This window comes from Pseudorca crassidens, chromosome 20 (assembly GCF_039906515.1).
Source record: "Pseudorca crassidens isolate mPseCra1 chromosome 20, mPseCra1.hap1, whole genome shotgun sequence".
Classification (NCBI taxonomy): Eukaryota; Metazoa; Chordata; class Mammalia; order Artiodactyla; family Delphinidae; genus Pseudorca; species Pseudorca crassidens.
Window position 1 is genome coordinate 26970261 of NC_090315.1, and position 144179 is coordinate 27114439.

The window sequence follows — 144179 nt, forward strand, 5'->3', positions numbered from 1 at the left end:
TAGGCAATCATTAAGCACATAACTGGACTTTACTGGAGAGTATTGTTCCTAAATCCATAAAAGTAATTTTTAGTTGTGGAAGTAAAGTATGACCCTATTTCTTAAAAAGAAAAACAAAAGGACGGAAAGGAGGGAGAGGAAAAGAGGAGAGGACATTGCAGATGTCCCTTTGCTCCCCTTGCCCAGCCTTGGTCCCTTCCCTTCTCCCTAAAGGCCACCATTGTTATGAGATGAGAGTTGCAGACCTTTTTAGATGCATTTATATAACTACACATTATGATACAATTTATACCGTATCATACTGTATATTTAATATATATTATACTTTATTATATCTAATATATATTTATATTAAAATACACCCAAAATAATGTCACATATTTCTCCATGGATAAATAAAATTACATGCATTCCCTGATTTCTTTATCGCAAGCAATTTCAAAGAGTTCCCATAATTTCGGTAGAAATGGACGTACATCATTTATTCCTTGTTTTTTAGCATACATTTGGAAGATCCTGGTTAAACACCAGTGCTTTGGGTGGCAGCAATGTCTGGGCGTGGGTCAGAAGGCTGGCATAAATTTGCCCATATCGATTAAAATTCAAAACCACCCACTTTTACAGAGGGCACTCACGACACTACCAACTTTGCCCAAGGCGTTTCCTCAGGAGAGGCTGGGGATTAGGAAGCGCAGCCCATCAGCACCCTCTGCTCAGGCTATAGCCCCTCCCATTAACCCACTTGCTCTCAGCTCACTCTCCCTGAATTGAGAGCAGAAAAGTTGCCACCCCCAAAAAAATAACTTGAAGAAGAGAGAGTCTAAAAGTGTGGGGCTGTCATGATATCAAGCCCAAACTGGAGGTGGTGGAGGCATAAAAACAGGGCCTTAAGGCCCAAGGCTAAGCTTGCTATCACTGACAGGAATCTTTCAGCTCTTCCTTCACATCATTACTTATTATATATTCACTTTTTGCTTCGATCTGGTAGGACTGATCATAATAAATTCATTTGCCTTTAACACAAGAGCTCATTCCTCACCCTCTGCCCCAACCTTATCACCAGCTCTGCACTCCCACATGGATGAAGAAAGCAGGGCGTCATACTTCAACAACGGCATAGCCATACATTAACATACAGAGTAATTCCTAAATTGGAAGGCTTTAAATTTAAAAAATATGTATCTGAGTTATAAATCACCAGGATTTATAGACATCTTCAAATAGTCCAGGTAAACATGAATAATCACCTATGTTATCCTCAGAATCCACATTAAATTATTCATCTCTACAGTGGATTTTCCAACTAACCCAGGGTCCTTTTTCTCAAGATGCTTTTTTTTGAGAGTAATGATTGCATTGGGCTGTTTTGTTTTCAACAGTTTGTGTTTATTATAAAGAATTTAAGCAATGACAAATCTATAGAGAAGAAAGTAAAAGAATTATCCCAAATCTAACCCCCAGAAATATTAAAACAATGTGAATATTTTTTAAATTACAAAAATATTATTCCAAATATGTCTTTCTCTTTTGCATATATACAGATGGGAGGCCAGATAAATCAAGTAAACTATATTTCTATGAATTGGATGATACTATACATGCTATTTTTATTTTTAAATAAATTTATTTACTTCATTTATTTTTATTTTTGGTTGAATTGGGTGTTTGTTGCTGTGCGCGGGCTTTCTCTGGTTGTGGCGAGTGGGGGCTACGCTTCATTGAAGTGTGCAGGCTCCTCACTGCAGTGTCTTCTCTTGTTGCGGAGTTCGGGGCCTAGGCATGTGGGCTTCAGTAGTTGTGGCATGCGGGCTCAGTAGTTGTGGTGCACGGGCTTAGTTGCTCCACAGCATGTGGGATCTTCCCCGGCCAGGGCTCGAACCCATGTCCCCTGCATTGGCAGGTGGATTCTTAACCACTGCGCCACCAGGGAATCCCTATACATGCTATTTTTAAAAAATTAATTTAATTTTACTTAAATTTAGTAGGAAAAAATGACATTAAACTAAAATAATTTATGAATTTGAAGTAAAAAATTACTGTACCACTAGAGGTATTTTTTTTCTGCTTAAATTTTTATTATTTTTAATTTTACTTTTTATTGGAGTATAATTGCTTTACAATGTTGTATTAGTTTCTGCTGTACAATGAAGTGAATCAGCTATATGCATACCTATATCCCCTCCCTCTCGGATCTCTCCCCCGCCATTCCATCCACCTAGGTCATGACACAGCACTGAGCTGAGCTTTCTGTGTTTTATAGTATGTTCCCACTAGCTATCTGTTTTACACATGGTAGTGTATATATGTCCATCCTGATCTCCCAATTCATTCCACCCTCCCCTTCCTACCCTGTGTCCACATGTCCATTCTCTGTGTCTATGTCTCTATCCTGCCCTGAGAATATGTTCACCACAAGAGGTATTAGTTCCTAAAAAAGCCTTCTTAGATTAAGATAATAATAATAATTAAAACTTGAAAATGTCATTTTTACCTTTCTATATCCATTTTAAATAATATTTATCTACTCCATTCTATGCAAAATATGGAAATCAGCACTACCCTCCCCCTACTTTTGTTGGCTTTTTTTTTTTTTTAGCGGTATGCGGGCCTCTCACTGTTGTGGCTTCTCCCGTTGCGGAGCACAGGCTCCGGACGCGCAGGCTCAGCGGCCATGGCTCACGGGCCCAGCCGCTCCGCGGCACGTGGGATCCTCCCGCACCGGTGCACGAACCCGTGTCCCCTGCATCGGCAGGCGGACTCTCAACCACTGCGCCACCAGGGAAGCCCCATTTTGCTGGCTTTTTTAAAAGATTTTTCAAGGTTTATGACATTTGCAGGTTAGTCTACAAGTAAGATTCCGAATTTATTTAGTCCTGGTTTATATTGAAGTGACTCTATTGTCCAGAACCTGCTCTTTTTCCATGGCTTCTTTGTTGTGTTGTTGATTGTTCTTTTCAAGAGGACTCAGGGTGCTGTTTTTACATGGTTCTTTCCAATGAGAATCTTGGTCTGCCTCTGTTACAGCCAAATGACATCTTGTTGGAATAGAATAGATTAGGAAGGTGTGTTCCATCCAGAGCCTTGGACAGAGATGCAGGCAACATCGCACTCAGCCTGCTGGGTTCCAGTGGACCCAACGTAGTCATACTTAGAAGAAGAAGAAGGAAAAGGGGGGTGAGGAAGAGGAAAATGCGCTAGAGGGGCAGGGGTTGGAATGATAAGATTCTGCTTGAGCCTGCATGAGGGGAAGGTCCCCTGGTCCCCTGTGGGTGTCGAGGAAAGGCTGCCCATCGGAGGGTGACCCCCACCCTTGTTCCAGCTCTCCCTTCAGCTGCACATGGAATCCAAAGGAGGAGGACAGAAGCCCCCATGAAATCTCAGAGGACTGGATGTGAGCCTGCCAGGGAACGAAGGAGGAATTCTGCCACCTGAGAGCCGAACCCTCTAAGGAAAAAGCAGAATGAAACTAACAAACTCAATCAGAGCAAAAGCAAATGAAAGGGAAGTGAGGATAGGAGGGAATGAAAAGCTGGTGATCAGGCACAGCTGGCTCATTCAGACAAGCTGAATCTCTCTCAATTACAGGATGAGCTCTGCTCTTCGACAATATTCATGCTCATTTTCTCATTCAGTACTCCTGCAAGGTTGACAGTTCTAGCCCCATTTTACAGCAAGGACACCGAACTGGGAGATGGCGGGGCTGAGACTAGGTCCTTACGTGCTAATCCAGGTGGAGGTTCCTATGTGCTGCCTCTGGTATATTCAAAAGACAGTGAAAGAAAAAGACAAAGAGGATTAAACCGGGAGCTTTAGACGCTTTCCACTGTAATTTTTTCATTGTCTTTTGCAAGCTGGAGGCTGGGCCAACTATGTAATAGACTTCCATCAGCTTTGGCTACCCGCCAACATCCCTTCCCTGATGGCCCACCACTTTCCTGCTGGGGAATCATCTTCTGCCCCTTCCCATTGGAGATGGTCTTGGTGAAAAATAATACCAGGTGACCACCTTTCACTACAAAAACTAAGGGAGCCAATCCCACCCCAGGATAGTGAGGGCATGTGTTCGCTCCCCAGACCCTGAATCTTGAAAAATGCTGACAAGTGTAAACGGTTGGAGGTCATTCATCGTGGCCATGGCGGAGGCCATGGCATCCACGCTTCGGATGGAACGGCTCCTGTCTGTTATAGCTATCCCATAAATCTCCATTTGTACAAAGAGGCCAAAGTTGCTTGCTGTAGCTGGCAGCCCTGACCCCTAACTGACACAAAGTGTTGGCAGGGCTTAAAATCTTTCCAAAGTTCCAGCCCCCTCCTCGGTCACGGAGGCCCTCGGCGGACAGCCAGGAACTGGGAAGGGAGCAGAGAGGGCTGGGTTCTCCTTAGGCCACACGGCTACAGGTGAGCAGATCCCGAGTTTGGGGGATCGTCAGCTGCATCCCTGAGTCACTGTGAGAAACTCCTGGAGTCTGCTGGATGGTGGGTTCCTGGCCAAACACAGGAGTTCGTGTCCCACGGGGGACCCTGGGACTAAATGCTGAACTGAGCTGGGGCTGCCTGTGCACAGGCTTTGTACAGGAACATCCCAGGGGTGCCTCTCCATCACAAAGCCTGCTCGAAGTTTCATTTCCTCCTGCAGCTGGTTCCCTGCACCAGCAGAACGGCAGGCATTCTGTCTGCCGAGGATAGAAAGGCTATCCTCTCTTCTGGCTGCTGCTTGTAGCAGAGACGCTTGAAAGAGCCTGCCCAGGAAATGTCAGTGAGTCAAGTCTGGAGTGCTCACCCCTGACCTTGCACCGGGGAGGCGTCCACTCCCTCGGCTGCCCTGAAACATACATTTTCCATTTTACAACAGAGCTTTGTTTCCAGAGCGCTCAGGGAGTGGACAGGCGCGAGAGCCTCTGTAAATCACATCTCGGAGCCCACTCCTTCGGGCTCTTTCCTGCTGCCCTCGGGGTGGAAAATGCTGCTTCCCTGGTGCTGTGGGTCCTCTGCTTCTCTCCTGTTTCCTCCTCTTGCTGCCCAGGAAAAGTGACATGCTTGCTCCTTGTGGGAGTAGCTGTTAAATGAAAGAGTTGTTAAACTCCCCCCAAAGTGTTTATTTTACCTTATTCGTTCCGTCATTCTTAAGAAGTCTGCTTACAAAACAGAGGTGAGGAATAACTGATATGCCTACGGTGGCAGAAGCAGCAAATCCTTCTCTCCTGGCTTCCCCATCTGAGCTGCAGGGCTGGAGAGCAGCTGGACAGCGCCTCTTCATGAACTCCTCCGTTTCAGTCTTTCCTTCCTAGAATGGAAGCTCCATGAAGGCAGAGGCTGTGTGCTCTCTCTCTGCTGCATCTCCAGGGCCAAGGAGCATGCCTGCGACTGGGGAGTGGGGAGCACCAGTGGTGCCATGTGGCAGGGTGTCTTTTCCCTTCCTTTCATAGCCTGGAATAATAATGTACAACATACAGGGACCTTAGTGATGGACTCCAGTGGCCTCATTTTATTTTTATTTTTTTTATTTTTATTATTTTTTTTTGCGGTACACAGGCCTCTCACTGTTGTGGCCTCTCCCGTTGCAGAGCACAGGCTCCAGACGCGCAGACTCAGCAGCCATGGCTCACGGGCCTAGCCGCTCCGCGGCATGTGGGATCTCCCTGGACCAGGGCACGAACCCATGTCCTCTGCATCGGCAGGCAGACTCTCAACCACTGCGCCACCAGGGAAGCCCCAATGGCCTCATTTTAGATGAAGATGCCCAAAGAAATAAAAGGATTTTCCCCCTCCCCACCCACCAAATCACACAGCCGGTTAGTGGTAGTGATGGGACTCAAATGAGACAATTCTATCCAGACCACAGAGGTAGAAGTCCCCCTAAATTACTATTTTTTCAGGCTACATTAGAAATACAGGATTTTTAAAATCTAATTGTATTTAACATTTAACATGAGATCTACCCTCAAAGATTTTTTAAGTGTACAATGCAATATTGTTAACGATAGTTACAAAGTTGTACAGCAGATTTCTAGGACTTATTCATCTTGCTTAACTGAAACTTTATGCCTGTTGATAAGTAACTGCTCAGTTCTCTCTCTCCACAGCCCCTGGAAACTAACATTCCACTCCCTGATTCTATGAGTTTGACTATTTTAGATAACTTCATGTAAGTGGGATCATGCAGTATTGGCCGGAGACATGGTATAGAACTTTGCATGTTGTAGAACTTCCCTCCTTTTTAAGGTTGAATAATATTCTATTGTTTGTATAGACTACATCTTTTTTATCCATTCACCCACTAATGGATACTTAGGTTGTTTCCACATCTTGGCTGTTGTGAATAGTACTGTAATGAACATTAGACTGATAGTATCTCTTCAAGATCCTGATTTCTGTTCTTTTGGGTAAATAAATTTGGGGGGGTATTTTTTCATTTTATTTAATCTGCTTCCAATTGTGGGAACATACTTCTCTAAGCCTAAATATAGAATATTCGATTGAATTAATAAGATAGAGATTACCATGTCTCATCTTCATTTCATCTTAACAAGTGGTTAGTACATGAATACCCAAAATTGAGATTGCTGGATCAAATGGTTTAAAAGGAAGAGAAGAAAAAAATATATATATGGTCTTGGTTAAGTGCCAGATTTTAAGGGGGAAAATTCTTTTGAAAGAATTACTTTGACACCTTGGATGAGCTGAAGAAGAATGGCGAAGGGGTCTGAGAGCCATATTGTTTGAGAACAAGCCGAATACACTGGGAGTTTGGAGAAGGAAAAGCAATGGGATGGAGAGCTGCTATCTTCACGTATACATCTTTCTTCCCCTGCAAACCCTTAGCACAGAGTGGGCTCACCATAAATATTTGTTGGGTGAGTGATTTAATTGCTTTACCTGGAAAAGAAGGGGATGACTTGCTGCATGCTGCTTCAGAAAGCTTGATGATAGCTAATGAGTGAAAAAGTTTCAAAGAGCTTTTGGGGGAAGTGGGTGGCATCTGTCAGAGCTGAAGAACAGTGATTCTCAAATTTCAGTGTGCTCCTAAATCACATGGAGCTCTTATTAAAGTGCAGATCCTGATTCATTAGGTCTGGGTGGAGCTGAGATTCTGCATTGCCAACAAGCTTCCAGGTGATGCTGCTGGTCAGGGACCACCTTTGGGGTAGGGAAGATATAGATGAAACTCTTCAGCGAGGTTAGTGTTAATCATCATTTTAGGTCACTTCCTTCTCTTAAGAGTCCCTGAGTGCTGAGCCTTTCACAAAAAAGACGAAGTTGAGAAATCTGGTATGGTGTGATTTCCAGACATACAAATTCATCTTTATATTTATGTAAATCCAGAGATCTCTATGCTGGGAACTGTGATCAAAGGATGTCTTTGTATTTTCACACCAGAAGAAAAAGCATTCCTGGTGGCTATGATTCTACTAAAATACTCAGCATATGTACTGCACTTCACAACAAATCTGCTCAGTTTGATGCATTTAAAACCTGTCAAATGCTTTACAAACAGAAAATACATAACTCATGCAGAACCCATGAGGCGGTTAAAGCTCTCAGCAAAAATGAGGTCCCTCGTACACCCACAGTGACTCCATTGAGTCTGTTTCTCTGCGTTATCAGCTTTTTATACAGATTTTCACCCTAATGCTGCTCCTCCACTTGGCTCTGGAGAGCCTGGGAAATTGCCCTCCAGGCCCTTGAGCTTACCACACCAGCCATTCTTGAACCACTGGCCATTCCTTCCTCAGCAGAGATCACGGAATTGACAGCTTCTGTTGGGAGCGGGGGTGGCAAGTTGATAGGGAAGGGAGAAGCGGAGGAGGAATCACACTGCTGTGCACCGACTACATGCCAGACAATGGACCAGGCTCATTCCACACATTTTCCTTCACGCTCATTGCACTATCGTTAGAGGGCAATGGAAGGTACGGACAGAAAAAGAAGTTTCCTGATTATGTATGGGCATCAGAGGTGAGTCAACAGTTCCCGGACTGCTCTCCTGTCCCTCTACACACAGGTCCCAACTTTGACTGTGTCCAGAACTCTCCCACTGTCTCCGGGGGCCCAGGACAGACACCAAAGTATTCCCAGATCAAGGCTGCCTGGCTGCACAGGGAGAATCTAGCAATGATGGCTACAAGTCGTTATTTTCTCCCAGTGTTGTCTGCTCCCAGGGGAGGCTGCAGACAGCAAATGCAGAAGTCCTGCCCAGATTCTGCACTCACAAAAATTACGGATCCTCTCCTGGAGCCTGAAATGCCAAACCATAGAGTGCCAGAGCCCAGACCAAAATGTTGTGGCACAAACACCTTGTTATCAATGCTGTCGATTTCGGGTCCATTTCCAATAGAGGAGGAATGGGTTTGTCTTTTTTTTTTTTTCCCAGTTGAAAGGGGCTAAATTAATAAGCAACAGTGTGTATCTTTATGGACAGCTGCTCACACTGGTAAAAAATATCCCAGGTAAGAACGACAGTAATAATAACAACCACAATAATAACAATGCCACCATGCCCTTTTAGCACATGGAGGAAATCTCTCTTCAGCAGGGAATCATTTTTCCAGCTTTCATGTTTTCAGCCACAGAAAATAAAGCAAGCATTGGACCTTACCCTTTAATTCACTGTTTCTCCCATCTAGTGTCTATTTCTTAGTAAATTAAATAGGTGCAATTTACGGGCTTTTCTTACTTTCCTTGTTCCTGTGAATTCTGTTTTTGAAAGCCTCTCAACTCTTCCCCTACCCCTCCCTCCAAATATCTAACTTGGCTCTTCTGAGAAGAATTTATATAAATATTGTTAAACTAGAGTAAGGTATCCTGCATGTAGTAGGTACTTAATAAATGTTGCCCTGGATTAAATTGAAAGACTAATAGGTCCTTATCTTGGCCTCAGCCCAGTGGAGAATTACAGAATCCAGGGAAAAGACACTTTGCCTCCCCAATCTACCCTGCTCTCTTCCGTGTTCATTACTCGAGGTTTGCACCCTCAGAAGAGCTCTTACTCCCTTATCAGTGTGTTGGAGATGAAGCCCCGAGCCCAGCCCAGCCCAGCCCATGTCAGCCACAGCAGCCTGTGCGTATCAGCACAAGGCCCCCGGAGCCCGGATCAGCCAGACGGAATCTTCCGATGAGGCTGCCCCGGTAGGGCCACTCTGTGAGAAAGGAGTCACGTACTTGCTAAATGGGGGCAGGGGGGGCAAGCATACTACCCATATCCTCGGAAATTGCAAGAATATTCACAAGCTGAAATAATCCCGGCTTTGTCTTTCTTTCTCCCTGTTTTTAAATAGCGCTCTGTTCTCCATCTACTCCTTGCCCACAGCAGCCCCTAGTGGCAGCAAGCTAGGCACGCAGGCCTGCGGAAGGATCCTCGGAGTTGAGACTGCTCCAGACAGGTCTCCAAACCCCACCCTTCGTGCTCACCTTCACTGAGCTCCTTTTTATTTCTTGGGGGCTCAGGTTAACCTTTTGATTTTTCAATACGCACAAATGCACACAAATGAATGTTCACAGATGAATGAATGTTCACACTGACTCTGTGTGGGGTGGGACCAGCCGGGTCAAGGAGCCTTTCAGGTGGAAGGGAGTGCAGGGCTGCAGACTGCTGAGGAGAGGGAGGGGATCTCAACAAATTCCCATGTTTACTGGTCCAGTGTGGCCTGGGAAACTGGGGCCTGGCTCTGACTTGATTTTTGTCCAGAAGAGTCAGCTGTCAAAGAGTGAGGGGTGGACAAGCCAGGCCTCACACAGGGACTGACAATCCCTGCTTTTATCCTCACAGCCCCACGAGCGGCTGCCAGCAGCCAAGGTGAGAAAAGCATAATGGCACCCTTGAGAGAGAGCCCTTCATTAAGCAGCAGAATGTCTTCTCTCTTCCCAGGGAATGACTTCATAAAACCTCAAACTCCTTCCTACCTTGGATGACAGCCTAAACAACTCTTCTTAAAGAAAGTCTAAATGCAAAAGCTTATTTCAAACAGCGTCCCAAGGGTGTCCTTGGATCCCTAACCCGGGTGAGGAATTGATGCAAAGACTACTTTCCCTTAAGGGAATCTAAATAGGGGGCCCCTTCACAGCCCCCCTTCCTGGAATCAAAGGCCAGTGGAAGCATCAGGGTCCTCCCAGGCCCATTTTGGAAGGGCTGGGAAAGGAGGGGAATTGGATTTGTGGACGCCTACTGACGGGATGCTTCCTTCACTAACCTTAGCTCACTTCAGACTCTGCACAGAGAAACCAGCATGGGAAGAATTCCTCTGGGAGGGAACTGACACTTGGGGGAATGGAACTCTTGTTCCTGCCTTTAATGGACCCTGTACATGTTAAAATGGATTCAAATACAACTGAAACTGAGTTGGGTGATTTGGACATCAGTTAATATACACCAATAAAGTTAGTAGAAGGGGTCTTTGAATTAAGCTCAAGAAAAAAAAGACAAGAATAAACAGCTCTTATACTTTCTGCTTGAAATTAAAACCGCATACAGGGCAATTCCCTCAGGGCTTATATCAAAGTCTCAGAAGATGTTTAACCCATGAGGAAAAGCCTGGAGCTCTGGATCTTGGAGAGGAATGTGAGTTAGTCTGTAAGGGGACAGCAGATCCTTCCAGCCATGTGTGATCTTGGACCTGGTGTGGCCTGCTTCTCAGCAGTTTGAAAGATGGACGTCAGAGCAGGCAGGCTGGGCACTCAGGGGTTAACTTAAGCCGAGACCAGGAGAGAAAGAGACCCTCCCAAGGGCCGAAGGCTGTTTAAGAACCTGAGCCTCCTCCCTGTCAAGACCTGCCCTCACCCTTCTGTGGGTGACTTGGGGCTGCTGAGCATTTATTTTCTCCTCCCAAATCTCAAAATGTGTTACACATGAACAGTTTCCACCTGTCCATCCACATTTAATTGGCTGCATCACTAAAACAACTTTGGGGAAGGGCACCATGTTGAGTTCCCTCTTCCCATCCAGATCCACAGACCTCTTCCCAGGCCTTCCTGCAGGTGACCTGCCTCTCTGAGCCGTTCTCCTCATGGAGCTCCTGAGACAGGCACACAAGGAGGTCTCCTCTCCTTCTCTGTTCTTCCTCTTGCCCCTCAAGCCGACCTTGGTGATGCTCTCTGTGGTTTGGTAGTGGGCATCCAGTCTTTATACCAATCCAGTCCTCGCTTCCCCTTTATCCATTCATTCCACCATATTCATTAAGTGCCTACCATCTGTCAGGCACTCCTCCAACCCAGGGGATGCAACAGGTGGATATAACAGACAAAAGTCCCTGGGGCTTAGATTTTCGTGCAGGGGTTGGCTAACTTTTTCTGTAAAGGACAAGACAGTAAATATTTCAGGTTTTGCAGGCCAGATGGTCTCTGGAGGTCTCTGGATGACTCAGCTCTGTTGCTGTAGCTCAAAAGCAGCCATAGGCAATGCATAAACACACATGGCTGGGTTCCAATAAAACTTTATTTACAAAATGGCTTGTAAGGGGAGGGATTTGGCCCGTGGACCTCAGTTTTAGTGGATTAACAACACCCCCAATTTTTCTTTGGGCAAACACCCTTCTCGACTTTCAGTTCATGTCTGAGCCCACTCCTCAGACCTAAGGGTGGTCGTGTGACCCAGGCTCAGACAAAGTCATAGTGATTGCCTCAGGGATGGGCACAAGGCCAGTGAACTGATGAGAAGCAGCCTTGCTCCTTTTTCTGTAAGTGTTGAGAAAGACATACTCCCTTTCTGTTGGGATTACTAAGCAAACAGAGTAAGTCCTCAGGGTCACCTTTGCCACAACACAGGGACAACATGCCTGAGAATGAAGCTATCCAGAAGGAAGGTAGAAGGAAGGATCCTCCTGACATCTTTGAGCACCCAGAATCAACCATGCAACCACGTGTGAAGCCATATGTACCTCTCCTTGTGCCTTTGGTTACTGGAGTCAATAAACATTCCTCCTGTCTCCATTTTTTTCCCTAATCCAGTTGAGTTGGGGTTCTGTCATTTGTAACCAGAGTCCTGACTGATACAAAACCCAAACCCATTCTTGAATACCCTTTCTCTTTATTCTATATATTTCTCTGGGCAATCTCATCTACCTCCATGAGATTCTGCTGTTATCTGTATGTAGATGACCTTCCTATCTTTATTTCAGGCCCTAACTTTAACACTGGGCTCATATTATCTACTGACTACTGAAACGTTTCTACCGAGAGATCCTGCAAGTATAACATCTAAAACTCAACGCAAGAGGGAAGAGATATGGGAACATACGTATATGTATAACTGATCCACTTTGTTATAAAGCAGAAACTAACACACCATTGTAAAGCAATTATACCCCAGTAAAGATGTTAAAAAAAAAAGAATAAAATTACAAAAAATAAAAAAAATAAAACTCAACTTATTATGCAGCCTCAACCCTCCAGATATCTTCTTCTATGTCTCATAATACTACTGAAAATAATAACAACAAATAAGTTATTACTCTGTGCAAAGCCCTATAGTAGGCAGTATATATATGCATTATTTGTAATCTTCCCAACTAACATGCAAGGCAGATAGTATAAGTCCAACTATACAGATGAGGAAACTAAAGCTCAAAGAGTCTAAGCTCATTTGATTTGTAAGTAACTGAGCCACAGTTTAACTTCAGGCCAACTGTTCCCAATCCTTGCTGGCTGCCTTTGACTCCACTATGCCAGGTTGGCTGTCCTCCTGTTTGGTTAAGAGCACCACCGTCCAATGAGTCATGCAAGTCAGCAACTCCAATATCCTTTCAGTCACTAGGGCCCACTGAGTTTTCTTCTACACATCTCTTCTATCTTCTTCTCTCTAAACAGACGTTGTCTTGGTCCAAGTTCTCATTCCTGAGGAAATACAGTCTTCTAAATGCCCTCTCTTTCCCTTCCACTCCAGTCCATACTATATTACATTACATAAAATATAAAGCCAAACCTCAAAGAACAAAAATTTAAAAATCTCTGCATCTTGATACTCTGCTCAGAAATCAACAATTACTCCATTATCTATGGGATAAAAGCCAAGCACCTTAGCTTGCAGTCAAGGCCATTTTCTTTCTTTTCATTTTTTTTAAGCAGTTTTATTGAGATATAACTTGTATACAAAAAACATACACATTTAATATACACAATTTGATGAGTTTGGGTATATGCATATACACATGAAACCATCACCACGATTAAGGTAACAGACATCTCCATCACCTCCAAAATTTTTCTTGTGTCCTTTCATATGTGTGGGTAAAAACATTTAACACGAGATCTACCCTATTAACAAATTAAAAAAATTTAAGTGCACAATACAGTACTGTTAACTACAGCCACTATGTTCAATTGGTAAAAAGTTTCAGTTATACACAACAAATAAGTTCTAGAAATCTGCTGTGTAACACAATCAAGACTATTTCAATCCAACCCATGACCTACCTTTTTAATCTTCTCTCTGGCCCACCATTTAATATATTCTTGATCTAGAGACTACTTCCAGAAAATAGCAAGTTTAACCTGCTTTTCTAGAACTGTTGAGATCACTTCAGCTTGTAATGATCCATCTGCTAGCTAACTCTCCTTAAATCCCTTCTCAGGCTCCAATTCTCCCACAAAGCACTCCTGAATACTTGAAATTACTCTCATCTCCACACCTCCTGAAATTTTTTTTTCTTTCCACTCATCTGGAAAGTTTTCTCTCTCTCAGTTTTGTGCTAGTTTGAAACATCTTTTCTTTTGAGTCTTGTCTTGGTTCATTAGTTAACACATTCATTATTTTTTAATAAATAAATAAAATTAATTAATTTATGGCTGCATTGGATCTTCATTGCTGCATGTGGACTTTCTCTAGTTGTGGTGAGCGGGGGCTACTCTTCGTTGAAGTGCATGGGCTTCTCATTGCAGTGGCTCCTCTTGTTGCAGAGCATGGACTCCAGGCACACGGGCTTCAGTAGTTGTGGCATGTGGGCTTCAGTAGTTGTGGCTTGCAGGCTCCAGAGTGCAGGCTCAGTAGTTGTGGTGCACAGGCTTAGTTGCTCTGCAGCACGTGGGATCTTCCTGGACCAGGGATCGAACCTGTGTCCCCTGCATTTGCAGGCTGATTCTTAACCACTGCACCACCAGGAAAGTCCCCGCGTTCATTATTTTTTAACTGCATCTTATTTCTCTAACTAGGCAGTAAGTACTTAGAGGTCAGGGTTTTTTTTTTAACCTTGCCACAGTTTCTAGCACATTCCTTTTTACACCTCTTCTCAACCTTGGTTATACTTTAAAGTCTCCACTAGAACTTTGCAAAAAATATAAATAAATGCCAGGTCCCACGACCAGAGATTTGGATTTAACTGGTCTGATGTGAGGCCCAGGCCCAGGTTCTATTATAAAGCTTTCCAGGTGATTCTACTGCACAGCCAGGCTTGAGAACTAGTGGTTCAGCACCTCACAGGTACTCAGAAAATGGTCAATAGATATTTGATTGATTGAAGAGTTCAGATGTGGGACCAAATTTCATAATTAATTGTTCCAGGTTTTTTGGCTACTATCACAAGGTACCTAACACAGCAGACTTAATAAATGTTGTCTGGGGCTGAGGATGATAATGTCATTGATGATGATGATGATGATGATGGTGGTGGCGGTGATAAAAACCTGAAACATATTCACTCTTGTGTTTCTAGTCTCAGCACCAGGCAACAGCTCCCAGGAAGAAATCAGGTCAGCCCCAGTTTGAGCTCTGAAAATTCTTTTCTTCTCTCATAGGTGCCTTGTGCCTTCCCGGTCACTCCACACAGGACTCTTTGCAAGACAATATTAGTGGAGCAGACTCACTGGGAATAACCCAGTTCCTCCTCATCCCCAAGGCCACAGTTTATTAAAAGCTTAGTTAATTTGTCATCTGAGGAAATTTTGGGCACAACTATCTCTTTTCTTAATAAAGCCTGGTTCCCAGGGAATGGACAGGGACACAGACTTTTGTCTATGACCTAAAATCTTCTTGAAAGAAAAGGAGTTTGCATCAATGGTTGTCGCCAGCTGTTTAGAGATTATTTGCTAATGAGGCTAGTGTCAGGGCTCCATCCCCACATGGAATAACAAGGTTTGCTTGTTCTGTGAGTGGAGTCCACGCCTAATGTCACCCAGCATCTTGCAAATGTCCTCAGAGCATTCATATAGATGGTGAGAGGGCGTGGAGGATGGCTCATTACTGCTGGATTGGAGGGGCCATCTTTATCCACGAGGCAGACCTCACAGTTATAGCTAAGCATTCAGGACCTGGGGGCTGTTTCTGCTGTTTCATAGAATAATTGATTAAGGACTTATCTTGGTTAGAATTCAAATGACATCTAAGATGCAAAAACCAGGCATATGTTTTCTTTCTCTTTAGTCCAACTTCCATTTAAAGTCAAAAGAAACCAAGGCAGGTCTGAGCAGATCAGAAACAGGGGGCCTTGGGCAATGCTTACTTGGGGGACCATATGGAGAATAGGTCAGGGGATCAGAGTAGTATAGCGGTCAGGAACACAAGCTCTGGAGTCAGCCTACCTGTGTTCAAACCCCACACTGCCCTTAGGCAATTGACTTCACCGCTCTAGGCTTTAATTTCCATATTTGTAAAATAGGATAATAATAGTAAGTAATGGTAACAATCCTGGAATGTTCTGGGTGAGGGTAGAGGGAAATTGTGGGAACTATGGCATTGAGGGGCCCCTGTGGCTGCTGTGCGATAGTGACGTTGACCCAAATCCTTGCTCCTTGCAGCCTGGCTTCTGTTTAGCACAGTCCTCAGTTAAGGGAATCAGCTTCTCAAAGCATAGGCCAATAGAGGTCTTTCTGGTCTCCAACCCATAGGACAGACCAATATTTTAACCAGGATCCAGTCAAAAGCACAGAAATCACTCCAGGTCTTCCAAACAGAAGCAGTTTACTATGGGGAATTGGTGACACAGGTAAGGCAAGAGCCAAGAAGCCAAGCAAAGGACAGTGAGGTGAGCCAGAAATTAGCAATGGCAAAAAGTCATTACCATCTGAGGGCTGGAAGGACAATGGGAAAATATGGGTTTGCAGGGTCCAAAAGCCATGCTTCCAGGTAGGAGCTAAGGCCATATGGGGCTGATAGGAAGTACCTGGGACATTGGAGGGAGGGACTGTTTGGTGGAAGCTAAAGCCATGGAGGAGACAGAGCCACTGCCAGAGACAGCACAGTAAGCAGAGGGAGATGGGAAGAAACACCCTGGCTTTTCTCTTCCTCTCATCCCATCCAGTGAGCAAGGGAGTCTGGGAAATATAGTTTCCTACGACACCAAGTGAGATAGAGAATGCAGGCAATGAATCTGAGAGAGACGGGTAGTTGACAAGCATAGCCTCCTTTCCCAGTTCCTAAGGCACTTGTCTCCCCTGGAGCCGGCACAGAATTTTGTCTCTTGAGGGAATTAAAATGCAAAAGAGCATATCTCATCTGGGAAGTATCAGAAGGTGCTGGGTAAACTGGTTAGAAGGGTCCTGGAACCACACTACATACCCAGGGCTGCTCTGTTAGGATAAGGAATACTATAGATAGCAGGAAGGGAAATGCTGCTGGGATTGGGGGAGTTACATTTGCTTGTTTTCTTTAAATTTTTTCTGGCAAGTGCCTTAGTTCTTTTTATTATTAATCTGGGATTTTTCTTTCATGTTCTCCATATATCTTTGGAAGATCAATTTAAACCAAATCTGTAGGGCTAATCCATTTTTCTGACTCTTTGAACAAAGGACAATTATTATTTCTTATCAACAGAAAAGCATAGCTCTTTGAGTTAAAAGCCCAAGAAGTTCCCTGCCTCCTTGGCAATCTGGAGGCTTGAGACTTGGTTGACAATCTCAGCACAGGCTGAGTTTCTTGTGGGATTTTTAACATAGTGGGAAAGGAAGGAAGAAAGAGGATGGCTTTTGCCACACCAGGCAAAGACTTTAGGACCCTGGGCACTGCTCTCCCTTATCCTCCTTCCACCCCAGTTGTGTGAAAAGGGCAGGTTTCCCCTGAGCCCGTGAGTAAATGCATAATGGGGGAGAGGGTTCTGCTGTGAGCAGAAATGAGTCTTCCATCTTTGATCAGAAGTTCACAAGCTGGGGCTTCTGGCAGAAACTAAATCATGGCAGAGGCTGCCCAAGGGGTGCCGAGAGACCCAGAGATACCAAATAAGCAGAGAGATTGGGAAGGAGTACCCCGGCTTTCTCCTCTTCCTGCCCTCCAATCCTGGAGCTAGCATCATGGTGAAGATATGAAAATGACACAGTCTCAGAGCTAGAACTTCAGCCTTCTGACAAATGTCTCCTCCCTCAATACCCCCCACCCCACAACACACGCACACAGAATCCCGATGCTGTTAGGATGCGCACAGCGCCGGGAAGCTCGCTGTCCCTCCATCCCCTTGGCCGCTGACCCGAGATCTCCACTTCTTCTTTGCGCCCAAGGGAAGAGGGCTCAGTCTGCCCCTCTTGACAACCCCTCAGGCCTCCCCCGTCTCTCAGGTATCCTCTGTCCTGGATGGAGAGCCTGTTATTCTTATAACAGAAGCGACTCATTCAGCTTTTGGTTTTATACATCTGCCTGCTAACTATCTGAGCTAGGTTTATCCAAAATGTGTCACAGTGTAAGAATTGATACTCCTTGGAGGACAAAAAAAGTTCTGTGGTCAAATAAGTTTTAAAAATTCTGGGTTAATAAACTTCGGCAGTCGCTGTCAGCGACACCCTTGCCTCTTCAGCGCAGGCGACTGACCCTAGTTCCACGGTCAGATCCTGCATTTCTGTTCTTGAAGTCTTTGTTGGACCCTTGGAGCCCACCCTGACAACACAGGACCAGCAGGAAGTACGAAGGCATGAGCACTCCTTAGGAGCAGCCTTCAGACAAAGATCCACAGAGGTGGTGTGTGTCCACCCAGCTCTCCCACCCTGCCCTTTTGGGCAGACAGCAGGCCAGTATTCTCACTGCTGCAAAATTTCCCAGTGGAATCAAGTTTCAGTTCACAGGGGTCACTGGCCCTATTACTCATCCTTCCCTGTCTCACTTCCCCACCTTCATTCTCCATCTTTCAGGAATCAGGAAACTTTATCTCAGTCAATGCTCTCGGAAAACCCAAATGAAGACACAGCCAACTTACACCGTAAATCTCCAGCCAAGGGCCATAGTCTGAGGCCTTCCCAAATATATTTGACCGAGGAACACTTTTCTCACAGTTCATCTTGAAGGGCTAGGGTTCCAGAGAACACTCTTTGGGAAGTACTGTTCTAACTCCTGGGCAGGATACACACCTGTCACAGAGTTGTGTCCAGGGAAGAAGTCGGGGATGGGATGGATGACCAGGATGTTAGGCAGGAGGGATGTTGGCGAGGGAATATTCGGCCACCTAGAAATATCCGTGGTTAGGACTCCTCAGGGACAGCCCTCCCAAAGGCCCAGGCTGTGGGCTGAAGTGGACATTAAACTGGTTAATTGGCTGTCACGGGGCCTACTTTGAATTCCTGTTCTCCCATTTCAAGGGCAGTGTGTGGATTAAGCTAAGTCCTAGAGGATTCACACTTCACAAACAAAGAATATTTTGCTGCCTGTGAGGGAACAAAGCATCCTGCCCTGCTCCTACCTATAAGGAAATGCTACCAATCTCCTCCAGCTGTGAGATGGAGCGTCAGCAACACCCCAGGACCAGGCAATTATGTCAGGAAACTCAACATTTGAAATGAACGGAAAATGGCTGGGGAGGATTTTTTTCCAACAACTTGGCTTGAGCAGGATTGATTCCGGGACTGAGAGGCATTCAAGTGACACAGAGCCTGCAGTGTTATAAAACAGGATCATTTTATAGTTGGGAAATCTAAGGTGTGCCCTTCCATCAAAGCACAGGCCTTTAATGATGTTGGTTGAAGATGCAGAAGCAGTGAGGGGGGAAATCAACCATGAAATGCTGGGTCAAACCTATGTTTGGAGTCCAGAGCATCACAAAGGTACAGGGAGACATCCTCCAAGTTTCGACATGGACTGGGAAACTTTATTTGCCCTGAAAGGACATGGAATGTTCTCTCTGGGACACCCCACAGCACTGGCCCAGGAAATCTCTGTGATGTTCCACAACAGACAGGAAATTCTGTCTGAGCCTGCACACAGATCCTTAGGCCTCCGCTTGGCACGTGCTGCACAGTTCAGCATTTTGTGATCTGTTATACATGTGATGGGATATAATTTTAGAAGGTGAATGGTCCCAGTCATTCTTGATCCCCTCCCCACTCGTGAACATTCTGGCTGGGCCTGTTCTCTACCCTCTGAGAAGGGCACTGCTCAGCAGAGCAGCTCTTCTGACTTGGTAGCAGAGAACCTGGAGAAAGGAAGGGGGAGAGAAATACAAGAGGTCTGGGAGGTGGGGCTTAGAGGAAAAAGTTCTTCAGTGTGTTTTGGGAAATCAGAGCTGCTGTAGTACATGAGCAAAGAGGATGAGAGAGAAAACAGGAATGTGATAAGAATGGCTGAGGTCTATATGTGCCCTCCTTGGCGTCTGAAAAATATAAGCCAAGCATAGGAGTGCCTGTTTTGAAATTAATCTTGATTGTTGAGTCTTGACCTCAAAACCACCTTGGGACTGGGCTTTGTGGGTCATGGCTTAAAGCACTACATAGATGAATATCCAGTTCCTGAGCTTTTAAACAAATCCACCCACCTACAAAAGGTATGGCTAATGACCAATGAAAATAAGCATTGGGACCTCCAGCCCAGTCACAGCAATGTGATTGGGATCTTCTCTCTCTTCCCATCTTGTTCCTCACTGTTTACTCCAGTCTCTTCTTGACTTCTGACTTTTCAATAGTTCTCCCATTTTGGCTCTGTGCATCCTCCTTGAACTTGAGTGTAGAAGTTGATGTCCCTGGTATTGATCCTTGTTTTCCTTAGGAAACAGCTTTTTTCTCATTCTGGTTCTCTCCTGTCCTAACCCCCTAGCATGAGCACCAGCCCAGCCTGCCTCCAGTCCCTGGACCACCTTGATGCCTCATGTTAGCTGGGCTTGCTCTGCAGCCCACTGTCACCTTGAGGGTCATTTGATGGTGGAGAACATGTTTGTTTCCCCTAGACTGTAACTACTCCAGAGCCCAGTTATGTCGTGTTTACATGGTATCCTTCCCACTCCTAACCCTGCATCTTGTCCAGAGCAAGGACTCAGCAAGTATTTACTGATTCCCAGTCATGGAATCAGCATTAGGTCTTAGACTGGGAGAAACATCAATAAGAATGGTGACACTTGGAATTTACCATGAAGACACATGAGTTAACAGAAATTTTAGAATGCCAGAGAGGCTCCTGGATAAATTAGAAATCACAGGAAAGAGATATGCTATTTTCTGGCCAATACCAATCATTAATGATTTAACAAAGTCAGTAGCTCACGGCTCCTCCATGACTTTCCCACATTGAATCGTTGCCTTCCTTTTGCTTTTAAAGATCAGTCCTCTCCTGGTTCAACTGATTTTTCCCGGCTGGACTGCACTTTTCCTAGGCCCCTAGACTCCTGCCTCGTGTAGCCCTCCCCTCCCTCCTCCTCCTCTGGTTCTAGAATCTGGAACCAGATAGAACCCAGATTTCTGTAGGTCTGTGTTGGAGTCTTGAGTTTTTTCTGATTAGATGATTGTTTATTTTTCCTGTTTTTGTTTACTTTTTTCAAAATATTTTGAGTATCTGCTATGGGTCAAGCCCTCTGCAGAGCTCTGGGAATACAGTGCAGTCCCAACATTAAGTGGTTCCAACACAATGGGGAATACAGGCAAGAAATTAAAAAACGCTGTTGTGATGGGGCTGGCATGTTGCAGAGGCAGAGAGGAGGGCCTGCCTCTCCTCTCTGTGTGCCTCTGTGTGTGGTGCAGGGTGATGACGAAGGGGAGTAGAGGTGAGAAAGGCTTTCAGGAAAGAGCAATGCCTGAGAAAACTTTAAAAGATTTGTAGCAGATAAGTTAGTCCAATAGAGAAGCCAACAGAAGGTATTCTAATCTTCTTCAAGTCTTTGACTTGCATTCTCTTGAGGCCTTTTTTACCTGATACATCTGTACACTTCCTCCAAAGCCCCGTTCAAAGGGCTACCACCTTTGCAGGGTCTTCCTGATCACCGCCCCCTGACATACACACACACCTCAGCTTCTGGACTTCAGCTGTTTGCTTTTCTCATGGTTCTTTTGAACCCAATGCAATAAGACTTCTTCTACTGCATCTTCTTATTTAACATCCCAGAAACTTATTTCTTTCTCATACTGCTCATACCACGTGTTCCATTCAGGTCAGCTGGTGATAGGAGTAGGGAGAGAAGGAGGATTCTTCTTCACATAGTTACTTAGGAACCCAGGATGTTGGAGCCTCCACCATATGGAATGGCATCTCGAATGTGGCCAAAACAGTGGAAGAGACGACTGGAGGGCTTTGCACTGGTTTTTCCATGATGAGTCCATGTTGACTTGTATCCTTTCCATTTAAGCCTATTAACCAACATTGCAAGAGAATTGCAAAACTCCCCTTGTAATAGCAAGGGAATGGTGGGGGTGGGGAAGGAGCCAATAGAATGTTTGGTGAGACCACTGACTCTGCTACAGGTAGGAGCTAAAGTTGCCACTGGCTTTTCTTCACCAGATGAGGAAGATGGGCACAACTGGGGGGAAGTCACCAACTCACACTGCCCAGCCTGAGATCCCATGCCCTGGCTCCCAGTAACACACAGGAAATTGTTAAGCATGAAGCCTTCCAAACACTCTTGTTATGTCCATCTTTCCTCGGAAATGCTACTCACTGCCCAGATCTCACTGGTCCCTGGCCTTCTTCTGCAGTGTGGTTACCAACATACAGGAGATCTCCATCTTCAGGCAGGTGCCTGGAGTCCACGGAGCAGTGCTTCTCCACTGCATCTACCAACATCCCCGCCTTCCTCCAGGAACTCTGCCCCCAGGTACTCTACTGTGCACACAGGTGCAAAACCCAATTTTGTAGCATCATGCTCTTCACTTTCTCGATTTTCAACTTTTCCTCTTCTCTCACCCTCATTCTCCTTTCTGGTGCCAATCCCTTGAATCCTACTATGTTTTAATGTTTCAGTTTAATCAGATAGCTCATCTCTGGGGCTGCTGTCACCAATGGCTTCAAAGAAATAATTTTTGGCAATCATTTTCCATGTCTTTCCTCCCCTCCCCTACACCCCTGCCCCCCAACACCTCCTATTGTCCTCTGCATCTTCTTTTTGTTCCTAGCTTGGACTCATTCATGAAAGTCATTTTCATTTGTTTTCTGCTTGAGTCTATTAATATAATGCATTTCCGTGCTATTGCCCTCATTAATCTTATTTGTGCTGCCGACTTCGACTCAGGAGATATACATCAATGCACACGTGGTAGCTTTTCAGAAGAGAGAGGGGAGAGGCTTGGCTTAGTGGTTGGAGTTTGCATTGCCTCTGCTGACTCACTTTCTTCATTACCTCCCAAGTTCAGGTGATACTTTTCATTTGCATGGGTTTCTCTTTCTGACTATGAACTCCCCTCGGCTGTGGCCTCCTTCCATGTTTTTCTGCATTAGTGGCAGCCCATGGGCCTGGCTGGCTGGCTGCTCAAGCACTCCACTCCCATCTTCCTCCCATTCGCTCTCCCAGACGCTCATGGTCTGGGGCAGAGGAAGACCAGAGTCCTCACAGCAGCCCTGTCGCACACAGGAGCTCTGACCATCCCCCGGGATGGTGGTCCCTCCATAATATACTTGCCTCCCACCTCAGCTCACAAAAAATTATACCTTAAACTCCCTTGGACACTGAGGACACTTTCTGGGGGGAAATAAAGCCATCCGGGTTTGAGCTGAAACTCTACCTAGCTTATCAGAGGGACCGTGGCTAGCACAGACCACCTGCTCTTTCTGAACTTAGAGGGAGGTCGTCCAGGTTAGGGGGTTGGAGGGTGAGGGTGGAGATGAGCAGTTTCTGAGACAGTGGGCAGGCGCAGTGTGTGTGTGTGTGAGAGAGAGAGAGAGAGAGAAAGGGAGAGAGAGTTGCAGAGAGACAAAGACAGAGAGAGAGAGAGAGAGGCACACCCCTCTGAGGAGCACGGTAGAATAAAAGAGCTGAGAAGATTAAGACTCCAGACCCCAACCTGCTTTCAGGCAGACCTCTCTCTCCTTTGACTCTCCGTCTCCCCCACAGTTAGATGAGCAGCTGGAATTGCATGGTTTCCGAAATTCCCTCCAACTCTGAGCTTCCATGTTTTTTTTTGTTTTTTTGTTTTTTTGTTTTTTGTGGTACACGGGCCTCTCACTGTTGTGGCCTCTCCCGTTGCGGAGCACAGCCTCCGGACATGCAGGCCCAGCGGCCATGGCTCGCAGGCCCAGCGGCCATCGCTCACAGGCCCAGCCGCTCTGCGGCATGTGGGATCCTCCCAGACCGGGGCACGATCCCGTGTCCCCTGCATCGGCAGGCGGACTCTCAACCACTGCGCCACCAGGGAAGCCCCTGAACTTCCATGTTTTTGTGAGTGAACTCTGACTTGAGAGTCCTTGTCTGACCATAGGCAATTTATTTCAACTTTTTATGCTTTTTTTTTTTTTTTAATTCAGGAAACTGTTGTGACAATAAAAGGAGATTAAAGATGTAAAATCATTGAAAAAAACTCAGTGACACTTTTAAAATGCAGGGTCCTTGAGCAAGTAACTTTACTTGCCTGGGCCTCAGTGAAACGTGGATCCCAGCTGTGCTCTTGTGAGAAGTGAGTGAGGTCATCCTGCAAAACTCATAAAACAATGTCTGGCATGTGGCAAGCACTAAATAAATGTGTTCTTATTTCTGTGCTTCAAGATTCTGGTAGGAGAGTGTAACAGAGCAGGAGACCCCCTGGGACTGACTTGTAGGAGGAGGCTTCGTGCAGCGGAGGCCTGGGCCTGAAAGAGCATCTGGCTCCTAGCCTAGCCTTCTGGTGAGGGGCCTTCTCCCCATTCAGGGCACAACACAGTATAGCTCTGGCACGGCAGGTAGTTTGGGGGCTGGGAAGCTCCGGGGCCACCAGGAGTCAGTACCCCATCAGCAACAAATCCCCAACAGAGACCAAGCTACCCAAAAGAGATGAGGAATGCCCAGGGCACATGGTAACATCTTCCCCATCTCTCAGTTCTGCTTTCTTCTGTGTTGGCTTCTTTCTCAGGCAGATGCTCTCCTTGAGATATCAAAAATGGCATCTGGAAGCTGGAAGCTAAAGAGGTCTGTGGTTCCCTCCCCCCATCCAGGCAGGAGAATTCCCTGTTTCCCCCTTAGTTCCAGCTAAAGTCTTGGGCTTGACTCTGACTGACCCAGCCTGGGTCACGTGCCCACCACACACCTCTCACAGCACCACAGAGGTGTGACTCTCTGATTGGCCTCTTCTTATCCCAGGCCCACCCCAGGAGATAGCTGGTGAGTCAGCATCATCTAAACTGCCTAGGTCCTGGGCTAAGAATAGAGTGGGTAATGGTCCCCCAAGAGGTGCTGAGATCTTGAAAATGATGGGTTTGGGTTTCAGCTGAGATTTCTTTGACCTTCTGTCTTAGGTAGGCTTTCCCAGAAATAGACCCAGAGATAAGGATTTATATACTAGTAATTTATCAAGGAAGTGCTCCCAGGGAAAATCTGTAAATGCTGAGGGAAAGCAGGGCAAGGAAGGGGAGAGGTCCAGATTCTGACCAAGTCCTGTACAGACTCCCTTCAACCTAATCCCGCAGGGGAACTTGCAAGTGTGTGTTACACTTCTGAAGAGTCCACCCTGAGACTCGGGAGCTGGCCTATCAGCTCAGAGCTGCCCTGGAAGAACGTAAACTTCTAGGCTCTTCTGCCTTTCCTTGTGTGAGCTGAGTGGCTCCAGTAGCCCAAGGTGGTCCTGGGAAGAAGAGGTAACGGTAGAGCCCTCTGGAAGCGAGAGCAGGCTGACACATCCCACTGCCCAGAGGGATCCGGGCAGAGCACCAACAGCGTTTCCTAGAAGACCGGGGCCCAGGCTTGCTTCTCTCCCGCACAGGCCTTGTCCTTCAGTTTGTCTATCCTGATATTAACATGTTGCCTCCACTTAGAGTGAGGATACCTGGCTCTAAAATCCCCACGTCAGAGAAAACTGAGGAATTAGATTAGTGCTGTAGCACCGTTATCACCACTTACCAAAGAAGCCCTTTGGTTGCCAAGCCAAATGTGCTTTCTGCACAGGGTGGCCTCATCATTTCCTAAATGGTCCTGCTGTGCAGATCATCTCAGACTTACCTATTCCAGAAACAAAGAGACATGCCGAGGAAACGGATGCGTCAGAGGGAACTTGGCTTCCCTTCCACGGAGGGCCCGGAAGAGAGCTTCCCGCTGGAGGGCAGCATGCACGATACAGGCTGGTGAATGTGACCCTTGCATGTCCCTGGCAGTTTGTCCTCAGGACATGCATCCTGCCCTGGGGATGGGGGGTGATGTGGCGGAACCAACCCATCTCTGTCCTCCCATCGTTTGTTGGCTCCACTGGCTCTGTGGCAGTGGGATTGTCCGAGGCCCTGCTTTCCTTAGCCAGACTCCCTGGATTGCTAATGGGCTTTTCCCAGCACCTGCCCTAATTGGTTCCACAACAAACTATATCCAGTTACATCCAAGCCATTTGTGGTCTCCACCCGTGTTTATAGATGCAGACATTGAAGCCCCTGACAATTTTCCAAACAGTTCTCAGTGCTAGCTAGGCAGTCACCTGCTGTCTCCCTCAACCAGGCCTCATCCTCACCCGAGGTCTTTGGATGATTTCCCCAACCAGGATCACCCTTCCCAGTCTCCTGCCTTAGCGGCCCCTACTTGTCCTACAGGGACTGTCGGTTGTTTTCAGAATCGTTCTCACCGCTTCCAAACTTCATTCACTTTCCCCTTTTTTAAATGGAAGGAAGGATCAAAAGAGTGAATGATCACATAAAATACTTAAAGAATGAATAAATAAATAAATGAAAGAATGGATGAATGAGCTCACGTCTAATGTTACACTCCATCCTCTGGCATTTTACTGTACGCTCTTTGGCACTTTTTTTTTTTTTTCCGGTACGCGGGCCTCTCACTGCTGTGGCCTCTCCCGTTGCGGAGCACAGGCTCCGGACGTGCAGGCTCAGCGGCCATGGCTCACGGGCCTAGCCGCTCCACGGCATGTAGGATCTTCCTGGACCAGGGCACGAACCCGCATCCCCTGCATCGGCAGGCGCGCACTTTTAAGTCACTTCCCCAGTAATATTATAAGCTTCCTGGAGGAAAGAACTATTATTTTTTATTTCTTTTATGGTTCAGGTCACAGAACTGGGCCACCGTCGATCTTTTTGAGCACAGTCTGTGCATCAATCAGTGTGGCGTCATGGACGCAGCATCAAGTTGGAATTCAGGATCCTAGTCCCCCCCTCCCACCTACTCTTCAGATGAACTCAGACCAGTTTTAGACTTTCTGGGCTTTAGCTCCCTAGTCTTTAGAGCGGAGGGATTGAACTGAGTGGGCTCTTGAGTACAAATCCTGTTTCCTCTGTCTACCATTTGGGTGGATCCTGTAACCTCCTTGAACAAACAGGAAGACTTAATGAGTTGCTTTAAATACTTAATGATATGCCACATGTTGGGTGTTTAGCCCACAGCTGATAATTACAGTCTCTAAATTCCTGTTCCTATTCTGAAACAATGAGAATATTCGTTCAAGACACTATATCAGAGAAGGAATTTGCAAGGTGGTAGAAGACTGTTTCTTCTGTTAAGATTCTTACATGCTCTGCAAATTTCTCTTTAAAAGAAATGCAAGGCCAATAAGCACATGAAAAGATGCTCTATGTCACTAAACATCAGGGACAAATCAAAACCGCAGTGAGATACCACTTCACGCTTATTAGGATGGCCTTAAAAAGGAATGAAATTCTGACACATGCCTTGAAGACATTATGCTAAGAAATTATCCAGTCACGAAAAGAAAAACACTGTATAAATCTACTTATATGAGTTGCCAAGAGTAGTCATATTCACAGAGACGGAAAGTGGAATGGTGATTACCAGGGGCTGGGGGGAGGGTGGAACTGGGAGTTATTTTTCACTGGCTATGGAGTTTCAGTTTGGAATGATGAGAAGGATCTGGAGATGGGTGATGGGGATGGTTGCACAACAATGCAAATGTACTTAATGCCACTGAATTGTACACTTGAAAGTGGTTAAAGTGGTAAATTTTATGTTACATGTCTTTTAACATAATAAAAAATGTTTTAAAGAAATATAAACAATAGCCACAAACCAAATTGAGGTTCCTTTGGGTGTGAGTTTTGCCAGAGACTCCTGGAGCTGAGGGTAAAGATCAGCCTGGCTGTCTCCGTGTTTCTTGCTGAAACTGTAGAAACAGCCTGGGTCTGGCCCTTTAATGCCAGTCCCACCAGAGGGAAAGGCTTTCAGCAGAAGCCATGAACATGCACATCGGGAAGTCCGGCAGGCAGACCCTCTCCATGGAAATCAGCATGTATTTGAAGGTTTTAGTGCCCGATTTAGCCTCACTCGGAGGTGACCTTCTACAAAGGGCCAAAAGAAAAGTGGTTTCTTTGATCGTCCATCTGACCCCAAACTGACCTCCTGTGCTTTTTAATTCATTTTAAATCATGCTTTCTGGCCAAAGTGACTCCAACTCCTAGCAAAGAATATTTCGCATTTTGACCAACAATTCTTGGCTGATTTCAGATCTGTTCACTTGAATAGCAAGAATAAAACCTGTGAGTTCTTTCTGGGTCCTTCTGATCTCAAGCAGCAGGGAGGGAAGGTGAGGGAAATATTCATATGTGGCATGAAGCTTTGGCAGGAGATGAGAATTAGAAAGTCCTTCTTGCTTGGATGTGAACTAGTGCCCATTTGGGCCACTTCTAAGGTAGAGAAAATGGGTGTGACTCCAGGGCAGGGACCCAGGTTTGCTTTTCCTCGGGTCAGGCTCAGCATCTTCCCAGGAAGGAGGATGTCACTGTCTTCTGCATCGTTCATGATGTTTTTGGCCATAAGTAACAGTAAGTCAACTCCAGCTGGTCTAAACCATAAAGAAAATGCAGCCTCTCACATGACAAGAGGTGGGGTGACTTCAGCGTCGGCAAAACAGCAGCTCAATGTCTTAAGCAGGAACTTATGCTCCGTCCATCTCTCTACTTCCTCCGTGGGCACAAGGTGGCTGCCGCAGCTTCAGTCACCACACACACACACCAGGCCACGGGAGAGAACGCTTTCCAGAAGCCACCCTCCAACCCTCAGCTGACTTCCCTCTTACGTCTCATTGACCTGAATTGCATTACACAGCAATGCCTAAACTTTTTCTGTAAAGGGAGAAGAGTAAATATTTCTAGCCTTGAGGACATGCATTTGGTTGCAACTACTCAGCTCTGCCAAAAAGTAGCCAGAGGTAATACATTAACAAAGGAGGATGGCTGCGTTCCAATAAAACTTTATGTATAAAAACAGGCAGGCTGGATTTGGCATATGGGCTGTAGTTTGCCATCCCCACTCTAGATCAGCCGTTCTGAAGCATGACACGGGCAATTTGTTATTAATTTATAATAACAATGCTTATTGGTGGCTTATTCTATTCTTTGCTGGCACCTAATAAAGGATATTTGAGAAGTTCTAAGTCATAACATTGAACGTATGATCACCTAATAGACAGGCAGATTAAGAGAAGACAGCAAAACCGGGGCACCAAATAAAGTGAGAATAAAAATTTCCAAGTCCTTCTAATGTCCTAATGAGCATCAAAGTAGACACTAAAGGAAGAGTCAGAACTCAGTTAAACCTTGTTCAAGTTACTTTACAAAGTTAACATTTACAAAAATGTTTAATTACATTTAGGGTTCACTATAATCCCCTTGGAAGTCCAAATTCCAGTTTTACGGTACGCGGGCCTCTCACTGTTGTGGCCTCTCCCGTTGTGGAGCACAGGCTCCGGACGTGCAGGCTCAGCGGCCATGGCTCACGGGCCCAGCTGCTCCGCGGCATGTGAGATCCTCCCGGACCGGGGCACGAACCCGTGTCCCCTGCATCGGCAGGCGGACACTCAACCACTGCGCCACCAGGGAAGCCCCCATATCTCCTTTTTATTCCTCCTGTATTGAAAGTCAAGACTGAAAAGAACTCAGTCCAAACCCCCAAATTTTACAGATAAGGGAATGGAGGCTCAGAGAGAGCAAGCTACTTTCCCCAGATCACACAGCCACTCAGTGCCAAAATTAACACCCAAACCCAGGCTGTGGTAGGTTGTAATGTTGTTCAAAATATCTGCTGTCCCTCCCAAGAGGTGGATTATACAACTCCCTGCAGGGACAAGCTTGACCATGTGCCTTGTCATGCCCCCCAACCCCCCCAGGTGGAGTACATGCCTCACCTCCCTGTTGAACTCAGGAATGGCCATGTGACTTGTTGCCCATGAAATGTGGTGAAGTGGCACGTGGCACTTCTGATTGCTCTGCCAGTCTGGGCTGCAGAATGAAGAAGATAAACAGCACAGGCACAGACAACCCATGGTGGACATGTCATGTGAACGGGAAATAAACCACTGAGCTGTGAGGCTGTTTGTTACCACGGCATAACTGAGCCTAATCCTGACACAGGCTTTACAGCTCTGAACACTGGGCTCTTTCTCACCTGGAGAGTGTCAGGTTTCCAGCAGAGCACACATTCCAGCACCAGTCTGCCTGGATTCAGATTTCACTCTCTGTGTGACGTTGGTCCAGGGGCTCTCAGTGCCCCAGTGTCATCATCCGTAATATGAAGGTAACACTGGTACCTTCCCCACAGCAATATGGTGAGGATTCGATGAACTCAGTCTGTGTTTTGAGGACTACAGGCACACCGCACTTCATTGCTCTTTGCCTTATTGCACTTGACAGATACTGCGTTTTTTACAAATCCAAGGTCTGTGGCAGCCCTGCCTCGAGCAAGTCTCTCAGTGCCATTTGTCCAACGGCATTTGCTCACTTCTTGTCTCTCTGTCACACTTTGGTAATTCTCACCATATTTCAAATTTTTCATTATTACTGTATTTGTTATAGTGATCTGTGATCAGTGACCTTTAATGTTACTATGATTCACTGAAGGCTTGTATGATGGTTAGCATTTTTTAGTAATAAAATATTTTTTCATTAAGACATGTACTTTGTTTTAGACATAATGCTCTTGCACATTTGGTGGACTACAGTGTAGTGCAAATATAAATTTAATGTGCGCTGGGAAACCAAAAAAAAAGTGTGACTCACTTTATTGCAATACTTGCTTTATTGCCATGGTCTGGAACCAAACCTGCAGAATCTCCGAGGTCTGCCTGTACTGGCTAAACATTGGTTATTATTATTCAACATACTTTCTCCCTGGCCAACATTTCAGTGACAATAGGGGTGGGAGGGGAGGGCTCCCTGAGACCAATGCATGTCATTGCACATGCAAGCAACAGTCATCCTTCCGGAAGTCACTCTTTGCTGGGTGCCATCCTGACAACCATCACTGTCCCTGCTACAGGATGAGCGGGATGGGCATGAGGGGCTCTTGTGGAGGGGTTAGGAGCAGGGTGCTAGAGTCAGACTGGTTAGGGTTCACATCCTGCCTCTGTTTTTTCCTTTTGTACATCTATAGCTAAGCTACTAACCTCAGTGAGCCTCAGTTTCTACCTCTGGAAGATGGGAATAATAGAAGCGTCCATCTCCTGCTGTGAGGTGGAGAGTCAATGAAATTACTCATGTAAAAATGCTTATCACGGTGCCTGGCACATCACAGGGGTGAGTCAGGATTGGTATTCTCTTCTGGACAGTACAAGCCAAGGGGAGCATGGGCAAAAACAAGCAGCAGGAGATGATTCATACTTTAGTGCGTCTGAATGAGCCACAGGGATCTTCGTAGCCTTGGCGCCCTCCTGCCCTCCTGGAAACACCTTCCTGAAATCATAGACTGATTGTCTGGCTGGTGCTGGGTTGGTAGAAAACAGAGCATCCTCCTCCATCACACAGCTGGCATGGATTTCCACGAGCAGCACAGACTGCCTGGTCTGCTTGCCACACGGAGTCACTGGACATCCATCCATCAAAGTGAAGGCCACACTCAGCCTGGAGTAGCTGCTCCAGAGCCCAGTGCATGCGGATTTGAAGACCTCAGATCAGCCTCACATACTGTGATAAGGCAAGAATCAGGTCAGGACAGTGAACCGTCCTAAGATGCACTGTGTCCCTTCACAGGGAGATCTGAACTTGGCATGGAGCTGCCGTGAACGGAGCCCCCTCACTCGTGGCCTTTCAACCACATCCTTCTTGCTCTGTGCCCTCTGCTGATGGCAGAATTGCTGCCCAGCTACCTTAGCCAGGGCCTTAACGGTCACCAGACGGGGAGCTCTACTTGCAGCCAGCTGTGCCTGCTTCACCTCTGGTCCTGCAGACACCTGCCCAGGCCTGGCCAGAGGAGAGCTGGAGACTGATTTGTTGGAAGCACACGCCACAAACCCAGCCTTTGAGATGCTAGTGGATGGCTTGTGTGCCCTAAATCTCAGCCTCTCCAGATTAAACCCTTAACATGTAAATATACCCTGGGAGTAGGGAGACGGCAGGTACATGCCAGGATGAGTTCATCATGGTGTCATGCACTCATGTCACTCATTCTTGAGTACTATGTGCCAGGCTTGCCTTCCTCCATGTTTGGATGGATAGGGTGAAGGATGGGACCAAGACTAAGAAGGGGTGGGGCGGGGGCTTCACTGGCCACGGCTGCCCCATGCCACTCACTCCTGGGCTGCTGGGACTATGTCTTTACTGCCTCCGTCATAGCAAACTTTGAGGCTGGAAAGAAAGGTTTTATTTGGGAAATGCTGTGGAGGTTTGTTACTGAGTCAATGGAGAAAGCAAAGAGGGTCTGCAAGAGTAAATAGTACAGAAACTGGAATATCTTCAGCAAAATAATTGCAAGGCAACCTTTCAGGGTAGTTTAATTTCCTACTGCATTTTAATGACCAATATAGAAGACATAAAAATGTAATTTACAGAAAAACTCCAACATTTTGTTTCCCTGTTTATTCTAATAGAGCAAATGGGACATACGATATGATTTTTTTTTAAAAAATTTCACCAAACACTGTAATCAATCTTTCATGCTACAGATCTGTGTAGTTACTGCTTGTCACACACTCCAAATAGATGTGAATAGGAGTTAAGCAGGAAGAAAACTCTGCTCTTTTCCCTTCTGATAACAAGGCAGGAAACCTTTACAAAGTCCATCCTTAGGCATTTTTCCATTCTGTTTGACCAGTTTTTAACTGAAAGTTACAATGCTTCCACTCCCAGGCACTGAGGTGGTAATGATAAGGACACATGAGGGATGGTTAGGGTTTTAGAAGGTGAGGGGCAGTTTTTTAACCCACAAGCTTCTTCTGCCTCTGTTCATCATCTAGGACCAGACCCATGCCCTCCAAGTGAGGTCAAGAGGCATGTGCTGGGCGAGGCAAGGAAACAACCTCCACCCCAGCTCTGCCTGTGCTCCAGGCGTGGGAGGGATGGTGGACCAGAGCTGCCCCCTGAGATAACGGCCCCTCCCCCTGCAGGCACAGCTGACTCATCTCACACAGCCTCCTCTTCCTCTAAAATCAGCTGATGTGGCCCCTATGGGGACCTTTATAGTCAGACTTTGTTCTCTGCTGCTAGTAACATCGCAAACGCAGAATCTGGCTTCTCAGCAAGAACTTCAGGCTTATCAAACTCGACCACCTGAAAGTCAGAGAAGGAGAGCTGAAATTGTCAGAAAATATCCACCCACCACAGAGCCCAAACCACTGAAGCCTCTGGAGAGGTGACGCCAACTTCCTGCACCTTCCCGTTTTCCAGGACCAGGACGCGGTCACAGTTGAGGACCGTGTTGAGGCGGTGGGCAATGGTCAACACAGTGCAGTCTTTGAGGGCATCTTTGATGGTGCTCTGAACAAGAGTACCAGTCTTAGAGTCCATGGAGGCAGTGGCTTCATCAAGGAGAATGATCTGTTGAGGAAGGAGCATTGTGAAAGTCACACCAAGCCAAAGCTATACCTAGAGGGAAACTTATAGTCTTACCTCAATTTATTAGAAAAGAAGGGCTGAAAAGTAATGAGCTAAGTATCCATCTCAGAAAGTTAGAAAAAGAACAAGAGAATAAAAGTCGTATCACACCACCTTCATCTTCCTCAGAGGGACTTGCTGGAGAAAAAAGGTTGTATATTCTTTGCTCCCCTTTTTGTGAATTGTTTATTCTAACCCTACAAACCAGAGAAGAAATGCCCCATGGTCTTTATCTACTGTACTACATGAGTTAGCATGAGATATAATAACAGTACTTGTTATGTTTCCTACTGCTGCTATAACAAATTTGCACAAATTAGAGGCTCAAAACAAAACAAATTTATTATCTTACAGTTCTGGAGGTCAGAAGTCCTAAAGCCAAAGTCCTGTCAGGACTGCATTTCTTTTGCAGGCTCAAGAGAAGAAATGGTTTTCTTGCCTTTTCCAGCTTCTAGAGACTGCCTGCATTCCTTGGCTCGTGGCCTCTTTCTGGCATCAGTCTAACCTTTACTTCCATTGTTGCATTTCTTCTTTCTTTCTGACTCTCTTTCTTCCCCTTATAAAGACTTGTGTAATTACACTGGGCCCACCAAGGTAATCCAGGATAATCTCCCCATCTCAAGATCCTTGACTTAATCACATCTGCAAAGACCCTTTTTCCCAGGTAAGGTAACATGTTCACAGATTCCGGGTATCAGGACATGGGCATCATTGGGGGGGCCATTATTCTGCCTGCCACAGTACTGGTTTGCCATTCAGAGGGCTTGAGTTCAGCTCTAACTCTGCTTGACTTTGGCTAAATTACTTGACTTCCCAAGGCTCCATTTCTTTGTCTGTAAAAGGGGGTTACACCTTATCATGAACACGAAATGCAAAGACAACACATCAACCACTCAGTACTGTGTAGTGCCACAGTCAGGACTGAATGCATGCTTGCTCCCTTCCCTGTCATTAGCACATGTAGAGAGCACACACGATGGGTTACACTTTGATCCGGGTTCAGAGAATGGGATTTCTAAAGCAACAGCAATCCCTTCTCTGAAATCAGTAAGCAAAGATGGCTAAGTCACTAAGAAAAATGAGTATAAATTTTACAGACCTTATATCCTGGCATTCTGAAGGCCTTCTTTAGTATCTTGAGTACTGTTTATCAGGCCTCAGAATCATTCAGGGACAAAGGGGAAAAGTTGAGAGGCAGATTTCTCAAACCCAAACGACTTAGGAGGACAGAGATAATACCTAAGCAAGACCTCCCGGGGAAAGGCCCAGGGGAGGCAGGTGCTATTGCTGTAAATGGCGGTTATTTTTCAATTTTTTCCCCTCACAACTTTGTCTTAAGAAAAAGTGATCGGTTTTTAAATGGCCCAATTGCTCTCTCTTTATTGAAAGACAAACGCCTGGCTCTACCTCCTGGCTTGAGTGGCGCTGCAGGAAATATCCAAAATTGGACCAATCCATTTTCCACGTTGTTTCCTTACTTTTGAATTATGGAGAAGCGCTCGGGCCATACAAAGCAGCTGACGTTCCCCTACTGAGAAGTTTTCTCCATTTTCTGTGACTTCTGCCTATAATTTTTCTGGGAGTTTCATTACCTATAGAACACAGAGAATGCCATATTGTGCTGATGATCTATAAAATTGTCCTGTATCCTCCATATTGATTGCCCCCTTCTCTTGCATTTATCGGCTGGCTTTATTTTACTGCAGAAAAGAAAGTGCAAAACAACAATCATTTCAATATTGCGAACAGGCACCAGGGAAAGACCAAGGAGTAGGCAGTCATTCATAATTTAAAATCACAGTGCGATTCATCGAACCCCGTAGACACCTTGCCAAAAGAGGACAAATGATGCACATATGGCTCCAGAGAAACACAAACAAGTGTAAATGGCTTTCAGGATCCTTATTTCTATGCATAAAATGGAGATGGGATGGAGTTTTCTGGTCATCGAGGAAAGGTAAAGACAGGGTCTGATTTATCTAGCAGGACAAGTCAGAGTGGCTTTGGGCGATGCTCACCTTGGTACCAAGTCCTGGGAAAAAAAATTCCCTCTGGGCTGCAGAGGTGGCCACGCTCACCCGCTGACCCCAGCTGCAGCTCTTATAGGACAGGGTTCCATCTCACAAATGGTTCATTCCATGCCATGCCCTCTCACCTTCCCAGAGTTTATCTGCTTCAATAAGCAAATGAGGCTATTGGCAGAGCAGTAGGGCACTTCCTCTGGTCTAGAGTCAGATGGGCCTGGGGTCAAGTCTCCATTCTGCTACTCACACCTGACTACCCTGAGTCTTAGTTTCTGCATCTCTAAAAGTAGGGGCAGGAGTACCAACCTCAGAGGGTTGTAGTCAGGACCAACTGAGACAATGCACGTAGCGCTCTTGACTGAATCATTGCAGTGGCCTAATAAATACTGTCTATTGTTGCTTTTAACAAGGAGCAATTAGGATTGACATATGTGGTGCCACAAACAACTGGCCAAATCTAAACCTGAGCCAGGCGTCTGGGGCACTGGTGCTGGGAAACGGACTCATCCCGGCCAGCCCCAGAGACCTACTGTGTCTCTCATGAATGTTCTCTCCAGAACCTGCCAGAGTATCTCATCGCTGTGACTCGCAAAGGGATCCAAGTTGTACCTGCAATGAAGGAAAGGAGAGGAAGCTGAATTTCTGAGGATGAGAGGATGGGAGAGCATGTTTTCCACAGCATGAGGGGGAGAGCGGGAGGTGGTGTGTGATGACGCCACAGCAACAAGAGCAGTGCTTAGTCCAGGGCAGTGGTTCATGAAATACCAACCTCAGGCCAAGAGACCGAGGACCCATGACTCTGGAATGCAGCAGAAACCACCAAGGCGGGCAGACCACCAACCCTGCCAAGAGATAGCCCCAAGCGAGGCACCGGGGGACACATTTGGTCCTCTCCATGGCCGTGTGCAGCAGAGCGGATCTGACCTCATGCAAATTCTTGGCAGAGAGAGAGGCAGCGAGCAATTCCACCTCCCGGTGTGTTCACTCTGCCTTCAGAGGCAAGAGCTGTATCTGCAGCTCCCGGGCCTTGCAGAGGGTGAGCACCTTACATGCAGGGTGTGAGTCTAGCATTTCAAGACGCGGAAGGTCCTTTTCATTCAACACTCAATACAGCCCCCTACTTCATTTGGTGCTCAATGGGGGAAATGTCCCTCTTGTTAGAGGGGCAGCCACTACACTGGGGTAAGTGAGTAACTGTGGTTTTCTCCTTGTGCCTTGACAACAGATCTTGAGCCCTGCAAAAGTTGCAACCCTACTGTTCTTGGACTTGAGCAGTTTCTGTTCGCTTCTTAGTGGGAATGAATTGACGTACTTCCGAAAGGATAGCTACATACGTAGAATAACCATTTATTTGATTGTGCAAACTGGAGTAATTCAGGGAGTGGCCACTGCTAAACCTGATAGGATGCTGAAACAGGCATAAATCAGGGCTCTCCAGGGCCAACTGGGATGTCTGCTCACCCTGCACATAAGCATCTTGCGTATTTGTGATGTAGCTTATAAAACACAAGTAATGTTCAGGCCCCTAGTCCTCAGCTCCTCCCAAGGCTTGTGAGAATCTCAGGATAGGACAGCCCCAGGCCAGCCACAGCGCGGGCACTTCACAAAGCTCTTGCTGGTCTGATTTCACTATCCAAAAATACGGATGCACAACGATCAAAAACAGCTACCTTACTGTACCTACAAACAGGACAGGATCCTGGGGGATCATAGTCAGCTTGGTTCTGAGGTCTTCCAAACCAGCAGTACAGATATCCATGCCATCAATGAGGATTGTGCCACTGGCGGGCTCCAGCAGACGAAACAAGGCCATTCCTAAGGACGACTTGCCTGGGAACGATAAATGCAACAGCAGCAAATCAAACATCAGTTTGTATTTCATCATACCTGAGTATCTATCTAATCAAGGGAATTTTTAATGCAATGAAAATGGCCTTGTGCAGACAGAAATCCCACTCTGCAGGGGCACTCAGCCACCCTAATACAGTTAACCGGTCCATCCCTGCAGGGGCTATTAACACATGACTCATCCTCTGGGCCTCATCTCACCAGAATGATTCTCATTTAATTAAGTCAAAAACTGATGTGTGTTTACTTCTAACTCCACACATCCATCCAACCTGAAATCCTAATTTATAGTAAAGAGATGTCAGGGAAAAAACAACCAATCCGCCACGCATGCACATCACCCTCTGGTGTGATTTAACTAGCATGCCCAGTGGAAATGCAAAGAAAACAACCTGAAAGAAACACAATCAGAGCTTGTCCTCACCAGAACCTGTTCTTCCAACAATCCCAACTGTCTGCCTGCTCTGGATGTTCAAGTTCAGCCCGTTGAGAATAAGGGGAGTGTTGTCTCTGTATCTCATCTGATAGTCTCTGAATGTTATCTCCCCACGGCTGGGCCAGTCGAGGGAACAGGTCCCTACTTTGAGGGGGTGAGTGCATTCAGGAACACAGGTCTGAAAAACAGAATAACAAATGATGGGTTAATAGTCATTTGCTTTTCCATTCATTTCATTCATTCATTCATTCACACAATTCTAGGTACTGGTATTCATGCTGGTGAACTAGACCAATAAGGCCACTGCACTCCAGAAACTCACATTGCAGTGGGGAAGTCAGATAATAAACAAGAAAAGAGATGAGAAATGAAGGCAATAAAACAGAGTATTGTAACAGAACACACAATGTGTGGGGTGGAAGGGTAGGAGGGGTAAAAGTTACTTAAGTGTTGAGGAAGGCATCTGTGAGGATGTGACATTCGAGCTGAGACCTGGAATGCTGAGAAGATGTCAGCTACAGAAAGATTCATTCCAGGCAGAGTAGACAGCTAGTGCAAAAGCCCTGAGGCCAGAATGAGTGTGGGGACTTTGAGGAACAGAAAGAAAAGTCGTGTGGCTAGAGCTTAGTGAATAGAATGGATGACTGTAAGTGGCAGCTCATACTGGGCCTTGTGAGCCTGGGCAAGTGTCAGCAGGGTGACCTTGAAGCTGTGTGACAAATCCAGACCAAGCCTTGAGATTTGCAGAATTCGATCAGATACAATTTCAGTATCTGCAAGAGTCACTGTGGTGTTGGAAGCAGGAAGATGACAGTAGCACCGGGTGTCAAGTTCAGAGTTACATGGAAAAGGAATTAAAGTTTTATAAGAGCCCAAGAAATGCAAATTTCCTCCAATTAAGGAGGAGAGCAACTTGACTGCATTATAAGACTAACCCCTCCTCTGAATTATAAAGTACCTGTTAAGCGGGAGAAATAGAGCTCCCGTGTTCCCCATTAGGGTGGCTGACCAGCCCACATCGCTGGTCGAAAGGCAACCACAATTAGCTGAAAAAAGAATTGTATTCCTAGACAGTGAGTATTTTTAATCCCTAGAAGATTTAGAATTAGTAATAATAATATTTAAGAGAAGCATGATTGGAATAGTAGTATTTTTAGTTTATGGAATCTGCATATTTGGTGCTTTAAGTATTCATAATGTTAATAACATTCAGGCTCGTGATTCTAATTTAAAATGTAAAATTGAATAACTTATTTTAACATGGTTTTAAGTTTAAAAACTTACTATTTATATACAGCATTGGGATTGTCATGAGAACTTAAAGCTCACCATATTTATAAGTTTAATTTATTAGATTTATATAACCTCAGGAAGGTTTGTTTGTTAAATCAGATTATCGAGGTACTTAAAAAGGAAATGGAATGCATTAAATTTTAAAATGCAGCTTAAAATGTTTTAAAGTATTTAATTAAAAGGGGCCAAATGCTGTTCAAAGGCCCTTAAAAGTGATTGCTTGAATTGGCAAGACTGCTTTTCAAAGAATAGCAGGATTTGTAAGGGGAACATAAAAGCTTTTAAAGAAGACAGTTTTTTTCAATTTACAATTTTAGTCAAATAAGTATTAATTTTTAGAAACTAAAGTAAGCCACTGAATTCTCTCTTCTGTGTACAGAAACAGCCCTTGAGGAAATTTTTTTGAAAAGAACCTCTCCCTCATCATCAAGGACTTTAGACTATATTGTAAATGTGGGTGTTAAGAAAAGGGGTTGTGGTCCGATTTCAATTTTTAAAGAGATCCCTTTCACATGTAAAAAGATCAAATACCTAAATTCTGCCAGAGTTAACTGGCTCCTCCTCTTGCACTGATTTCTTCCCGAAATGTACTCCCTGAGCAGCTCCACGGAGGTGAACTTGGCCTGGGTCTCCGTCCCTGTCCGCAGGCACACTTGGAGCAGCCCACTCAGCTGTGGAGGGGGCGACAAGCAGCCACAGTCAGAGCCCTGTCTGCCTTCAGGGCCGGCTTGTGAGTCACCCCTTCCGTCTTACTCAGGACCACACCAAAAGCAGGCCTGCGTTCCCAGCCAAGTGTCCAGATGTAAAGACACTCCTGTTGGGGTGTTTTGCCTTTAAACACTTCCTTTGTATTTAGAAACAAATGGTAATTATATTCTCCCTGGCACTCCAGATGGGCAGAGTCATCCCATCACAGCACTGCTCAGGCACAAGCTTCTTGGTTGGAGGGGTGGGGAACTGCTGTGAGCAGGAATTCTCCCAGGGCCTCCGCACTGCTGGAAACCCAGCACTTGCGGCCACCTGGTAGGGTCCTGCACCTCTGTGCCCTCCCCGATTATCCCACCTGCATCCTGGAAGCACCTGAAACCTAATCACCACAGGTATCAGAAGTGGAAGAAAACCATCAAGCCCAACTGCTTGCTTCAGACATGAGAAACTCTAGGCTTAGACAGTGGCCTGCTAAGGTCACCCACCTTAGGCCAGGATCCCCCAGAAGCCAACCCTGAGATTTGAGGGCAAGCAGGTTGAATGGAGGTCCCCCCAAAAGATATTCCACATCCAAATCCCTGGGACCCTTGAATGCTACCTCATTAGGAAAAGTGTCTTTGCAGGTGTAATTAAGGACCTTGAGATCAAGCTGGGTTACTTGGGTGGACCCTAAATCCAACAAGTGTCCATATAAGAGACAGAGGAGGAGGAGACATGAAGACAGGACAGAGATTGGAGGGATGCAGCTACAAGCCCAGGAAGCCAACAGCCACCAGATGCCGGGAGGGACAAGGAACAGATTCTCCCCTAGAGCTTTCCAAGGGAACATGGCCCTACAGACACCTTGATTCTAGACTTCCAACTTCCAGGACCACAAGAGAATACATTTCTCCGGTTTTAAGCCACTAGTTTATAATTTGTTACAGCAGCCCTAGGAAACACCTCCAGGAGGTGGACCCCAAAAGTCCCAGTAGGAGCTGGGAGAACTGAGGCACAGAGGAGGAGAGTCCGGATAGGCTTCACTGTGGGCAACTGAAGCTTGACGCCCCTGGGGGTCCTGGGAGTCCGCACGGAACACACCTGACTTGTCCCGAGGATGCGGCTCCATCTCCCCTAACTCCCTGCAGGCATTGCGGAGGCGCTGGGAGGACTCCCCATACCGCAGGTGCAACCTGCCTCAGCCTTGAACTGAGCACCTTCCCGCAGCAGTGGGAGGCCAGCTGGCCTGCCCCGGAAGGGGGGCCACCAACAGCACCTGCCTCAGTCGCAGGGTGGGCTAGTGGGCTGGAGGAAGGACCAGGCCTTCACTAGGTGAGCAGTGACTGGGTGCCGGCACAGTTGGGGCTGGTTTCCCAGGGGTGAACGTGATAGACAAGACCCCTGAAGCCCCAGGGCTTGCATTCTAGTGGGCCGGCGGGATGAGACACAGGCAATGTCAAGGAACCCTAAGAACGTCAGTTATATGGTAAGATGTGAAAGAGGGGCTAGGGCTGGGCTGGGGCGTTACCTTAGTTGGGGTGATAAGAAGATGGTGTGTGCTGAAGCATTCATGATAAGAGGCTGCCAAGCAAACTCTGGGTAACAGCAAGTGGCCTTAACAGGAAGGAGGCAGTGTGTCCTGAGCAGGTGGATGAGGTGAGAGCAGTGTGGGTCCCGACCCTCCGAGAGCTCATCTCAGTGGGCCTCCTTGTTGCCTCCCAGCTTTACACATGCCACTGGCTTCCCATTTCTCTTAGGGCACTGGCTTTCAGCTGGGGTGATTAGGAACCCTGTCCCTGGGACATTTGGCAATGTCTAGAGACATTTTAGGTTGTCACGACCTTGGAGGCGGGAGATTCTACTGGCATCTCCTAGTTAGAGATCAGGAAGACTGCTGACATCCTGCAACACACAGAACAGCCCCTGTCAAAAAGGATTATCTGGCCCAAATGTCCACAGTGCTGCAGGCGAGAAAGCCTTTCTTAGAAGACAGGTGACACCCCTGCCCACGGCTGACGGAGCCCCGCCGACCCCTCATATCGTATTCTCCACCACCCTGCTCAGGCCACAGGAGCTTCTGAGTTCCCCAAAGGCACCAGTCTCCTGCCTACCCCCAGCCTTCCCTGGCCCCTCAGACTGAAGCACTTCCTTGGCTCCTTCTTTATCAAATTCAGGTGTCAGCTTGCAAGTCACCTCCCGGCAGAGGCCTTCCCTGACTATATGGGGGTCTAATGCTGCTTCCCCACTTACAGTCAATTACCCTGCTTCATTATCTTCATAACAGTTCAACAGTTTCTGAAGTCTCCTTATTTATTTACTTGCGCACTTATTTATTCCATCCCACTTTGTATCCCTTTATATCCCACTAGCATGTAAGCTCCATGAGTGCAGAGACCTGTCCAGCTTGTTCACTGCTGAACCCACAGCAGCTGGCATGGTTCCGGCTCCTGGCAGGTGCTCAGTGGACACGTCTGCTGAGTGAATGAATGAACTCTGCTCTTGAGAAGGGCATATAAGTATTTTGTTAAGTTCAAGGGTATCAGCTTCTCAGGGCCCCGGGCAGCCCTCCATGGGGTTAGAATTCCCTTATCAGCACAGTGCTGGCCCCAGGAAGTGCTCATCCTCGTCTGTGATGTTATGTGATGTTACTTTGCACTCACTTTCTGCTCTGTGGGACTTCACACCAATCTCTCATCCACCTAGGGAGTCTCCTCTGTTCTGAAGGGAAGCTCTGTCAGCTGGATTTTCTGTATTCTCCAAAGGGGGGCTAATGCTCAATAAAGCTCCAAAGCCAGCTGGAGGGGAAACACCCCCTAGATCTTGAGGTGTGCAAATTCTCCAGCCTCACAGGAATGTTTGAAAACAATCTCATAGAATGCTGGTGATATATCCCAAGAGCATAACCTCAGTTGAGGAAAGCGGTTTCACTTGGACCAAGTAAGGGAATCTATTCAACATCATCTGTTTAATATTTTACTAGGTAACAACAAATAAAATCATCCATCAGGGCTTCCCTGGTGGCGCAGTGGTTGAGAGTCCGCCTGCCAATGCAGGGGACGCGGGTTCGTGCCCCTGTCCGGGAGGATCCCACGTGCCGCGGAGGGGCTGCGCCCGTGAGCCATGGCCGCTGAGCCTGCGCGTCCAGAGCCTGTGCTCCACAACGGGAGAGGTCACAACAGTGAGAGGCCCGCGTACCGCAAAAAAAAAAAAAAAAAATCATCCATCAATGAGGGAAACTGCCTACCCAAGGAAAACTCATTTCCCTCACTTAACATAGAGTCCTGAGCATATATTTGTTCCTCTTCCTTTCCAAAATATTATTAAAATGATAGTACAGAGATTGCAAAAAGGAATAGACCGTTAACAGCAAGGGGCTTGGGAAGAGATATCAAGAGATATCATTGAAGGAGAGAGTTACACATTTCTGGAAGATGGAAAGAGGATGAAAGCCTTTTGATAGGATGGAGGCAGAGTGTGCTGCAGGAGCTTCCAGAACCTTCTTCCAGCAGAAGTCAGAGAGGCTCTAGGTAAGAGAAGGGGTCCACAAAGAGACAGACTGAGGTGGCGTATAGACAGCTACTCCCGTTGGGCCCATTTCCTGCCCCTCCTCATCTTCCTCCCAACCAGAGGTAGCTGGGCAATTTATCCCTAGGCCAAAACACACACACACACACACACGCGCGCGTGCATGCACACACACACACACATGCACACACACACACACACACACACACACACACACACACTTCCCTAAAGAAAGTGGATAAATGACTTGGGGATAAATGGGGCTCCCAGAATAGTATCCTAGATAAAATCTCTTTAAATCTAGCCTTTGGGTGTCTGAAGGCCAGCTCTCTGGCTGCTTTCCTGAAGTGAAGCCAGCCTGTGGAAAAGTCCAACCAACCTATCCATAGTTATAAAACGTCCCATCAGGAGAGACCTACCAAGGCATATACAAAGGCAGATGAAAACATGAAAATCCAACCAAGTTTCTCTGCCTTAACCACAAATGGATCAAGAGACATATGAACAAAACCAATGGCATGAAAGAGCAAGAACCAGATGAACAAACAAACAAACAAAAAAACTGATCCTGGAAAAAACAGGTATCAGTCAAATAAGAAAGGAGAGTTTAAGAAAGGTGAGGAGCTGTAATTGATATCCTCAGAGAGATTAAAAATATGTTGCACCCATTTTTAAATGATTTGCTTAAAAACTCAGAGACTAAGAAAGAGTTTGTGGAAATTAAGTATACGAACATATGATCTTCAAATTCAAGAGAATGGCCGAATGACAAAGCAAAGGAAAATTCCCAGAATAAAGATAAAAAAACAAGAACATGGAAACTTTGAGATGAAAGAAAGGAAACATAGAGGACTGATGCAAGAAAACCAATATTCAACCAATATTCAACCAATATGAGTGACAGAAAAGGAAAACAAAGGGAAAGGAGACAAGGAAATTATCAAGAGGAGAAAAAGGAATAAAGGAGGAAAAGGAGAAATTTTTCCACTTGAAGAGAGATTTGACTTTATTCTGTTCCCAGTCTTGAACAGAATAAGTGGAAACAGACCCCCACTCAGACTCACTGTCCTGGAATGTCAGAGCACCGAGGATAAGGACTGCATGGGAACAGCTTCCAAAGACAGACGTGTGAGGTATGTAACAAGGAGCAGATGCAGACTCAGATTGGTATCAGACCCAGATGACGTGGGTTCAAATCCTGGCTCTCACACATGCCGGTGTGTGATTCTGACAAGTCTTTCTGGACCTCAGTCTCCTCACCTGTAAAACCGGGATTATGGCATCCCTACCTCATGGGTTATTGTGGGGATACATGAGTTAATTTATGTAAAGAACTTACAACAGTGCCTAAAATGACATGTGTTTCCCTATTATCATTATTATTCCCTATTATTATTGTTTCCCTGTTATTCTTATTTTTCAAAAGAAAACACCAAAGCAACCAAAAAGAGAAGTTGGTGATTATTTGTCATGGACATCATGGTTGCCCCCCAGCATTCCTTTCCCTCTCCCCATTGTGGGGCAGCGGTGTGTGACATGAGAGCAGCATGGGGTATGACTCCATCCTTTGGCCTAAGCCAGTCATCCGCACCCCATCGAGCCACAAATTAGTTTGGGGATGCCTCAATTCATCCAGTGAAAGTAAAACACAGGGCTTTTGTTCAGTGTCTGGGGCAGGAAACGCTTTTCTCCTGCTTCCTTCCTGCTATAGTCCCCAGAGGCAGCCAGTCACCATTGCACAGCAATAAAGAAAGTCATCCCAGAAGGAGGACAAACTCAGGGACCATGATCCAACTGTGCCTGAAGCCCATACAGCCACCAGACCTTTTAATGATGTGAACTTCACCACGGAGCTCTCCTTATTGTTTAAACCCGTTGAGTTGGGTTTTCTGTTATGTCCATCTTCCCTGAGACACTCTATGCCAGAGCCTCCAGGCCAGGCCCAGCCTTACACTAGGTGTTACCTGGATGATGTAAGACAATGACAAGCCTTCGGATGAAGCACTGATAGAGGAGAAACTCAGGGTCACCAACAAGGTCACAATGAAGGTGATGATGTTCATGAGGATGTCCATCCTTAGAGCAAACCACCTGAGAGCACAGTTAAAGTACAGGAGATGGCTGCAGTTTTCATCATTTAGCATCTGAAACCTAAAATTAAGAAATCAGACAAAACAGGAGGTCAGGCTGTGCTTCCACAGACTTAGGGTTAGGGCTACTGGAGAAATAGGGCAAGAGGAATTTTTACTCAAGGGCCAATGCATTCTTTTTTTTTTTTTTTTTTTTGCGGTACGTGGGCTTCTCACTGTTGTGGCCTCTCCCGTTGCACAGCACAGGCTCCAGACGCACAGGCTCAGAGGCCATGGCTCACGGGCCCAGCTGCTCCGCGGCATGTGGGATCTTCCCAGACCGGAGCATGAACCCGCATCCCCTGCATCGGCAGGCGGACTCTCAACCACTGCGCCACCAGGGAAGCCCCCAATGCATTCTTATATAGGAATCTCTTACAAAGATGAGCATATATTCATACTCTTTAAAATCTGCTGCCATGGGCATCTTTGATTTGCACGTATTTTGAGAAATCCTACATGGCAGTAGCATATGGTGCTGAGTGGGCTCTTTCTGTCTTTCCCAGAACTGGCAACTGGAACCCACAGCTGAGAACAAAAGGGGCTGAGAACCTCACACTCTACCTCCAAAGGACCGCTGTCTTGGAGGTAGCCACCCCCCAAAGGCCCTGTGGAAATGACCGTTGACCCCTTTGATCTATACAGGGTGGGAGGTGAGGAGATCTCAATGTTTGTGATGGCAGAGGAAGGAAAAGAGGGTGCTGGATTGGTTCTCCTCCCCAGTTCAGGGAAAGAAGAGTCAAGGCAATTGTTTATAAAGGTGGAGGGAAAAAAAGAAAGCTGACATCTTGTACACCTGCTGCGTGTCCCCTGAGCCGAAGAGGAGAAGGAGCACAGGGCAGAGCGACAGAGAGGTGACACCGCCGAGGGATGAAGGCGAGACCCAGCCCCGGAGCTGCTCGGTCCCCAGATGTACGGAAGGTGGGTCCTGCCCGTTCCTGCAGTTCCTAGAGTTGGGGTGCAGAGGGAAGATGGCATGTGAGGCTGCAGTCTTGATGCCACACTGATCGGCATGAGGCAAGAGGCACCACATAAAAGGAAAGCAGTGTGAGGCTGCCAGGCGGAGCTCATGGGAGGACCCGCCAGAGCCTGCCCATCGGCAGTGCCCAGCAGAGCGGCTGGGGACCTGGGTCCCGTTGGGGGCTCTCCCCTGCCACACCTCATCTGCACCGGGAGCTGGACCAGAAGAAATCAGCAGCAGAAAGGAGAATGACCTGGACAGGGTGGTCACCTGAGGATGTGTCCTTCCCCACCTCCATCCCCCTGCACCAGCCTCAGAGAACCAGGCTCAGGGAAAAGGGAGAGAGTGTTTAAAAGAAAAGACTGGGTGCTTCCCAGCAGTGACCCTGCCCCCTTGCCCGACACACAGAGCAGCACAGCATGCCCACGCCAAACCTCTGAGCAGATGGAGGGTGGGGGGGCTGTGACCTGAGTACCTTCAAGATTGAAGTTTTAACTGGACTGAGCTAACCATTGACCAGAAGGGACATTAATCACAATTGCTACTGAAGGTTCCCCTGACTTACTGGGAAAGGGGCTTCATCAGAACAACTGGTAGAAATTATTAGAATAAAAATAAAAACTTTCCATGCTTAAACCCCTAAAGAGTTGAGATTCCTCCATTGGTGCAGTCATGACATCCTCGGGCATTGCTGCTCCATCCTGTTCTAAACCTCCTCAAAGGATTCTGGCTGGAAGCCCCTCTGACTACCCAGGCTGGGCCCTGTAGCACCCTCCTCTCTGTTTCCACTCCAACTAATTTTTCCCAGAGCTTAGTTAAAATATTCTTCCAAACACTTTGGTCTTTCTACCATGTCTCTAAAAAGCCTACAAATTCAACTGACAGCTTAAGTGACTTAGGAGTCATCTGCGGTCTTACATGTGTGGTTGGTTAGGTTGTGCAGAAACAGAATCACTGGCGGGGATCGAATTGGAATTTGACCTCGGACCTTTTTTTAGTGCTGTAGCATTTTTGTCTGTTCACAGAAGCAGTACAAGTAAGAAGCCCAAGCCCTCTGGAAACTCCATGAAAGGAACGAAAGGATTAAAAGAGGGGAGAGCCCATCAATGGCGTAGGGCTCAGCTCTCCTATAGGATCATTTTGGAAACCTTGGGGGAGAATCTGCAGGAAGACAAGGATTGAATCTGTTCAGTTGGTTGTGAGTTGATGAATGGCCCATGACCAGGACACTGGAAGGGTGGATGTGTGATGCAGGACTCTTGATAGATGATGTTCAGGTCACGCCAGTTAATGGGGCTAGCTGCTGACTGAACTAAAGACAGGCCGGGGTGCCAGGTACACACTGAGATTGTGGGTGGTCGGGAGAGAGAGACACAAACTTTAAAGTGTGTGTTAGGATTTTAAGGAGGGAAAGGATGGGGGTGGAAAAAGATCATCTATGTGGCAGAGAAGCCATAGATTCACCAAACTCCATCTTCTTTTCCTCCTATGGCCACAACTGGACTACATTTCCCAGCCTCCTTTGCAGTTAGGTGTACCCATGTGACTGAACTCTGGCCAATGAGTGTGCAGAAATGATGAGTGCCTTCATTGGGGTCCTCCACCCACATCTCTCCTCTTACCTTCCAGTTAGACCAGAGGATCCTGGAAAGGTCCCCAAGGCCCTCAGGATGGAAAAGCCCCAGATGGAGAGAGGCTGTGTACCTGAGTGTGGAGCAGAATTCCCTACCCCTGCCCCATGGACCCCCATTCAGGTGTGGCTTGAGGAAGAATAAATACGTATTGTGTTAAGCCCCTAAAATTTGTAGTTGTTTGTTACCACAGTGAGCCTACTGTGATTGATACACACTAATTATATGTGATTATATGGTGTTTTAGAAGTTTGGAGCTGGAGGACTCCAGAGAAATGTATTAATCTAGTCCCGACATTTTAAAAAGAAGAAAACTGGTCCATCTACGAAGTGAGATGTAATGTCTTTAAAAATGACTCTTACAAGGAATATGTAATAACATGAAAAATGCTATTTAAAAATAAAACAAGACAAAAGTGATTATAAATGCTTCAGAAATAGAAAAAAAGAAAAGACTGGAAGGAAATACACAAAAATATTAATAGGATTTGGGTTGGGGGCCCATGGGTGATTTTTTTTTTTTTTTTCTGTTTTCTCCTATTTTCCTGAACTGAACACATTTTACTTTTAGGGAGAAACAAATAAAACACATAAAACCCTGTACTGAGGTTGTCATTGGATGAGCTCGAGTCTTTGGGGGCCTCGGACACTGGAGAGAAAGGCCTAGTGTGTGAGGGGCACCTCTTCCGTTCTACTGGCTCTCCGTCCACAGTCAGGCCGCGCCACCCAGACTTCCCTCCTCAGGGCCAGAGCAGCTGGCGTTTCTGGGCCTCCCGCTGGAGCTGACAGGGAGCAGAAGCCCTGGGGCAGGCCCTGCCCAGGACTGACTTGCTGACGCAGTCCTCCCTCTTGTTGTAGGCGTGGATGGTTCCCAGGCCCTGCATGGACGAGGCTACGTGGGAGAACCAGGGGGACCAGCTGACGCTCTCGACCTTCTTGAGCTCCTGGACTCCTCTGTGAAAAATGCTGCGGGGGCTTCCCTGGTGGTGCAGTGGTTGAGAGTCCGCCTGCCAATGCAGGGGACGCGGGTTCGTGCCGCGGTCCGGGAAGATACCACGTGCCGCGGAGCGGCTGGGCCCGTGAGCCATGGCCGCTGAGCCTGCGCGTCCGGAGCCTGTGCTCCGCAACGGGAGAGGCCACAACAGTGAGAGGCCCGCGTACAAAAAAAAAAAAAAATGCTTTGGGAAAACCAAGAGTGGCCCAGAGGGCCCCAAATGGGGTCTCCCAGTACTCCCCACAGCTCACACAAATCCAACTGGGCACTCAAGACATTTAAGACGGACGGTGCTATCTAACCAGGGAGGAGGGGCTAGCCCGCCATTCTCCTCTTGGGGGGGCCCATCCCTGTGTGTGAGGGTGGGGGTCTCAGAAATTTGAGCCACTCCTTCCTGTGGTCTCAGTTCTGAAGGCTTCTTGCAGCATGTGTCTCGCTGCACGAGCTGTGACTCTCTTCTTTGAAGACTAGTGTTTTTCACACAGTGCAGCCCCTAAATACAAGCCAGCTACTTCTGGGTACCCGACCAAAGAAAAAGGGATCTGTTCCAATCGTGGAGGAAAATCTGGATCTGGTGTGTCAACTGCCAATATGCGATCTTCTAAAGACATTTTCTAAGGTAATTTTGAACAACATTTGAACATTGTCACCTCAGGAGCTGATTTTAAAACCAAATGCTCCACGGGATGTAACTCCCCCAGGGCCCCGGTGAGTGCGAGACCACTGCCCTCGGCACGCACATTGGCAGCTGGCCCGGGACAGCGAATCTGATCTGGACTCCAGACTCAGCTGACACTCACCCAGGGGAGAGGAAGGGAAACCTCATTCAGAGCTCAAGTGAGTTAGTTGGAAACATTGGGTAACTCAGTCTGGCTCAGCCTGATCTGGCCTGTCTTGTAGCAAGAAGTAGGGGTGCAGGGCAGAGAAAAACTTTTTACTAAGTAAGTCAACAGCACAGAGGGGAGAACAGACAGGAACAATGGTCAGACAAACACACAGATTACAAAAACAAACACCAGCCCAAGGAATCCATTTTAAGAAGTGGCACCCAGGACCTGTTATGGTTTGTAAAGGACTTGCAGAAATTATCTGTATTTGGTCGCTGCAATAAGCTCTTGATCTGGACACTGAGGCCCATGGGTCCTTTCTCAGAGTCACGAAGGAGGCAGTGGGAGACTGAAGCGAGAGCCCGGCTCCCTCAACTCCCAGGGCACGTGTGCTAGTTCCCATGGCGACGCCAGCTTCGGCCAAGGATGTGGAGTCAGCCTCTCTGACCATGCATCCCTACACGCACATTCCCCACTGTCTGTGGCATCATCTGTGGACTTGATCCACAACCTTGAACCATCCAAAATCAAACCGGTAATCTTGATCACCCCCAACTGCGTCTCCTCCTGTATCACTCATATCTGTCTTCACAGCACTCCCCATCCTGGACTCATCCTTGGCCTCTCCCATCCCCCAACCCCAACGGACTATCTGCGAAATGGCTCCCGAATCCACCTCTTTTCTGTCCTGACTGCTGCTGCCTGTGTCTCAGTTCTCACTCAGATTCTATACTGCAAGAGTCTCCAATCCTATAGCCGTGTCTCAATCTTTCTGTAGCTTCATCCACCCTCCACACTGTGCAATGGCCACAGCAATATTTCTAAAACTCAGCTCTGAGTGTGAAGTTCCTGCTTACAGGTGGACGTGGGTCTACGATTTGTGGGCTGAATCCTTGCAATCTGGGCACCCTCTTCAAGACCCTCCGTGTCCAGACCAGGGCTGGGCACATTTAGGAATGTGATAAACATTTCGTTGAGTTTTATAGAAACTCAAAGTTTGTATAATATTGTGTCCCATTTCTAATTTACAAGACACTTATTGATCCTCTGAGAACCCTTGCAGAACAGGCGAGGCGCATGTTTCGATGATTACCATTTTAGAGATAAGGAGACTGAGGCCTGCAGCGTTCCTCTGACTTCTCCAAGGTCCTCCAGCTAGTTTGGCAGCAGAGCTGGGACCCTGTTGCAAATTTCAACTGATTTCCAATCCTTAGCCCTCACGCAATACCCAGCAGGCTGCCTGCTGAGAACTCCAGCTCGCCCAGGGCGAGGCAGGGCCTGAGGAGCTGGGTTTCCTGGAAAGCTGGGACCGATGCTGCCCTCCTGCTTTCCCCCAGGGTGGGTGTGAAGGTGGGCACGGGGACCCCTCAGTGCCAAGCAGTCAAGGCCTTTCTCTCACCACATCAGTGGCCAGGTGGGGCTATTTCTCAAAGCTCGGAGAGACTGGCCTCCTCTATCCTCCAGCAGCAGGAATGGCAAAGCCCAGCGGTTAAGAACATAACAGCAGGTAGACAGCAACCACGGTCGCTCATTTCCTGGCCTGGGACCAGTGACTTAATCTCCCAGCCATATCCACCCTCAGCGTTGCTCTGAGGCTCAAATGCCAGATGTATGCCGAGCACTTAGCACGTCACCAAAATTCAACGTGCTCCACCATTCAGAGAAGACAGCAAGGACTCAGTACCACCGGATACTACCGGGTCACTGCACAGGGTTAACCAAATATGCATAGGTTTCGTGTGCTCCTCTTTAAATCATGCACTGACCTACCGTAAAAGAATGAAGAAGCCTACAGCCAGGCCGGCCAGGACTAAAAGGACAGCAGGAAACACAGCAGCCAGTACCACGAGGATAAACAGCACCATAAAAAACTGCTGCAGAAAGTTCTCGGCATGAAACGGCAGCCTCACATCCAGCTCGTTCGTGTCCTCGGAGAAACGGTTCATTAGCCAGCCGGAGGGAGTCCTGTCAAAGAGACTCATCGGGCTCTCCAGGATCTGTGGGCGACGATGGAGGGTCAGGGGCTAGGTGCCTGTTTGGTGACCCCCACCCCTGCCCCGTCCGGCGCTCCCTGGGGCTGGGATCGCGAGCCAGGCCTGAGGTTTTTTCTGGGGGCCAACACAATGTGCCAGGCCGTCCTGGGAAAGCGAGAATGAGGCCCTTTCTCACCACCACCGTGGATGAGAGTGACCGTGGAGCGGTTCAGCCTCCTTGGAGGAGGGAGGGATTTTTTGCCCAGGGCAATAAAAGGCCAAGTTCCCCTGTGTGTGTGTGGCGGGGTGGGATGGGGGGCACACCTGTGTGGTCCGGCCAGGGCCCTCCATGGCAACAGCGGAATGAAGAGGGGGCCTGATGTCCTCAGAGCTCCTTGGAGCAGGAGATGCCCTCTGGCCTGCATGCGTCTGCTCCAGGGCAGTGTCCCAGGGAGACCTTCGTGACCACTCACACCTTCACCCCCAGCCCTGCCTGGGCCCATGACACACCCACAGCTCCCTGAAGTTTGCCTTTGCAGTTGATAAGTAGATACTGGGAGACTCTTCCCAGACTCGACTATAAGATCCGTGAGCAGTGTCCACCCCAGAGCGGAGCACAGTGTCTGGCACATCGCAGGTGATCAATAAACCCCACTGACTGATGTACCGATGCACAGGCAGCCCCTGGGGCGGAAGAGGGGGAGCCTGTACCTTGTCAAACACTCGGTCGTGCTGTGAGAAGGATGCCATCAGCGTGGTCTTGGTGAAAGTGAAGCCTTGGCTGATACCAAACACCAGCACGGACACCATGCTCCCTGCGTACGCCCACTGGTACACCCTCGGCCCGGTGTCTGCCTGCACCGGGCCCACCTCGCACGTGCTCATGATGCCGTGAGGTCCACACGTCATCTTGGGAGGAAAACAAGAGGCACCAGGAATTGATCAACTGTCAAAAGAATGGGAATTTTTCAGAGAATCTTTCCAGGGAGAAGAAGCTAAAAAGGAGTGCATAATGGTTAAGAATGAGTCAGCTCCCTGTGGGGACTCCTGAGCTTCGCATGGTCCTCCTGCTGGGCCGCTGGGCCCCCAAGGGCCCCTGGCTGACGAGGCTCAGCACAGTCAGTGAGAAAAGCGGAGCAGACAAACCAGACTTGTACAGGGCAGTCATCTCAGAAACCAACTGCACCTCAGGAGGCCAGAGGTGATGCTGGGCCAGGAAAATCACAGAAGCAACAATATCTGGGTCCCATACGCTGGCCGAGCCACACTCAGGCAGCCCAACAGGCCAGGGAATCAGAAACCTGATGGCAGAAACCACCAGGCCTTCAGGGAGACTCAGGAGCTTCTCTGTGTGATGGGCCAGCGCCCCCCCAGGGCCCTCTGCCTTTCCTTTTCTCAGGGTGCACCTAGGAGGGCGCTGGTCCACTGCCCTGGAGTCGGCGGTGGGGGGAGGGAGCCTGATGAACCAAGGGCTCTGGGAGGATTCAAGGAGACCACACTTGGCTCCATCTTGCACGAGGAGAACACGTGTTTTTGCCTGCATTTCTGGAGGGAGGCCATCTCCTCCTCCTGAAAAACTGGCAGTTTTGCTTTTCTCTGAGCCATGTGCTAAAAGTCAAGACTGCCTTTGGGGAGCGAACAAGCATCTTTCTTCTAAATGCCATTTTGCTTCTTACAGCAATAGCGGAAACGTAAACCAGAGGCTGATGGATGAACATCCGTAAAAGCAAAAGCATCCCTGGGGAGCTAACTGACCAAAGGACCATCTTGAAGAGGAGGCTTCGCTGCGCTGTGGGCTATGCCCCCAGTGTCTGGTGGTGGCGCCAATGCGTGGGTCAGCCGTCATTGCTGCTGCCCAATTAGAATGGCACTGGCCTACTGGGGAGGCACCACGCGTAGGGAGAGGCTCCGCTCCGACTCACCCCTTGGGTTCTCCAAGGAAAGGGCTCTTCATGAGCAAGCAGGGATCTGGGGGGCATTCCAGAGATGGCTCTCTTTTTGCACAGAGAAGGCCACCCCTTGGCTTCTCCCCTTGGGACTGGTCTCAGGAAGCTATGCCAAACTCCAGGAGGGCAATTGCATCCTCTCCCCTGCGCATGTCTTCCCAGGACCTCCTCCCTTTGGTTGTCATAGCAACAGAACTGTACCAAAATGTAATCTTGGAGGATGGGCAGGCAACCCCACAGCATTTCCTGGGGCTCCAGGAAAGCTTTGAAACCATAGGCCAAAATCTGGGAGAGTTTCCAGCAAGCTTGAGGGAGAGCAGATTTATCCGTCCTTCCCAGGAGGGGCTTGGCCTAGATGAGAGCTTGGGAGGCAGAGAGAGGCCCCCCAATGGCCCTACAGCACATCCAGGGACCCCCGTCTGACTTTTGAATGTCTTATCCCTGTAGGGGAGCAGAGCCAGGTAGAACTCTCTGACACCAGACAGTGTCCGTGACAAGATGCCAGTTTCTCTTCAGAGGCAAGAAGACAGAAATCTGTGTTAGGCTTCCCGAGCCCTTCCCAGACACTCCTCAGAGGTGCCTTACAACAGAGGTCACAGAACTGACCCTATCCTGCATGTGCACAGCTCCAGCCACGCTGCATTGGCCTGGCACAAGCTTTTCAGCCAATCCTTTAACATTTGAACGTGGCACATACAAATTTGGATGCCCTGCTTGTCTTGAAAAATCAAAGGGGATTTCAGGAGTTGAGTTGTGTAGTGTAAGCAGCTGACCTCAGCCTCGTGGAGAGGGCTGTGGAAGGCTCATTGTATGGTGTTCAGACTCTCCATCAGCAACTGACTCAGCATTTCCCAAAGCCAAAAGGGAACTCAGCGGTGAGCCCTTGTTTAACCAGACACCCAGCCACACGTCGCTGAAGATGGAGCTGCCGATCATCACGAGGAAGAGAGACCACGGAGAGAGGAAGTACCCTGCAGGGGAGGATAGAGGGCCAGGGGTTACAGAGGCCAGGGGGCTGGCGGGGACTCCTCTTCCTTGGGTCCAACCCTGGTGGGAAAATCAAAGCCTGTAGGAAAATGGCCTCTACCCCAGGAACCACTTTCTAGGCTGATGTGACAAGTCTGAGTGTTAGGTCCCTGAACCCCCAATGGGAACATCTGTTCCACCTGGTTGGAACATGGGTCCAAATTGTCAACATATTAAAAAAAAACACCACTATTCACTTTAATAGATATGACTCAGTATTTTAAAACAAACAAAATCCCAGTCTTGCTGAGGGGAGACAAGGAACGAAACGCTCAGGGATGTTTTGCTCATGGAGATGACTCTTGCACTGAAGGCAGGCAACGAGTGGGCGGCTGCTGTCCTCAGCGATTAGAGAGCGAGGTTACAAGAACCACAGCTGGGTCACGCTGCTGCTCACTTAGTTTCAATAAAGAGAGTCTGGCAGCTTTAATGGAGATAAAGGATGATTCCATTTAAAAGGCTGTTTTATCAGACTTTAGATTTTTAGGAGGAAAGAATAAAAGCGCTGATAAATGACCCTAGCATAAAGAGAGTCATTGTTAAAGAAACCATAAAACATGAACCCAACAGTTTAAGAAAGAATTTTTTAATGCAAATTAAATCAAGAAACCCGTTGTTTTCTACCGAACCTCCAGAAGCCTTAATGTACGTGTGATAAGTTTTCCAGGTCACGGTTCCTCCCCGGGGGGACTCAGTCTGGATGAGCTGGTGCAGAGGAACGGTGGGGACAAACACAAGTCCTGCGGCGCTCCCGGCAGGGCAGGCCCCCTCCCGACCACTCCCGACCACCACTAGGGCCAACTGCCATCCTTTCTTCCACTAGCCCTATGCTTTGAAATTTCCAGCATACTTTTGCTCATTTTGTTTTATTTGGTCCTCATTACAGCCCTGTGAGGCAGGTGATTTTCAGTGTTTTGAGAAATATATTTATTAAGCACCAACTACGTGCTCAGCCCTGGGGAGACAGGGGTTGTCTTGATCTAGTTCCGCAGAAGCAGATCCTAAGAAGAGGATGTGAACGCATGCAGTTTACTCCAGAGCTAAAGGGTACAGGGAAAAGAAGGCAACAATAAAAGGTGTCTCATCAAGGCAGCAGCACCCGTGGGCGATGGGAGCTTAACCCAGCACAGGGAAATCTCAGGCTGGGACAGAACTACAACTCAGAGGTCTTTCTCGTGATCAGCGGGATCTGGGATGTTTCTACACAAACTCCCGTTGGCTGTTGGGTGAGGGCTCTCCCCAGGGGCTAATGCCCCAGCGCTTCTACCTTGACCTGCAGCTGGCAGCTACGAGAGAGCCCCAGGCAAAGGGATGCAGTTATGGCAGCTGGGTGTTGGGTTGTGTGCGCAGAAGTGCTAAGGGCACCCGCACCATCTACTACAGGGCCAACAAGAAGGCATCTACCATGGAGCTCACACCATGAGAAGAAACCTGGGGCATCCTCCCAGGTGGATTCCTGATTCCCTCCACGTGGCTGTCCCAAGTCCTCTCCGTTTCCCAAAGGGTGAGGGCAAATGACTGTCAAGCTCTCATTGAAACAGCTTTCAGAGGTGCAGGGAGGCTGCCTAAGAGCTCCCAGAAGCCAGGGTTGAATGCACGTCTCTTCCCTCTCCTACACAGAGGAGCATGAAAATGTCCACTCCAAAGCAGCATGCTGTAGTTATACCTGCTCTTGTAAACAGAGATAAATAGAGCCAGACAAGGGGGCCCCCCTTCGCAGGGCTCTCTGCATCCTGTGCTGGCCAGGAAAACTGTCCCATCTCAAAGGCGCCTCCACGAATAGAGCTGCCATTATCCTCTCTGCCTGGGAACCCTCGCGCTTCTTTGAAATGTTCAGACTGACTTTCACTCATTGTGTCTCCCTCTGGGGCTGCAGCATGAGGGGGTCACCTCGATGGGTCGGCAGAGCCTAACGAATGGCACCCTAGAGCGTAAAAGGAACTGTCAGATCCCCTCGCAGCCCCCGCCCAGTCAGCCGTGCTGCTGATGCTCTGCTCACCTTCGCTGCCCTTGGAAAATGCCCTCGTGCCAGCCCAGTGGGCTGTCACCTTCAACCCTTCCCTTCCTATAGCTCTCAGAGCATTTAATTTCACACTTTCCCTTTCCTCTCCAGAGAAGGGGCATGAGGAGGAGAAGAGGGGCAGGATTTACTCTCCCCACAGGACCCCAAATCCTGGAGCTGGAGCTTCCCTGGGAAAGCGTGGAAGAGACTACAGGCCCCCCCACTTCAGCCTTGGCCGCCTCCAGAGTGATAAAAATATATTGTCTTTCCAAATGGGCACGCATTTGTCACAAGCACCATTAATGGTGCCAACTTTCATCGATAAGAAGACTCACATTTTTTCCCTGCATTTTAGCATCTCTGAAATCAGGATGTGTCCCATTCGGTAGTATGCCACATCATCTAATTGGCAGAGACTTTTCTTAGTGCTACATAAAATGATGGTGCTCTCAAAATGGATGGCATCTTAAATTTGATCAAATATGCTAAGGGTTTTTCTCAGCTACACAGTTTTGAGGGACCTTGCTGTGGGCACTTTGAGCTAGGGGTATTTTGATCTCTGCCCTCTCAGTGCCCAGTGAGGGGCAGGGCACAGAGTAGGTGCTCAACAAATGTTGACTGGATAAAGGGATGGAAGGCAACAGAGTCTAAGGAGGAGAGACAGCTCGCCAAGTTTATCTCCCACATCTCTCCTCTCTGCCTTCCTGGAATTGCCTGATGCCCTCGAGCCCAAGTCCTCCCCTTTCCCCTCCTCGTCACCAGAGTGTCCCTGGCAAACTCCTACATATGCTTAAAGGACCAGTCCAAAGTTCACCTCCTCTGTGAAGCCCTCCCTGACTTCTCACTCCCACCCCAGCTCCCCATTACTCTTATCACAGTTTCCCATGATTATCCTCTTGCAGGTGGCTCCCACCAGACCAAAAGATTCCGAGGACAGGGGCATATTTTCTTTCTCTCCCCAGCCTAGCTTAGTGCCTGGCACATAGTAGAATGTTGAGTCCTTTTGTGGAAAGAATGAATAACCTTATCCCACCTCAGTCTCTTCACGGTTGCACAATTCTTTCTCAATGCTCCCCATAAAGACTGGGAAACATCTCCTGTGTGCACTTTTGCGTGTAATTAATCTCTGTGCATTGCTTTGATCTTTCCAACTAAGCATCATCATCATCATAACAAAAACTACTGAGGGTTACTATATGTCGGCACTGTGTTATTCATTCTATGTACAGTTTCTAATGTAATTTTTGCAAGAACCTATGCAGTTGGTACTCTTATTTCCCCCATTTTATGGATTAAGGAACTAAGGTTCCGAGTGGCCAAGTACCTTGCTTCAAAGTCATAAAACTAGTAAGTGGTTGAGCCAGAATTTGGACTCAGGCAGTTGAGCCCCAACGCTCACACTATAGTAAACCACATAATTCTAGCTGCCCCAAAGGACATACAGTGTGCCTACACTTCTCTGTCCCAAATGGTAGGTGCCCAGCAAATAGTTAAGAGTATGTAACTGAGGGAATGAAAAGTAAATACCTTTTATGTCTACAGACTCTGATTCTGTTTCAGGTTCTTTTCCATCATGTTTCTCATCTCTGGAGCCAAAACTAGGGTGAGAAATAAGGAGAGATCTGTGTCCACTCGTGAGCCATGGGTGATAATAGAGGCGTGATTGGAACTCTGATTGTACCAGTTTCTTCATCTCTCTCAGCAGGGCTCTCCTTAAGGGCTTCCACCACTGCTGCATCCTAAATGTGCTCAGGATCCTGGAGACAAAATGAAATTCCTCTGAAAATGAAATGAAAGAACTTCTCCAGGCCAGAAATCATGAGGGAAGGCACCCAATCTTTTGCACCCAAGGCCGAAGAGTTTTACCTTGAATTTCAACCCTCAGAGGTTGTGAATCAGTTTTGCATAGAGTCCTCTCTCCTCCATTAACTGTTCCCTTTTCACAGATCTCTCCATCTTCCAACAAGATGACTTCGTCACGACACTCCAGGAACTGCAGAGGTATTAAAGCAATCTACAACGAGCTCCTGCCTTGGAAGAGAGAGAAGAGATCCGTGCCAGACTCCCGTTCAGCAGCGTCCCAGGCTCATCTGGGCCAGGGGTTCTCAACCTTGGCACCACTGACATTGAGGGCCATATAATTCTTGGTTGGGGGGTGGGGTGGGGTGGGGACTGACCTGTGCATTGTGGGATATTTAGCAGCCTCCCTGGCTTCTACCCACCAGATGTCAGGAGCACCTCCTCCCCCAGGTGTGACAAGCAAAAGCGTTTCCAGACATTGCCCAGTGCCGGCTAGGAGGCAAAACGGCCCCCAGTTGAGAAGCACTGATTTAGTGCCCATGGGTCTCATGAGTATAAAAGAGACCTTTGGTTGCCACCGTGAAGCATACTGAGGCTTCCTTTGTTATTGCTTCCTATGTGAGCTGCTGTGCTGAGAAATCTCATCATGGAGACTTGGGAGTATGAAATTGACAAAGTCCCTGCAGCCAAGGTTTGGTGGAGAGGGGAAATATGACCTCAGAGATGGCTTCCCTCTGTTGTAACATTACAAGCCCACCTCATCATCCTCATCTAGGCTACAGGTGATGTAGCCTACCGTGCAGTCTCCGGCCTCCAGGCCTCACTACCTGGCCTGAGGAGTTTACACCAGCTTTATCTGTACAATAAAAATATAGCCACATTTCATGATAGCATCCTACATTTTGCCCAAAGCACTTCTGTTTTTCTAATTTGAGTTCCCTTCATTTCCATAACACGCCTGAAATCAAAGAGTTGCTAAGAGGAGTTTCCTTTCATTTTGGAATGAGACCAAGCTCTCCCCATAGGATCAGCCCATCTAGGGGCAGGAAGACCCTCTTAGAGGTGGACAAGATGCTGTGAGATCTAAGATGGTTCGGCCAAAACATGGCCTTGAAATACAGGTCTTTCCCCTGTGCTTTGGGGTTCGCCCAAGGTCAAATCTACCTTTGATGCTCTTGATTGAAACCCTGAAAGAAGTAGCTGCATTCAGTCATTGTGCATCTGATTGGGTTTGTGGGGAAGAGGGTGGTGCCCCAAAGGCCAAATGACAGCAGTTTCGCTTGGCTTTGGACAGCTCCAGCCTTTCTGCGTCCTTTGTACTAACTGCCCTGTCCACTTTCCCAGACAGCCCAAGGAGGGACAGTCTGGCTTTTAATGTCCAGTTGAGACACTTTCCGACAGAGCCATTTTCCTGAAAATCACCTCTCACCTTTGCACAGCATCTTCTAACTTTCAAAGGCCGATCTCGTCTCCTATCTCTCAGTCTCCCACAACCCAGTGAAGAAAGCAGGCAGCATTATTATCAGCCCATTTCTCAGATGTGGAAACTGAGGCACAGATGTAAGGACACACATTCCAGCCCCTGAAGTTCCTGGTGCAGCCCCTCTGGCCAGCAAGCTCCCAGTTCTCTCCAGTGAGACTAGGTGTAATCTGAGCAGCTTTGTTCTGCAAACTCACGAAATCTGGCCCTGGGTTGGATTTCAGTGGCAGGCCAGCGGCCTCATTTCATTTGTTTCCTCAAGTAATAGAAAGGCAATCGTCCAGCCTGAGCACCGGGAAGCATACAGATTGCCTGCGGGCCCCAGAGTAAAAGCAGCCCGAGAAGTGTTCTGGAAAAGCCCACAGGCTCCAGGTCCGGGCTCTGAGCGCCTCCTCCCCAACAATTGATGGCCAGACTGAGACTCCAGTGCCATCTGGTGGCTGCCTGTATTTTTCAACACACAAAAAGTAAGATGAAATGACCTTGGTGAAAAATAGAGTCTCTGAGGCCTCCTGGGTTCTTGCCTGAGTTCATACCGCTGGTGAGTGAGGGTCAGAGACTGGGCCAGGGCCAAGGTCACATTCTCCCCCCTTGAGGACTCCTGCAAAGACAGCTCTGACCCACATCCGTCAGGTGCCAGGAGTCTCCCTGTGCACCCCCAGGACTCCAGGAGGACAGCCCTCCCTGCTACACATGGTCTCCAGGGACTGGACCCTTGCACTGCAGAACTGTGGTCACCATATTTAGCACCCTAGATGGGCGAGAGCCCATTCCCAGTCACCTCATGGGGGCCCAGAAGAAATCCAACCTTCTCGTCACCCTGGTCCCTGCCCAGCAGAGGAACGAGGAGGTCTTGTCTGCACCAGCCCAGCTGGATGCTTCCTGGAGGTGACAGATGCCACTCAGAGGAAACCTGAGCAATCCCCCCACACAAAATTCAGATGCTTGGAGCTTATTCTGAGGTCTCTAGCTCTCAGCAAACAGAGGCAGAGGCTGGGGGCAAAGCCACAGGTATAGGAAGGCCTGGTTTTCCTAGGTCTTGAAGAAACTTTTTCCTCTTTGGCCAGCCCTTCTGGCCACTGACAGAGGAGGCTAAAGATGCTGGCTACAGCATCCTGTAGCCATGGCAACTTCATTTGCTGCCAGCTCTCATCCCAGCTTGACTTACCTTTGCAAAGGCTGAGAGTCCTGCCTCTTACCCCTAGTTTAACGTTTCCCCACAGGTGACAGGAGAGTCAGAAGACAGGACTTCTGCTGCCTCTGTTCCAATTGACCTCTCATTACAGGCCAGTCCTGTGGGCTCTCTTCTCCTGCAGGGGACGCACACGCATGTGCATGCACACGCATGTGCACGCACACGTACACACACACACAGAGCACATCTCTGGGGAGTCACTGTAGGACAGGGGTCACCTGGCTTATCTCAGGGTAGAGAGGGGTCCTGGATTCCCACCAGGCATCCAGAACCCTTTACATGGGGCTGACACTGTAAGAACTGTCCCCACCCTGCCAAATTCCCAAGCTCATTCAGGGGATTCAGTCAGTCCCTTTCCTGGGCAATATTCATGTTCCTAAGCCTGAGAACGTGGCTCTGGGCAGGGAGAAGCTTCTTGCCTTAGTTGTGAAGTCCTGGTCTCCAGCCTTTTTCCCCTGGGGAGTGATGCCAGGGGTATCTGGGCCTCTCATCAAGGGATCTGTCATCCCCTGCCACCTCAGGCCTGCCCAGCCCTTGCGGGAGGAAAGGTTGGTCTAAATGTTCCTACCCGACTTCCCATCTCCCCACCGTCAGTGGTCCAGAGCTGGAGAAGGTGCCCCATGTCCACCCCATAGGTAGGGGTCAGTGGTCCAGAGCTGGAGAATCTCCCTCTGATGGAGGAAAGGTCTTGGCCCCACTGAGCCCAAAGGTAGGGCAACAGAAGCCATGCACAGAGAGGAGCAGGCAGGGCCAGGTGCGAGCCAGGATGGCCGGGGACGGTCACGGTGTCTCCTGTGCACCTCTCCCCTTCCCTGACCTGGTCCAGGTGAGGACAACAGGTTTAGGCAGAGGAAGAGACTCTGTGAGCATCAAGTACCGCACCCGTTTCATGACCTCATGGGTCCTGCTGGTCCCAGTCACCTGCAGCTGGTGGGTCACCAGGACGACGGTCTTCCCCCTGAGCACCTTCTCAATGCACTCCTCAAAGATGTGCTTCCCGACATGGGCGTCCACGGTCGACAGCAGGTTATCCAGCAGGTAGATCTCATGGTTCAAGTAGACGGCTCAGGCCAGGCTGATCCTCTGCCTCTGCCCCCCAGAGAGGTTGAGGCCCTGCTCCCCGATCTGCAGACAAGGGCAATGCTACTTACTTACTGTCCACCACCAGACTCCATTCCCCACCCTGCAGTCCTTGGGGACCAGGAACTTCCTGAAGCTTCTCTAGATTCTTCTGCAGACTGCTCATCACCCCTTTACAGGAACCCCCTGGCCACACCAGTTACCCTGGAAAGCTCCACTTCTGCAGGAAGCCTGGTGGGCAGTGGCAAACAGGGAAAATTCCTTCCAGTGTTGAGTGAGGGGCACCTGGCTCACAACAGTCCCATCCCAGTGCAGTCCTGTAGGGAGGGGCTCCATCTTGACCACTAACACCAAAGGGCATTGTTGAGCAGGAAGCTCTGGGCAAGTGGACAAGTGAACAGGAAGGAAAACTGTCTGGGAGAAGAGGGACAAGGGGTCTCTCTTTGTTTACCTGTGGATCAACTCCCCGCCCCCACTAGGCAAGTCTAAGCTCCAGGAAGATAACAGACATGTCAGCCTTTTTCGTCATTACATCCCTAAGGCCTGGCACCACACCACACAAAGTGAGCCTCCAGGAGTTCAGCCAGTTGTTGTGCTGAGCACTGGGGCTGGACACATGAAGTGGGACCAGAAAATTCCCCTGTCTACTGGGAACTAGCATCTTAGCGGTGTGGGGGGGGGGCGGGGGCGGTTGCTAGTTATACACATAATAATGGCACAAAGAAGAATTTAACAAGTGCCAACTGAGAAGCATAAACTAAGTACTTTGGGGCAAATTACTTTAGACTCTGGGTCTGGGGAAAGTCTTCCTCAAGGGTATGGATTTGGGGTGGGAACTTGAAGGGTGGCAACTGGCAGAAGCAGAGGTCTAGAGCCTGGAAGGCGAGCGCACACCTAGGCAGGCAGGTAGGGGTGGGTGGAAGCAAACGCTGGCAGGAAGGCCAGGGCTGCAGTGGCTGTGACGGCCATTTCTTTGATGCAGGTACACGGAGGTACCAGCAGAGAATGACAATGTGCTCTGAACTGGGCTTTCTTCAGGATGCCTCATTCTTTGGGCTCCTGGGCAGAGTGGGAAGACTGTGCAGAGGGTACACTGGGATGGGAAGACAGAAGGTGGCCCGGTGACTCCCCTGGGTCACCTGAGTTGGCAGGCTCAGCCCAGGACCCAGCCAGCCCTTTAAACAAAACCCTGGGGGGCAATGGTTGGAGATGATCCTTATACTCCTGGGCGGGCAGGGCCAGTGAGGCAGGAAGGGGCCCTTGGGCCTCCAGCCACAATGCTGTACCCATGACCTCTGTCTTAGGATGACAGAGCTGGCCCAGGAGGTGAGGAAGCACCTTTCGCCAGAAACCTTCCCTGAGATGACAGGCAAATTGGAAGTGACCCCAAGAGTGACCAGGCTGAGCCCAGCACAAGTGGAGTTGGTGTCACATCCATTGTGGTATCTCCCAAGAAAGGAGCCAGGTGGAGAATGCAGAACGGTAGAACCTGACTTTCCCCACATTTCCTGGGATCTTTCTGTCCTCTGGGGCACACGGACATGAAGGAGCTGGTGCCTGCAGAGCTTCAGCCCATAGGACCTGGCGGTTGAGCTGCCATGAGCCGCTGTGGGGCTGAGCTCTGGGTTTGACTCACCTCAGTCAGGTCTTCGTAAGGTGGGGTGCTCAGGTCCACCTGAAGGGCACAGACACGAACCGTGTGCTGATACCTGTGGGTGGAAAGCTAGAAGTCAGCACGGTGAGAAAGACCCCACGTCCATGCAGCCCTAGGTTGCTCCAAAGGTGCGCTGGTGCCATGGGCAGGCGAGGAGGTGGCTGATTGCTTGGTCTTTGATGTCCAAGGGCAGCTTCCCCTTGACCTCTGCCCCGCTTACCTGATGCAGAGTTGACTTGGGAGGGCCCCTCTGCTCACAGGCTTCCCACCATTCGAGAAAGATGAAATCAGTGCACATGAAACAGCTGAAGGGAAAATTGCTCGTGGGAGTCAGAGCAGGGAGTCACCAATGAGGGCTGAGGTCGCTGGAGGAGGCCTCCCAGAGGCCGCAAGACCACTAGTAGACGAGGAGAAGCGTGTGGGCGGTGCCAGCTTAGAGTGAGCAGGCAGGTCACAGGTAGCTACCCGGCAGGTGACGCACTACGTCCTGGCAGCTCTTGACGCCCTGAGCATTGTGCCCATGTGTCAACTTCAGGGCTGGTGTGCCTGGTGGTTAAGCCAGCAGCTTTGGAATCAGAACAACCTGGGCTTGAATCCATCTGGGTAACCTTGAACAAATGACTGTACCTCCCTGATCCTCACTCTCTACTCTACACAATAGGCTACTAACTCTCATTGGGTTGTGAGAAGTGGGAACACATATCAAGCCAAGAGCATGCTGTCGTGCGCAAGTTTTCCATCAGCGGTAGTTATAATGAATGTTATCACCTTGCCAATCTTTGACTGTGAGATTCAGACTGCTCAGCGCATCTTCATCTTCTTGCCAGCTCCACCCCCATCTTAAACTTCCTCCCACCCTCCTGCTTCCTGTGGTCCTGAGAGTCTCAATATCCACCCCAGGAGGAGAACCCCTGCTAGAGATGCCACATAGGAAGGCGCTCAGTCCATCCTTCAAGCCCAATTCAAGCGCCACCCTCTCTTCCCTCTTGTGATCTCCACTGCCTCTGAACAGTCCACCACAGTCTCCTGCCCTTGGCACGTTCCTCCTTGGCCCGTTATGCATCTCCTACAACCCTTTACAGACTTGAGCACCTCAAGGGCAAAGTTACACCTGAGCCACCCTGCTGGCCCACATGGTCCTGCATAGTCCTGTGTCTTGCAGGTATTTGGTAAATATTTGCTCTCTGGTGTCCTAATAATAAAAGACAGGAATCCCTCCCTCTAGTCTGCTTCTGGCGAAAGAGAAGCCATTCCAGGCGGGGCTGGGAGGAGGCACAGGCAAAGGCAGTCCAGGAGATGCTGAGCAGAGCAGTTCGGCTGGTGCCAAGGACTCCCTGACTGAGCCTCTTGATGACAGGATGTCGTGGCCAGGAAAAAGGAGGGGAAGTAACAGATCTCTTGCTGAGAACCCACATGCTGGCCGATGGCGTCAGTAAGGATAGAGTTTGTGGGTTCAGGCAATAAGATGTGAAAGTCCAGACCACAGTTAAAGAGCTGACAGCCAGATTTGTAAAACCAACTCCATTTGTCTTTCCTTCAGCATCGTGGCACTTGAGGGGGCTGTCAGGCAGTTCCAGTGGGAACAAATGATGCTGACCTGCAGTTCCTCTGACATTTAATAGCTTTGACCTTTGGCAGGTCAGCTCTCCTCTCTGGGCCTCAACCTCTTCATCTGTAAAATGGGGATATGATGCCAGGTCCTCCCTTAAATGGGTGATTATGGGGCTCTAACGAGAGAATGTACATGGCAGCACACCAAACTCGGCAAAGAACCTTAGGAAGCTATTTCCAGAGCTTAAATATAATGGTCCAAAGTGAATTCAAAAATTATGACTTGAACTTTGTTTTCATTCCATTAGGTCATTTTGGGGACATCAGCAGTGATATATCCTGAAAACTGGTGTCAATTAATAGTTTCAGGGCTGACTAATTGCATACCTGCTGCACTCAATTTCAAGGAAAGTTCTTGTTACTTGGCCTAAAGCAAACTTGCCAGATTCCTCTTCCTCCAGTCAGACACCATATGCACTGTTACAGAGAACCTCAGAACATATGCTACTCTGCACTGGGATTGAGTGGCGATTCCGTACGTTTCTGAGAGCGTGATCACAGGTCTGCAGAAGGCACCTCTCTTGAACTCTTGGATCAGGAAGAGAAAAAGGTCTGCAGAAGGCACCTCTCCAGAACTCTTGGATCAGGAAGAGAAAAAGCAACATCCATTTGGATCTGACAAATGTTTAATCAGAACTCGTTAAAGAAACCCAGTTAGCAATCATTACCAATGGCATCAGCATCTGTAGCAGATTATACCAAATACTAAAATGCCTCATGCTTTCAAAGTTAATATTACCTTTGGTGATCATACTTTTCTCCAAATAATATGTTTTCTCTCCCATTTCCCTGAAAGATCCATGCTTGCTGGGAAACGTAGGCCAGAGTCCCAGATTCCTTGTTGTAACTGCATCTGGAGCAACAACACCAGAGAACCTTCAGGAGCCAGGCCTCGCCACCTTCTCCTCGGCGGGGGTGGGGGTGGGGCCTGTTGCACACTCGCCACCCACTTAATGTATGAGCATTAATTCGGAAGGTGCAAGAGGGTGACAAGCTGTCTTGCCACACACTGCAAAGCCCGGCTGTGCCGACCAAGGGTCTCAAAGTCAAACATCTGCGAGAGCCCAGGTGGGCATGTTCCAGAAGGGGCAGAGGTGAGCCCTGTACTCTGGAGAGCACAGGCTGCAAGGCTGCTGCTGGCACATGTGCACCTTTGTGTAGCTAGGATGAGATGCTTTCTGAGCAGACCCATCACAAAGGCTCCCTCTTCCCCCAGGTGCACTGGCTAGACCCCACCCTCCTCAGCCAGGCCCCCAGGGAGAGGGCACAGCCTGCACTGCTGTGGATGGTGGCCCTGGCATGCCCCATCCTAAGGAAGCAACCTTGACTCCATTGCACAGTTGGTGCCAAGCAAGGATGCAAGCCTGCTGTGGCGAGTTTCTAATTTTTCAAGAGGAGTTGCAAAGTCTAGTTTCATGTAGAACTTCTGAACTTTCAAAACAATGAGGAATCCAATTAAGAAACATGCATGGGCTCCGGCCTGTGACCCTGAGTACCCACGTTCATTTAAGATGGCCCTCCAGGGTGAGCCTCAGCAGATAACGGGAGAGGCTAGTGGTGGTGACAGCTTGTAGCTGTCAGGAAAGGGTGTATGAGGCAGGCCGTTGTGCTCAGGACTGGTGCTCATGGGCCAGCGGCAGTGTGTTGGGCACAGCCAAGAACGATAGCCAAGGTGGCCAAGGGATGTGACCCCATTCCTCCTCAGGAATGGTCTAAGGGATAGAGAACATTAGACTTGGAGAAGAGAGAATGATAATAACAATAACAACAACAACTATAATAATAATAGCTAAAATGAATAGGGTGTATGCCAGGCACTGTGTTAAGTACATATAAAATGCTAATCACTGTGGCTGGCGCTGGGAATTGTCCTGTAACTACTATTATATCAGTTATCTCATTTAGTCTTCATCACAACATTCTTAGCCCCATTTTACAGATGAGCCAACCAGGGCTCAGAGAGGTTAAGTGACTTATCCATGCTCATGAAACTGAGATAGCTGGTGAAACCATGCCGTCCAGAGCCCACTCATTTAACCCAGTGACCATGTGAGGGGCCTCCCAAGTGACCACGTGAGGGGCCTGATCCCACCACTGTCACATGGGAGATGGATTCTGTTTTCTCTGGGACATTCCACAGGAGCAGACCATAGGGTAGAAGTTAAAATGAGGCAAATTTCACTCTCATATACCTCAAATCTCTCTAAAGAGATAATGAGTTCCCCATCACTGGAGGCATCTGAGCAGAGGTTGACTCATCTCTTATAGGATTCAGTGGAAAGGACTCATGTTATTAGGTGGAGAATTGGGCTGGGTCACCTGTAATGCCCCTACCGACTCTAGGGTTATCAAAGGCACTCACGCTGAATCCCGGAGACTGAGGGACCGCCACAGCTCACCTAACTCAGCCCCTGCCTCCGCCTTCAAGCAGGGAAGGAGTTCTCACTCTTTCTACAAATGAGTCAGCTGAGGCCAGAATGAGTCACCCTGGTATGGAGGGGCTCTTCTGAGCCTAGCATCCCCCTCTCTCTATGGCAGGCAAAGGCAATCCCAGGTGTCCAAACTTCCCTTTAGGAACACAGAGTGGAGAGAAAGAGAACTTAATTTCTTTCCCCAGAAAGTTTCTCATTCATTTGGAATGAGAAGCCTTGGCAACTGTGAACTATTCATTTACTGTGGATACAGTGAATGGCTTGGCCATTTCCCTGGGGTCAAGCAGCTAGAAGTAGCAGACAAAGGAGGAGAGTGCACCCGCCCTCCCTTGCTACCACGAGGTGTACTTTGGTTCACACATTCATTCAGCCCCTCCTCCATTGAGGAACAGCTGCTCAGGGCAGACGCTGGGGAAATGGAGATGGATCTAAAGTCACCGAGAGTCGCAGGTTCCTGGGATTTTCCCCGCCAAGCTGCCTGGCCGGCCTTTCTATTTGGCACAGGCCAAGCATGTCATGAGAAATCCATGGATTTAATGACCCATTGCTTCCTTTGACCAAGATGGAGCTCCAGGCAAGGAAGCTATCGCTGCTTAACTCATGTCCTCAGGAGGCAAACCGGGGACAGTGCGTGGAAGGCCCGGCCCCGCCTGCCATGGGCCTGGAACTGCCAAGTGCATTGACCTCCTGGGCATCACCGTTAACTATGAGCACAGAGTCCAGTGCGGCCGAGTCCAGGGCCCCACACGTGGCCGTCAGGGAGCCACTCCATCATCACAACACTCAGCACACAGCTTACCTGTCCTAGGAGAGCTGCAAGGAGGCAGCTCTTTCCACTTCCAACATTCCCACAGATGCCCAAGACCTTCCCCTACCAGAGAAACAGAAAAAAGACAGTCATTCTCTGAGTTCTTAGAGGGTCACCACCAAACTGCACTGGCCAGGCCAGGCAGGGACCAGTGGGACACTGCTGGCTCTGTGAGGTGGCAGTTGCAGCCTCACCCCCAACCCTGATACACGGCCTCATAGGAGGCAGAAGCCTCAGTCTTAATTAAGAGCCTCCTCTGCACACCCCAGCCCAGCACCCGGAGGGCTTCTAGAAATCATGTATAAGCACCGGTGCAGAACAGCCTTGCGCTGCTCTGGGATACACAGGCCCTGAACAGGAGGGTGGTCCTGTGCCGACTCCAGGAAAGTAAATCTAATGGACATCAAAGGCTGCATAGCCCAGAGGGACAGTGACAGCCTGCAAGTACAGGAGGCCGGGTGCTGTTTAAAAGTCCTCTTAAAGCATCCTTCCTCCATCACAACTCAGTCTGAAATTACTGAGCAGTTAGGCTGTTCCAGCGTGTTGGCTTCATGGACTTTTCTACAGCTGCAGATTTATCAATGCAGCTGACAAATCATTGCTAAAGCCTGCTTTGTGCCAGGTGCTGTTCTGAACACCAGCAATAGCACAATACAGCAGAGAACATCACAGTCAAAAGTCTGGGTCTGCCCGCACGGAGCTTATGTTTTAGTTGGGGAGACAGTAAACAAGATAAATAAGTAAAATATGGAGTATGTCAGATACATGCCGTGGGAGCAGATAAAGCAGCGAGGAGATGGGGGCGGGGAGCCTTACTGGACATGTGGACCTCTTAGCTTGAGCTCTCCCAGAAGGAGACCCCAAAGCAAGGAATTGAGTGAAGGTAGCTTGCTGGGGAGGTGCAGAAAACACCCGCTGGGGGGAGGGGGATGGTACAGGAGGAGGAAGGTGGCCCATCAAGGGAGTGCTCTTAGGTCAGCTCCCACAGGAGGCAAATGAAGCTCAATGCTGCTGGGAAACTCAAGGAATTGCGGAAACTGAGCATGGCTTTGTCCCCCCAGTGGCTGAGGGAGTCAGGTTAAATAGCCAACAGTCAGTGTTTGAGAGCTGCTCCCTCGGCCTACTGAGGGTGGTGGGGAGGGCCCTCAGGCACACAGATGCAGATCTGGCAGCTGGAAGATGGCCAGGCCACACGGATGGGTCACTGACAGTACCTGCTACAGGTGATGTCTGAGTAAGACCCGGAGGGGGCAAGGGAGTGAGCCGCGTAGTTATGGCGGTGGGGGGGGGGGGCACGGCTGGCAGAATAGGAATCCATGTGGAGACTCTGAGGTGAGACCACTCTTGTGTTCAAGCAGATATTGCAATGCAGCAGTTGGAACATCTAGAACATTCTCACTGAGACCTGCTCCCAGTGATGCCTCAGAGCAAAGATGCCCAGCACGGGGCCAAATGTGGCTTCTTTCCCACCTGAGCTAGACCAGAGGGCCCCTCGCCTGCCTGCTACCCCCAGCACAAGAGGGTTGTTGCCTGTCATCATTCAGCCCTTGGATAAGTCTTTACTGAACACCAGATACTGCACTAGGCACTGGCAATAAAGCAGTGATCAAGGTAGACGCAGTCCCTACCTTTACTGTCACTGGCGCTGCAGGTAAGTGAAGCGGATCCATTTTAATTCCACCAAAAGGACTACAAGGAACCAAGGCATTATGAAGACTTTGGGACAAAGAGACACAGGGATGGATCCAGCTTCCCTAGACACTTGGCTCTTAGTTGAGTCCTGTCCACTACTTGTGGCCAGATCTAAGCCTTCTAGATTCATCCTTGTCTTCAGCAGGAAATCCATGAGGCCTGCACCCCTGAGTTTCTGATTATTTGGAAAACATTATTGGAAACCTACTCTGTGCCAGGCTCTGGGCTCAGTGTAAGGCCACACGACTGTGAACAAGTTCACAGATACGTACCCTGACCTCAAGGAGGCTATGGTCTAATGGAATCTTAGAACTAAATTTGGAAAAACATAGATGCCTTGAGTTTAGGACATTTAAGGGCAGCACTTAAGCTGGACATGATTGTTAGAGGAAAAAGGCAACAGCAATAGCTCCCGTCCGTGGGGACTTAGCATTTGTGCGTGATGTGTCTTTCCATCCTCCCATCCACCTTGTGAAGTGGGTACTATTATTAAAATACCCATGGAGCAGGTAAAGAAACTGGCTTGAAGAAGTTAGGCAATATGCTTAAGGCCATGCAGCTGGCGAGTGGCTGGGACTGGAGCCTGGGTCCACCAGGCTAGAGAGGCATAGCCCTAATCCCCAAGATATTGTGTTGCACCCTTTGTCTTCACCTTATTTCACAAAATATTGACCATGTCCTTGACGACAAGTCATGAGCCACCAACGTACTGAAAAGGAGGAAAGCGATTGAAGGGCTGAGGAGGCTTCTTTACAACACAAGAGCTGTTCACTGAGTCCTCTCTGGAGCAACGCTGAAGGCATGGTTGAAGTAATCTGGGTGCTGCACGTCAGAGGCGGGGAAGAGTGATGAGAAAGCAAGTGGGCTGCACACAGCAAGACTTCACTGAGAGCCAAGCTCAATTGCACTCAGCCAACCAAATATCATTTCCAATGAATATGTGCAGAGAGCCTTGTTAGCTACGAGGTATCACTCTACACCAGTTACTGAGCCTAGCGTCACATAATACATAAGAACCTCTCCCTCTATAGTGCTCACATGGGGAAAGGGTGAGTCAACAAGACGGGAGATTAAAATATTAGGCACAAGATTAATGCTGAGCCCTTTGCAGCAAAATCAACACTGCCATCGGGCTGTGGGCTGACGAGTACCCAGGGCAAGAAAACCACATGCAAGAGAAGGTCAAACATTCCCCAAATGCAGAGCTGCTCTAAGGACTCCACCCCCGAATCCCGAGGGGAGGGAGGCAATCAGCAGAATCTGGCCGGCTTCTGTTCCTAGGCTGCTTGTGGCACTCATTTTGCTTTTTACAAGAGCAGTGTCGCTTGGTGGTTAAGAGCAGGTGGTGGCACCAGGCACCCTGGGTGTGAAGCCCTCTTCTGCCACTTTCGAGCTGTATGACTTGGACGAGTTATTTAACCTGCTGTGTCTCTGGTTCCTCAGTCATAAAGTGGGGCAGCTATACACCCACCTCGTAAGGTTTTGGGGTAGCTAAATGAGTTAATTAGGTGCCTCGTAAATAGAAATTGCTCATAACTGTCAGCAATTATAATCTATTATTGGACTTCAACGTGAAATTAAGAACAAATCTGAAAAGACTTATGAAAGCTAGTCAGTTTGAGTCTAGCCACCTGAAATGGATTGTCCATTAAACACTGCAACTGGCTCTCAACTCCTGTGGAATTTGAAGATCGGCACTAATACAACCACTAAGACAACAGTATTCTCTCAGCTTGAAGAGATGTCTCCAGGCTTCATTTGCATAGCTTTAAAATTTGGGGAGAAATGGAGACATCCCACCACGACCTCCTGCTCAAACTGAATTATATTCAGCCTTGAGAAGGCCATGGTCCTGTGACACAAGGAAGAAGGATGGAGGTCACACCTTTGGAACACGTACCCATCTTTCTCACCACAAAGCTTATATTGTGCAGAACCGATTTGGGGTTGCCACGTTGCTCCTGGGCACTGGTGACTCCCTGACCCGATGGACTCAAACTGTATGCCTCTGGCCTCTGTTTCTTAAGAAGATGCTTCTTCTGATTCTGCACTTCTTTAGGTCACTTTTCCCCCTGGTTTCTTGCTCCCGTGTCAAGGTGGCATTTGCTAAAAGTAAGACTGTATCTGGCTCTTCTGGTTGGGTGATGTAAGATGGGGGGCTTTTAGCTATGAGAATTTTCTAAGAGTAAAGAAACAAAATTAACTTGGCAGACGTCATCCATTTGCAAGAATCATCCCAGTATATCTTCTAATGACCCCAACTCATAATCTTGGGAATTCTACCTGGGACATCCAGGAAAGGTATTCTGAAGATATTCCCCCAGGAGAAGCTGCAGCAAAAATAGTCTATTAGCTCATACTATGTAGAACGGTTGCCTTTTTAAGCACAAGGCCTATCTGGGTCACCCACATTGGAGAATGCTGATCCCAGCTACAGTTTACCCTTATGCCCAAGATGGCCAGCTTTTGCCAGTCTTTGGGTGGTTGGCTTCACTGCTTGACACTAATGCTTATGAAACCAAGGTCACATGTTCTGTCTCTGCTGTGTCTTCTTCCTAAGTCCCCACTCAGCTCAGTTCAACAAAACACCTGCCAAGTGCCTACTCTGTACCAGATTCTGGGGTAACGACAGAAATGCAAATATTAGTAATAAGGCATGCTTCCTGTCCTTGAAGAGACTGCAGTCCAGGCGGAGATGGGAGCATGCACAGATCATTTCAGTGAAATGTGACAGGGACAAAGCCCTGCAACTGCCAGGAATGGGACACTTGGCTCCGCATCCTGGAGGCCCATGTAATTGATGCCTGAGCTGACTCTGTACAGTGCTGTACAGGCAAAGATGAGGGAGGGGTTAGGGGAGGAGAGCTTTCTAGTAGAGGGCACAGCATGAGCAAAAACAGGCAATAGCATGGTTTGGGGGGATGAGAGGTATAAGACGAGAAGTTCAGTATAACCGAGGGCCAGAGCTCAAGGTAGGAAGGGGATAAGAAATGAAGTGGAGACATAACTGAGGACGTGCTGATGGAGGACTCAGGCTCAGTGCTGGAGAGTGAAGGACAAGGATTTCAAGCAGGTTAATGTCAGTGATCAGACAAATATTTTAAAGCTCAATTAACAGTGCAATATGTATTTGAAAAGGACAACATTGGAAAAAGACAATTGGTTCTTCAGTCACTCTGATAGTTCAGATGAGAGACTATGAAGTCTTGAATGAAGGTGATGACACTAGGGACAGAGTGGAGGTTGTGGAGTCAAGAAATAGCATTGTTCCTCTAGTCTAAGATATTGGGTATCATTACACAATTAATGTCATGAGGTTAACTCTGTGTTTTGTTCAAAATGTAATAACTCAACAGTGCACCTTCCAATCCAATCTCATAAATGGTGCCTCTTAAAATTGAAGGAATGCAGTGATCAGGAGATGAGTCAACAGGATTCTTTTTTTTTTTTTAACTATTATTTGTGTCATTCTTTTTTTGTTTTTTTAAATTTTGGCCACATTGGGTCTTTGTTGCTGTGTGCGGGCTTTCTCTAGTTGTGTCGAGTGGGGGTCCACTCTTCGTTGCAGTGTGCAGGCTTCTCATTGTAGTGGTTTCTCTTGTTGCGGAGCACAGGCTCTAGGCACATGGGCTTCAGTAGTTGTGGCACACTGGCTCAGAAGTTGTGGCTCAAGGGCTCTAGAGTGCAGGCTCAGTAGCTGTGGTGCACGGGCTTAGTTGCTCTGCGGCATGTGGGATCTTCCTGGACTAGGGCTCGAACCCGTGTCCCCTGCATTGGCAGGAGGATTCTTAACTACTGCACCACCAGGGAAGTCCCAACAGGATTCTTGATTGGTTAAATGTGGATGGTAAGGGAGAAGAGGGATACAGGCACCTAGGATGCTTAAAATGACATCCACATTTCAGACGTGAGTAAATAAGATCTTCCAATCAATTCACAGAGGTCTGAACGCACTGTTCTCTTGACTGAAATGTGCTTCTCCTTTTCCTTTCCTTGCCTCAACTTCAAAACCACTTTATCTGCCCTTCCTACACATCACTTTCACCCTTACTATATATAGCAATTACTGGGATACCTGGTCCTGTACTAGACTGGAGGCTCTTAAGAGTAAAGACTCTCTTCCTTATATTTGCATTTTCCACAGTGCCTTGCATATAGGAAGCATACAGTAAATCTTTTTTTTAATTGAGATATAGTTGATTTACAATATTAGTCTCACATACACAACATAGTGATTCAAAGTTTTTATAGATTATACTCCATTTAAAGTTATTATAAAATGTTGGCTATATTCCTGTGCTGTACAATATATCCTTGTAGCTTATTTATTTTATACATAACAGTTTGTACCGCTTAATCCCCTGTTCCTATCGTGCCCCTTCCCCTTCCCTCTCCCCACTGGTAACCACTAGTTTGTTCTTTATATCTGTGAGTTTGTTTCCTTTTTGTTATATTCAGGGTATTTTGCTTTACTTTTATAGACTTCACATTTACATGATATCATTTAGTATTTGTCTTTCTTTGTCTGACTTATTTCACTTAGCATAATGCCCTCCAAGTCCATCCACATTCATACAAATGGCAAAATTTCATTCTTTTTATGGCTGAGTAATATTCTATTGTGTATATGTACCACCATCTTCCTTATCCATTCATCTCTCAATGGACACTTAGGTTCCTTCTGTATCTTGGCTTTTGTAAATAATGCTGCTATGAACATTGTGGTGCATGTATCTTTTCAAATTAGTGTTCTGTTTTCTTCAGATATACACCCCAGAGAGTAATTGTTGGGTCATATGGTAGTTCTATTTTTAGTTTTTTGAGGAACCTCCACAGTGTTGTTTTCCATAGTGACTGCACAAATTTACCTTCTACCAACAGTATACGAGGGTTCTCTTTTTTCCACATCCTCCTCAACATTTGTAATTTGTGTTCTTTTTGATGATAAACATTCTGGCAGGTGTGAGGTGATATCTCATTGTGGTTTTGATTTGTATTTCCCTGATGATTAGCGATGTTGAGCATCTTTTCATGTGCCTGTTGGCATCTGCATTTCCTCTTTGGAAAAATTTCTATTCAGTTCTTTTGCCCATTTCTAATTGGGTTGTTTGGGTTTTTGATGTTGAGTTGTATGAGCTGTTTATATATGTTGGATATTAACCCCTTATCAGTCATATCATTTGCAAATATTTTCTCCCATTCAGTAGGTTGTCTTTTCATTTTGCCAATGCTTTCCTTTGCTGTGCTACTGTCAATTTCTCTATATCTGTTAATATTGGCTTTATATATTTAAGTGGGTCCTATGTTGAGTGCATATGTATTTATAATTGTTATATTTTCTTCTTGGATCGATCCTTTGATCATTACGTAATGCCTTTGTTTCTTGTAACAGTCTTTGTTTTAAAGTCTATTTTTTCTGATATAAGTATTGCTACTCCAGCTTTCTTTCGATTTCCATCTGCATGGAATGCCTTTTCCATCCCCTCACTTTCAATCTGTGTGTGTCTTTAGATCTGAAGTGAGTCTCTTGCAGGCAGCATGTATATCGGTTTTGTTTTCATATCCATTCAGCCACTCTATGTCTTTTGGTTGGAGCATTTAGTCTATTTACATTTAAAGTAATAATGGGTAGTTATTGTCATTTTGTTAATTGTCTTGGGGTTGTTTTTGTAGTTCTTTTTTGTTCTTTTCTTCTTTTGCTCTCTTCCTTTGTGATTTGATGACTATCTTTAGTGTTATGTTTGGATTCCTTTCTTTTTTGTGTGTGTGTTTATCTATTATAAATGTATGGTTTGTGATTACCATGAGGTTTATATATAGCAATCTATACATATATATACACGATTATTTTAAGTTGCTGATCTCCTAATTTCAAATGCATTTTAACAACCCTGAGTTTTTACTCTCTTCCCCACAAGTACTGTTTTTCCATATTTTACATCAATTTGTTTTGTTATCCCTTAACTATATATTGTGGATTTAGATGATTTTACTACTTTTGTCTTTTAACCTTCCTACCAATTTTATACATAGTTGATTAACTACCTTTACTGTATATTTGCCCTTACTGATAAAGTTTTTCCTTTTGTGATTTTCATGTTTCTAGTTGTGTTCTTTTCTTTCTAGCTTAGAACAGTCCTTTTAACATTTCTTGTAAAGCTGATTTGATGGTTCTGAACTCTTTTAGCTTTTGCTTGTCTGTAAAGTTTTGAACTCTCCATCAAATCTGAATGAGAGTCGTGTGGTGTAGAGTATTCTTGGTTGTAGTTTTTCCCCTTTCATCACTTTAAATATATCGTGCCACTCCCTTCTGACCTGCAGAGTTTCTGCTGAAGTCAGCTGATAGCCTTATGGGAGTTTCCTTGTATGTAACTTGCTGCTTTCCCTTGCTGCTTTTAATAGTCTCTCTTTATCTTTAATTTTTGCCATTTTAATTACAATGTGTCTTTATGTGGTTCTCTTTGTGTTGATCCTGTTTGGGACTCACACAGTAAATCTTTGATGAATGAATAAATTAATAAATAAAATGACTAAATGAGTGTATAAATATGGTGTCTCCCCCCGCCACCGTCTTCATCACTTCTGTCACCACACACATCCTAGGACAAACTAGGTAGGCAAAGGGGAGATGGCTCAGTGCAAACTGAGCTCCACTCCTGGAACAAGTTAAGAGTCATGGCTTGGAGAAAGAGTAGAGGGTCAGGAACATCATCTCCCTGGGTGGAGACTCCATCTCAGTTTTACTAAAAGGGCAGGCCACCTATAATACTCTGCCTATATCCTGCTTGATGCATATTTGTGTATCCGACACTGAATGGAGGCTCTTCTCCCAACACCCACCAAACCAGTGACCCAGCCCTCCAATGGGTTGACACAGCCTCCCCTTATCTGGGAATTTTCCTGCCCCCAAATGAGAACTTTCTTCCCTGCTCACCCAGTGTTAGTTATACCTTCATTCTCCTTAGAGAGACATTGACTTCAGCTGCTGCTTTGACCGAGAAAGGTAAGATTGCAATTGAAAACTCCATTACATTAAACGTGGTAATCACACTAAATGCCTGAAGAACAAAAGAGAGGTATAGAATTCAGGATGGGATGTTGCCTTGGCTTTGAACCATTAAGTCCATGGGGATTAAACTTCCTGAGATGAGAAACAGTAGCACAGTTGGGATTCTCAGAGGAAAAATTTTCTCATTTCATGGCTCAGAAATCATGGGTTGGCAAATTGAAGGTATTAACATCTTAAACTATTTTGCGTTTGGATTTTCACCAAAATGGTGGGAAACTTATCCCCTTATCTCTGTCAATCCAGAGGATAAGGTCTGAAAAGGGCCTCTAATTGAGGACCTTTGGAAATCTCCATCCATACCATATCCTTATTTGGCCTAGACCATTCTTTCAAAAACCTATGCAGGGCTTCCCTGGTGGTGCAGTGGTTGAGAGTCCGCCTGCCGATGCGGGGGACACGGGTTCGTGCCCTGGTCCGGGAAGATCCCACATGCCACGGAGCAGCTGGGCCCGTGAGCCATGGCCACTGAGCCTGAGTGTCCGGAGCCTGTGCTCTGCAACGGGAGAGGCCACACAGTGAGAGGCCCGCGTACCGTGAAAAAAAAAACAACAAAAAAAACCTATGCAGATTTTTCCTAAATTATCTCCTTCTCTTGGTTGCTTCAGAGGCATCTGACCCTTCAGAGATAGAGCATCCTTTTACATACCACACAGAGACCAGTGTTGAAGGTGGAAGCTCCCTAGAATTATGTGCCTGGCCCAGGCTGGTTGCTGGTTCTCCTGCCCTCAGGGTCTGGCCTCCATGCCCTGCCTCCACACACACATAAGGGACCAATTTGAGAGCCTTGGTTCCACTGTCATTTCCAAAACAATGAACAATGACCCCCCTTCACTAGGGCCTTCCCCACTGAGCCCTGCATGGTGGGTGGATAATATCATATAGCCTCAATGAAGACAAGTTTCCTTGCTCTGTGGGTGCCCCACAGGGGGCATGATCTCATCTCTCAGCTTTCATCTTCTCATCTGTCCTTGTAATTAGCAGCCTCTCCCTAACCACCCATCTAAGAAATTAAAAACACAACTTCCATCGACAAATCTGGAGTGATCCTTCCTGCTGTTGAATGGGCCCCATGGACAGGGCCCCCAGGCTTCAACTAATCCTAGTTAGTTCATTAAGAGGATGATGAAAGATGCTCCCTTCATCACATCTGGTCCTAAATACATCCCCAAAGAGAATTCAGCTCCCCCAGGTCCTAGAGCACTATCTTGGCTCAGGAAGCCCAGGCCCTGGCTAGCAGAGTCCCCGGGCTGCCTGATGTGACAGCTCCTCAGGGCTGACCTCCTACTCATGTGGCTCTGGCAGAGGAGGAGACTGAAAGGGATTCTTAGGCCAAAGAAATACGAGCCTCGCATTCAGGGAATTTGTTCTTGGTCTAGATTTCTTCTAAATCATTTTTTTAAAAAATATTAACAATGTGCACTCAATTTGGTTTCAAATTAATTTGCTTGGTGTGTTCTGGGGAAAAAAATTTTTTTGGTTTGGGATGGTAGACAGCAGCCACTATAATCCAGTAACATTCATTCTGTACATCAACCATTGCTGTTCGTTTTGGCTTTCGGTTCATGGCTATGTTCAAGCCCCCAGAGTGTGTGAGAGAAAAATGTGTGTGAAGAAACTAACAAAATTAAGGTATCTCCCAAAGAAACACGGGGCAGTAATTGGATTGACAGCGCCACAGTGAATGCCCCAGAAGAGGATCCTGCCTTCTCAAACGTCCCTCCCCTCCAGATCCCTGATTTTTGGTGCAATTCTTTTCTGGTGAGCATACCTCTCCTTTTTTATTTCATTCTCTCTCTCTCTTTTTCTTGCCTTTACGTTCTTTCTTCCAACTTGCCCTTCAGACGCTGCTTTAATATCTGAAATGTTTGTTTCTTTATTTCAGTCAGGGGCCATTTCCTCTCTAGCTCAGGTCCTGAGCCCCTCACGTTCACTCCAATTCTCCTTCTGAGGTTTTCAACCCGAATATGCCTGGCCTGGGTGAGCATAAGGCTAATGAGAACAGGAACAACTTACGCAGCATTTACCGCATTCGAGGTGCTGACCGAGTGCTTTGTGGAAGACAACTTCCATCCTCACTACGATAGGGACTGTCATCACCCCATTTACAGATAATAAAACCGAGACAAGAGAGGTTCCGTGAATTGCTGTAAGTCATAGCTAGCAAGTGTGGAGTCAGGCTTTAAACAAGGGGGACCCTGATCTGGACACCACACTGCCTCTCCCAATACTGACACCCCTCCCACCCGGAGAACTTTCACCAACTCTTTTCTTGGCGTATATATGGATAAATAAGAATAAAATAGCCAAGGGCTCCTTTGGTTTCAATGTCCAAATGAAAAATTGTGTTCCAGCATTAACTACTACCCCTGCCCTGCTGTAGACTGAATAAGAGTTGCTACTAAGCTCTCCTCGGCTCCCAGTCAGCTCAAGTACTTGTCTTAGAAGTCAGGGTGGAATTCTGCTGTCTTCTGGCTCACCGTGATTGGGTGATCTGATGCCAGTGCCAGAGGAGCTACCCACCTGGCACTTGCAGAGTTGGGTACAGAAGAGGCCAGCTCTAAAGAGGTGCTTACCACTGGGGCAGCGAGCTTTCATCTCAGGAGGATGTGGCAGGTGAATGTCAGTACAATGGCTATGGTGGATGCAATGGGGGCCAGCACTGAGTTTCCACTTTGGACAAATCCAGCTTTTTCCAGTAATCTCCTTTCCCTCTTCCTTATATCTGTGAAATAGAAGCAGTCCACGGTGGTCTTATTTTGCTTGTCAAGCACCAGCATTAAGAAACGTATTACTCAATGGAATATTCCTCAGCCATAAAAATGAATGAAATATTGCCATTTGCAGCAACAAGGGTGGACCTAGAGATTATCATACTAAGTGAAGTAAGTCCGACAGAGAAAGACAAATATCATATGATAGCACTTATATGTGGAATCTAAAAAAGTAATACAAATGAACTTATCTAGGAAACAGAAAGAGACTCACAGACATAGAGAACAAAGTATAGATACCGCAGGGGAAGGGGAAGGGGGAGGGATAAATTAGGAGTCTAGGATTAACAGATACACACTACTATATATAAAATAGATAAACAACAAGGATTTACTGTAGAGCACAGGGAACTATACTCAATACGTTGTAACCTATAATGGAAAAGAATCTGAAAAAGAACATATATATATTATATACATACATATATAATATATATATGTATAACTGAATCACTTACTGTACACCTGAAACTAATACAACATTGTAAACCAACTATACTTCAATTTTTAAAAAAAGAAACATATTACTCCTGCCCTGTTCTCCTGCAAATGAGTGTTAAGGGCTCTTGTTGTGAAGTTTAAATGGGAGGAAGCACAGACAGCCCGGAGCACAATGCCAGCATGTACTGGGGGTTCAGTACATGTCAGCTGCCATTGCTGGATGGTTTCCAAGGTCCCTCCTGATCTGATTCTCTGTGTGTCAGGAGTCATACACTCAGATGCCTACAGGGGTCAGGCAAGTAAGGTAAATGAAGGGAGTGGGCAGAGAGCAATACCAGAGCGAGGATGTCCCAGGCTCACCAGACTGTTTTGAAGTCTGAAATGTGGAATTTTATGAGACATCTCCCTACTCTTAAATGTTGGGAACTAATTGAAAAAGTTAAAGTACTCTAGGGGCCAAACAAAACACATATGCCAGCCTGAAGACTGCCAGATTGAGGCCCCTGCCCTTTGTCTCAGGAACAGCTGCAAAAACCCAAGAGCACATCTCCCTTCCGTAAGTCCAGATGAGGCCATGACTCCGCACCACTCACACATAAAATTCAAGCTTCCCTCCCCTGCTGTTTAAAGAGTCCTTAATGGCAATCCCAGCGTCCTCTGCAAAAACCCTTTCACATTAGCAACATGGTGTCACAGCCCTTCTCGCTGAGGGCTGCCTACAGACCAGGTGCTGGGCTGAACCCTGCACAGGCACGCTCTCCCTCGGCTGCTCTCACCACAGTGTGACACGGCAGAAGCCATCATTATGCCCTTCTGACAGTAGAGGAAAGGCTTAGCAGGTTAAGTGACTTGCCTCTTAAGAGGCTGGGATCCAAAGCATGCTGTCCACACGCCCTTCCCCTCAAGAACACCAGCCACCTCCTTCTCCCCACGCAAAGCCTCCAGGCCTTTGCTCCTGCCCAGGGGGCTTCCCCAGCTCCATCTGTTTCCACATCCCTGCTATATCCTTCAGGGCCTGTCTAAAACGCTACCTCTGCCAGGAGGCTCATCTCTCACACCCATGGAGCTCCTCTCAGTTTCTTTTGTGGCATTTTACCCATTTTATCCTATAATTAATTCACATGTTCACTCATTCAGCACATTTTAACCTGATGTCTGCTATATGCCAGGGGCTGTGCTGGGTGCTGGGGAATATAGGGACAAACAGGGTCTCAGCTTTTCCAGTAGGGGCGATAGACAATAAAGAAACAAATAAGTAAATAAGATAATTACAAACTGTGTTGGGTGATATGAGAGAAATGAACAGGATGAAGTGATTGAGAGGTGAATGGGGACTGGACCTGCTTGAGACTGTGGTCAAGAAGGCCTCTTGAGGGCTTCCCGGGTGGCGCAGTGGTTGAGAGTCCGCCTGCCGATGCACGGGACACGGGTTCGTGCCCCGGTCCGGGAAGATCCCACATGCCGCGGAGCGGCTGGGCCCGTGAGCCATGGCCGCTGAGCCTGCGCGTCCGGAGCCTGTGCTCCGCGACGGGAGAGGCCACAGCAGTGAGAGGCCCGCGTACCGCAAAAAAAAAAAGAAGCCCTCTTGAGTCAGTGACATTGACTTCAGGAGACCCAAAGTCAAGACAAAGTCAGCATGAACATCTAGCAGAAGACATTCCAGGCAGAGGGAACAGCAACGGCAGAGATCCTGAGGCATGAACGGGTGTGGATCTTGTTCTAAAAACAGAAGGTTTCTGTGGCTCAAGCTGAGGTATCAAGGCCTGGGATAAGATGTGATGAGGTCAGGAGGTCAGCAGGGGCCCGACTGTGCTGGATCTAATAGCCCATAGGAAGGAATCTGGACTTCATCCAAAAGACCTAAACGTGAAAAAACCTAAGTGTGATAAGAGGCCACTAAAGCTTGTTCAGCAGGGGAGAGACAAGATCTGACTGACATTTTTAAAAGGTCACTCTGGCTGCTGAGTGCATCATGGGTTTTAGGGGGAAGGAGGAAAGCAGGGGTTGCATCTAGAAGTTCTTGCCATAGGCTGGAAGGGAGAGGACATTGCTTGGACTAGGGTGACAGTAGAATGAAGAGAAGCAGAAAGATTCCAGATATATTCTAGAAGTAGAGCCAGCAAACTAATAGCTATTTTTGAGCTTAGTTAACTCATCCTCCCTCAATTTTAAAACTAGGGACCCTTTTCCTAATTATTTTGTGTGACTCCCATGGCCTTGCACATAGTAGGAACTTGGTACATATTTATTGAGTTAAACTGACTTGAATTAAATTGAGTTTTAAATTGAATGAGGTCAAATGGAATCAAATTTAATCACATCAAATAAATTGTATTAAAGTGAGTTCAGAGTGTGAGGAAGTATTTCTGTGTCTTCAAAGAGGGTACAATAGGGCTGCCAGCATCCCAACCTGGGGCACTTCCTTTGGCAGTCTCAAAAGCAGATTCTCTAAAGCTGCTTCCTAAAATGTGGATACACAGCTTCGGGCCCAATTACATGCTGGTCTAAAAGTGTAATTGTGGATCCAGAGAGTTAGTTGTAACGGTGGTTCAAATCATTAACCGGTCAACCACCTGAGTCTATGTCAGCAATTATGTAACTATTCCTGCAATTAGATTTGCATTTTTATTTGATTGAAATAGTCTTCATATCGTCTTTAAAACAAAACAGCTATATATGCATTCTCTTATCTGCCCAAAGCATGTCAAGTCAGTGAGACATCCGATCCTGATGAGGCTGCTGCCGGCAAGGAGGGGACATGTGTGTAAGTGTTAGTGTGTGCGTGTGTCCGTGTGGACATCTTCCCAGTCAAGGAAATAGGCTGAGCCAGCTCTTCTCCTGCTCGTAATGTTTTAGTGGACTATTTTTGTGAAAGGTAACTGGCCAGTACAAGGATTCACTGACCTCAGTATGGCTAAACCATATGTCACTCACCTGCTGAGCCCTTGGGTCTATTCTAAAATCTCTGTAATTTTTTGAAAAGCCTACAGATCAGCTCGGGGGTCGCTTCAGCCAACTTCCAGAATGCCCGGCCCCAGGACCCTTAAGAACCCCTTAGAAGAGCACATTCTACAGGGTAAGTGGTTCTTTCAGCAACTGCTCATCCTACCTGGGATGGCGTTCGTAAAAGATTTCTCCCAGGTGTACATTTAAATCAGCTTGATGCAGGTCAGAAACTCATTCATCGTCTGAACTCGCTGATCTGTCACTAAAATTGCTGATCATAGAAAAGCTGAATTGAGCTTAGCCATAAACATCTGAAATCGAGGTACAAACAGTGTGTTCAGAGAATTGCTGAGTTGCAGTTGGCCTAAAAATCCAGGGATTGGAGTGTGTCAGGCCCGAGATTCTCAGCTGAATCCTTCCCTTGAGTTGTGGCTGACGTGCTCTGGGGGACACGACTGGGGTCAGGGCAGATGAGGCCAATGCATGAATTGCCAGGATGCAAGGAAAGTGCTGGGGACTTTGCCAAACTGAAGAAGCATGCTCCCCTTCCCCAGGGTATTCAAATTCAAGTTGTAAAAGAACTGTACTGTTTGTGAGCTCAAAGTAAGGGCCCAGGCTTCAGGGCCAGGCCCTGGACACAAAGTCCACTTCAGTGAGAGTGTGTGTGAAGTACAACAGCAGAGACCTGCCATTACCTGGATGGGGATGAATAGCACACACACGGATATCCCGATGAGAGCTGTGGGCCCCACGATGAAAAAGGCATACACCACACAGACAGCCATTAGGATAAGGATGGTGGCTAGCAAGGGACAAAACAAGGCAGCTTCAAACAAAGAATAACTATCACTTGATAGTATATTGAGCACCTGGAAAGAAAGCACATGGGTTCAGCCTTTGGAAGGGCCACCTAAACATTTCCTCAACTGAAGGCTTTTGGAATGGCTGAGGGGGTCTGAGGAAGGAAGAGAAAAACTGACTTATAGGGGGAGAGAATTGTCAGAGGACCAACAGGGTGAGTTTCGTGGGTCTCATTTTAGTGTGACTTTGGAGAGGCCTGTCTTTTAGAACTGAGAATCCCAATGAAGAAAGGCTTAAGTACCACCTGGGAACATGCCGGCGAGGTTGCCAGCTGCCTACCTGATAGCTCTATCTCCTTCTTCCTTATTAGTACAACCCTGCTTAATCAGGGCATCCATGGGCCCAGCAAAATGACCACATTTCCCAGCCTCCTTTGTGGAAGCATGGTGACCATGTAATTATGTTAAGGGCAATGAGGTATAAGCCAAAGTGCTGAATGGAACTTTGGGGATGAATTCTTAGAGGGAGCCAACTCAACTTGGAAGTCTCTTTCCTCCTACCGGCTCTCTGAAACATGGTTGGGATGGTTGGACCTGCAGCTTCCATCCTGAACCATTATGGGAGCCACATGCTAAGGTAGTGATGAAGAAAAATAGAAAAGCCTGGAAGTCCCCACTCCAGCCCCAGATCATCCTCTTCCAGACTCCTTTTACACAGAGTGAAATAAATCCATCCTGTTTAATCTACTGTTTTGGGAGGTTTTCGGTTATATGCAACTGAATCTAATCATAATTGATACAGGATATTTTGAACAAACTGAAAGAGCAAGTGTAAGAAAGAAACAAGTCTTTTCCCTTACCTCACACCACCCAGGTTTCCCTTGGCCAGGGAAATGTTCTTGTGTAAAGGGCGAAGATTTTATTGCTAAGGATTAAGGGCTTAAGAAAATGTCAACTCTGAAGTCCAACAGGCATGGTCTTTGTTGGGACTTGGCATCCCAAATACTACACAGTTGGAATCATCAGATCCGTTAGTCAATCAATTTTATTAAATGCTGTAGTGTTCTCTGTACTGCTTCAGTGTCCTCACTGACGGTCAAAGGGATTGGATGAGGTCACCCCTAAGCCCTGTTCCAAGTGGAACGGGGAAGCCTTTCCAAATTCTCCAGCTTGAATGGAGCTCTCCTTTCTCTCAATTCTTCTGGTGTTTTGAGTCTCCACCACTTTACTAAGCAAGGAGATGGGACATGATGGGCAGGATATTGACAACCAAAAGGGGGGCAGATATTCCATCCAGGAAGCACATCTCACACATATTCAGAAAACTCGGAATTTAGTTTCCTAAAGTTAAACTCCTTCTGGACCAACTTACCAACAGAGATGTGTGTCAGCGTCTTGAACGACACCAGGTTTTCGAAAACCAGGGTGGAGGTGGCCACCTTCAACCGGATCGCCGTGCGGTAATTTATGGCCCAGGCAGGGGCCCAAAAGAGAACTTTGGTAAACTCGGTGGTGAAAAGGGCTGTGCACAGGCTGACGCCAACCCAGAGCTTCCTGGAGGTGCTCTGGGTCTGCTGGAGGATTTGGGGAATGAGAATCATCTGTAAAACAGCGCGGTGAAGAGAGAAGTGTGCTGCTGGGGGTCACGGTAGGTACAGGAGGCCTCAGCTAATGTCAGCAAGCTGACTTTATGAGGCAAACTTTTTAATTAATTTCAGTGGCTGCTGCTGTGCTTGACAAAGGATTAGCTTTATGAAAATTCGCCCCCAAGGAGCGCAAAGATAACAACAACGTACTAGACCCACCAGATCGTAGAGAAAATAACTAATGACATTCTTTGCCAGTCTGGGAACCTGGGAGACAAGGCAGAAGAAGGGCCAGTGCGCCCACCGGCCCTACGGCTGCCGTGATAATGCACAGGATATTGGCCACGAGATCCATCAAAACATGCGTCCTCTGGAATTTCCAGACCGCTCGGCCCAGAGAGGCTTTCTCGGGACCCATCCTTTCTACCTCTTCATCCCAAAGGATTCGAAATCTGTGATGAAAGAACAGGAAGAAGGAAAAAGATTTACATTCCCACTTGCTGCTCAAAGCTACTCTGATGGAAAAAACTTTGCAAGAATTCTTAGCACAACCCCCATCCCTGGCAGTGGTGGCTTCAGAAGAATAGCATTGGTTCTCCCTTCTTTTTCTGGAGGGTGGATGGGACATGAGCGAGGCAGCGGGCAGAGCCCTGACACAGCACAAGCTGGTATCTGGCATTTGTGCTCTTTCCGGGCCTTGATTTCCTCCTCCTGCCTGTCTCTGGCACAATACCGGTTGTGATAAAAACACTGAGGCAACAGAGAAACCAAGAAAAAAATCTTCTCCAGGGCAGGGAGGAGTTTGTCCATTTCAAAGATCTGAAAGGAGGCCAGTGTGACAGGCGTGTGGGGACACGGGGAGGCAAGGCAGGGCCAGATCTCATGGGATCTCACAGTCCTCACGAAGGAGATTAGATTGCCAAGGAAGCCACTGCAGGCTTTTAAACCAACATGACAAGATCATTTTACATGTCTAAAAGAACATCTGGCTGTTGTGAGAGTAGTGGGTTATGGGGGTGGGGAGCAAAGACGGAAGCAGGGAGACCACAGTGGGAGACTATCGGCATCCAGGTGGGAGGTGGCAGCGGCTTGACACTGGATTTAGGGAAAGGTGGTCAGGGGAGACAACAGGGCTTACTGATGAATTAGATGTGGGAGAAAAGGAGAAGGGGGATCAGGGGCCCCAGTTTTCTGACTTGACCAACTGTGGGAATACAGTTCACAGAGATGGGGAAAGGGGGAAGAGGGAACATCGTCAGGTGGGGCTGAAGATCAAGAATGCAGCTTTAGGGCTTCCCTCGTGGCTCAGTGGTTGAGAGTCCGCCTGCCGATGCAGGGGACACAGGTTCGTGCCCCGGTCCGGGAAGATCCCACATGCCGCGGAGCGGCTGGGCCCGTGAGCCATGGCCGCTGAGCCTGCACGTCCGGAGCCTGTGCTCCACAACGGGAGAGGCCACAACAGTGAGAGGCCCGCGTACCACAAAAAAACAAAACAAAAACAAAACAACAAAAAAAAGAATGCAGCTTTAGATATAGGATGCTTGTGAATCATCCAAGTCCAGTCGGATGCTGGGTGTATGAACTCAGAGTCTGGAAGAGAGGCATGGACTGAAGACAGTGTGTTATTAAGGTTGTCAACATGTGTTTGGTGGGTCAGCCTTTGGAGGAGAACATTAGCACAGAAGGGAAGAGGATCTAAGTTGATGTTGGGTAGATGGAAGGCAACATTAAAAACCGACAGAGAGGTAGAAGGAAAACCTGGTCCACAGGCACTGGTCCAGCCCCTTTCTCTCCGTGCTCCCTGGCAACTTTCTCCAGACTATAGATTTTGGAAACTACTACTGACAGAGATTTCTGCAGGACACAGATGAGGGGATGCACAATTGTAGGAGCAATTGCAAGAGCATGATTATAACTCCCAGCCCTTCAAGCATATGAGGCCAAAGAGAAAGAGAATTCCAGAAGAAAGAAATGCAGAGAGAGGGCGATGAGATCTTCCCCATTGTTTAAGACATGAACCTTGAAGTTCAATGCAGCTGTTAGAAAGAATGAAGTTGAGGTTCTGGGCTGTGGAAAAATCTTTATAAACTCTTCACTGAAAATAGCAAAATGGTTAACCATGAGATAGTATGCTTCAGTTTTTGTTCAAAGAAAAAAAGATGACCTGTGAGTAAGGAGGAAGAAGAAGAGGTATTGATCTGCAGAAGATGGTAGCACAGGGTGTGTTTAACCTGAGTAGAAAAAATCCAGGACAAATGCACACCAGCATTTAACAGTGCTGACCTCTGGGGAGTGGGGCTGGAGTACGGTGGGGATACTTCCACTGCTTGAACTTCTGTTACTTTAACATTTCTATAATGAATCTGAATTAGGTTGAATCAATGAAATACATGTTTTTGCAAGCCAAAATTGTCAAATATTGGAAGTTTTCATTTGGTTCAACCTAAACATATTTTGTAATATAAAAGCTTACAATATTCTGTAATAACCTAAATGGGAAAAGAATTTGAAAGAGAATAGATACATGTATATGTGTAACTGAATCACTTTGCTGTAACACCTGAAACTAACACAACATTGTTAATCAAGTATACTCCAATATAAAATAAAAAATTTCTTTAAAAGTCCAATGACAATTTTTAAAGGGAAATACAACACCATGCCTGGAAGCAGCCCAGGTGGTGTCCAGCCAACACAGAGCGAAGTGAGATTCCGGCCACTCTTGCCCTGATGTGGTGATCCTACAAAATAGCTGATGGCCCTGCCAGAAGCCTGAAGCCTCAGGCTCTCAAGAAGTTCATTCTCCCTACCCAACCTCCCCAGTACTCACCTCCCCAGAGACTAGGCCAAGAAGGTCAGTCAGCCCAGCCCTCATCTCAGAGATAAGCCATGAGAACAGCCACCAAACCAGTGGGCGCTGATTTCCGCAAAGGGAAATGGGAGCACACACAAGGACTCACGGGTCCCTTCCCAAAGCGGGCTCCTCTCTAGATGTGACCCAGACAAATCCTGGTACCTTTTGGCATTGGTGTCGAATGAGTCATACGGTGACAGTGGGGGCAGGGTGTCCACAGTCAGCGTGTGCTTGTAGCCTCTCATCATCACTGGCGTGAGCCAAGAGAATGTGGCAAAGGAGAGCAGCCCTGCATCATCCACAGGGTTGGGTGCCAGCCTAAAACAAGCGAAACACTCGGTGTTCCAGGTTGTTGGGGTCATTGCCTTGAGTCCCTGGCTGGAATTCTTAACTACAGTGATAACCACAGCCACGCTCAGACCTGTGACTCACATCATCAGCCCCATGAGCAGCGGTGTGCTGGGCCAGCTCCTACCAGCTTGCAAGAGCTGATTGTTCGATTTTCAGGAATTCTGCAAGTCAGTTCTTAAACACAGCCTATATTAAAAATTAAATTACATAAATGTAAGTAAATTATCTTAAAGACAAAGGCAATCAATACTCAAAACTCATAGCTTCCAAGATTATTTTACTAGATTTTACTCGTATTTGTTCTTTAGATTATATAAGTCTGTGGTGTCTGTGGTGGAAATACCACACAGGATAGGGCTCTATCACCATACATCTGTTCCCAACTTTGCGCTCAGTGACATCACATTGAAATCAGCCATGGTAGGAGAATTTACATCAAAAGAGTGACAAATGCTATGAACCAGGGAATTTTTTAGTGAGCCAGTTGTTGAATATTTACCAGTGACCACCCCATGGGAAAGAGGGTACCTGCTCCATTTGGCATGAGGAAATGGAGACCCAGTAGCTGATCATCAGAGGAGTTGGACGGCTGGCTTTTGCTCTCAGGAGAATGCGGAGGGTCAGAGCACAGTGTGCCAAAGTAGAGGTGAGGCTGTCCAAGGAGGCAAGAGCTAGAGGCAAACTCATGGTTTATTGTGAGGATTAATACATGTAAGCTGCTACATAAATATTAGCTAGCAGATAAATAAGGAGGACAGGGGAGGGAGAAAGGAGAAAGGGAAGTAGAGGAGGAAGAAGAAAAGGAAGAAACAATGAAGAAGGAGGAAGAGATATGTTTCTGCCCTTGAGGAACTAGCCATCTAAGATGGAATGAGAGTCAGAGACACAAGAGTGGTGTCTACTAATTGCTGAGTGTTTGTTATATTCCAGGCCCTGAAAGAGCTTGGTATTTGTAGCAGATGCTGTCAAGATGTCCTGAGTCGCAGTCCCTGGTGGCGCAGTGGTCAAGAATCTTTGTCACATCCACCTCCGATCTCAGATGTGGAGGACAGCACTGTGCAGCTCAGGCTCATGCTGACAGCATCCCATCTCACAGGTATCCTGTACCTCTTTTCACTACTGGGTTTGGGGTCTTCTCAGAGCATAAGTGCAGCCCAGAATTGCGAGGGGCTAATGTCCCCAAGAAGAAAACCTAACTAATGGAGTACAGGAGCCCACAGACAAATGCCCCCACTGCCCATCCTATGGGTGGAAAATTGTACACTTCTTGGGGGGACCTAGTAGAATCCAGTCCCCATGTCTACAGCAGTGACACTGATGACACACCCCATGTTCTCCTTCCCTGCCTCACTCTCCGTAAATCTTCCCTCCTGCTTCTTGAAATCACCTCCCAAAGAAGCTACCTGCATCCAAGTTTTTCATTCAGCCTCTGCTTTTGGGAGAACCCAAGCTAAGATAATATTAATAAGGTACTATGTGCCTGGTGCATAGTAAATATTTCCTAAAGGGTAACTTTAATGATGAAGTCATGCATTACCTCATGTAATCCTAACAACAGCTCAGTGAGATAAGTAGTTGAGAAATATTATGATCCCATTTCATAGACAAGAACATTAAGGCACAAAGAGGTTAGGGTACTTGCCCAAAATCTTACAGCTGGTCAGTGGTGAAGTAGGGATTCAAACCCAATGCTTGCTGACTCCAGGGTCCCATCATCCTCTTAAGCACTATCCCACATTTCCTCTCCACAAAGAAATTGTAAATTGAGCCAAAACGGTGGGTAGTTAGAGCTCTTCTGCATGGAGCTAAGGATGGTACACCAAGCCCTCACTTTTCAACCTTCACCTCTCACCTTAGAGGGCTCACAGGTGTATCTTTGGTCCATGGATTCTAGGAGAGAGCAGTGCTGGATCACCTCATTATAAAGATGCTACTTGGCCTTCTGTTGCTCAGAGGGCAGGCTATAGGGCACTTCTCATGTAGAAAAGGCAGCTTTCTATAATGTTATAGTTAATGTAATGTTAAGAATACATATATATTATAATATGATGCTATAGTTAAGCATGTGAGCTTGGAAATCAGCCTGCCTGGGTTCTTATTCTATGGTTCAAAACTGACCCAATTCTCTCTCCTCACCTGTATCCCAGACCCTTGGAGCTCCTTCCTTCAAGACATTTCTCCACACCTTGAATCTGTGCTGACTTGTGACTTGCTTTGGCCAATAGAATGCAGTGAAAGAAATGGTGTACCGGTTCTGAGCCTGAGTCTCAAGAAGGCCTATATGCTTCGTCTCATCCTCTTGGCCACCTACTGCATTACTATGTGATCGAGGGCGGGTTAGCTTGCTCGAGGTTCATAGCCCATGTGGCCCACCTTCCCCCAGCCAGTCAACCCCCAGAAGCATAACCATCTTGTTGACCAGCAGATGCATAAGAAAGCCTGGTCAAGACCAGATGAATCACCCAACTAGGCTTAGCCCAAGTTGCTGACCCACCCATAAAATTGTAAGCTAAATAAATGGGATTGTCTCAGGCTACTAAATGTAGAGGCAGTTTGTTACAAAGCAAAATCTACCTGATTAAATTTGTTTAAGTTATTTAACCTTGCTGTGTCTCACTTACTCACCCATCAGATAAAGATAATCACAACACCTCCAGGGTGGTTGTGAAGAGTGAATGAGAAGATGTTTGTAAAGCACCTGAACAGGTCCTGGCACATGGAAAGCTCTCTTAAACATTTGCTATTGTCTCCCTTTCACCAAAGGACAGGAGGATTCATGAAGTGAATGGTCAATAAATGAAAAAAATGGATGGATGGATAGATGGATGGAAAGACAAAAGGACAAGCATATAGAGCAGCAACATGGGGAACAGGGTCAGGGTCCACTCTCCTGATGGGCTGTAAATGATTCCTAGAAGTTCTGCCCAGGACCTCCCTCCAATCCTCCTCCTGGCTTACCTTGCATAGAGTCTCACTGGAATCATGGTCTTCAAGCTGGGGTCATATCTCTCTGAAAATGATCTCTGCTGGCCTCGCCAGTCCAGATCAGAGATAAGGCAGGGGCCATCACCCACCATCTTGATGGCAGTCTAGAGCCCTGGGTTCCTGGCTTTGGGACCTTCACTCTACAGCAGAGAGATGAGAAGATGAGAAGATACTCTGGAATGAGATCAGGCAGCCCCTACTCCACCCAGACCAGCTCCTTTTCTCTGACCACTCAGACCTGGTTTCACCAATCAACCCTCCACATTCATGGGAGAGCGTGACCAGAGACCCCACAACTCCCTCAACTCCACTAAGAGCCTTCCTTATTAGCAAAGACATTCTGTTCCTCTTCTTTCCCATTTTGGGTTGACTGGGAGCAGAAAAGCCTGTTACAAGTTTTCTACCAGGAGCCAGCCCATGACCAAGACTGAGTCCCAGCCTGGCAAAAGAACCCCAAGATGGTGGATTTTCTGCCTTATTGTGACCCAGAATGAAGTTTGTCACACATACAAACCCTTTTTTCTCTCTGATTCTTTCAGATACCCAAGCTTGTGCATCCACGTTCCCATGTCCTCACACCCAAGGATCAGAGAATTTCAACGAGACCACCTCTCAGGACCAGGCATATCTGAACAAGCCCACAATGCCTCCACTTTTGTAACCACTACCCCAAAGGGAAACCAACAATCCAGGTAGAGAGGACCCTTTTGGGAGTGCCCATCCAGTCCACAAACCAACCACCCTATTCACCAATCACCTAAATGAAAAGAAAAGAGAATGATTCCTGAAGGTTTTCTATTTCTAGTTCCAGTTCTTCCCAATACACAGCTCTATTCTTGCCCTAGAGTTCTATGACATTCTGCTCCCCATATCCTATCAATAAATTATCTTTTTTAACCTAAATATACCAAGTTGGTTTCTGTCACTTGCAACCAGAAGCCTCACTATTATAAATACATGGGTCCCCATCTTATGAATTCTCTCTGGAATTTTTCATGGCTATAAACATAAAATAAACCCATTCCCATTGAAGTTTTAATGGCTGATAAACCTACGGCATGTCAGAATTAGAAGTATCCTCAAATGCAATCTTTTATAAACTCCTCATTGAACAGAAGAGGAAACAAAGGCCCAGAGAGGCAAAGGGACTTACTCAAGAGTATATGTAGTAGTGACATCAGATTCATGGCTAAGACATACATCATTTGTGCTTCCCTGGCCCCTGTCTAACAAGAGCAATTTTGCAGGGGAATCCACAGAATGTCTGAGAAAACCTTGGTGTCCCTAGCAGGGCTGACAGAAGGTATTTCTCTCCCAAAGGCAGTTAGTAAAGACTGGAGGAGGTGACTACTACTTCAAATGCATATGAGAAGTCTAACAAAGAGAAATCATTAAAAAGAACCAAAAAATCATGCTGAAGAATACAACAAATAAAATGAAAACTGTAATAGAGAGTATCAACAGGAGGAAGAACCTGTAAGTTAGAAGACAAGAACTTTGAAATTATCCAGACAGAGGAGAACAAAGGAAAAAGAGTGAAGAAAACATGCATAATATATGGAATACCACCAAAGGAAACAATTTGCAAATTATTGGAGTTCCAGAAGGAGAAGAGAGGAAAAAGGGGCTAGAAAACTAATTTAACTAATTTAAAGAAATAATACTGAGAACTTCTCAAATCCTAGAGATTTTGATATCCCATTTCATGAAGCTAATAGGTCGCCAAACAAATTGAATTTAAAGAGATCCTTTCCAAGACACATTTTAATAAAACTGTCAAAAATCAAATACAGAGAGAATCTAAAAAGCAGCAGGAGGAAAGAAGCTTGTTATGTACAAGGAAATCCCCATAAAGGTATTAGCAGATTTCTCAGCAGAAACCTTATAGGTCAGGAGAGGGTAGGATGGTATATTCAAAGCACTGAAAGAAAAAAATGCCAACAAAGAATACTCTATCTGGCAAAGACACTATTCACAAATAAAGGAGAGATACATTTTTTCCAGACAAAAGCTGAAGGACTTCATCACCACTAGACCTACCTTACAAGAAATGTTAAAAGGAGTTCTTCAGGCTAAAATTAAAGGATACCAATTAGTATTCTGAAAACATATGAAAATATACAGCATACTGGTAAAAAGTATATAATCAAATTCAGAATGTGCTACTAATATAATATGGTAATGTGTTAACCATTCAATTCTAGTGTAAAAGCTAAAGGACAAGAGTATTAAAAAAAGCTATAGCTGAAATAATTTGTTAATGAATACACAATATAAAAGAGGTAAATTATGATACCAAAAACACAAGGGGGGAAATAAAATGGTATGTTTTTTGTATGCAAAAACTTAAGTTGTTATCAGCATAAAGTAGACTATTATATCTATAAGATGTCTTATGTAAGCTCATGGTAACCACAAAGCAAAAACCCACGGTAGATTCACAAAAGATAAAGAGAAAGGAATCACATCATAACATTACAAAAAATCATCAGTTCACACAAAAGAAGGCAGCAAGAAAGGAAGAAAGGAACAAGGGAACTAAAAAACAGCCAAAGGACAATAAGATGTCACTAGAAAGTCCTTATGTATTAATAGCTACTCTAAATGTAAATGGATTAAATTCTCCGATCAAAAAGCATAGAGTGGCTGGATGGACTTGAAAAAACAAGACCCAACTATATGCTGCCTACAAGAGACTCATTTCAGCTTTAAGGACACACGTAGGCTCAAAGTGAAGGAATGTAAAATGATATTCCGTGAGAGTAGAAACCAAAAAAGCTGGGTAGTTATACTAATATCAGAAAAAATAGATTTTTGGCCAAAAAATATATGAAGAGATAAAGGTTATTACATAATGATAAAGGTGTCAATTTACTAAGAAGATATAATAATTATACTGGGGATATATATATCCTTAATATTGGAGCACCTAAATATATAAGTTAATACTAACAGATGTGAAGAGAGAAATGAATAATAATATAGTATTAGTAGGGGACTTCAGTACCCCACTTTCAACATTAAATAAATCATCCAGACAAAACATCAATAAGGAAACATTGGACTTGAACTATCTTTTAGATCAAATGGACCTAACAAACATATATAGAACATTTCAACTAACAGCAGTAGAACACACACTCTTCTCAAGTACACATGGATCATTCTCCAGGACAGATCATGATAGGTCACAAAACAAGACTTAGGAAATTTGAGAAGATTAACATCATATCAAGTATCTTTTCTGACCACAATGGTGTGAAAGTAGAAATCAATAGCAGAAGGAAAGCTGAAAATAATCACAAATATGTGGAAATTAAACAATACACTGCTGAACAACCAGTGGGTCAAAGAAGAAATCAAAAGGGAAATAAAAAATATCTTGAAACAAATGAAATTGGAAACAAAACGTACCAAAACCTATGGGATGCAGCAGAAACAGTTCCAAGGTAAAAGTTTATAGTGATAAATGTCTACATTAAGAAAAAAGAAAGATCTCAAATAAACAATCTAAATTTACACCTCAAGGAACTAACAAAAGAACAAACTAAGCCTAATAAATTTAGCAGAATGAAGGAAATAATAAGTATCAGAGCAGAAATAAATGAAATACAATATTGAAAAACAATAGAAAGGACCAGTGAAACCAAAGGCTGAGTTTTTTTTTCTTAAGATAAAATTGAAAAACCTTTAACTAGTCTAAGAAAAGAAGAAATGAGGGAAGAAAGAGTAGGCCTTAGGACTGATACCTCAGAAATACAAAGGATCATAAGAGACTATGAACAATTATATACCAACAAATTGTATGACAGAGAACATGGGTAAATTCATAGAAACAAACAACTTATTAAGACTGAATCATGAAGAAATAGAAAATCTGAACAAACCAATTATGAGTAAGGCGATTGAACCAGTAATCACAAATCTCCCAACAAAGAAAACACAGAACCAGGTGGCTTCACTAGTGAATTCTACCAAACATTTAAAGAAGAGTTAATGACAGTTTTTCTCAAACTCTTCCAAAAAACTAGAGAGGAGGAAACACTCCCAAATGCCAGATAAGGATGCTACAAGAAAGGAAAAAAGGGCTTCCCTGGTGGTGCAGTGGTTGAGTCCACCTGCCAATGCAGGGGACACGGGTGCGTGCCCTGGTCCGGGAGGATCCCACATGCTGCGGAGTGGCTGGGCCCGTGAGCCATGGCTGCTGAGCCTGCACGTCTGGAACCTGTGCTCCGCAAAGGGAGAGGCCACAACAGTGAGAGGCCCGCGTACGGCAAAAAAGAAAAAAAAAAAAAGAAGGGAAAAAAAAGAACTACAGGCAAATTTCCCTAATAAATATAGATGCAAATAATATCAATAAAATATAAGCAAGCTGAATTCAACAACACATTAAAAGGATTATATGTCATTATCAAGTGGGATTTATCCCTGGGATGCAAGGATGGTTCAACACACACAAATCAATAAATTAATACACCACATTTATAGAATAAAAGATAAAATCATATGATCATTTCAATAGATGTAGAAAAAACATTTAACAAAATACAGCATTCTTTCATGATAAAAACTTTCAACAAATTAGCTATAGGAGAAAAGTACCTGAACATAATAAAGGCCATATATGACAAGCCCACCCCTAACATCACACTCAGTGGAGAAAATTTGAAAGCTTTTCATCTAAGATCAGAAAGACAAAGATGCCCACTCTCACCATTTCTATTCAATGTAGTATTGGAAGTCCTAGCCATACCAATTAGGCAAGAAAAGGAAATAAAAGGCATCCAAATTGGTAAGTAAAATTGTCTCTGTAGACGATATGACCTTATATATAGAAAATTCTAAAGACTCCACCAAAAGAACCATTAGCACTAATCAACAAATTTAGTAACATTGTAGGATAAAAAAAATTAGCATATAAAAACCAGTTGTGTTTCTATACATAAAAAAAAATCTGAAAAAGAAATAAAGAAAATAATCCTATTCACAATAGCATCAAAAACAATAAAAATACTTAAGAATAAATTTAATCAAGACTTGGAGGAAAGAAATTGAAGAAGACACAAATGGAAAGATATCCTGCGTTCATGGATCTGAAAAATTAATGTTGTTAAAATGTCCGTACTACCCAAAGCCATCTATAGATTCAATGCAAACCCTATCAAAATTCCAATGGAATTTTTCACAGAAATAGAAAAAACAATCCTAAAATTTGTATGAAACCACAAAAGACCTTAAATAGCCAAAGCAATCCTAAGAAAGAAGAACAAAATTGGAGGTATGACACTTCCTGATTTCAAAGTATGCTGCAAAGCTTTATTAACCAAAACAGTATGGTGCTGGCATAAGAATAGACTCAGACCAATAGAACATAATTGAGAGCCCAGAAATAAACCTTCACATATACTGTCAACTAAAATTTGACAAGAGAGTCAAGAATACTCAAGGGGGAAAGGATAATCTCTTCAATAAATACTGTTGATAAAACCGCATAATCACATACCGAATAAAATTGTTCTCCTATCTTACACCACCCACAATTTTAACTCAAAATGGATTAAAGACTTAAAACATAAGACCTGAAACCATAAAACTCCTAGAAAAAAACAAAGGGAAAAATTTCCTTAATATTGGTCTTAGCAACTATTTTTTTTAATGACACCAAAAGCACAAGCAAAATAAAAAGCAAAAATAATTAAGTAGGGCTACATCAAACTAGAAAGCTTCTGCACAGCAAAATAAACAATCAACAAAATGAAAAGGTAACCTATGGAAAAGGAGAAAAAATTTTAAAATCATATGGCTAAGTGGTTAATATCCAAAATATATAAGGAACTCAGTAACAAAACAAAAAAATATTAATTTTAAAATTGGTAGAGGAACTGAATAGACATTTTTCCAAAGAAGACACACAAATGGACATAAAGTACAAAGAAAAGTACTAACATAACTAATCATCAGAGAAATTCAAATCAAAATCATGAGGACATAAGAACTCACACCTGTGAGAATGACTATCATCAAAAAGACAAGACATAACAAGTGTTGGCAAAGATATACAAAAAAGGGAACTTTGAGCATGGTTAGTGGGAATGTAAATTTGTACAGCCACTATAAAAACAGTATGGAGGTTCCTCATAAATTAAAAATAGAACTACCGTATGATCCAGCAATCCCACTGCTGGGTATATATCCAAAGGAAATGAAATCAGGACCTCAAAGAAATATCCGCACCCTCCCTCACGTTCATGGCAGCTTTCTTTACAATAATGAAGATATGGAAACAACCTAAGTATCTGTCTACGGATAAATGGATAAAGAAGATGCAGTGTATATATGGTTTACCCTTGAACAACATCAGTTTGAACTGTGTGGGCCCACTTATATACAGTTCTTTTCTTTAACTACAGTATTACATGATCCAGGGTTGGTTGAATCCACTGATGCAGAACCACAGATACAGAGGGCTGACTATGGGACTTCAGCATCTGCAGATTTGGATATTTGTGCCAGGTCCTGGAACCAATGCCCCTTGGATACCAACGGACAACTGTACATGAGTTTACACTGCATGGGGTGTCAGTGCCACCCACCCCTGCTTTGTTCGAGGGTCAACTGTGTATACAATGGAATATTATTCAACCATGAGAAAGAAGAAAATCCTGCCATATGTGACAACATGGATAGAACTTGAGGACATTATGCTAAGTGAAATAAGTCAGAGAAAGACAAATACTGTTTGGTATCACTTATATGGAAAAGCTAAAAATGCCTAACTCATAGAAACAGAGAGTAGAATACTGGTTGTCAGGGCATGGGACTGGGGGTGGGGGGAGAAATAGGGAAACATTGGTCAAAGGATACAAACTTCCAGTTATAAGATGAATAAGATCTGGGGGGGTCTAATGTACATTTTGGTGATTATAGTTAATAATACTGTATTATACACTTGAAAGTTGCTAAAACAGTAAATATTAAATGTTCTCACCATAAAAAAAGAAATAGTAGGGCTTCCCTGGTGGCGCAGTGGTTGAGAGTCCGCCTGCCGATGCAGGGGACACGGGTTCGTGCCCCGGTCCGTGAAGATTCCACATACCGCGGAGTGGCTGGGCCCGTGAGCCATGGCCGCTGAGCCTGCGCGTCCGGAGCCTGTGTTCTGCAACGGAAGAGGCCGTGACAGTGAGAGGCCCGCGTACCACAAAAAAAAAAAAAAAAGAGAGAGACATAGAGTGTGGATACATAAATAAGACCTATATACATGCTGCCTAATTCAGATCTACACACACACAAGGTGATTGAGGTGAGGGGCAAGGTGATCACACAAGGTGAGGGGCAAAAGGTATTCCACACAAATGGAAATGAAAAGAAATCTGGAGTAGAAATACATATATCAGAAAAATAGACTTTAAAACAAAGCCTGTAACAAGAGACAAAGAAAGACATTACATGGGATCAAGGGATCAATCCAACAAGAAGATATAAAAAGTGTAGACATATATGCAAGCAACATAGGAGCACCTAAATACATAAAGCAAATATTAACAAACATAAAAGGGAAAATTGACAGTAACACAATAACATTAGGGGACTTTAACGCTCCACCTACAACAATGGACAGATCATACAGACAGAAAATCAACAAGGAAACACTGGCCTTAAATAATACATTACACCAGAGGGACTTAATAGGTATACATACAGAACATTTCATTCAAAAGCAGCAGATCACATTCTTCTGAAGTGCATATAGAACAATTCTCTAGGATAGATCATATGCTAGGTCTCAAAACAAGTCCAAATAAATTTAGAAGATTGAAGTCATATCAAGCATCTTTTCTGACCATAAGTTATGAGACTAGATATAAACTACAAGAAAAAAACTGCAAAAAAACATAAACCCTTGGAGGCTAAACAATATGCTACTAAACAACCAATGGACCACTGAAGAAATCAGAGAGGAAATAAAAAATACCTGGAAACAAATGAAAATGAAATGATCTGAAATGTATGGTACACAGCAAAAGCACTTCAAAGAAGGAAGTTTATAACAATAAAAGCCTACCTCAGGAAACAAGAAAAATCACAAATAAACAACCTAACCTTACACCCAGAGGAACTAGAAAAAGAAGAACAAACAAACCCAAAGTTAGTAAAGGGAAAGAAATAATAAAGATCAGAACAGAAAAAAAGATCAGTGAAACTAAAAGCTGGTTCTTTGAAAAGAAACAAATTGATAAACCTTGAGCCAAACTCATCAAGAAAAAAAGGGGGCCCAAATAAATAAAATCAGAAATGAAAAGGGAGAAGTTACAACTGACAGCACAGAAATACAAACAGACGTAAGAGACTACTATGAGCAAATTTCCACCAATAAAATGGACAACCTAGAAGAAATTGACAAATTCTTAGAAATGTATAATCTCCCAAGACTGAATCAGGAAGAAACAGACAATATGAACAGACCAGTTGCCAGTAATGAAATTGACTCAGTAATCAAAAAACTCCCAACAAACAAAAGTCCAAGACCAGATGACTTCACAGGTGAATTCTACCAAACATTTGAAGAAGAGTTAACAACAATCTCAATCTCTTCTAAAAAATTGAAGAGGGAGGAATGCTTTATGAGGCCAGGATCACCTTGATACCAAAACAAGAAAAACACCATAAAAAAAGAAAATTATAGGGCTTCCCTGGTGGCGCAGTAGTTGAGAGTCCGCCTGCCGATGCAGGGGACACGGGTTCGTGCCCCTATCCGGGAAGACCCCACATGCCGCGGAGCGGCTGAGCCTGTGAGCCATGGCCGCTGAGCCTGCGCATCCGGAGCCTGTGCTCCGCAACGGGAGAGGCTGCGACAGTGAGAGGCCCGCATACCGCAAAAAAAAAAAAGAAAATTATAGATCAATATTACTAATGAATATAGATGCAAAAATCCTCAACAACATATTAGCAAACCGAATTCAACAATACATTAAAAAGATCATACACCATGATCAAGGGGGATTTAATCTCAGGGATGCAAGTGTGGATCAGTATCCACATATCAATCAATGTGATACACCATGTTAACAAATTTAAAAATAAAAATCATATGATCATCTCAATGGATACAGAAAAAGCTTCTGACAAAACTCAACATCGATTTATGATAAAAACTTCCAACAAAGTGAGGAAACATACCTCAATAAAATAAAGGCCATATGTGAAAAGCCCACAGCTAACATCATACTCAATGGTGTAAAACTGAAAGCATTTCCAGTAACATCAGGAGCAAGACAAGGATGCCCACTCTTGCCACTTTTATTCATTATAGCCTTGGAAGTCCTAGCTACAGTAATCAGACCAGAAAAAGAAATAAAAGAATCCAAACTGGAAAGGAAGAAGTAAAACTCTCACTTTGCAGATGACATGGTACTATATACAGAGACTCCTAAAGATGCCACTAAGAAACAATTAGAACTCATCGATGAATTTAGTAAAGTTGCAGGATACAAAATTAATATACAGAAATCTGTTGCACGTCTATACACTAACTACAAACTATCGGAAAGTGAAATTAAGAAAACAATCCCATTCACAATTACATCAAAAAGAATAAAATACCTAGGAATAAATCTAACCAAGGAGCTAAAAGACCTGTACTCAGAAAACTACAAGACATTAATGAAAGAAATGAAAGATGACACAAACAAATGGAAAGATATACGTGCTCATGGATTGGAAGAATTACCATCATTGAAATGACCATACTATCTAAGGCAATCTGCAGATTCAACAGAATCCTTATTGAAATACCAATGACATTTTTCACGGAACTAGAATAAAGAATTATAAAATTTGTATGGAAACACAAAAGACCCCAAACAGTCAAAACAATCTTGAGAAAGAAGAACAAAGTTGGAAGCATCACACTCTCAGATTTCACGCTATACCACAGAGAGACAGGAATCAAAATAGTATGATACTGGCACAAAAACAGATGCATAGATCAGTGGAACAGAATAGAGAGCCTAGAAATAAACCCACACTTATATGGTCAATTAATCCACAACAAAGGAGGCAAGAACATACAATGGGGGAAAGATAGCCTCTTCAATAAAATAATAGTGTTGGGAAAAGTGGCCTGCAACATGCAAAAGAATCAAACTGGACTACTTTCTCACGCCATATATAAAAATAAATTCAGAATAGATTAAAGACTTACATAAATATAGGACCTGAAACCATAAAACTCCTAGATGAGAACAAGGGCAGTATTCTCTTTGACACTGGCCTTAGCAATATTTTTTTTGGTTATGTCTCCTCAGGCAAGAGAAACAAAATAAAAAAATAAACAAGTGGGACTACATCAAACTAAATCTTTTGCACAGCAAAAGAAACTATCAACAAAATGAAAAGGCCCCCTATTGAATGGGAGAAGATATTTGCAAACAATATGTCTGGTAAGGGGTTTATGTCTAAAATAAACAAAGAATTCTTACAACTCAACATCAAACAATCTAACAACTCAATTAAAAAATGGGCAGAGAACCTGAATAGACATTTTTCCAAAGAAGACATACAGATGGCCAACAGGCACATGGAAAGATGCTCAACATCACTAACCATCAGGGAAATGCAAACAAAACCACAATGTGATATCACCTCACACCTGTCAGAATGACCATCATAAGAAAGACAACAAATAACAAGTGTTGATGAAGATGTGGAGCAAAGGGAGCCCTCGTGCACCGTTGGGGAGAATATACATTGGTGCAGCCACTGCGAAAAACAGTATGAAGTTTCCTCAAGAAATTAAACATAGAGCTACCATACCATCCAGCTATTTCACTTAATGAAATCTTGCCATCTGTGACAACATGGGTGGGCCTAGAGGGTATTATGCTAAGTGAAATAAGTTGACAGAGAAAGACAAATACCATGTGATTTCACTTATACGTGGAATCTAAAAAACAAAACAAATGAACAAACATAACAAAATAGCAACAGACTCACAGATACAGAGAACAAACAGATGCTTGCCAGAGGGAGGCAAGGGTGAGCGAAATAGTGAGGGAGATTAAGAGGTACAAACTTCTAGTTACAAAGTAAATGAGTCATGGAGTAACATACTGTATCCATATTACACAATTCATCCATTTTCCTACTGATGGGTGTTTTAGGATGTTACAAACAGAGCTGCTACAAATATTTCTGAAGAGGGGCCACAGGGATATTTTGTGCATGAGAGTCTATCCTCTGTGGATTGTTTGTTTCTAAATTGAACTTTGTTGACATCCGTGAATATGAGAGAAGAGAGGCTAGCAGAGGTAGTGAGAACTTGTGAGGACGGTGGGAGGGAGCAGGCAAAGTTGGTGGCCACTCTGTAGGTGACCCCTTCCACAGGCAGAATTTGTTCACAGCACGTATATACCTAAGGGGGAGAATTGCTGGCAATGTTAGTAAGGTACTGTTCAACTTGACCAGATAACACCAAATTGCTTCGGACAAATTATACTCCCACCAGCAGAGTTTAAGAGCTCTGAATTTATTTTTATATATGGTGCTCTACGTATATGCTAAGACAGACAATTTCCAGGCTTTTTAATATTGCCAATCTGAAGAATGAGAAATAGCTTTTTGTGATTGTGGTTTTAATTCACACTTCCCTGATACTCAAAGGTTGAGCATTTTTGTATGTGTTTATTTGGCTCAACTGTGAATTAATTGCTTGCCTATATCTTTTGTCCACTTTCCTAATTGATTGTGTTTTTGTTATTGACTTATTTGCACATTCTTTGTAAACTCTGTATACTAATTCTTTGTAGTTAAATGAATCACATTTATACCAGCATGTTGCTTCTCTTCTTGATCTTAATTTTTTTTTTGAGTTTCCACAATTTATTGATAAGTGAGAAAAGCAAGATACATATATCCCAGTAACACAGAACACACCCGGTGCCCAGATCTTGGTTTCTAATACCATTCCCCAGTAAAAGGAATCAGGGCTATTTGGAGAAATGGGATTTTACTACAAACATATTTAACAGTAAACGAATATATTACTGTTTTGCAAGTATGTGAACTTTAACATATGGTTATCAGAGTAAATAAATTTTCCTGCAACCTGCTTTTTTTCTCTCTTGATTTACGATATTCACATAGGTTGATGTGTGGACTTAGTTCATTCATTTTTACTGTTGAATAGTAACATATATGGAATCATAACACATACACCATACTAATATAAGATGTTAATAAGAGGGGGAACACTCTGTACTATTTCTGCAATTTTCCTGTAAATACAATACTGTTTTTAAAAATAAAGTTTATTTTTTAAAAAATGAATTAGAAAGGTACACACCGATTTCAAGATGCTGGTTACCTATGGGAGGTAAAGGAATGGGACCAAGAGGTCATGCGGGGATTATCCCATGACATTGTGATATTTAATCATGTATTTAAGAATATAAACCCTGGGACTGGGCTGTCTGTACTCAGCATCACAGAGTAATACAGATCCCCTGTGCTACCCAAGTTCTGCGAAAGGAATGATCAGGACGGTCTGGGAAGAGGATGGGTTTAGGGAGGACTTCTAATTGGAAGTGAGGCTAGAGCTGGGTGGTTAGAAGCGGAGGAGAGAAGAGAAGGAGAGTTTGAGGGAAAGCCCAGGTGGGACGTTCTGCTGAGATTGGGTGCGTGGTGCGGGCGTAGTGAGACTCTTAAGGGAACCACGTGCATGAGGTTTGGGCAAGAGTCAAGAGCGACAAGGCTGGGAACAGCAGTGAAGGGCTTTAGATCTGCTCCTGCTTATGTGGACAGCAGCCTGCTGACCCCTGCACAGGCCCAACCGTGGGTCAAAGTCCCCCAGGAGCCTCTCCCACAAGACTTTGATTGTCTGTTTACCAGAAAGCCCTTCACAGCTTCTGTAACCAAAGCACCATGCTCTCCTGGCTTCTCGGGCTTTGCTGCAGGAAGACAGTGGGGGGAGGGCCAGGGGGGCTGATACCTGCTTCTGCAGGGACGCTCCGACTGAGAAAAGTAAAGAAATTGGCCTCTCACCCTTGGATGGCTCATTGGCTCCCTGAATACGTGCAATCCATGTCTGGCCAGAGAAGCTGGAGGAGGGAAATCGGCTCACAGGCACAGCCTTGGATGCAGAGTTTCTCGGGATGCTCTTGTATGCAGAGAATCCCCATCCTCCCTGTTCCTGCCACAGCATGGGTCATGAACAGCCACGCTGTGGGCCCAGACACCTGCCCACAGCTTCCCATGGCCTCTGGGCCACTTCCCTGCCTGCAGTGCCCTGAGGTCTGCACAGAAGTTTAGAGTGAGCAGAGCAGAGGTAGGAAAGCCGATCAGCTGATGAAGAAAGAGCTCACTACAAGTTCTGAAAATGTTTGGGGGAGAGAGAATCACAGAATCCGAGAATTTTAAAAATTCAAGAAGACATCAGACATGACAAACTCAGTGTCCTGAGTGAGAATTTCCTTCTGGCCAAGCAGACTGTGGTTCAACAAGCTTGGCAACAGACCCCAGTCATTCTTTTCAAGACGGCCTTCATGCAGTATTTCTGCAAACAATGGATAACCTGAATCTGGTCACGAGGACATATCAGACAAATCCAAAGGGACGTTCTACAAAACCGAAACCACTGGCTGTGCTTTTTGAAGCTGTCAGCAACATGAAAGACATAGAAAGGCAAGGAGACATTCTAGGATAAAGGCAACTCAAGAGACATGACAGCTAAAAGCAATATGCAGTCTTGTATTGGACCAGGAAAAAAGTTAGGATGTTATTGGGACAATTGAAATTTGAAGATGGACCGTAGGTTACCTAAGATTATTATGTCAGAGTAAAATTTCCTGATGTTGATAATTGTACAATTTTATAATTGATAATTTTGATGATTATGATTATGTAAGAGAACATCCTTATTCTGAGGAAATACATATTGAAGTATTTAGAGGTAATAGAGCAAAATGTCTGCAATTTACTCTCACATTTTTCAGAAAAATAATGATTATGCGTAGAGAGAATGTTAAGGCAAATGTGGCAAAATGTTAATTTGCAAATCAGAGTGAAGAGTAGTTAGGATTTCTTAGCATCATTCTTATTACTTTTTATACATTTGAAATCATTTCAAAATAAAAAGTTAAACCTTTTTTAAAGAAATAGCCCTACAGGGGATGAATTGTTTTCCTTCTGTGGAACTGAAAGCGATTTGCGTGCCACAGTTGCTCTGCCCTCAGGGTCCATGCAGATCACATTTATGCCCTCTTTATGTGCCCTCACATACGTGAAGACAATAGCCGTGTCCCTCTGCTCACCCCCAGCAACCCATGTGCGATTCCTCTCTTGTGCAGGCTAAACGTCCCCAGTGCCTCCAATTCTGATCCTCCTTCAGAGAGGCTGGGCCTCCCCATCTGTGGAGAACCCTCCTATCACTTCTATTATTGTCCTCACTTCTCTAATGGCAAAGAGGCCTGGCAGCAAGCTGTCATCAGCTTGTCTTAAGGGGTCTGGACTCCAAGATGCCAAACGCAGGACACCAGGCCTCCCTGGCTGGGTTTGGGTAATCAGGGTGTGTAGGAAATTAGGGCTGGGAGGTAACCTCCTTGAGCGCTGCACAGGGAAGGCAGAGTTATTATTACCTAAGACCACTTGGAAACACTGCAGCTGGAATGGCACTTTGCTAAATTTGGCAGCCCCAGGGGGAAAATGAGACTTTTAAAATCAGGAAGCCTGCTTTGGCTAACGTCTCTATCCCCATCTGTCATGCCATCCTCTGCCAGGAGTGAGGAGCTGCCTGGAGCAAGAAATCTGCTTGCTGGCAGTCATGGGGTGGGGGGTGGGTTGGGTGGGGGGCGCTGATGAGCCTCACCCACAAGCCAGGGCGCCTGCGACCATCGTGACTCTGTCCCTGGCTTGCCATTTTCCACTCAGAGCATCTGCGAGATGGCAGGAGATGGAAAAGTGTTCCTGGTGTATCCCTTTGCTTGCTGGTGGGGTATTCCTAACCTGACTTCAATAGACCAGAAGAGGCAGAAGCAGGAAGTTCTCATTTTAGAGCAGAGGACACAAACTCATAGATCATGGACTGCATACAACTTGCAAGTCTGTTTTATTTGGCCTGCACAGTTTTTAAAATTTTTTGAACTTGTGGAAAACATTTAAAAATTAAAAGATAATCTCATTAAGAGAAAAAAGACCTCTGTCTTTTGTCAAAAAATGAGGAGCTCTGTATACTCATGAGCTATAGTCAACTGACACAGAGCAGTGTCAATCCTTTTTTGGCAGGGCACACGTGCTTTAGTTTGCCACAGTCTCCACCACTCCTTAATGTCTCCCTGACTCTGGGGTCTGGGTGACTTATCATTTATCATCACATTTGCACTGCCATTCTCCTTACAGTGGATTCATTTTTCTCTATCCTTGTCTCTCTCCAAAGACGGAAGCCAAAAGATACCTGCATTTCAAGAAGAAACATTTTCCGCACCTACCCATTTTACTCCATTATGATCCATTTCTGCCTCTCTAACCCAGAAAATTAACAATTAACGATATCTTGATTGAGAACTGGATTCTCAGTTTCCCTTGGTGCCCATATTGGAAATCCTTCCTTCGGACTCCCCTGCATCAGTCAAATGCAGATACACTTTTAATCATAAAATCCTTCCCAGATATGAGATTATGGCCCCTGTCCCTCTCTTAACAACTCCATTCTTAATTTAAAGCCATCAAAATTACCAACATCTGATGGTCTCATGCCCTCCCCTGCAAATCCCACAGCCCCTTCCTCCAGCCCCTAACTATCTTTCAGCTCAGAGGAGAAGATCTGGGAAGCTTTCCTCAGCCCCTTCCCCTCCACTCTCCTGTCTGTCCAGTCCAGGTGTCCCTAGTATCCATGGGGTCAGCCAGACCTAGGGCTGGTGTTGGAGAGGGAGGATGGAGGGGAAGAGAGGGCAAAAGGAAGCACGGGCAGGTGAGAGAACACATAGCCTGGGGTGCAGGAAGGGGAGGGGCTTTGCTCACATCCTCTCATTCCCAGATGGCCCTAAAAGGTCACCTGTGATGGGGCTCCAGGTGAGGGCGTCTGCTCAGTTACAGAGATGCTCTGATGAGATTGAAGAGAGATGAGAACTCCCATACACCTGTGTGAACCACACAAAGGGTACCATGAATTCGAGGTCTTTTAAAAAATAAACCCTGTGACTAAATTGCGAACAGTACTCTGTGTGTGTGTGTGTGTGTGTGTGTGTGTGTGTGTGTGTGTGTTAAAGGGCTTCATTTATTCTTGTAGGCTTTTGTGTATCAGATTTGGAGATCCTGTCTTGGCATTTCTACTCTTTTTTTTCAGCAACACCAGGGGACTGCCAAATGGCACTACCCCAGGCTGCCCTTGTGCTCTGGGGGCCCCAGGTCTCTGCTCCCTCCCACGTGGGCAGCCACGTTTGACGCAGTGTTTCCCATCACAGCCTGTCTCCAGGGTGGAGACAAGGGCCCCCAACACTAACTGGCGGCTGATCGCTCTAGAGAGGAGCTTTACCTGGGCAGGCAACGCTGTCGTCCTGAGGACAGGAAGGAGAGGAGGCGGGGTCAGAAGTCATGGGGCTCAGAGGGTGGCCCTGCTGTTGCCTGGGTCTCCTTCTGTCCTCGGGCCTCAGGTTGGGCTTCCTGTCCCTCCTGCCTGGAGCCCCCCTCTCCAACTGCCCCATTCAACTGCTGCTCCCACTACACTTGTGGGGGGAACCCTGGGGGACCAACATTCCCTCTGCCCACATTAAAGGGCACTGCCCCCTCCCAGGACGGGCCTTTGACACGGTCCCACTCCTTCGGTGACAGTCCAAGCTCATGGGATGTGCTTACACAGCCACCCCCTCCCCAGTCCATCACATCACTGCTTGATATAAGATGAGAAAATCCTCCCCCAGGTCCCATTCCACAGACGAGGAGGCCATAGCACAGAGGGCTTTCCATGACTGGCTTGGGGCAAGGCTCAGACCAGTAGACAAGTCGCCTGACTCTCAGAAGGCAAGCATTTCTCCCTCTATGTTCCTACAAAGATGAAGCAACTCTGAGGTCAAGGGATGGAGGGAATCCAATCTTCAAAACAGAGAAAATTTCATTCATTCATTCCCCATTTATTTAACCAAAAATAAAATGCCATTTGAGCTTAATTTTTCTTCCTGAATTAAACGAAAGGTAAGTCTGGGACTGGCACTCTTGCATATAAAATGTTCCTGTTTATCTCACTTCATGCTTGCAAACTCTGTGACACAGGTCTTTTCCAATTTCTTGAGTCCTCATGACTGGCCTCAGTGCCTTGCTCAGAACACGTGCCAAGCCCACAGGTGGCTCAAGGATTCCACAGTGGCCAGTGAATGGTTGGGAGGGAGCCACATCTCTAAATCCATAAATAGCAAATCTTGATTCATTTTTAAGAATTATTTACACACCTTAGAAGACCTTCTTCATCTGACTCACATGGATTTTATGACAAATTTCACTGTAGTATTTCAAGCCTGCCAAGGCCTCTTCCTAGTCTTGCCCTGGTCAATTTCCCCCCCTGCTGGCTGACTTCTCCATGTCCTGGGGGTATAATTCACAGAGGAGGCACAGACAGAGAGAAAAGACTTGAGGTTGCCAAGGAGGGTGGGGGGTGGGAGGGATGGATTGGGAGTGTGGGATTAGCAGATGCAAACAGTTGTATGTAGGTTGGACAAACAGCAAGGTCCTACTGCAGAGTGCAGAGAACTATATTTGATATCCTGTCATAAACCATAATGGAAAAGAATATGAAAAAGAATGTAGGTATATATGTATAACTGAATCACTTTGCTATACAGCAGAAATTAACACAACATTGTAAATCAATTACACTTCAATAAAATAAATTTTAAAAAATTCACAGAGGAGGCTGCCCTCACTCTTCATGCCTGAAAGGGAGGTGGGAAATGGGGAGGGTCTGTAGACGGGTGCCCTATAGGAAAACCTTCCCGTGAGGAAGCTTCCCTGGCCTCAGGGTGGGCTGGGCCCCCAGAGGCTTTTGCTATGCGAGTCTAAGGGGTCTTGTTTTACTTGCTCCATTCCTTCCTCCATAAATGCAAATCACAGCTAATAATATTACTTGACATTTGCAGGGCCCTTTGTGTATCAGGAACTTCTGCATCCTTTTATCACTTGATCTTCACAACAACCCCGGGAGGTCTCAGAACCACAGCACAGACTGACGTTCACAAGTTCCAAACGGATTCAAAAGCTGTCGGGTTTATGGAAGATCAATGGGCAGCTTTCTTCCATGTCCGCCGAAGGTCTGGCAGCGGTGGATTTCTACCAAGACAGTTTTGCGTACTACATCAAGAAGATCATTTGGCCTATTGAGCAGAAGACTGTGGCATGGGATGATGGAGAGGGCTTGTGCAGTCTCCACCCAAGGGAAACTCCACCTTAGGAGAAGGGTAGACAAGCTCCTGTCCAGGCGGTGCGTACACTCATGGAAGGTGGGGGAGTAATAATATATAAATATTATTTATATAAAATTAATAATAATTTTATTGTTTCTAATAAAATATTAGAAATCCTTTCTAAATTTGTCCTCATCCTTATAAAAATTCTACTTTCTGTGTGTACAGATATGTTAGTCCAGCGACATACACATATATGCCGTACATCATTGTAAATAAACGTACATGCCTGTATTAGGAGTCTGTGATGCCGTGCTTGGTGCAAAGTTTCAGGACCACTCCTCTGGAGGATCTTCCAGTTCTGAGGTTGTGTGAGGCCTTTATTCCAAAGTCAGTCTCTGAAATCCTCCCTATTCCTGCCCTTCAGCAGTAAAGCATAAAAGGCATGAACTCAATCAACCTCAAAAAATTGTTTAATAATTTTTTAAAAACATGTATGTGTGTTTGAGGAGAGAGAGAGGAAGGAAAGAAGGAAGGAAAGAAAGAAGGGAGGGGGGAGATATAATAGAGGGAGAAAGAGATAGAGACATAGAGAGACACAGAAACAGAGGCAGACAGATAGAGAGACCTGGCTCGAATGCCCCAGGAAGCACACGGAGATCAGCGAGTGGAGTTGCACAGAATCAACAGCATGTAGCAGTTAAGAATAGGAACTCTGGAATCAGATCTGAGCTCAAAGTCTCTAAATTTCAATTTCTCCAGCTACAAAATGAGAATACTAACTTCCAGACATTGTAAATTAATTGGGGATTAGATAATGTAGGTGCTTAACACAGTGTCTTACACATGGCAAACACTCAATAAACAGTAGCTATTATTTGTGAACAATAATTTTTTAATTAGCAGGATCTTACAGGAAATAAGAATTCCACCTCCTGGGCTGCTGTTGGAAGGACACAAAATATCTGCTAAAGGAAGGGGTTTGGGGTTCTCATTTTTGTTTTTTTGCCTGTGAACTATGGAGAGAGATACGGGGGAAGAGCAAACAAAGTTGATGTCAAATGATTTTGGAAACTACTTTGGAATTTGGATGGGCTTTTAAAACAGGAAGTTGAAGAAACATAAATGAGTGAACCAGAAATGCATGCATATAGCAATTAGAGAGCAAACCTCTAGGAAAGCACAAAACAAGTTCTTGGACAGAAAACCTGTGTTCTGGCTCAGCTCTACCACTCAGAGCTTAAAGATCTGAGCACATCTTTAGAGAGATGAACCTGAGAATACCAAGTTGCCCCACATGTAGAAAAGATGACCCTCCATTCTCAAGACCAGGAAACCTCTGCTTATTGTGAACAACCACATTTTTTCTTTAAAAGGTTGGGTCATGAAGATCTGGTAACACATCGTACTTCCTTCTTCGTGCTAACTGTTAAGGAACTCAAAGTGAAAACTCTTAGCCCACTCTAGCAATGGTGCACAATCTTATGGTGTGCATTTTGTGTGAACTGATATGTGTGGACGTGCTCTGTAAGCTCTAAATCATGAATCAGGCAAAAGCCCAGAACCATGAAGTATGTTGATGGGTGTAGGCAGAAGGGGTGGGGAACATCCCAGTGAATGCCGAGTGAGACTGGGACTCTCCTATTGGAAGAGAAGCTTCTGGATCAGTCAGTTGTTGCTAGAGCACAGCACAGATGGCACAGCATCCAGGACCCAAGGACTGGCCAGGGAACATTGTTATTAAGTCAGAATATTATACTCCTCTTTGCTGTAATGAGAAATGGTTTTGCCCTGATACCGCTCAGAGCTGCTGCAATGATGGCAGGAACTGGAGAAGGGTCAGCTAGGCAGCAGCACAAGAGTTTGTGTGAATGGGTCACCCTCTGCTCTGAGCAGACTGTGCCCAGCCATGGTATTGGGTGAGACCCTTCTCTCCAGCCCCTGCTGCTCTCCTGTCCCTTCTTTTCCTCCCTACTTTAGATTCGAGTCCCAAGCCAGCCTGCTAAAAGCCAATGGCATACTTGTGGGCAAGAAACCTTCTCTGTCTTGGACTCAGTTTCCCTCTGTAAAATCAAGCATGGAGCTAGATGAGGGTTCTTAACCCTTTTTGTGCCATGGATCTCTTTGGCATTCTAGTGCCCTCAGGATAGTGTTTCTAATGTATAAACTAAAATACATAGGAGTGCAGTGAAAAGCAATTATACTGAAACATGGTCATCAAACTACGTGTAAAAAGTCAAAATCAGATATTGTCACATATATGCTTCTATACTGATGCATTAAATAACAAGATCTAGCAGTGGGTCGAATAACTACTATAATTTCAAAGCAGTGATGCATACGAATGATATTTTGAGGCATCTGAAACAATGGAAATGAGATTTGAGAATACAGGTGATTTCCGTTGAGGACGAAGAGTCACAGGTAGTGCTGACACTGTTATAGTTTGTTGCCTCCTTCATAATCAGCGGAAATTTCTGTTAGTAAAATTTCAGTTATTAAAAATAAAGACATCATTTTTCTCCCATCCAAATTCATGGCTCCCCTGAATCTAGCTAAGGACTCCATGGACCACAGGCGAAGAACATCTGAACTGACAATCTCTGAAGTTGCTTCTGACTCTGAAATAGCTGGATTCCACAGACTTGGATAGAATAGGACGTTTAAGATAATGGGGGTGAAATGTTACTATCCTAACAGCTGGCACCTGTTGTAAGGTGGAAACTGATTTTTGTTTAGAGAACTGCCTTGACCTGTCTCTTGAGGTAAGCTATGACACCCTGAGGACTTGCTTGGGAGGAAAAGGCATCAACAGCAAGAACTAAACTGCTCTGTGTAGCACGTGCCAGGGACTGGGAGGTGGAAGCAGAAAGAACTCCGAGGGTGCTGGTGAGCAGCACGGAGGAGACTGGGATTGAAACTCCCCTTTGGCCCAACCTTCATTGAAGTCATCTACACGTACAAAGGAAATAAGGGAAAGTGCTGAGTTCTCCTTCTGAGTCAATGTGATGTAGAAAAGGAGAGTCTGTATGGCCCAGTGAGTTGCTCCAGAGGTCTGAACCAAAAAAGGTCATAAAAATAAAAGTGCTCTGGAAATGCACAGAAACTCTGGGGAACACATTAGAATGAGGGTTTGAACCTTTGCAGTCTAGAGCATATGGGACAGAGTGATCTTGCTGAACCCCGGGTTCTAAGAGTGTGGTGCTGGGTCCAGCGTCAGCAACATCTGGGAACTTGTTAGAAAGGCAAATTCTCAAGGCCCACCCCAGACCTCCTGAATCAGAAGGTATTGGGGGGTAGGGGACCTGGCAAGCTGTGTTTAGCCCTGCAGGCAATTCTGATGCTCATTCAAGCTTAAGAACCCCTGCCATTGGCATTATTACGTTCACCATGGCATCCCAGAGTCATATACCCCCTAGAAGTTATCTAGTCCGATTTCCCAGGCATAAAGAATCCCTGCCGGCACTCAGTCTTGCGGAAACCCTCTCCTAGCCTGGGGATATCAACAGTGCCCCTCGCCCTACACGGGGAGAGCTGTCCAAGTCAGAAAAGGCTTCCGACCAGGGGGAGCTCCCTAGCCAGACATTTCTGATGCAACAATGTTCATGCCCCTTGGCCTGGGGCTGCCCTCTGGAGCTGCTTCTAGAAGAAGCCCTGCAGGAAAGTGAAGACTGCCTCTTCCTTCCTGGTCCCTCTCACACTATGGCTCAGGACCCCTAGTGGTCATCCTTTGAAGAGCCTCCATTTAATAGTGTTTCTCTTAAAACAGCGTCCAGAGCTGGAGACAGAGGGCAGGCCAGGGCCAGGGCCAGCAGGACGACTGTCTCCTTTGATCTGTACGTCTGCGTCTGCCTGATGTCACTGCACGGCATCACATAGCTTGTGTTGAAGTCTGCCCACAGCACTCAACCAGGAGGGGGGCTAGGCCCTGAGGACAGATGGAGCCTTTAGAACCCCTGGACACTAAAAATACTCCCCCAGCCCCACAGGGATGTAATTGAAAATACGAGTAATAGCAAACCATTAAGTAAGTATACGGAAGTAGAGCTACATTCTCTCATTACAATTATTTTTATGTTATTTTTGAAATATCAAATATCAATTTTTAAAAATTTTATTATAACATAGTTCAGATGCCCACAAATATATAAAGAATTAAAGAAGGGCTTCCCTGGTGGCGCAGTGGTTGAGAGTCTGCCTGCCGATGCAGGGGACACGGGTTTGTGCCCCGGTCTGGGAAAATCCCACATGCCGCGGAGCGGCTAGGCCGGTGAGCCATGGCCGCTGAGCCTGCGCGTCTGGAGCCTGTGCTCCGCAACGGGAGAGGCCACAGCAGTGAGAGGCCCACGTACCGCAAAAAAAAAAAAAAAAAAAAAAGAATTAAAGAAACCAAACTCATATATAGTCATCACTCAACTTAAGGAATAAAATATTTCCAATACTGTTGAAAAAACCCGATATACGATTTTTCAAATAATTCTACCTTATTGCTGCTTGGAGCCAATGGTTCTCAAGTTTTGCTGCACAATAGATCCACCTACACCTTTAAAAATCCCAATGGTCTCTACCCCAAACCAACGAAATCAAAGCACCTAGGAGTGGACATCAATCAGGGTGTTTTAAACACTGTGGGAGACTCCAGCGTGCTGCCAAGACTGAGAACTCCCTCCCCCCACCCCAAGGGAGGCTGCTGGGGGGGAAGGTGGGATGAGGCCCTGAAGCCCGAGTGGAAATGGGCTCTAGTTCTTGTCCTCTAAGGCAGCGGTCTCCGACCTTTTTGGCACCAGGGACCAGTTTCGTGGAAGACAATTTTTCCCTGGACGGGGCAGGGGGGGGTGCGGGGGGCAGGGAGACGGTTCAGGCGTTAATGCCAGCGATGGGGGGCGGCAGATGAAGCTTCTTGCTGGTTGCCCTGCTCACCTCCTGCCGTGCGGCCCAGTGCCTTACAGGCCATTGGACCGGTACCAGTCCCCGGCCCCGGGGGTCGGGGACCCCCTGCTCTAAGGGATTCTCAGTGGATCTACTGGGTTGGCCAAAAAGTTCGTTCGGTCGTTCCATCACACCTTACTGGAAAAACGCCAACTAACTTACTGAAAACCCCGACGAACTTTCTGGCCAACCCTATAGATCTGGAGCCGGCAGGCCATCCCCACATTTTTGGGAAGAGCCTGCCATCTGCTGGTCCACTGAAGGAAAACAGGCAGCTAACTTAGGCCTAAGGAAAGACACTGGAGTCAAGTATCGGTCACCGAGCGAGCGTGCAGACCACTTTCTCACACAGGACTCAGGCATCTGCCGCTAAGGCAGCTCTGGGAGGGGGCAGGGCAGGGAGTGTAGCGTGACCTTCAACTTGCCGATGAGCGGCTCTGCAAGCCTGCAGAGTTGAGCCAGGCTGGGAGCAGGAGGGGCCCCTCTTCATGGCCCAAGAAGGAAAATGCAAGGACAAAGGGGGAGGGGATCAACCAAACAAAAGGATTCCTAAGAGAGAGAAGACATTTAGCCGGGAAACACCCTGGGAAGAGAAGCGGGTGCTGCCTAAGAACCAGGAAGGGCACAGAGGTGATGCACACGTGTCACTAGCTCCAGGTCCAGTGATTGCATCAGCCCTGTGGTAGTTCATTCCCACAGGGGTTTGTTTGCTGTCCTCTCTGCCTGGGACAGTCCTCCTTGCCCTAAACCCGTTCATCTGAGCAAATGTTTGTTCATTTTTCAGGTCTCAGTAAACCACAACCTCACTTCCACCAGGAAGCCTGCTCTGACTGCCACCATCTCCTGCACCCTGTCCTTGCCTCCTGTCACTTGGTTCTGGAACCTCCTGTTTACTTGTTTACTTACTCTCTGGAGGGCAAGTTATATGAGGGCAGGAACCTCATGGCGTTACATCCCCAGCACCCACCCCAGTGCAACAGAAATACTTGTTTATGGAATTGATTTTTCTTATGGCAAAATCGGACACTAATCTGAAGACAAAAGGAAAGTGCTTTGAAACATACTCCCCCCGAACAATGAGGCCTCTCTAGAAGTAAATTGAAAATAATTACCTTTTCTAGTTATATATATCTATAACCAGGAGGGGCGACAAATAATCTTATTTCCAGTTGGCATATGTTATAAATTAACTCTTTATTTCACCCATCTATGCTCCAATTAGTAAACAAACATATGGTAGACAGCTACTGTTTTGGGCCTGTCCAGCATCTATTTCCATTCTCCCTTACCGTAGTAAGAACACCCCAATTTTATTTTGGGGAAACAACCTCCTCCATTCTCTGTCTATGTGATTCATTCAGGGCAGCTGACTCCATCCCCAGGCCCAGGTGTGAGCGTGTGACTCAGGCCTGGCCCATCACTGTATTCCAGCAGCCTAGCACGTGACTGGTTCAGGGATTAGTACATGACCCAAGTTGGCCCAGTGAGATTTAGCCCTGGACCTTCTGCTGGAATCCCCGGAGAAAGAAGATCGGGAGTACTGAGCTGGTGGGACGTGAGCCTAGACCTGCTGGCAGCCATACTGTCACCATGAGGAGAGAAGCCTAGAGAGTGAAGCCAAGCAAAGAAAAGTAGAGCTGAGAGAAGAAAGGCAGAGTCTGCAAGGCAGACATCATTTTGATACTGGCACTCAACCCAGAACTTTTTCTGGAACTTTCCATTACATGAGCTAATAAAGTCCCTTTTACCAGAAAACTTAAGAGCGTTTCTGTTCCCTGTAGCTGAATGAGTACCAGCTAACAGAGAAAGCAGAACTAAGAATGTGACTTTTTCTTTCATTTTTTTTTACAACGTCAGTATATCATTTGCAAAACTTTTAACACCGATCAGGAAACTATTATTAATAAGCTTTACCATTATTACGAGATTCCTCAATGTATCACTTAAAAAGAGACACATGGTCATTTGACCCCACGGTCTTCAGTGGTGCAGGGGTTCTCAGGTTTGGGGAGCCACAAGGTACCCTATTCTAGGCTTTGCTCCCTCAGTGTCCTTTTCCCTCCCATCACCAGCACCCCAAGCATGTTCCAGCCCTGCTTTCCAGAGAAGCAGCTGTCTCTGCCAAGGAGGTCGCAGGCTGCAGCCTCCCAGGCAACTCCCGTGCACCGTGATGGGTTCGGCTACCAGCCTTCACTGCGGTCTCCCTTCTCCTGAGCTCAGCGAAGAACTGGCTGTTGCCAGCAGGGCTGCGGACATGGACCCGGGCTTCTTCTGCAGGACCTCAGGCCTGTCAAACTCCACCACCTGGGAGGCGGAGAGAGGAGGGGAGGGGGCGGGGGCACAGCTGAGCTTGGTCCTGAGGGACCTGAAGGCCTCTTGTGGCACCGGCCTGAGCGCCACCCTCCCAGTGGCCCCAGGGGTGTCCCCTCACCTTCCCGTTGCTCATGACGAGGATGCGGTCACAGTTGAGGATGGTGGTGACGCGGTGTGCGATAGTCAGCGCTGTGCAGCCCCGGATGCCTTCACGGGTTGTGCGCTGGATCAGGGTGTCCGTCTCCAAGTCAGTGGAGGCTGGGGCCTCATCAATAAGGATGATGTGATGGTACGAAACGGGGGTGAAGGCAGCCTCCTCTGGCCGAGACCTGGGTCTAGTCCTGGGTCTACCACTAGTTCACCAAGTACCTTAGCGGAAAATGAGATCTTTGGACTAGGTTCAAAACCCACTTTGAGGGCTTCCCTGGTGGCGCAGTGGTTGAGAGTCCGCCTGCCCATGCAGGGGACACGGGTGCGTGCCCCGGTCCGGGAAGATCCCACATGCCGCGGAGCTGTTGGGCCTGCACGTCCGGAGCCTGTGCTCCGCAACGGGAGAGGCCACAACAGTGAGAGGCCCGCATACCTCAAAAAAAAAAAAAAAAAAAAAAAGAACGGACTTTGAGTTCTAAGTTATCATCACATTACGAAGAGAATGTTGTTTCAACCAAGAGCTAACTATTTTTTAGTGACCAGAAAATTAAGTTCTTAAAAATGAAAATGTGCCAGTGGCAACTTCTTGTTTTATGAACCAGCTTCCTGTCTGTCTGAATTAACGTAGAGCAATGTTCCCCAAAGTGGGGGGCGGCCAGGCACACACTCTGGGTGGCACAGGAAATGGTGTAGCCAGTATATGGATAAAGGTACTTTTTACTTTAACATTTTTGTATTTCTTTCGTTAACAATATGCATTAGAAAAATCTAACTGGCACAGAAAGTGTGATTTTACAAATGCTCCCGTATGAGATGAGGCCGTTTTTTAAAAGAAGTCATCACGAGTAAATCATAGGGTAGGTGGTACGCAGATATGACAAAAACCATTAAGTGATGACTCAAATTTGGGAAACTATATAGAGAAAGCAGTTTTCAAGCCAAGTGGCTAAGTAACTGTGAAATACGGAACCGAGAGGTGAAGAAAGTGCTACATACATACCGCAAGTCCTGTCACCCCTCTGTCTTAGCAAGAGGGGGCAAGTCCTCCCTCCTCTGAAACTTTCTCCCTGCTTCTGGCCCTGTTGAGCTTTGCCTGCTCTTCCCCACAGCTCTGAGAGTCCGCAACAACATTTTTTGCATTGCTCATTAATTGACCATGTTGTGTGTTGCATGTGCATGTGTATACGTGTGCAAGTATGTACATACGTGTGCGTGTGAAGTGTGTGTATGTATGTGTGTGCGTATCACCCCACTTGTCAGGGAAAGTTGGCTCCTAACTAGCCCCTGTAGTACCTGAAATTACAGGTGAAATATTTGGGAAACCTTAAGAAACACTGTCAGATGAAACTTTAAATATATATATCATTTTGCCCCAGAACAGCTGTCATCTGATTCTCAATTCTAATAAAGATGAGGGAGTATCCTGCAGCCAAGTTTTAAAAGGAAAGTACAGTGGGCAGTTTTGAGTGAATACGTTTCTAGCCTTGTGGCTTCGTGTAGGAGAAGCGCATTGGGGCTTGGCTGTGGCAGTCGGGATGCCAGGATCCAGAGGCCCAGGTGGGGAAGCTACCCCCTCCCCAGGCAGGTGTGCATGGAATGGCAGAAAGTGACACAGCAAACCCTTCTCAGATTTGTGGACGGAACCCAGCATGGCACCCAGAGTCCCATGTGCCCGAGGGAGAAAGAGCCAGTGTGTTTCCCATGCCAGGCATCCCCTGGACCCCTCACGCCTTGCCAGCTCTCACCTTGGAGCTGCGGAGGAGGGCCCGGGTGATGCAGAGTAGCTGCCACTACCCCACCGAGAAGTTCGAGCCATTTTCCACAACTTCTGCCTGCAGGCCTTGCGGCAACTTTGAGATCTGTGATATTGGGGAAGATTCCCATGCACCACTGTGGGCTGAGCCCTGACCAATCTCCTCGTACCTCTCCTGTCACATTCTGACACTCCCCCAAACCCCCGTCTGTCTGTCTCTACACTCCAGCCACTGGCCTTTCTCTTCCTCAACTGTGCCTGTCTCCCTCCCCTCTCAGGGTCTTTGCATCTGCTAGTTCCTGTGCCTGGAATGTTCCCTCAAAGATTGGTGCCCAGCTGCCCCCTCAGTATTTGGTCTCAGTTAAATGTGCATCTTTACAGAGGCCCTGCCTGGCCACTCGCTGCAGTCTGCAGGTCTCAACACTACCTACACAGCACTTGCCTCTGTCTGAAAGCGTCTCTCCTGAATGCAAGCATCGGAAGGACAAAGCCGTACCCACCTTGCCCTTGCTATGCCCTCTGAGCTGGAACATACCTGGCTTACTGCTGGTGTCATCAACCTCTATGCTTTATCTAGGGATCCCAAACCATCTCCTCCCGTGAGATGATTTAATCCACGCAGAATGAGCGGAGCCCAGAGGACCATCAGGCTAACACCAAGAATTCAGACTTGCCGCTACTCACCATCTCGCTCAAGGACGTCCTCTCCAAGGCATCCCAGATCTGCTCATCTGTGCGGTGGTCAAAAGGGTCCAGGTTGAACCTGCCTCAGGAGAGGGAGAGAAGTGTTCAAGAAGCACCCTTGACCATTGAGTGGTCTGCCCCCCACACAGCAAGTGACCAAGGATGGTTAGAGCTGGATTACCGGGTCCAGAGAAGCACATTGAACTCTGAAGAATGGTCTTTCTTGTGCCTTCCCAGTACCCCTTCCTTCTTCAGACAGCAGCCCCCAAGTCTTGTTTGGGGGCCACCTCTTCCCCAGCCATCAAGCCCATGTGGTCCAGTTGGAGCTTCACCACCAGCACCAGGGTGGAGCAAGGACTCAGTTAAAAGCAAACAAGCACGCGGTACTCCCTGGCCACAGTGATTGGCTAGGGGTGGGAAGGGAACCAATCAGAGTGTATCTCAGGATTTTGACAACAATCACCAGGAAGGGGGCTTGTTCTTTCTCACTAACTGAGCAAGAGAGGCTGCAACCATCTTGTCTTCGGAGTGGGACACATGGCGCCCCCCCAGGGCCCTCATGGGAGCCCAAGAATGAAGCCAAGGCAGAGTGAGCGGGACCCTGGGCCCTTGAATCAGCCTTGGCCTTCCCAGTATTGTGAGCCAAAAGAGGCCCTTTTAGCTTAAGCCACCTGGAGCGTGTGTGTGTGTGTGTGTGTGTGTGTGTGTGTGTGTCAGCATATACATAACATAATACTTATCATTTTAACCATCTGTAAGTGTACAATTCAGTGGTGTTCAGTACATTCACAATGTCGTGGAACAATCCACTAAAACTCATCATCACCAATAAAAACTCTGCCCATTAATCAGTCTCCTTCTTCCCCGCTCCCTCAGCCCCTGGTCACCTCTTTTCTACTTTCTGTTTCTATGAATTTGCCTATTCCTGGTACCTCATTTAAATGGAAATATACAATATTTGTCCTTCTATGTCCGGCTTATTTCACCTAGCATAATGTTTTCAAGGTCTATCCATGTTGTAGCATGTATGAAATTTTCACTCCTGTTTATGGCTGAATGATATTCCATTGTGTGTATATATCACATTTTGTTTATCCATTCATCTGCTGATGGACATTTGGGTTGTTTCTACCTTTTGACTATTGTGCATAATGCCATAAACACGGGTATACGAATATCTGTACAAGCCCTGTGTTCAACGCTGTTAGGTATATACCTAGAACAAGAGTTGGTGGATCATATGATAATTCTATATTTAACTCTTTGAAGAACTGCCAAATTGTTTTCCACAGTGCCCGTGCCATTTTACATTCCCACCAATAGTTCATGAGGGTTCCAATTTCTCAACATTCACACCAACACTTATGTTCCTTTTTCTTTTTTCTTTTCTTATTATAGCCATTCTAGTAAGTATAAGGTCATTTTTTCTGTCTCTTGCAGTGAAAGAATCCTAACTGATCATCCAGGCGACTGACATCAGATTGGGATTTAACTGGACTTTATACCTATTAAGGTTTGCACTGGCATTTGGCATAGGAAACATTACAAACCCTTCCCTGTTACGCAACCACTGAGTCCCGATTGAAACCCGCTCTTAACCTCTGCTTTATCTTTCCCCAGTTCTGGCAGCCACATACATTTTGCGTGTAGAGCTAGATTGCATTAAAGAAGCAGAAGGTAAAATGCCCTATTTGCATGATATTTGATAGTTTCCAAAGCATTTTCACAGACGGGCTCATTGACATCCTCTTCCCCATGAGACGGATATACCCCTTGTATTGATGAGAAAATTATGGCTTATCAGTGTTAAGTGACTTGTTCAAGGTCACACCACAAGTCAGTCTGAGAGACAGGCTGGGATCAAAGATACTCAGAGATAAATGGAACCTTAAAGGGCAGAGAACCCAGGTCTCCTGTACTCCAGTCCACTCTTCCTGATGCAAGGGGGAGGCCATCGCTGGTTAAGGGGTTGGACTACCTGTGGTTATATCTCATCTTTACCATTTATGTGTGTGTCTCCTTCACTTTTCCTCTCTAAGTTCAGTTTCTTCCCTTATAAACAGGGGTTAATAACAGTGCCTACTTCATAGGATTGCTGTGACAGTTAAATGACACAGAATATTAAAGCATGGGGCTGGCACAAATAGATGCTCAATAAATGTTAATTCATACTTTTACTTCTCCTATACGTTGGCACCATAGATTTGGCCAAGTTCCACCTTAACACAGTAATCTATCATTAAATGTTATCTCACTCCTCTAAAACAACACAATCATTACAAAATTCTCTGTCTGTGCACATATTATGCACTCTCCCTGGAAAGACTTTCTCCCCTTTTACTGCCAGGCAAGCTCCTACTTATCCTTCAGGACCCTACTCAAATGCCCACCCCCCTCCTCTAAGAAGACTTTCTGGATTCCCCCAGGCAGAGTTATTTGTCCTACTTGTGGGTTCCCTTAGCACTTAGTTCATATCTCTGATCTAGCAATTACCTCCTTGTATTATAATTTGACGGGTCTTACATCTCTACAACGTCCCCACCCCCAACTATACTGTGAACTTCTGGGGGGAGCACGGGCAGTAATCATTCATCAAAGTGTCCCCAGTCCCTAGCACAATATCTGGACCTGGCAGAGGCTCAGAAAAGGCAAATTAAGTGGGTAAAAGGATGAAGGAATCAATGAACAACGAGAAAATAAATAAACGGATGATCAGAGCTCTGGGGTAAGTTATCCTCTTGCCTCTAAGAATGCCACTTAAATATCCCTGGAACGTGGGGTCCAGCTTCTCTTTTTTTTTTTTTTTTTTGCGGTACGCGGGCCTCTCACTGCTGTGGCCTCTCCCGTTGTGGGGCACAGGCTCCGGACGCGCAGGCTCTGCGGCCATGGCTCACAGGCCCAGCCGTTCCGCGGCATGTGGGATCTTCCTGGACCGGGGCACGAACCCGTGTCCCCTGCATCGGCAGGCGGACTCTCAACCACTGTGCCACCAGGGAAGCCCTCAGCTTCATTTTTAATGCCTCATTCTTCCTCAGTCTCCATGCCTTGGGTTGGAACAAGTTAGCGAGCACCAAGCAGCAGCACTAATCTGGATGAAGCTTATTCCCCGAGTTGACTTCCAAGGAAATAGAAAGTATGGAGGGGAGGTTAAGGGACCCAGTTCTGCCTGCTTCACTGACGGGACTGCCTGGATTGCAAAGTGCATCGTAACATCCAGCCTGAACGCCCCGGTCGGCCTTACCCAGTGGGTGAGAGAAGAGGATGAACCACATCCATACGTGGAAGGATGTGGTGAGCCACAGGGCAAATGCTAATAGTGACATGAAATCTGACCAATCCCATCAGATTTTTTAAAAATAAAAAATGCCTGGCTTTTGTTTAGGACATCATGATTCACAAAGTGCTCTTGTGTATATCTGGGCCTCATTCAATCCTCAGGAACATCTCGGAGAGGGGGGTCAGGTGGGCAGGAGAGGCCCTGTGTGCAAGGAGAGAGCGGAGGCCCAGAAATTGAGGCTCTGGCCACAGCTGACCAGAGGCAGCCCAGCCCCGGAGAGGCTGGCCTCGGCCCAGCACTCACCTGATGGTCCCCGACAGCAGGACAGGATCTTGAGGGATAACCGAGAACTTGGACAGCAGGTGCTCCAGGCTGAGGCTGCAGATGTCCACACCATCGATGAGGATGCGGCCCGCGGAAGAGAGCCACCCCCAGGCGGAAGAGAGCCACCCCCAGGCGGAAGAGAGCCACCCCCAGGGAGGACTTCCCTGTGGGGCAAGAACAAGGAGATGGAGCCTGTGGGGTTCCGTCTCCTGAGTCTGCAGGAGGGGTAGCACAGGTCTGACCTGGCATCCAGCCCTGACCCACCCCCACCGTGGCCTGTTCCTCGTCATCATGAGCGCTGAGAGGGCAGAAGAGGCCCGGAGTCTCCGCTCCAAGGGGTGCCCAAAACCACGAGCAGCTTGTTACTGCCTCAACCAGAAGGCACAAATGGAGCCCCTGGATAAATCCAGCCCACACATATGTTTTGTTTCACACACACAACGTTATTCTTGTTTTTCAAATTCTTTGCCAGCATTTAAAAAAAATCCAAAGGCCCAATATACAAAAATTCAAACTGCATGCTTCTCTTGAAAGTCAGTAGAACTGGCAACACTGGTCCCATATCTCCCGGGGCAATAGGCAGCTGGAGCCAAGTGTAGCTGCTTCCTTGAGAGAGAACAGCCTTCAAGTTCAGTGCGCTGCCCTCCCCACCCTCCTTTCATCACACCCCAGGCCCACTGCATGCATCTTTGTTACTTGCTGGGCCCTAAAAGCATTTGAGTTTTCAACCTCTGCTCTCAAAGATAAGGTCAGTGTGAGGGGCAGCCATGTGTCTTGTTCACCTTTGTGTTTCCATGCGTGGCATATAGTAGGTGCTCAGTAAATACCTACTGGATGAATACAGTCAATTGGACCATCTCTACTGAGAGCTTCTCTATGTCAGATCCAGTCCTCTCAGCCCAACTGTGGGCAAGAAGTAGAAAGGGAAGAACACACGAAAGAATATAGCTGGGAACTCTTCACCTTGCAGTAGTGCAAGGCCTGCAGGGGCCTGAGGAGGCAGAGACCCACAAGGCTCCAGTCATCCTGGGGGCTTACCTGGAGAGGCAGCCCCGGGAACACAAGGTTGGGGTCTGAGCGCTGTCTTTGAACAACGCAGAATGTGGGACGGGATGACCCTAGGGTCAGACCTCCCAAAAGTGATAGGAGAGGAAGAGAGGAAAGAAGTCAACCAGAAGAAAGGAAGTGGGGAGAGACAGGTGGCGAAGGAGGAGGCTGACTAGAGAGGTCTAGAGGGGGAGGGGAGGAGGACTAGAGGAGCCGGAGCCCTGCACGCCCCCTGCTGGAAGCGCTCGTTCCTGCACCCTGTTCACCCTTCCTGTCTCCCCGCAGACGTTGGCCTCAGAGCTCAGACCACTGTAGCTCAAGGGCCCACCAACCCCGTTATTCCGTAACACACCCCTCTCCATCCCCACGGCCTTCACCACCAAGTCAGTCACCTCCCTCATTTCCTTATTTGATGACCATTAACGTCTGTCCCCTCCACTGGAATCCCATGACAGCAGAGACTTTGGGTTTTGTTCTCCCAACACAAAGTGAGGGCCCAATAAATATCTTTGGGGTCACTGAGTAAGCACAAGTCCGAAAACAGGTCTGACACCCAAAGGCCAACAATGAAGACGGGGGTACCCCAGGCACTCAGCTCACCAGAGCCCATCCTTCCCACGATGCCCACCACTTCCTGGCCATGAATCGTCAGGTTGAGGCTGCAGAGGACAATAGGCGTGTTGTCTCTGTATTTCATCTGATAATCCTGGAATGTGATTTCCCCATGCTGCAGCCACCCATGGGGACAGTTTGTGCCTTCTATGTGTAAAGGAGCTTCAGAGACACACATCTCATTTTTAAAGAAAGAAAAAGAAATCAGTAGTTATCCTCCATCTCTGCCCATCCCCTGCTGACCCACTGGTCTCTAGCTGTGGGGTGTGTGATGCACCCCAGCCTGCCCTGAACCAGGGTCAAGCCACCACCATGTGATCAGAGGACACCCCAAGAGGAACATCCCACCCCCAATCACCTGAAATGCACATGATTTTATCCCTAAAGAGTGAGAAACCATGTAGCTAGTCCCCTTGTTATTAACATAGAAAACTCTCTCTAATTTATTGTATGAGACTCTAAAGAAACAGAATCCAGAATAACGATGATAAGGACAGCAGAGCTAACTCACCCCTGTGGGGCATGTCTTATAGCTCAGAGCCCTCATGCAGACTTAATCTCTCTCGATCCTATCCTAGGGGGTAGGCAATTTTGGATGATTCCACAGGTGAGGAAATAGAGGCTCAAACAGGTCAGATGACATGCTAACACCCCACAGCTGGTGAGTGGACGACCGCAGACTCAAACCCAGGGCTGCCTGGCTCCAAGCCCACAGCTCTGCATCGAGCACAGTGGGTGTATTGGGAGGAAAGTCTCCTCCTCTGGATGTTGGGGGTAATAATTCAGTCAACCTCCTTAAGTTGTTTTGTGATTCCATGAAATAATCTACATATCATTATAGTGAACCTTTACTATGGGTCAGGCACTATGCTAAGTGATTTGCATGTGATGTTATTTAATCTTTGTAATAACCCAATGAAGTAGATACTGTGATCTGTCCCATTTCAGAGACGGGGAGCAGAAAGGCTGAGTAATTCACAAGGGTACACAGCTGACTCACGCGGCAAAGCTTAGACCTGAGCCCAGGTGATCTGGCTCCAAAATCTGGGCTCTTAAATACTAGGACATAAATAGAAGCAATATTAATAACAATCATTATTGTCATCATTAGTATCATTATATTTGTGCAAACCCCTCACTTCTAAAAAGGGCAGATCATTCCCTCTACATCCAAGAATGCCATGAGGGATGTGGTCAAAATGAGCCAAGGGGTGTGGAAGAGCTTCTGAGAGATGATATGGACAGTTCCAGGGGAGATGGGGAGGAAGGACCAGGAACCCAGCTGCCTCCTGGGAAAATCTCAGGGCCCCTGAGGTGTTGGGGCTTGCAGAGGCCACAGGAGCTGAGCCCCAGGCTGGATGTGAGCCTTCTAGATCTCCCTGCATAAAGCCCAGACCTGTGTCCCACCTTCATGTACTGCAGCATCCTCTCCACAGCTGTAAAGTACGCCTCTGTCTCTGAACTAATCCGGATACAGGCCTGGAAGTTGGACACCAGCTGGAACGAAGGAGAAGCATCAGGCTAGCAGGCTGTGGGGGTGAGCTCAGGCTCTCTCCATTCCTGAAGACTGGGAGTTGCCATTCCTCCCGAGCAACTCTTCAAACCAAGGCAACTTCCCTTGTAGGGATGGAGCAGGTACCTCTGGCGCCCCCCCTGAGGCTACTCCTAAGTTTCACTGAAGATGTGGTGGGCAGTTGTAGGCGAGCAACCCTACCAACCCCGTTCCACCTCAGGAACCCTCTGCTTTCCATTCAAAACGATCATCCACACCACAGGAGCCCACTCAGCCCATGTGCAGCCCAGAAACACAGGAGTTATGGCCCTTGGGAGCAACCCTCAACTAACAGGGAAAAGAACCAGCAGATGAAGTCTCCTGTCTCTCAGCCTTTGGGGGACAATCCTGGGAGTTGAGTGCTGATGACCTAGACAGTGACCTCAATGACACACTCTCATGGTGTAGTTCCTCCTTCCCTGTCTCGTGCTCCTGTTCCCTTGGTCGTCTTTCCAAGGAGCCTCTCACAAATAATCTACCTGAATCTGAGTCCTTGTCTCAGGCTCTGCCTTCAGGGAAACCCAGGTTAAGAGGTGTCTCAGGGATTCTTGGGAATTGGAGGCACTATAGATGAGGAAATGGAGGTCCAAATAGAAGAAATGGTACACAGAGAATCACCTGGAAGCCGAAGGCAGAGCTGGGATGGGGGCCCAGTCTTTATGCTCTGTACCCCCCCGGCCATGCAGAAGGTGCTGGGCAACAACTCCGTTATACAGTCAGTCAACAAACTCTCATGGAGGTGTTGGGCCAGACTCCATGCTTAAAGTGCAACAGACACAGTTTCTGCCCTCGAGGAGTGCCCAGTTGGATGGAGAGATAGGTCAACAGAGAAGGCAGCACGACAGAGTCAGCCCACAGCACCGTCGTGGCCAGGGGACAGTCACCAGACAAGGGCCACAGGGAAGGCTTCCTGGAGGAGTTGGCACTGGAGCTACATTTTTAAGGAGAGGTGGGATTTAGCCAGGTAAACACAGGTGGAGAGAGGTGTTCCTAACAGAGGGACAAAGTCTTGACAGTAGTACAGTGGCAGCATACATTCAGGACCCTGCAGGCCATTTGACTGCGGCTAAAGCAAAGGGCACGTACGGACCAGGGAGGCCAGGGAGGGAAAGCCTATATAAGTCAGAGAAGGGGTCACTATCCTGAAATGACACTGAGCTGGGAAGGGATATCAGACACAGTTGATTGCCTATCCACAGCTGCTCCCCTCTTCCTTCCTTGCTAACACATCCTCTGTTACGTTCAGGTGTCTACAGCTTGGAATTCCAGGAAGGCTTGGTTACTCCAAACCACTCATGTTAATCTCTCTCCTCTTGCCAATGACTGGTTTAGGAGTGAGCCATGACACAGCTCTGGCCAACAAAGCACAAGGAAGACTCAGATGCGAGCATTCCAGGAAGCTACTCCTTGTTCTTACAAGGGGACACATGGAAAAATTATCTACTCTCCAGTCTTTGGCAGTTTCTGGGTGAGGATGTGCTGCTTGGGGCTTCAGCAACCATTTTGTGAACTTGAGTAGACAATCCTGAGGACAAAAATCAGGCGTGAATGCCAGAGCAGAAAGATCAAATGATCATGGGTTCATGCTAGGCCAGTAAATTAGCCAACAGAGAACAGCCCTACCCCAGCCTTCCGGTCACATGGGATAATAAGTTGCCAGATTGTCAAGGCCGTTTTGAACTGGTTCTTTGGCTTACTTTGGCTTGCAACCAGAAACATCTCTAATATTTACTAAGAAACTCTTAGGGCTACAAAGCAACATGGTGTGTGATACCTGCCTCCCAAAGCCCGAATTTCCTCAAGAGTGCGCACAGAAGTCAAAGTACCAGTTTGACCAGAGGAGAGAGTGCACATGGGGTCTGAGGCCCGATTTGAGGGCCTGGAATGTAAGTCTGTGGCTTAGGTTTGGTGCATAAGGAGACAGGGAGTCTCTAGAGGTTCTAACCAAGGCAGTAACATGAGGAAAACTAGAATTAAAGATCACTCTGGAGAGAGTGTAGAAGGTGGATGGGAAGGGGCTCGGGGGTGGGCGAGGCAGGGAGGCTAGGAGGTTGTTACCCAGGATAGAGATGAGACACTCAAACAGGGCAGCAGATGTTGAGAAGAAAGGATGAATCTGGGGTCATTCTGACGTCATCACACCCCCAGGCAGAGCTCCTCCTTGGTGGCCTGTGGTGGGACAACTGGTCGACCTTGAGTGGCCACCTGTATGCATGGTGCTCCTGGGAGAGCTAAGCCTCCACCCGCTTCCTGCACCAGCACTGGACAACCTGGGCACAGGGTGCAGCAGGCAGGGGCATCTCTGGCCTTAGTGACTCTGCGTCCCCCAGGACTCCAGTGTGGGGCCTCTCCCCAGAGTTCTGGAAGGCTCAGGGCCAACTCTGCACTGGGGCATGTGTGCATGTGTTTGTGCGTGGCCGAGTGTGTGCTTATGTATGCGTGTGTCAGAGAGAGGGAGAAAGAGAGAGAGAGAGAGAAGAGTGTGCCCCACCATGGACAAATCTGTCTCTCAGCAGCTGTGGGAATATGGGCAAATTAACTCCAGAAACTCTAGTTTCCTATCTGTAAGCTGGGAACAATAACAGCAACCATTTATCCAGCACTTATTCTGGGCCAAGGTTTTTAACATGCATGAACCCTCAAGTTTACATACATTCTTCACAAGTCCATGATTTCAGAACTTTTATTATCTCCCTTTTATAGAAGAGGAATCCCAGGCATAAGGAGGGTAACACACTTCCCCAAAGTCACACAGCTGATAATGGACAGAGCCTGGTGTGAACCTGCACGTTCCAAACCACACATTCTTAACTGCTTGGCCGCATCTCACGGAAGGTGGCAAGAGTTCAATGGAAGAAAGCACAGCAAGTACCCAGCAGGGCGCGGGCTCAGTGCAAGCTCCCCAGTACACTGGTTATGGCACGGGGCAGCTGTCTGTGGGCATGAACACTGCACAGCCTCCTGCGTGGCCCGTGCGCCCTCGGAAGGGTCTGCACACAGGCATGGGCATGTGGGCACAGCACCGTATGTGTGTGCAAACATGTGTCTGCCACAGGGCTCAACAAGGAGCACACGGGAGCCCCTCGGCACCCAAAAGGATGCCTCAGCGTGGGGCACACGAGACCTAAGCCCAGTTAGAGAGAAAGCATCCAGAGAGGATAGTTAATGAGTACCCCTGGGGGAGGGGACGGCCAGGGTTCCCTGAGCCAGCATCTGGCCTTCATGGAGAGCCCTTCCCCAGGACTCTGGACATGAACCTTGGCCCCACTGCCTGGCATGGAGGAAGTCAGACCATGAGGCCTGCCAACTGCTACACCAGAGTCCCCCTGAGAGCCCATTTTTAAAATTAGATTCCAAGACCCCGCCCGGCAAGGACTTGACTCCGAATCCCTCCAGCTATGCTCCCTCTTGTCAGCACCACGGGCCTGGCTGAATCAGCCTGGCAGGCTGGGCCGAGTGCTCAGTTTCAAGCCTATGCACTTTGAAGTCTGAGAGGCCTGCTCCAGGGGAGGACTGGGAAACCTACATTTTCCGCAGCTCCCTCACCCAGATACCTCAGAAAAGTTTGACAACTGAATCAGGGTATTAATAGTAAAGTGAAAACACACCAGACAGGAAACCAAAAGGTCAGAGGTCTTGCCCTGGCTCTGCTTCTAACGCTCTGTCCGTTCAGACAACTCCTTCCCCTCTCTGAGCCTCAATTTCCCCATCTACACAATAGGAGGGTTGGACTCTGTTGTCTGTGGGCTCCCCTTCAATCCCAATATTCTATGATTCCGTTAAACACCTTTAAATACAGACTTCTCAGTTCAAAGGTGACGAGGAACCAGAACAAAGCTGCGGATTCAGAAAGCCAAGCACCTCGTTCGTAAGGTCACAAACGGCCAAAACCCAAGGTGTGATCAAAGTCCCATGGACCCCTGAGTCTGACCACAGACCACTGGCCACCACCTGCCATCTGAGAGTCCCTTCCTCACCTGCAGGACAAGGCTGATAGCCATGGCTTTGTAGAATAGGGGGCAGAGGAAACTCCAAAAAACGTGAACAAGGCCACCATCAAGGTCACCATGCTGGTCATGAGCTCCAGCTTCAGTGCCACCCATCGCGTGGAAGACAGAAACATCAGCGGGTACTTATTCTGTGCATCCGTCAGCCTTTTAAACCTGAGAAGGAAAGGACAACCTGAAAGCCACATGTATTTGACTAACCCAGGGTTTCCCAAGGTGGGCACTGGTTGCTTCCTCCAGCATCCAGCTCCCCACTCTCATCAAAGAGCCAACAAAGAAAATTGGGGGGATTCCTTCCTACCCCTTTCTCAGCCATGGAGTTCACCTGACCCCAGATCTAGGAGTGGTCTCTGACCGATTTAGGCCTATCAGCAGTTCTCTCCCCCTGGCCTTGATGGTTGGCCCAGGGTGGGCAAGTTACCGCAACTGGGCCAATGAGAGTGAATACATGCCCAGATTTGTGAGTGAGTGAAGGGGAGTGATCCCTTCCTTGTACTTTTCCACCTTGTTTACTGCTGTATCCCGGTAGGTTCTCAGTGTTGACCGAATGAATGTGTCACTCCAGGATCCCTTAGTCCTAGTGTCTGCGCAGTCCTTGGGTCTCTCCAGTGCCACTGGGAGAGCTGGCACCATGGCTCATCCAATATTTCAGCCAACAGAGCACACACCATCTCACGTGTCCCAATTTTCGCAGGCTTCAAGGCCACCTCAGATGCTGCCTCCTCCCCGAAGCCTTTCCTGATCCCCAGATGTGGGTCATCGTTTTCTCCTCTGAACCCCCAGGGCATTTTACCTGCTCCTCTCCTATGCTGTCTTATCATATTCAACACTGTCTTATTACAAAAACATACGTTTGTGTCTCCTGTCTCCCATTAGACGGTAAGCTTCTTGTAGTTCAGCACAGACCATGTTTGATTGATCTTTACAAGTAGATAAGTTTATGTTACACAATTAAACTTCAGCAACAATTGTAGGATTTGTTTGTTTGTTGCAACAAACATTAGAAGGCAAATCTGTGGCTGTGAATAGTGAAGAAAATTGTGTTATTTAGAGAGCCCTTGTTCTTTATTATTTTATTATATTTAGATGCCTGTTTGGAAGCGAAAGAAAAAAGAAAACCAATGCAGTAAGTGCTAACACAGTAACACATCTTACCATTAATTATATTGATATATGTATATAACAGCCACAGATCTTTTCGGGCCTCTCACTGTTGTGGCCTCTCCCGTTGCGGAGCACAGGCGCCGGACGTGCAGGCTCAGCGGCCATGGCTCACGGGCCCAGCCGCTCCGCGGCATGTGGGATCTTCCCAGACCGGGGCACGAACCCGTGTCCCCTGCATCGGCAGGCGGACTCTCAACCACTACGCCACCACGGAAACCCATAGCCACAGATCTTTAAGGTTGACAAGCATTTTTCATATCACTTACATTTTTTATTCTTATAAGCACCATCTTCCAGATGAGGTTCTGGAGGCTCGGAGAAACAAGTGGGATAAAACAGAGCTCTCTCTGATTCTTCTGAAGATGATCCTATTTCCAGATACTCTTTTTCCTGGCTTCCTGCGCCCCACCACCCCCAGAGTGCCCCATCACCCTCAGACAGCAGAGGGACTCACTTGCTGATGGAATCTTCAGTTTCTCCATAGAAATGGATAGAGCTCAGGCTGTGCAGAGTGGTGAGGATGTGGGAAAATAAAGGGGAACTGTAGTTCTCCAGGCTCTTGAACGCATTGATGGCCCTCTTGAACATTCTGCATCGAAAATGGGAGTGAGTAACCTGGGCCATCTGCCTCTGGGACCCTCCAATTCTAGGTTGGTCCTAGACTCATACCCCAAGTCACAAACCTCATTCACAAGCGAAAAGAACCCACTCATCTAAAATAAACAAGGCAAACAATGAGTGTTACGACTCCCATCAGCAGGACAGAGGGAGACACCACACTGATGATCATCAGGATGGTGGTCACCACCAAGATCAGGAGCAGGGACTGTTCAGCCACAGTGGGCAAGAATTGGTCCAGCTCATGCAAGTCCCCTGCAAAGCAGTTCAGGAGTCGGCCTGCTGGGGTGGTGAAAAGAAACACATGGGGCAGCGGGACACCTGCAAGGACAAAAGCAACCCAGGTCATGAGGCTGGCTGCAGGCCTTGCTTGGGGCTTGATGAAGACGCCAGCTACCCTCAGGCTCTGAAGAGGTACAGGATGCAGCCTGAAGGGTATTCAGGGAAGGCAACATAGAGCAGTGGTTAAAAGCAGGGGCTCCAGAGTCAATTTGCCTGGACTCCAGGGCTGCCCCACTCTTCTACCTACTACTATGGGCCTGTGGGCAAGTTACTTAACCCCTCTGAGTCTCCGTGTCCTCATTTGTAAAATGGGATGATAACAATGCTTCAGAGTTGTGATGACGGTTGCACAACTCTGCAAATATACTAAAATATACAATTTAAAAGGGTACATTATCAGGCTTCCCTGGTGGTGCAGCGGTTAATAATCTGCCCGCCAATGCAGGGGACTAGGGTTCGAGCCCTGGTCCGGGAAGATCTCACATGCTGAGGGGCAACTAAGCCTGTGAACCACAACTACTGAGCCTGCGCACTAGAGCCCATGAGCCACAACTACTGAGCCTGCGTGCCACAACTACTGAAGCCCATGTGCCTAGAGCCCATGCTCTGCAACGAGAAGACACTGCAACGAGAAGCCCGCACACTGCAACCAAGAGTGGCCCCCACTCGCCATGACTAGAGAAAGCCCGTGCACAGCAATGAAGACCCAACTCAGCCAAAAATAAAATAAATAAATTTTAAGAAATAATATAAGGGTATATTATTGTATATTATATATTATATTATTGTATATTAAAAATATACAAGTTAAAAGGGTAAATTTCATGGTATGTGAATTATATCCTGATAAAACTATTATTTTAAAAAGGAGGGCTTCCCTGGTGGCGCAGTGGTTGGGAGTCCACCTGCCGATGCAGGGGACGCGGGTTCGTGCCCCAGTCTGGGAGGATCCCACGAGCCGCGCAGCGGCTGGGCCCGTGAGCCATGGCCGCTGGGCCTGCACGTCCGGAGCCTGTGCTCCGTGGCAGGAAGGGCCGTGGCAGTGAGAGGCCCGCGTGCCGCAAAAGAAAAAACAAAAAAACAAACAAAAAAAAACAGTAAAAAGGAAGGAAAGGGTGGGAGGGAGGGAGACGCAAGAGGGAAGAGATATGGGGATATATATATATATGTATAGCTGATTTGCTTTGTTATAAAGCAGAAACTAACACACCACTGTAAAACAATTATACTCCAATAAAGATGTTCAAAAAAATAAATAAAAACAAAAAAATAAATAAAAAGGAGGGAAACGATAATACATTAAAAGTCCTCAGAACAATACCTGCCTCCTGGTATTGCTATTAATACTAACTCTTACAATTATTTTCGACTCTTACTCTTACTTTTTTCTCAATAAAAAAGATGGGACCATTTCACTCAGTATCACCAAAAATTAGTAACAGTCATTCCACCACAATTGCATAAGATGGACTCTTGGGTAGATTTTAACCATGACCGCCCCTTCTTGAAGGTGGCATCCCAACCTGACCTCTAAAAGCACTGGATGTGAGGTCCTTTGGAGATCAAAGAGCATTTCATATTAGAAAAGTTCTAAGAAAACCATCTAGTTCATCCTCCTCATTTTACAGATGAGGAAACTGAAGCCCAGAGAAGGGAGAGCAGCTTAGTGACTTGCTCAAGGTCACCCAAGTAGTTAACAACAAAACCATGACAGGACCAGGCCTCCCAAGGCTTCCCTCACCCCCAGCACAGCCACGCTCTTCACTGGAGGCATTTCTTAAAAGGTCAAGGCACGGACCTACTGACCACTGACCACTTTCATTTCCCCATGTATTTCTCAAGACATAACACAAAACAAAGAAATGAATAGAAGTTAATAGTATCTAATAAAGCCAAAACTGAAGGAAGCAATGAAAGGAGAAGGGAGAAAGGAAGAAAATACATTTTGCCTATTAATAAATTATAATTATTTCAGTCATGAAGTGTCCCTTACTTACAGCAGCCCTCATGGCAAACACCTGGATCCTGCTGACTAAATATAGTTCATTTGCCGTCTAAAGTGGGGAGCAGCAAACTTCAGAGGGGCCGGCTGTGAGCTTCCTTGTTTTCTTTTCCTGCATCTAAATTGTCTTTAATTTTATCTCCAGAATCTTTTGTTAAATACATGAGCTAAGTAAAGCAAAAAGAATTGTCACAATCACTGGGACAAATCAAAGACTAAAACAATCACCCTCTCTAAGATGCTGAGCGCTCATGGGGAGCGGGGTGCAGGGAGAAGGGCTTGGGAGCAGGACTCAGCTCAGCTGTGGCATGAAAGGGGTCTGTGAGAGCCCACTCTCACGAGGGATTAGAAGAAAACGGTGGGGACACAGCCACAGGGGCTCTGGTTGCCTCCTTAAGTATCAAAATAATCTGGTTCTGTTTTTGTTTTTGCAGTTTGTTGATTTTGCAGTTGAGCCAATTTTTTCAGAGATTTGTCCTTTACTTGTGTTTATTTAAAACTACAAAGGCAAATTTAAAATCAATAAAGCCATAAAAGGATGAGAAAAAGGAAAATGTTTTAAATATGAAATGTATTTTCTAATGAAAAAAACTTGAACATTTCTTAAAATTAAAATACAGAATATCTCTTTGAGGCCTAGGCATTAGATATTTCTAGAATCTGGGAATGCAGAGTCAGAAACTTAGAGACCAGCTAGCTGGTGTCACCACCACAGGCCAGGTGGTGAAGAGTGCCAGGCCTTGGGTAGAATTTCCCCTCTCCTGCCTTCTGGCTCCACCAAGGCAGTTGCTTTATATGAGTTGTGGGGAAATGCCCTGGCCTCACCCTTCTAAAATGAAAACACAATTTGCATTCAATCTACAAGGACTGATGGGTGGCCTCCTTGCCTCCCGAGATCCCTCCGAGAAGCCCCCTCTCTACAGCTCTGAGCTCCAGCCTTCCTGAACTCCACGCAGCTCCCTGGAAACGCTCTGCTTCTGCTCGCCTCTTAATCTTGAACTGGCGAAATCCCATTCATCCTCAGGTCTTAGCATAGAGGTCATTTCCTCCAAGAAGCCTTCTTGGACTCCTACCTTCCTTCCACCACCACCAAGCTGGGGTTAGGTGCATCATGTCTTTATGGCCCTGTGTGCCCCACCCCATGGGTAACTCTGCACACCATATTACAACAGCCTATTTTCTTGTCCCTCTCCCTCCTTAGACTATAAGGCCATGATGACCCAAACCATATTTGCATTGTTCATTTACCATTGTAAACCCAGTGCCCACCCCAGAGTCTGGCACATAGTAATACTTGATAAGTGAGAGAGAAAAAGGATATTTCCAAGAGGTAGTGAAATACCAGACAATTTGGTATTCTAACCACAACACACATTCTAACCATAACACTTGTGGGATTTCAGTTTTCTCATGTAAGATGAGGCTAAAATACCCACTTCGAAGGGAACTTAAGGAAATTATAAACAACCCTTTATGTGACAGTGCTCAGCCAATGGAGGCCAGCATTGGTAGCTGAGGGTTGACCCTCCAGCAAGGGACACTAAACTTCTACAATCATGCCTCCACTGGTAAGAGAGTTTCAATGCACCTATCTCATTCTCTGGCCTGCTCCCACCCAGCTAGTGACCCAGTATACACTTACAACTATGACATTACATTCTCCAAACCATGGAGACAGCAAAAAAGATCAGTGGTTGTCAGGCGTCTGGGGGAAGGGAGGGGGAGGGATGAATAGGTGGCGCAAAGGGGACTTTTAGGGCAGTGAAACTATTCTGTATGATACGTAATGGTAGACACATACCAGTATACATTTGTCAAAACCCATAGAATGTACAACACAAAGAGTGAACCTTAATGTAAACTCTGGACTTTAGTTGATAATGTATCAATATTGACTCATCAATTGTAACAGATGTCCCCCATTAAAGCAAGATATTAATAATAGGAGAAACTGAGGATGTGGTGAGGGATAAAAGAGAACTCTGTACTTTCTGCTCAATTTTTCTGTAGACGAAAAAAAGAAAGTCTAGTAATTAAAAAAAGAAAGTTGAGCAAGGTCAGGGCTCAGCCTTTGGCCACGCCCAGTGCCCAGGCCCATACCTTGTTGAAGAGCTTGCTGTGCAACGCTGTGGGTGCCTTCCTCACGACCTCGGTGAAAGCCGCCGAGGTGCAGAAGCCCATGCAGACTGCGAACAGGGCACTGAGGCCATACACCAGTTGGCAAAAGGGCAGCTGAGGATTGTCCAATACGTCACCTGGGTCTGCAGTGGTCCTATTGCTCTCTTGACTGCTATCGGTCTTCAAGAAAGGACAGGGGGTGTGGTATGATAAGAAATATGCTTAGACTTTGTCCCCAATTCCTGGCACAGAGCTCCTAAAACACTTGCAATTTCCTAAGTGATGGGGGTGCTCAGAGCATCATTTGTGGTAGTATTTGGCCTTTGACTCTGGTTCCTGACACAAGCGCTTCTAAGACCTTTGGGGTCTCTGGAGCAATAAGAGAGTCTTTTGTAGCTAATCGGATGACTAGTGGCTGGGGGCCCCTAAATAGCTTCAGGATTGGGGCTGGTCACCAGAAAGACCAAGCCATGAGTCCAAGCTTGGAACTTTCAGCTCTGCCCCCATCCTCTGGGAAGTGGGGAGAGCCTGGAAATTGAGTTAATAATCGATCATGCCTACCTGTTGAAGCCACCATAAAAATCCCTAAAGCACGGGGCTCGGAGAGCTTCCAGCTTGGTGAACACATCCATGTGCCAGAAGGTCCCGCACTTTGGACCCTTCTGGACCCCACCCTATGTACATTTCCATCTGGCTGTGCATCTGTATCCTTTATTATATCCCTTAGTTTAAAAACTGGTTAAAATATTTCCCTAAGTTCTGTGAGCCATCCTAGCAAATTAGCAAACCCAAAGAGGCAGTCAGGGGAATCCCCAATTTACAGCTGATTCATCAGAAGTACAGAACGTCAGACTTGTGATTGGCACCTGAAATGGGAGCAGTCTTGTGGAACTGAGCCCTTAACCTGTGGGGTCTGTGCTAACTCCAGGTAAGTAGAGTCAGAATTGAATTGAATTGTAGCACACCCAGCTAGTGTCCAGAGAGTTGGAGGACTGGTTGATGTTGGGAAAAACCTGCACAGTGGGTATCAGAAACATTGTGTGTGAATAGAGGAAAACTGTGAGTTTTCTTTTTCAGAGGGTCAGACCATCTGAGTCCAGGGTGAAATTCAGCAGGGAGGAAAATCCTTCTTCCTGGGGCTACCTAAGACTCAGTAGCTGGTAGAAGATGAAACTATACATTACAACCTCCCTGCTCAGCGCTGTTGCTTTTCCCTTCTCCTTCCCCACTGCCCTGCCCTGGACTAAGCCCTCATTTTCTGTCCCCTGGACCACTACAACAGCAGTCTCCCTGACTCCAGCTCTTGCCTCCACTCTATCTCCCACTCCACTCTGACTGCTCTAAACTCAACCCCACAACCTATAGGACTTCCATTCATCCCTCTCTCAATGCCTCTTTGTCCCAAGGCAACCTGCTGTCTAATGTGGCCTCTTTTCTTCTGTCAGGGTAGAAAATGGTTGATAAATTACTTCACTCTGTGGTGTTAGAAATCTGTGCTAGAGGATCATCCAGCATCACCTCTGCCCCCTTCCATACCCTCCACTGCAATTCAGGGGAGGGCTTGGGAATTCGGTTTGCCAGACTCCTTGCGAGCGAGGTCTGAGGTTAGATTCTGCCAAGGAGAGACACTCACAGGAAATCTAAAGGTTCAAAGAGGAGAAGCCATCACACGCTAGTGGCAACTGTGGACAGGTGCGTGGGACATGGAGTTCGGCCAGTGGTTTGCAGGCATCCTTCCAAGGATCAGCTCCCTCAGTGCTGCCTGCTTCTGAGACCACTGGAACCTCCTTCCCCTCTCCCCTCCAGCCCTTCCAATGGCTGTGTAGCCTCTAATTTGTGTATTAAATCTTTGGAAGCTCTAAATATTTCAAGTGGCTCCTGCTTTCCTGATCAAACTGTGTCTGACAAATGACTCAAAAGTTAACCAAATAAAGCATTTGAAAAACATGGCCTGGATTCAAAGCACAGAGTTCAAGGCACCTTCACGTCTCAGGGCAGCCTCCTTAGCCTCTCTAAGCACTGTTTCTGCAAATGTAAAATGCGAACAGTGACACCGACCTCAGAATGAGCTGGGAAGGTTAATGAGTTAACGTGGCACATAATGGCTGAGAGCCGCAGAACCCTCAACACGGAACAACTCTGTGCGAACTCCTGCACTAAAAGACTTGACCAGATTCTAGCATGGCTTCTAGAGGAAAAGGCGTGTCGCTCAGAGGATCCCAGCTCCCCCCACCTTCATTAAAATGCCTCTGCCAGGAAAATTTACTGTTTCTTCCAGCCTGGACCTGATGACAGGCCCCTGATCTCCCTTCCTCAGAGCACTTACTAAGAAGGGCTCACAGCTGTGACTATGTATCTCCTGCAACTCAGAAGCATCTCTCTTAAGGACCTGAGAACCATTCCTTTGAAATGTAATCATCAGAAAGGACAGAGCCTCTGTCTCCCAGTCTCTGTGAGAGGATAGACAGCTTGCTGGCTACAGACACAGCTGGCCTAATCACACTGACACTCACCAGCCTTTTGTACTTTTTCACTTCTCTGACCCAACTGAGCCCCTGCTTTCCCTTCTCCATCATTCTCCCTTTAAAATGCCCAAATCACCTCTGTGCAAATTGGGAATTCCTATCCCCATTTACTGAGTCTCCAAGAGAGGAAGTAACTTGCCCAAAGTCACAGAGCTGGTGAGTGGGGAAGCCAAGGATGAGAAAACAAAGGGTACACGCCATCCTTTAGCACCTGCCTCTTGCCCTGGCACTCTATCCACCTCTCCAGTCTGTGTCCCATGCCCATATTCTTTTTACTGAATTCTACCCTTCCTTAAGCTCCACTCAAGGGCCACCTCTCTTTGATGATATCTGAGATTATTCCTGGTCCCAGAGATCTCTCTTGCTACTGGTGGATGCAACGTCCTAATTCTCCAACTAGATTACAGGGTAGTTTCTTAGGTGACTTTATACCCCCTTGCCTCCAGAGCTCAGCACAGAGCCTAGTCCATAGTAGGTACTTCCTGAATACAGATCAATTGGTTTGTTGATTCATTCATGCATTTCACAAGTATTTGCTGCTCCCCTGCTTTGGTCAGCCTCTGTATTACGTCCTGCAGGGATGCCCACGGTGGAAGGGGTGAGGATGGTGATCTCCTATGTGCAGCCTACCTCTTCCTCCCCTAGACAGGTAGAGAGAAGACACACCTTACCCAGGGTTAGGTTCCAAAGTCAATGAAGAATAAAAAGTTGGCATGGAGTCAAAATACTATCAAAAATTAAATTACTCAAAAAGCACAGTATCATATACATGGTTTTGTGTTTACAACATTGTATAGTTTAGTTAGGGATCCATAGCAATACTTTTCCCTTAGCGACAATAATTTACATGTCTATGTCTTACCATATTTGATTTTGAAATGCCAAGTACACATGAAAACATAACTTCTGGCATTGACTATGGTGGTAGAGTTACTATAGTTGAGTATGGTTGGGATTATGTAAGTTAAACTCATGAATGGCATGACCCTTTGGGTCCCTCTACCTCACATGACCTTGCACATTCTGGTCCGACCCAGCTTCAGGGATAGACCTGGCCTGGAGCATCTGACAGCCCGTACCTCCGGCTGCCTGGATGTAATGGTGGTGGATGCTCCACTTCAAGGACTCTTTTTCCATCTTCTCCTTCTGTGTGAGCTGATTTTCTAGCACTGGATCAGCGAAAAGAAGGAAACAGTATGCCTCCCAATCTCCTGTATCTCCTTCCTGGGTCAAGAGGAGTCCTTGCAAAGCCTTCTGCTCTGGATGCCACCCAGTGCCCCACCCAAGTCTGACTCTAACCAGCAGGGTTTCCAGGTTTGCCCCGGTTCCAAAGTCTGAAAAGGGGGTCCATCGCCAGCCATTCAATAAACCCTGGAGGGCCTGCGGTTCCCAAGGGCTTGGTGGCTTGAGAGAGACGGCAGGAGAGAATGAAGAAAGCAGTGACCTAGGACTAGAAAACCTGGGTTCCAGAATTATCATCATGATACTGTACAACTTCAAGCAAATCACTTAACCTCTCTGTTTCCTCATCTGACAACTGGCGGGCTTATAGATGATTGCTAAGATGCTTTGTAGCAATACACTTCTGAGACAACTCCTCAAAAAACAGTTGTGACACCAGCCCAAGCAGACTCTTGGCCTACAGCAGGGCAGAGAGACCAGGTGCCTGGAGATATCAGTAGATGTTGCCAATGACAACTACAACAATAACAGGAGACAGCCCTGCGGGGGAGACATCTGTTGTTTCTGCCCAACGCTCTCCCTTCTAATAGCAACACCACAGTTCTCCCTGGAGAAGAGGGCTCTCTTCGTGAAATTTTAATTTGAGGGAAATTATACTAGATGAAAAACGTTTGGAGTAGGTTTTCTTCAAAAGGATTCTGTACATGTTCCTGCTACTTTAGAACCCGAAGTTGCTGAGGCCTGGTTCTTCAACTTTTCCTTTCATTCCGTGATCTACACCCTTTTCTGCCAATAAATTCTTTTTCTGCCCAAATTGGTTTCTGATCTTTGCAGCTGAAGACTCTATTGGTGACAGAAACCTACAATGTGCCAGGCACTGTCCTGAGACCTTCCCTATACCTGACCTCTTCTAACCTCCACTACGACCCTGTAATGTAAGCACTATTACCTCTATTTTTGCCAGTGAGGGTTCAGAGAGTTTAACTTGCTTGGCTAAGGTCACCCAGCTTTGTGAGCAGCGGAGCTGGAATTCAAATCCAGAACTTGTCTTATTTTAAAAATGAAAAAGGGCTTCCCTGGTGGTGCAGTGGTTGAGAGTCCGCCTGCCGATGCATGGGACACGGGTTCGTGCCCCGGTCCGGGAGGATCCCACATGCCGCGGAGCGGCTGGGCCTGTGAGCCATGGCCGCTGAGTCTGCGTGTCCGGAGCCTGTGCTCCGCAACGGGAGAGGCCACGGCAGTGAGAGGCCCGCGTACCGCACAAAAAAAAAAAAAAGTAAAACTTTCTCTTCTGCTACCTTGTCTCAGAAAAGAGCAAGGCCATGAGCTTCTGGATGCCTAGGACTGGGCCCAAATCATTTCTAACTTTCAATACCTTTGCTCTCAAAAAAAATGTGTAATGAATTAATGGCCTGGATGCCTTGCAAAGTTTTAAATTTGAGCCACTCAAGGTCAAAGCTACCCCCATCCTGCCTCTGCCTCTGCACATGCTCAGCTGTTTCCCCACCAACACTCACTTCCTGGACGCTTCAGGCCTCCTGACCAGCACAGTTCACTCCCCACAGCCCTCAGATACTTGGATCTGTAGCCTGTATGTGCGATGTCTGGGACCCCATTCAATGAGTGACATGGCCTGGTCTCTCATCCAGGAGGAAATGCCAGGGCCTCTGGAAGATGCAGGCAGGCAGAGGTTCTCACTCTGTTCCCCAGCACTTTTACCAGCATTTTCATTGAGACGCTCTTCTGGACAAGTGGTCTGGGCCCGACCTTCCACCTGTAGCTCTTCTGCTGCCTTTGCTATGCCCTGCAACACTCCCTGGGGAGAAAACACAAGCCGTGGATGCAGGGGGTGGTCCTCCCCGTTGGGTCAGGAGTGAGAGTGGGGTGGGTTGGAAATCACCTGTATGGCTTCCCCATGCATCTTCTGGATGAGCTGGGCATATCGCCCCTTCTTCTGTATTAACTCACTGTGAATTCCTTTTTCACAGATTTTCCCATCTTCTAACAAAATGGTCTGGCCACAAAACTCTAAATACTGAAGAGTCAGAAGAAATAAGGTCTTCAGTAAGCATACAAAAAAGCTATTCAACTTCACTCTTCAAAAGGAAAATATAAATTTAAATCATGACAAGGTATTTTATGCCACCAGTTTGGCAAAAACTTAAACACTGGACAACCCCGGGTGTTGGTAATGGCTGGGGTAAGTGGAACTCTTACAAAGTTCGAGGTGGGGGTAGGGCTGTAGACTGGTACATCTACTTTGAAAAACAATTTGACAATATCTAGTAAAGTTAAAGATTTTTGAAGAATTATGAACCAATAATTCTACTCCTAAAACACAACCCTAAAAAAAGCCCTCTCAAACACGTGCATAAAAGCACATGTAGAAGCATGTATGTTGAAGCATTTCTTGTAAACGTGAAAAATGGGAAACAACCTAAATGTCCATCCTGGAGAAATACATTCTGGAATATTCAGATATTGAAATACAATGCAAGTGAGAATGAAATAAAATTCCATGTATTCACATGGAAGTTCTTAAAAATATAAAGTTGAGTAGAAACGCAAATTACCGAAGGACACAGAAAGGAAAATGTCAATTATGTAAAGTTTTTAAATATGCAAAAGGACACTTGCTCACATCTGGAGATTCATACGTATGTTGTAAAAGTGTGAAGACATACATGGGAACAATGAACAGCCGAGTGAGTGGGGCAGGAAGGAGGGAAGAGAGTGTAATTGAGGGCCATCAACGTCGGACTGTGTCATCTGGGTGGTAGATACATGGGCTTTCATTAGATTATTTTCTAACCTGTTTTTATGTCTTAAATATTTTATACCAAAAAATAGTAAAGCCAGGGCTTCCCTGGTGGTGCAGTGGTTGAGAGTCTGCCTGCCGATGCAGGGGACACGGGTTCGAGCCCTGGTCTGGGAGGATCCCACCTGCCGCGGAGCAACTAGGCCTGTGAGCCACAACTACTGAGCCTGCACGTTTGGAGCCTGTGCTCCGCAACAAGAGAGGCCGCGATAGTGAGAGGCCCGTGCACCGCGATGAAGAGTGGCCCCCGCTCGCCGCAACTGGAGAAAGCCCTCGCACAGAAACGAAGACCCAACACAGCCAAAAATAAATAAATTAATTAATTTTAAAAAATAGTAAAGCCAAAATAGAAGACAAAGGAGAAATAATAATAGGGTCTTAAGGCCAAAACCAGGTATGATCATATCTAGGGAAAAGGACCCGTGAGAGGCAGCACCCAGCACAGCCACTGCGCTTGATGGAAGAATGTGAGACTTGCGGAATTCTTCTCTCAGGGAGTTTTTTCTTTTTTTCTGTAACTTCAAAAGCAGTGGCCACCCACACAATTTTGAAAATGA

At 46.7% G+C, this 144179-nt stretch overlaps 1 protein-coding gene across 1 annotated transcript; it reads right to left on the bottom strand.

Moving 5' to 3' along the window:
- Positions 1-32614: 32614 nt before the first annotated feature.
- LOC137215761 (ATP-binding cassette sub-family C member 12-like) lies at positions 32615-91974 on the bottom strand. Its single transcript, XM_067721409.1, is given in 32 exon segments — positions 32615-32701; positions 32804-32968; positions 34504-34617; positions 35580-35658; positions 36720-36879; positions 37322-37516; positions 39213-39297; positions 44803-44989; positions 48388-48525; positions 51151-51377; positions 52065-52264; positions 54175-54270; positions 54955-55050; positions 57861-57911; positions 58009-58084; positions 58194-58257; positions 58259-58320; positions 61724-61927; positions 63519-63591; positions 65887-65979; positions 65981-66000; positions 68379-68450; positions 71963-72141; positions 72144-72258; positions 77030-77137; positions 79722-79870; positions 83470-83617; positions 84002-84175; positions 85471-85707; positions 85997-86144; positions 88709-88864; positions 91856-91974. Coding segments are annotated over 32 exon segments (4077 nt in total).
- Between the last annotated feature and the right edge of the window lie 52205 nt (positions 91975-144179).